The following is a 144179-nucleotide window of genomic DNA, read 5'->3' on the forward strand; positions in this document are numbered from 1 at the left end:
AAGTCACCTGTCCCCACCAAATTACTAGATAACCTTCAAATAATCCTGCAAATCTACGAATTCGGCCTGAGATTTAAAGAGAGAACAGCTGGAATGCTACAGTGAGAAGAGTTCATGTTTCTATCAAGGTAGGAAGACAGGGGAAAAAAGAAATAAAGAAACAAAAGGCATGCAAGGGGGAGGGGCCCCGCGAGGAGCCCGGCTAAGGCCGGGGCAAGTGTCCCCAGGACAGGAGAGCCCCGTCCCGGAGAAGCAGGAGCTGCACCAATCTTCCCAGGTGGAAAGGGGCTCGCAGGGAGTTAGAGCAGGACCCCAGGAGGGCGGGGATGCCCTCAGGCTCCCTGGGACACTAACAGACAACTACGCCGGGGGAGAGTGCCACTCCCCGGGGCCAAGCTCCCTAAAGGGCGGAAGGGCGCTCGGCAGGGCCTGGGAGCAGCTGGGAGGGGCTCGGGCGGAAGCTCTGCAGAGGGGGCCGCGCGGCCAGGAGCGCGAATCCATCAGCACAGGCCCGGGAGCACAGGGCGCTGGGACACAGCTCAGGATCCGGCCTCCCCCCAGGACAGGCAGAGGCCAGGAGGGCCCAGGCAGCAAGGACGCACCTGCCCCGAGCTGAGCAGATCAGCGGCCCAACCCCTGGAGCATCCAGGCCCCTGCAGACTGAGAGCTCCTTAGTTACTATGGGAGCTGACTCCAGGGCTCCAGAGCTGGCCCAACACTGGGGTTGTTCCTCCTGGGGCCTCACAGGATAAACAACCCCGACTGAGCCTCACAGTGGCCTCGCCGGATAAACAGCTTAAATATCTTTCACTGAGGGATCCCTGGGTGCCGCAGCGGTTTGGCGCCTGCCTTTGGCCCAGGGCACGATCCTGGAGACTCGGGATCAAATCCCACGTCGGGCTCCCGGTGCATGGAGCCTGCTTCTCCCTCTGCCTATGTCTCTGCCTCTCTCTCTCTCTCTCTCTCTGTATGACTATCATAAATAAATTTTAAAAAAATATCTTTCACTGAGACCTGCACCAGGCAGGGGGCTGAGCAGCTCCGCCAAGTGCACACACCTGAAAACCGGCACAACACGACCCTCCCCCAGAAGACCACCTAGACAGAGAGGGGAAAAACAAATTATTGACCAAGCACCTCTTGAAAGTTCCAGAGGAAGTCGAAGGACTTACAGTATACAGAATCACAGGATAGTACCCCTTTTTTGTTTTTTGATTTCTGTTTGCTTCCCCCCTTTCTTTTTCTTTTTTTCTTTTCTACTTTTTTCTTTTTTCTCTTTCTTTCCTTCTTTCTCTTCTGTCCTTTTCTCCTTGGCCCAATACAGCTTGTTTTCGGCCACTCTGCACTGAGCAAAATGACTAGAAGGAAAACCTCACCTCAAAAGAGAACTTGAAACAGTCCACTCTCCCACAGAATTACAAAATTTGGATTACAATTCAATGAAAGAAAGTCAATTCAAAACCACTAATATAGAGCTACTGGGGGCTCTAGAAAAAAGCATAAAGGACTCAAGAGACTTCATGACTGCAGAATTTAGAACTAATCAGGCCGAAATTAAAAAACTAAATGAGATGCAATCCAAACTGCAGGTCCTAACAACGAGGGTTAACGAGCTGGAAGAACGAGTGAGTGACACAGAAGACAAGTTGATGGCAAAGAGGGAAACGGAGGAAATAGAGACAAACAAAATCATAAGGATAGATGAAGGGAAATAAGTACAGCCTGAGGAACAAAAACTTATGTCTAATTGGTGTTCTCGATGATGCCAAAGGGACAGAGGTCCAGAATATGTATTTGAACAAATCATAGCTGAAAACTTTCCTAATCTGGGAAGGGAAACAGGCATTCAGATGCAGGAAATAGAGAGATCTGGCCCCCCCTTAAATCAATAAAAACCATTCAACACCTCAACATTTAATAGTGAAGCTTCCAAATTCCAAGGATAAAGAGAAGATCCTTAAAGGAGCAAGAGACAAGAAATCCCTAACTTACATGGTTAGAAGTATTAGGTTAACAGCAGACATCTCCACAGAGACCTGGCAGGCCAGAAAGGGCTGGAAGGATATATTAAGAGTCCTAAATGAGAAGAACATGGAGTTAAGAATACTTTATCCAGCAAGGCTCTCAAGCAGAATAGAGGAGAGACAAAGAGCTTCCACCACAGGCAGGAACTGAAAGAATATGTGACCTCCAAACCAGCTCTGCAAGAAATTTTAAGGGGGACTCTTAAAATTCCCCTTTAAGAAGAAGTCTAAAGGAACAATCCACAAAAACAGGGACTGAATAGGTATCATGATCACACTAAACTCATATCTTTCAAAAGTAACTCTGAACGTGAACAGGCTTAATGACCCCATCAAAGGCGCAGGGTGTCAGACTGGATAAAAAAGCAGGACCCATCTATTTGCTGTCTACAAGAGACTCATTTTAGACAGAAGGACACCTACAGCCTGAGAAAAAAAGGTTGCAGAACCATTTACCATTCAAAAGGTCCTGAAAAGAAAGCAGGGGTAGCCATCCTTATATCAGATAAACTAAAATTTACCCCAAAAACTGTAGTGAGAGATGAAGAGGGAGACTATATCATACTTAAAGGATCCATCCAATAAGAGGACCTAACAATCATCAATATACATGCCCCGAATGTGGGGGCTGCCAAATACATCAATCAATTAATAACCAAAGTTAAGACATACTTAGGTAATAATACACTTAAACTTGGTGACTTCAATCTAGCACTTTCTACACTCGATAGGTCTTCCAAGCACAACATCTCCAAAGAAACAAGAGCTTTAAATGATACACTGAACCAGATGGATTTCACAGATATCTATAGAACTTTACATCCAAACTCAACTGAATACACATTCTTCTCAAGTGCACATGGAACTTTCTCTAGAATAGACCACATACTGGGACACAAATCGGGTCTGAACTGATACCAAAAGATTGGGATCGTCCCCTGCGTATTCTCAGACCATAACGCCTTGACATTAGAACTAAATTACAACAAGAAGTTTGGAAGGATTTCAAACACGTGGAAGTTAAGGACCATCTTGCTAAAAGTTGAAAGGGTCAACCAGGAAATTAAGGAAGAATTAAAAAGATTCATGGGAACTAATGTGACTGAAGATACAACCGTTCAAAATCTTTGGGATGCAGCAAAAGCAGTCAGTCCTAAGGGGGAAATACATTGCAATACAAGCATCCATTCAAAAACTGGAAAGGACTCAAATACAAAAGCTAACCTTACACATAAAGAAGCTAGAGAAAAAACAGCAAATAGATCCTACACCCAACAGAAGAAGAGAGTTAATAAAGATTGGAGCAGAACTCAACGAAATCGAGACCAGACTTACTGTGGAAAAGATCAACAAAACCAGGAGTTGATTCTTTGAAAAAACTAATAAGATAGTTAAACCATTAGCCAGCCTTATTGAAAAGAAGATAAAGAAGACTCAAATTAATAAATTCATGAATGAGGGCAGCCCTGGTGGCGCAGCTGTTTAGCGCCACCTGCAGCCCAGGTTGTGATCCTGGGGACCTAGGATCGAGTCCCACTTAGGGCTCCCTGCATGGAGCCTGCTTCTCCCTCTGCCTGTGTCTCTGCCTCTCTCTCTCTCTCTGTGTGTGTGTGTTACTCATGAATAAATAAAATCTTTAAAAAAAAATCATGAATCAGAAAGGAGAGATTACTATCAACACCAAGGAAATACAAACGATTTTAAAAACATATTATGAACAGCTATACGCCAATAAATTAGGCAATCGACAAAAAATGGATGCATTTCTGGGAAACCACAAACGATCAAAACTGGAACTGGAAGAAATAGAAAACCTGAGCAGGCCAATAACCAGGGAGGAAATAGAAGTAGTCATCAAAAACCTTCCAAGACACAAAGTCCAGGGACAGATGGCTTCCCTGGGGAATCCTATCTAACATTTAAAGAAGATGCCATACCTATTCTACTAAAGCTGTTTGGAAAGATAGAAAGAGATGGAGTACTTCCAAATTCGTTCTATGAGGCCAGCATCACCTCAATTCCAAAATTAAGTGCTGGTTCAACACTCGTCAAATAATCAGAGTGATTCATCATATCAGCAAGAGAAAAAATCCAGAACCATATGATCCTCTCAATAGATGCAGAGAAAGCATTTGACAAAATACAACATCCATTCCTGATCAAAACTCTTCAGAGTGTAGGGATACAGGGAACATTCTTCAACATCTTAAAAGCAATCTACGAAAAGCCCACAGCAAATATAATTCTCAATGGGGAGGCCCAGGGAGCCTTTTCCCTAAGATCAGGAACAAGACAGGGATGTCCACTCTCACCACTGATATTCAACATAGTACTACAAGTCCTACCCTCAGTAATCAGACAACAAAACAACATAAAAGCATTCAAATTGGCAAAGAAGTCAAACTCTCCCTCTTCGCCGATGACATGATACTCTACATAGAAAACCCAAAAGCCTCCACCCCAAGATTGCTAGAACTCATACAGCAATTTGGCAGTATGGCAGGATACAAAATCAATGCCCAGAAGTCAGTGACATTTCTATACACTAACAATGAGACTGAAAAAAAGAGAAAGTAAGGAGTCAATTCCATTTACAATTGCACCCAAAAGCATAAGATACCTAGGAATAAACTTAACCAAAGAGGTAAAGGATCTATACCTTAAAAACTATAGAACTCTTCTAAAAGAAATTGAGAAAGACACAAAGAGATGGAAAAATATTTCCATGCTCATGGATTGGCAGAATTAACATTGTGAAAATGTCAATGTTACCCAGGACAATTTAGACGTTTAATGCAATCCCTATTAAAATACCATGGACTTTCTTCAGAGAGTTACAACAAATTATTTTAAGATTTCTGTGGCATCCGAAAAGACCCCGAATAGCCAGGGGAATTTTAAAAAAAGAAAACTATAGCTGGGGGCATCACAACACCAGACTTCAGGTTGTACTACAAAGCTGTGGTCATCAAGACAGTGTGGTACTGGCACAAAAACAGACACATAGATTAATGGAACAGAAGAGAGAATCCAGAAGTGGACCCTCAACTTTATGGTCAACTAATATTCGACAAAGGAGGAAAAACTATCCACTGGAAGAAAGACAGTCTCTTCAATAAATGGTGCTGGGAAAATTGGACATCCAAAGGAAGAAGAATGAAACTAGACCACTCTCTTTCACCATACACAAAGATAAACTCAAAATGGATGAAAGATTTAAATGTGAAACAAGATTCCATCAAAATCCTAGAGGAGAACACAGGCAACACCCTTTTTGAACTTGGCCACAGTAACTTCTTGCAAGATACATCCACAAAGGCAAAAGAAACAAAAGCAAAAATGAACTATTGGGACTTCATCAAGATAAGAAGCTTTTGCACAGCAAAGGATACAGTCAACAAAACTAAAAGACAACCTACAGAATGGGAGAAGATATTTGCAAATGATGTATCAGATAAAGGGCTAGTTTCCAAGATCTATAAAGAACTTCTTAAACTCAACACCAAAGAAACAAAAAATCCAATCATGAAATGGGCAAAAGACATGAAGAGAAATCTCACAGAGGAAGACATAGACATGGCCAACACACACATGAGAAAATGCTCCGCATCACTTGCCATCAGGGAAATACAAATCAAAACCACAATGAGATCCCACCTCACACCAGTGAGAATGGGGAAAACTAACAAGGCAGGAAACCACAAATATTGGAGAGGATGAGGAGAAAAGGGAACCCTCTTACACTGTTGTAGGGAATGTGAAATGTTGCAGCCACTCTGGAAAACTGTGTGGAGGTTCCTCAAAGAGTTAAAAATAGACCTGCCCTATGACCCAGCAATTGCACTGTTGGGGATTTACCCCAAAGATACAGATGCAATGAAACGCCGGGACACCTGCACCCCGATGTTTCTAGCAGCAATGTCCACAATATCCAAACTGTGGAAGGAGCCTCGGTGTCCATCGAAAGATGAATGGATAAAGGAGATGTGGTTTATGTATACAATGGAATATTCCTCAGCCATTAGTAACGACCAATACCCACCTTTTGCTTCAACGTGGATGGAACTGGAGGGTATTATGCTGAGTTAAATAAGTCAATCGGAGAAGGACAAACAGTGTATGTTCTCATTCATTTGGGGAATATAAATAATAGTGAAAGGGAATATAAGGGAAGGGAGAAGAAATGGGTAGGAAATATCAGAAAGGGAGACAGAACATAAAGACTCCTAAAGAACTATGGGTGGTGGAATGGGAGGATGGCTGGGGGTGGGGGTGAGTGGGTGCCGGGCACTGATGGGGGGCACTTGACGGGATGAGCACTGGGTGTTATTCTTTATGTTGGCAAATTAAACACCAATGAAAAATAAATTTATTATTAAAAAAAGAAAGAGTGAGCTATTCCTGGGGTATAAATCTCTCCAGTTTACTGAAGGAGCAACATGAAATTCTTAACACAAGAAGGAAAAACTGTCCATGAGAAAGAGGTCCCGTTCTTCACTGTTTATAACTTCCCCTTTCAGTACCCCATGAAAATGGTCCTTACAACTAAAAAATACGCTGTTCCTTGTCTTATCCTAATTCACTCCAAAGAGGAAAAAAGTCCCACTTCTAATTCAGGAGAACAGTCAAGCATTCCATAGAAGAACCTGGAGATTCCTTCATTTACTTCTTGGGGAAAAACTGCACCACACACTTAGCGGTATTTAGGACACAGAGTAACTGTCAATGCATTGGGTGTGGTGCTCAGGGATTACTGAGAGATCACTGTTTATATGGTTACAGGGCAAGACTGTATTGTAGTCAGTGATTCATAAGCATGATATGAGGGGCTGGGGGACCATCCTCCTTGGTGGATGAGGAAAAGCCTTCAGCTCAGGCCAAGGTCCCAGTGTCCCGGAATCTATACAGTATTTGGGGCCTTGTTCAGCTCAAAATGTGCTTCTCCCTTTCCCTCTACCCTTCTCTTTTCTTATGCTCTCTCACATAAATAAAATCTTCAAAAAAAGTCAATGGCAACTTCAAATAGCCTGACATACTCAATGCACGAATAAAACCAATCTGCACATCAATTCCAATGATGAGTTCTCATGGCTCATGTAACTTGTGAAACCCAGCTAAAATCTCCTACTTTCTGGTCATCTGGCAAAATCATTTCTATCTCTGTAGGTCCACATACTCTCCTGTCTTTTGCAAGTATTTTCACTTGATTTTACCCATAATCTTCATAGGTTTGATTCAGTGCTACCAATTATTCTCCTTTTTTTTCCATTTAGTCTAGTAGTCTCTTGTATTTATTCGCTAAACAGGTTTCTTTTTAAAATATTTTTTCATTTATTTATGAGAGAGAGAGAGGGGAGTGGGGCAGAGACACAGGCAGAAGGATAGATGGCTCCATGCTGGGAGCCCAACGTGGGACTAGATCCCAGGAATCCAGAATCACGCCTTGGGCCAAAGGCAGGTGCTAAACCATTGTGCCACCCAGGGATCCCCCTAATCAGGTTTTTTAAAGAAATATTTATTTATTTGTGAGAGACAAACAGAGGGAAGCTGAGACATAAGCAGAGGGTGAAGCAGGCTAACTTTGGGGAGCCAGATGCAGGACTTGATCACAAGCCCATGAGACCACGACCTGAGCTAAAGGCAGACTATAAACCACTGAGCCACCCAAGTGTACTGCTATTCATATTTGATGAAAATATTCCATCCTGGAGAGATTTAAATACTGGAAGTATACCATTTACAAATAGCCATAGCAGTAAAATAGAGTGGAGGGACACACTCCCCATTTTCCATTAAAGAAGTCATAGAGATCAAAAGTGCAGCATAGGAATATAATCAATGAAATTGTTTTCTTTTATTAAGCTTTCAATTTTATTTTTTTATAAATTTGTTTTTTATTGGTGTTCAATTTGTCAACATATACAATAACACCCACCAGTGTTCCTCCAGTCAAGTGCCCACCTAACTGCCCGTCACCCAGTCAACCCCACCCCCCGCCCACCTCCCCTTCCACCACCCCTAGTTTGTTTCCCAGAGTTAGGAGTCTTTATGTTATGTCTCCCTTTCTGATATTTCTCACCTATTTTTTCTCTTTCTCTTTTATTCTCTTTCACTATTCTTTATATTCCTCAAATGAATGAGAGCATATAATGTTTGCTCTTCTCCAATTGACTCATTTCACTCAGCATAATACCCTCTAGTTCCATCCATGTCGAAGCAAATGGTGGGTATTTGTCGTTTCTAATGGCTGAGTAATATTCCATTGTATACATAGACCACATCTCCTACATCCATTGATCTTTCGACGGACACTGAGGCTCCTTCCATAGTTTGGCTATTGTGGACATTGCTGCTAGAAACATCGGGGTGCAGGTGTCCCAGCGTTTCATTGTATCTGTATCTTTGGGGTAAATCCCCAGAAGTGCAATAGCTGGGTTTTAGGGAATATCTATTTTTAACAGTTTGAGGAACCTCCACACAGTTTTCCAGAGTGGCTGCACCAGTTCACATTCCCACCAACAGTTCAAGAAGGTTCCCCTTTCGCCGCATCCTCTCCACCATTGTGGTTTCCTGCCTTGTTAATTCTCCCCATTCTCACTGCTGTGAGGTCATATCTCATTGTGGTTTTGATTTGTATTTCCCTGATGGCAAGTGATGCAGAGCATTTTCTCATGTGCATGTTGGCCATGTCTATGTCTTCCTCTGAGATTTCTCTTCATGTCTTTTGCCCATTTCATGATTGGATTGTTGGTGTCTTTGGTGTTGAGTTTAATAAGTTCTTTATGGATCTTGGAAATTAGCCCTTTATCTGATAAGTCATTTGCAAATATCTTCTCCCATTCTGTAGGTTGTCTTTTAGTTTTGTTGACTGTATCCTTTGCTGTGCAAAAGCTTCTTATCTTGATGAAGTCCCAATAGTTCATTTTTGCTTTTGTTTCTTTTGCCTTTGTGGATGTATCTTGCAAGAAGTTACTGTGGCCAAGTTCAAAAAGGGTGTTGCCTGTGTTCTCCTCTAGGATTTTGATGGAATCTTGTCTCACATTTAGATCTTTCATCCATTTTGAGTTTATCTTTGTGTATGGTGAAAGAGAGTGGTATAGTTTCATTCTTCTTCCTGTGGATGTCCAATTTTCCCAGCACCATTTATTGAAGAGACTGTCTTTCTTCCAGTAGATAGTCTTTCCTCCTTTGTCGAATATTAGTTGACCGTAAAGTTGAGGGTCTACTTCTGGGTTCTCTATTCTGTTCCACTGATCTATGCGTCTGTTTTTGTGCCAGTACCACACTGTCTTGATGACCACAGCTTTGTAGTACAACCTGAAATCTGGCATTGTGATGCCCCCAGCTATGGTTTTCTTGTTTAAAATTCCCCTGGCTATTCGGGGTCTTTTTGGATTCCACACAAATCTAAAATAATTTGTTCCAACTCTCTGAAGAAAGTCCATGATATTTTGATAGGGATTGCATTACCTACAGAAAGGGAGAAGCTATTTGCAAATGACATATGAGATAAATGGCTAGTATCCAAGATTTAGAAAGAACTTATTAAACTCAACACTCAATAAACAACAATCCAATCATGAAATGGGCAAAAGACATGAAGAGAAATTTCACAGAGGAATAAATAGACATGACCAACAAGCACATGAGAAAATGCACCCCATCACTGGCCATAAGGGAAATACAAATCAAAACCACAATAAGATACCACCTCACATCAGTGAGAAGGGTGAAAAATAACAAGACAGGAAACATCAAGTATTGGAGAGGATGTGGAGAAAGGGGAACCCTCTCGCACTGTTGGTGGGAATGTGAACTGGTGCAGCCACTCTGGAAAACTTTGTGGAGGTTCCTCAAAGAGTTAAAAATATAACTGCCCTATGACCCAGCAATTTTATTGCTGGGGATATACCCCAAAGATACAGATGCAGTGAAACGGCAAGACACATGCACCCCAATGTTTATAGCAGCAATGTCCACAATAGCCAAACTGTGGATGGAGCGTTGGTGTCCATTGAAAGATGAATGGATAAAGAAGATGTGGTCTACATATACAATGGACTATTACTCAGCCATTAGAAAGGATGAATACCCAACACTTGCTTCGACGTGGATGGAAATGGAGGGTATTATGCTGAGTGAATTTTGTCAGTTGAAGAAGAATAATCATCATATGGTTTCACTCATATGAGGAATATAAAAAATAATGAAAGGTATCAAAGGGAAAGATGAGAGAAGCAGTGAGAATAGTATGAGAGGGTGACAAAGCATGAGAGGCTTTTAAGTCTGAGAAACTAACAAGGGGTAGTAGAAGGGTAGTTGGGTGAGGAGATGCAGAGACTGGGTGACGTGCATGGAGGGAGGACTGTGACAGGATGAGCACTGGATGTTATATTATATGTTGGAAAATTGAACTTCAATCTTAAAAATACCAAAAAAAGAGTATTATTATTACTGATACCAAGAACAATGTAGAAAATTAGGGTCTACCCAGCACAAAGTAGAGATGTGGACAATGTGCATCCATTTGTGGTTAAATGCCCTCATCCCAGAGACTGACTCTTCTACTGCTGGTCGAGAAGCTCTGCATTATTTGCCACCATTCGCAGGCCTGGTTTTCTCATAAGTCCAATAAATACAGCCTGTGTCTTTGTTGTGATGTAATCAACCATACTATGCCAGGAGGACCATAAAGACTGATTTAACCTTGAATTTTATTATCCCAAGAAGTGCCTCGTGACACGGTAAGAAGTGGGTATGTGACAAAAGGAATCCTCACTTGAGATGGAATTGGTGGGTCAGAGAGGAAGCTCTCCTTTTGCAGACCCAGGAGTAAGAAAAAGAAGTATAGCAGCATGAAGAAAAATGTTTTCCTACTATGGCAACAGTCTAACCAATGATCCACTATGACGACTGAGCCAATGAAAGGCCACTACACCTGAAACTCCCAAGTCATTCCAATGGGTTTTGGTTACCAACAGCCTGCCTACACTCTGCACCCACTTCCTCCATAAGGGAGAGATTCTCTTCTCTTTTCTCCCTTCTTGCCCATGGCTTGTCATAGGTTCCCTGTGCCTAGTTGCAATTCCTCTGATAGTGATGAGTCTAACCATTTTCATGGTAAAATAACCAGTTCTTCAGCGAGTGAAATAGGATAGTGAAATTCCAGTTTGTCCATTTGGAACTCAACATATTCCTGAGATGTGATGGTATTCTATTCCTTGGATTTCTGGGGTGGACCTGGTAGACAGTATAGTGCACTTAATTAAGGTTTACAACTCAATGAATTTTGATGTATGTAGTGTAATGGAGATTCTTTTTTGTCTCTCCCTTTGGTTATTTGCATATTGATTCAATGTCTATGCGTCTCCTAAGTGATCAACCTGCCCATTCAATGCCAGCGAGGTGTCTTGTCCTGGGCCCCTAGTAAGGGAAAGACCAAGTGTAGGAAGAAGTGCTTGTAACATGAGCCCAACTGACCTGCAGAGAGAAGAGTGGCGGGAAACCCTCTCAGGGCACACCTGGGTGTGTCTTTGTAATACAACTGACAGTGTAAATAGAGCAGTTTCCATAGTTCCATAAATTAGTTCTGGGAAGTACTGAAACTGAGAAACTCCTGAATATATAGCCAGCCTGTCAGAGACTGTGGGGGTGGCATCCCCAAATGCATCTGGTGTCTGTTATTAGGACCATCTTCTGGGGCATTTGCCCTTATCTACTGGGATCTCATGCTAACAAAATGTTCAACACAGAATCTACTGGAGTATGCCAAGATGGGGGGAGACAGCAGAATACTTTATGTCAGAAATCGGGGATGCTCATGGACTGGCTCACTGAATCATGTGGTTTAGAAGTAGGGATGAGACTGTGGGTAGGAGATACCTTTGATTTCTGTGTGGTCTGAATGTCTTAGATGGTACTGACAAGCAGCTGTGTCTCAGTCATTTGCATACATCCAAAGTTAAAATGAAACGTAGAGTAAAAAATTTGGAAATGATGGGCCCAACTTGTAGGGAGCTGGGCTAGTGGAAAAGTGTAAGAAAGGTTGAATAATAAGGAAATAATAAGTATGCAATCCGTTGCTCATGATTATTGCTAGTAGCTAAAAGGACCCAGAGTGCTGGGTCAGATCTCAAAGTCAGACAAAGCTCAGATTTCCCTCATTCTCAAACCTTCCCCTCAAGGAAATAATAAACTTGGACAACACGGAGCACCTCTGAGACCTCTGGGCTGCTAAAGGCATTCCAGTTTGGGGGGATGACCAAACCAAGAAATTACTGAAAGGAGGAGGTAGACTGTGATGAAGATGTTGCATTTTAAGCATGGGAATTATCAGGTCCCTGAAAACATTTATTAAAATAGGATGTGAGAGTAACTCATTTGGGGGCTGGGTCCTGAGTTTGGAAGGCTACAGTGTGGAAGGGAATCTTTGGGCTCATACATTACACACATCTCACTGAAGAACAATCACAGGTGGCTGTAAAAGATCATACACAGGTTACTCTTAAGGAAACCACGCAGCCCGGGGACTGGACAAAAGGCACTGTTGGTTTTGTGTACTTTGAGGATACGGGGGCTGCTCTCAGGGCACCAGAGCAGACAGAAGCGGGCTATCCTCACTTCCTTCTGGGACAGGTGGAAGCTGGAAGGGCTCAAAGCAGTGGAAGCTCTCCTGCTGCTAGGCACCCTTCAGTTTGAAAAATCAGAGCCTCCACACTGGACTCCAGAAGATCTAAGCCAGTATGCGCTTGGAGCCTACAGTTCGGTACACATGGAGCACTCCTGGCTTGAGCGTTGGAAATGTGGCCATAGCCATTTTTTTTATTTTCTTCTTTCATCTGTGAGAGTTGCAGCCTCTATGGAATGAAGATGTCACAGGACAAACAGCTGTATGTGGAACCTGCCACCTGGCAAAGGACTGGGCATCTCACCCCAGGCACAGGCACATGAGAATCACTGCATCAGGCCCCTCCTCAGATGGACAGCTGGAAGAACAGGGGAACAGGAATTTACTGAGCAGCACTGCAAAACTCCAGGGCTGAGGGAAAATAGTATAGAGACCTCAAAGATTTGTCCTTATAATTTAATTACCTGTCAGGTTAAAACTTTCCAATACTGTTTCTCTTTTCCTGCCTTAACTATAATATAATAACAAATCTTTGTTTTAAGATTTTCCTTTTTGTGTTTCATATTTCTACAAGTACCTGTCATAGATATATTCTTCATTTTCAAATTCCTTTCGATGAACCTAATTGATTTTTATAGATATATGAGTTATGGGTTTGGGTGGGTTTTCTTGTTTCATTTCATAATTGCAGAAGTTATCAGCTTCTAACATACTTATCAAAATACACTCAGAGCCATGTGGAGCCCCATGTTTTTTATTCTTCAGGTTTATCTTCTCTCTTCCTTTTGGTTCCACCCCTCTCTCTTATTTTGGTTCTGCCTTTGTGGTTGCTGTTGTGTCTCTATGTACGTTTTGCCTATTTATATAAATTTGGATTTAGCACCTACTATAATACAGAAAACACACTCAAAATGGAAAGATCAACCTCTAGGTCCACTCTGTGAGATTATATTCTCTCCCACGCACCACCGCCTCCCCACCTTTTCTTTTTAAATTTATACTATCCTTGAAATTAGTTTTTCCCTCTTGTGGTCTTTCTGTTTTCTTTGGTTTTGTTTCTCTTTTTCCATTATTTTCCAGTCCTAGACATCTTCAGAATTATCTGGGTGTATTTTACTTAGGTCCTGGTTGATATTTTTGACTCTGCTCACTCATATAGCCATTCTGCACTACACAAAAGGAGGAGAAGTAGAATTGACAAAAACAGAAAGAACCAGAAGTAAAATTCTCTGACACAAACCTAAGAAATATCTATTTCAGTAACATGTGTAACATGTCAAGGGTAAAATTCAGAGATGCAATGTTAAACCTAATGATGGCTCTTCAAAAAAGCAAAGAGGACTCCTGGTATTCCCATACTGCAGAACTGGGAAAATCAGGCTGAAATTAAAAGTACACCCCTAACTTACAGTTTTTTTTTTTAATTTATTTTTTATTGGTGTTCAATTTACTAACATACAGAATAACCCCCAGTGCCCGTCACTCCCACCCCCCGCCCTCCTCCCCTTCCACCACCCCTAGTTCGTTTCCCAGAGTTAGCAGTCTTTACGTTCTGTCTCCCTTTCTGATATTTCCCACACATTTCTTCCCCCTTCCCTTATATTCCCTTTCACTATTATTTATATTCCCCAAATGAATTAGAACATATAATGTTTGTCCTTCTCCGACTGGCTTACTTCACTCAGCATGATACCCTCCAGTTCCATCCACGTTGAAGCAAATGGTGGGTATTTGTCATTTCTAATAGCTGAGTAATATTCCATTGTATACATAAACCACATCTTCTTTATCCATTCATCTTTCGTTGGACACCGAGGCTCCTTCCAGTTAAACTGGATGCTTGGATGCTACCACTTAGGGATAAAGAGGTAGCAGGGACAGTGAGTGATGTGGAAGACAAGTTCATGGAAAGGAAGGAAACTGGAAGAAAAAGACAATTCAGAAATCACAAGGGCATATATCAGGATACAAGTGATATTTGGAGAAGGAATGATATTCATCTTACTGGGATTCCAGAAGTTATGGAGCGAGACAGGGAGAAGAATAGAAAGCATATTGGAACGAATCATAGCTGAAAACTTTTCTGAACAGACATTCATATCCAAGAGACAGAGAGGAATACCCACAAAATCACACAAATGTGATCAACACCTGGACATATAATATTGGAGTTTGAAATTTCAAGTATCAATAGAAAGTTCTAAAAAAAAAAATGTTGAGACAAGTGATTATAAACTTCTATGGAGAGAAGTGTCAATTAAAAGCACACCTATTCAAAGGGATCTGGCCTGCCAGAAAGGGCCAGCGAGTTATATTTGGGTACTAAATGAGAAAAACATGCAGCCAGGAATCCTTTACCCAGCAAGTCTAGAATTGGGCAGAAGACATAAACAGACATTTCAGTGAAGAAGACTTACTATTGGCTCACAAGCACCTGACAAAATGCTCCACAACCCTTGCCATCAGGTACATATAACTCTAAACCACAAGGACATACCAGCTCTCACCCCTGAGAATGGCATTATTCACAAGACAGGAAACCACTAATGCTGGCAAGGATGAGGAGAAAGGCGACCACTTTTGTACTTCTGGTGGGAATGTAGGCAGGTGCAATCACTCTGGAAAACAGAGTGGAGGTTCCTGCGGAAGATAAGAATAGAGCTAATCTATGACCCAGCAATTGCACTAGTGGGTATTTATCATGAAGATACAGATATGGTGAAACGACAGGACACCTGCCTCCCAATGATTATTTTATGGCACCAATGTGTAAAATAGCCAAACCATGGAAGGAGCCATGATGTCCTTCAACAGATGAAGGGATAAATAAGATGTGGTATATATATACACACACTAACAACTTATTATTACTCAGGCTTCATAAATGTTGTATACTTATCATTTGCTCGACATTAAAGGATGAGGAGGGTATTCTGCTGAGTGAAATAAGTCAATCAGAGAAACGACAATCATCGTGGGGAGCCTGGCCTGGGACTCAATCGCCAGACCCAAAATCATGCCCTGTGCTGAGGAAATTCCTCAACTGCTGAACCACCCAGATGTCCCCAAAAAGACAGAATATAAATACCTTTTATTCAGTTATGTCATATTAGGGATAGGTGAAAATAACAGATAGAAATGGAAGGTACACCTGATATATTTATCCAGCTCAGATAGACAAAGAAATGGAATATGTAAATAAAGTAGTTAAACAACATGAAGCCTGAATTAGAAGGTTGAAAGATCTAACTTTGCTCCAAGAAGAAAATATGGAGAATGGAACAGACAAAGCATTTGAAGACAGAACAGTGGAACATTTCCTGTTTTTCAAAACCATGTATGGTTTCTCAGGATTATGGGACATTTTTTGGATGAACATTTTGGAAACCTATACTAGGAAAAGCCTAGTAAACAAGAAACATAATCGAGGCATTTAAATAAATAGTAAGCTGGATATACATGGAGTCCTAAGCCGTTTTCTGTCCTTAGAAGTTCAATGCCACATAATAGTTTGTTCGCATAAAGGGAAGAATTCAGATTCTCACCTCCAAGAGCAACTGGATGTGTGGACTCAGACAAATCACTTGCCTTCTCTGGACGTTATTTTTCACATCTCTCATTGGGAATAATAACACCACCTATCACTTGGTATGGTGTGGCCAAAAGGAGATTCAACATAGCAAGTCCTCTAGCAATTCCACCATAATGATGGGCCATATGAATTGACATGAGATCTCCCCCTGCTGCCCGACACCAGTGCATTGCTCTGTGCCAGGAGGAAGTAGGTGCTCAGATTGCTGAAGGCACCAAATCCATTTCTATTGGGCTCTGGGCCCAGGCAACCAAAGCATCTCCCAGAACTCCATCCCGGCCTGGGACGGCTATGGGGTGTTTCTCCATTCCACTTCCTGACTAGGGGCAAATGGGGCCGTGACCCTGTCACAGCCTCTGTACTGAGCCTCAAGGAGGTGGGCTTGTAACTACTCCTCCAGGGATCACCTCTCCACAGAGCCTAAAAAGGAAGTAGGGAAATTTGAGTGGGAGTGGAAGTACCTCCAATGTGAGAACTGTTATCCAATGGAAGGAAGCTACACAGAGAGGAGAGTGAGGCTCAGAATAGAACACCTCAGTTTGTGCCTGTGGACACGTCACTCCACCTCTCTGAATAGGGTTTTCAGGACCAGGGGCTCCCTATGGCACTGGTGCCCATGAAATGGCCGAGAAGGCAATGAAGGCTGTACCATACAGTGTGCGCTGGATGAATAGACCAGGCACTGCTGTCTCAGTTATAGGAGTGAAGCTCCTACTTTCAACATAATGCACAAGCTCAGCCTGAGAGAGGCCAGTGACAAGTCCAAATTCTCACAGGTAGTATCTTGCTGGATCCAAGTGTGGCCTTAGCTATTCTTGCTGCTCTGCACTGAGACAACCATCAGGGCTGGGCATCCTTGTAGACCAGACAGGAGTCTTCTAGGCCTGAGGAGACTCTTGGGAGGGGTGTGGATGAGAAATAGTTATAGGCTTTTACCCGGGCCTTGTTTACTCATTAAATCCTAAGAACTCCAAGTGAGTGCTATTGTCCCCATTTAACAGCAGAGGGACACTGGGCTCAGAAAGTTGACTCTCACTTACCAAGAATACAGTGGAGAAGGGCAATTAATATCTCCAGCTTCAGAAGGCCCTTGCCCACAGCCCCACAGTAAGTTTTTGGAAGAATGTAATGAGAGGGTATAATACAGGGACATACAGTGAGTCTTTGGCCTCAGGAGATCAGTGGGCCTTCCTCAATCTGGAGATGATAAGAAGTCAAAATGCCCGCATCTCTCAGCCTGGGGAGTCGTTACAAGACTCAAAGCTCTAGAGGGGAAAGCTTCATGCCAAACACCCAACCAAGCCACCTCTGGTTGACAGAAGCCTTCCATGCCTTCGTTCAGGTGGAGCACATTGGCTTCAGGATACCACAGGAGTTCCAGAGACAGGTTTATCTTGCACGGCCTTTCTTCCACCCACTCCACAAGGCAGCACACAGAGGCTCATCTGTCTTTCTCCCGGAGGCTAACAGTTGGGCTCCAGCAATCCACACAGGGACCTAGATAGAGCCTTAGCAGTTCATGTGGTCTTGGAGGGTCCTCTCCTCCCTTCCTGGAGGAGAGTGTGTCTCTCACTTCCCTGGATCTTCTGCGCCCTGGTGCTCCAGTGTGGGTCCAGGATTTGGGGCCTGTGTGCCTCCCTCTCTCTAAGTGCACTGTCTCCATTGTGCCCCCCCTAAGGAACCTCCCATTCCCCCAGGGAGGACCTCTATTCCCAAGTTCCAACAGGAGATCCATCCTCTTCATTGGAACCATAGATTCCAGGGAAAGTTGTTTCATGGACAGAAAATTCATTCTCAGTCGTTCTGCTCTTGTGTCCTCTGACACCCGGTGAACTCCTGACCCTCTCTGACCCTCGATTTCTTTAACTCAGTTAATGTGGTCTTGGAGGGTCCTCTCCTCTCTTCCCAGAGGAGAGTGTGTCTCTCACTTCCCTGGATCTTCTGCGCCCTGGTGCTCCAGTGTGGGTTCAGGATTTGGGGCCTGTGTGCCTCCCTCTCTCTAAGTGCACTGTCTCAATTGTGCCCCCCCTAAGGAGCCTCCCATTCCCCCAGGGAGGACCTCTATTCCCAAGTTCCAACAGGAGATCCATCCTCTTCATTGGAACCACAGATGCCAGGGAAAGTTATTTCATGGACAGGAAATTCATTCTCAGTCATTCTGCTCTTGTGTCCTCTGACACCCGGTGAATTCCTGACCCTCTCTGACTCTCGATTTCTTTAACTCTGCCATGAGTCATTGGACTTTCACTTTCCACCCCTAAAGCTCAAAGACAAGACTATATTTCATTGGAAGAAGGCCCTGCTGTGGAATAAGAATCAACTACCGGTCACGGCATCTCCTCTCAAGGAAACAGGGTTTCAGAGTCCCTGCTCTGTGCTACTCCTTCCTGCTATCTGATCCCCACAGGAACTCCCAGGGAGGTGTTGTAACCCCATTTTACTGACATAAACAGTGAGAGTCCTATGTGAGCAGACTGGAGTGACAGAAATTGATACCCTCCCCCAAAGAGGTTCATCCACCATATCATCAATAACTGGCACCACTTCCTGGGCTAGGGATGTCAGAATGGGCCTCAGAGTAGGGTGTGGTGGACAGATATTGATTGTATGCTCTGTGGCTGTGGTGAAGCCTCACATTGCTCATCTGTCAAATGGGTGGTCAAGGCCATTGTGTTGGTTGTCTAATGCTGTGTAATATACCATACAATGAGTAGTAAGTAGATGAGATCCACATTTATTTTGTTCTGCTTTTCGAGTTCTGGCTTGAGGTGGATTTTCTCCTGATTCTCTGGTCAGCTGGAAGGGAAGCTCAATGTCTAGGATGGCCTCCATCCTATACCCAGTGTTTTGGAGGTGCCAGTGTAGGTGATGGTGGTGTGGCTGGGCCCTGGGAGTCTCTTCATCCAATAGGCTAGCCTGGACTTGTCCACATGGCAGCTGGGGTGTGAGTGCTGCAAGAGAGACCAAGCTCCACAGTGAGGCACTTTTCACATGCAGGAAAAACTCTTCTGTACACATGAGATTTGCTCATATCCCAGAGGCTGGAGCAGCTCATACAAACAAGCTTTTGTCGTGGCATGTGGCATGGGGACAGGGCAAAAGGCATGACCATATTAACGAAAATGATTTGTGGCCATTGTATTCTACCACAGTGATGTGGAGATAGATTTTGAGTGGAGGAAATGTAAAGCGTCAGGGTTCCAAGTAGTAATAAATAGAAGGCAAACAAATATTTACACATACAAGGGATTCAAAAAGTGTAAAATTACAAATTCTCTTTCCTATCAAAGAGGTTGAGAGAGACTAAATCACTTCTCCAGGCTGGCACAGCTAACTCGTGGAGGAGCTAGAACTTGCACTCAGAGTGTCTTCTGTCAATGCCGGCATTCATAGCTCCTGTCCACTGCAGACATACCAGCACATTGTAGACCAAAAGCAAATGCACGAGGTAATCAGAGCAATTAATATGCATACTGTAAGATATCGAATATATAACCCCTGGAAATAAATCGTGGAAGGAAATCAGGATCTAAGGATCTCTTCATGCCTTTCTCCCTTATTGCAATAGCATGGAGAAACACCTTCCTTGCTTCTTTCCCGTCCTCAGGTGAAAAGTTTGCTCTGACCAAAGGAAACTGTAGAAGCCTCACAGTCCTTCAGATTCCATTATCCTTTGTGATGATGCTCCAGTTGTCTCACGGATCATGTGCAACAGGAGGAAACCCCAGGCTCTGAGCCTGTGGTCTCATTTTCGCACTCAAAAACCATACAGAGTTTGGAAGAGTAGAAAAGCAGGAGACATCATTTACCCAGTAAAACACCCCTTTTGAGGTTCTTTTCTTCCTGAGGTTTCAAGAATCTCCCTTGTGCCATTTCACCCATTCATTAGAAGTCCCTTGTGCATCATTTAGTGTCCATTTACCTACTGAGGGGATCCTGGGTGGCTCATTCAGTGAAGCATCTGACTCTTGATTTCAGCTCAGCATGTGCTTTCAGGAGTCTGAGATCCAGTCCCACCTGGGATTCCTCACTGGGCATTAAACTTTCCTGATTCCTTGCCTACCTCTCCTCAGCCTATTTCTTTGTCAATTTTTTAATTGGAGTTCAATTTGCCAGCTTATAGCATGACACCCAGTGCTCATCCCATCAAGTTCCCCCCTCAGTGCCCATCACCCAGTCACCCAGTCCATGACCAACATGACCAACTGCTGATGGGTACTCTGCGTCCTTCTCAAAGCACCCTATGATCCCATCTGAATGAAAGTGTTCATCAAGAACATCACAGAGGAAGATCAAATAAATATTGTCAAAGTGAGCTTGAGTATCTTTGACTGAGGAATGAATGCCGCTTTCTTGGTTGCTTTTTACACAAATTCTAATGAAATTCATACAGTGTCCATTTGAGGTGAAATACATCATAGTCCTGCTGGAAGAGTGCTGAGTGGTTGCCTCTTGCCACGATTACCTTATTTGAGGGATGCTATCATTGGTGACACCAAAGCTGGTTATAAAGAGTGTGATGGGGAACTTTCCCTCAAAAAGAGTTTCTCCTGCTTGTTTGAGGAATTTTGAGTCACCATCCTGGACGGACCATAGAAACAGATCCTTTGGGACAAAGAACTTCATCAAGGTGTCCTTTCACTTACTTTGGCGCCATTATCTCAAACAATATGTTCCATCTGGCTTCCTAAAGACATTCAGAGTAGTAAAGATCACTTTTATTCTAGGTAATACCATCTATTGATTAAAGTTAGTGGTCAAGGAATTCGGCTTGAGATTTAAAGAGAGAACAGCTGGAATACTACAGTGAGAAGAGTTCGCGCTTCTATCAAGATAGGAAGACGGGGAAAAAAAGAAATAAAGAAACAAAAAGCATCCATGTGGGAGGGGCCCCGTGAGGAGCCTGGCTAAAGCCACAGCAAGTGTCCCCAGGACAGGAAAGCCCCATCCCGGAGAAGGAGGAGATTCACCAATCTTCCCAGAGTGAAAGGCGCTCACAGTGAGTTGGAGCAGGAGTCCAGGAGGGCGGGGATGCCCTCAGGCTCCCAGGGGCACTAACAGAGCTCCTGTGCACAAGGGAGAGCGCTACACCTCATGGCTGAGCTCCCTAAAGGGCTGCAGTGTGCTCGGCGGGGCCCAGGAGCAGCTCGGTGGCTTCTCAGGTGGAGGCTCTGCACGGAGGGGGCTTCGCAGCCGGGAGCGAGATTCCAAAAGCACAGGCCTGGGAGCACAGGGCACCGGGGACACAGCCCAGGATCTGGCGCTCCCCCCGGTACAGGCAGAGGCCGGGAGGGCCCAGGACAGCAAGGACGCTCCAGCCTCTGGGTGCCCCAAGCTGAGCAGATCAGCAGGCCATGCCCCCGGAGCATCCAGGCCCCTGCGGACTGAGAGCTCCATAGTTACTGCAGGAGCTGACTTCAGGGCTGGAGAGCTGGCCACTGCTATTGTTGCTGTTCCTCCTGGGGCCTCACAGGATAAACAACCCCCACTGAGCCTCACAGTGACCTCACCAGATAAACAGCTTAAACATCTTTCACTGATCCCTACACCAGGCAGGGGGGCTGAGCAGCTCGCAGTTAGAAGTACTAACACCTGAAAATCAGCACAGCAAGCCCCTTCCCCAGAAGACCAGAGAGACAGACAGCGGAAAAACAAATTATTGACCAAGCAGCACAGGAAAGTTCCAGGGTTAAGTCGAGGGATTTACAGTATACAGAATCAAAGGATGCGCCCCCTTGTTTTTTTGTTTTGATTTGTTTTTTGATATCTGTTTCTTCCCCCTACTTTGTTTTCTTCTCTTTTTTCTCTTCTCCCTTCTTTTTTTTCAGTTTTTTTCTTTTCTTTTTATTTTCTTCTCTCTTTTCTCTCTTTTTGTCCTTTTCCAAATACAACTTGTTTTTGGCACTGTGCACTGAGCAAAATGACTAGAAGGAAAACCTCACCTCAAAAGAAAGAATCAGAAACAGTCCTCTCTCCCACAAAGTTACAAAATTTGGATTACAATTCAATGTGAGAAAGCCAATTCAGAAGCACTACTATTAAGCTACTGATGGCTCTAGAAAAAAGCATAAAGGACTCAAGAGACTTCATGACTGCAGAATTTAGATCTAATCAGGCAGAAATTAAAAATCAATTGAATGAGATGCAATCCAACCTAGAGGTCCTAATAATGAGGGTTGATGAGGGGGAAGAATGAATGAGTGACATAGAAGACAAGTTGATGGTAAAGAGGGAAATTGAGGAAAAAAGAGACAAACAATTAAAAGACCATGAAGATAGATTAAGGGAAACAAACGACAGCCTGAGGAAGAAAAACCAACGTTTAATTGGGGTTCCCGAGGGCGCCGAAAGGGACAGAGGGCCAGAATATGTATTTGAACAAATCATAGGTGAACACTTTCCTAATCTGGCAAGGGAAACAGGCATTCAGATCCAAGAAACAGAGAGATCCCCCGCTAAAATCAATAAAAACCACTCAACACCTTGACATTTAATAGTGAAGCTCTCAAATTCCAAACATAAAGAGAAGATCCTTAAAGCAGCAAGAAACAAGAAATATCTAACGTTTATGGGGAGAAATATTAGATTAACAGTAGACATCTCCACAAAGACCTGGCAGGCCAAAAAGGGTTGACAGGATAGATTCAGGGTCCTAAATGAGAAGAACATGCAGCCAAGAATACTTTAACCAGCAAGGCTCTCATTCAGAATAGAAGGAGGGATAAAGAGCTTCCAAGATAGGCAGGAACTGAAACAATATGTGACCTCCAAACCAGATCTGCAAGAAATTTTAAGGGGGACTCTTAAAATTCCTCTTTAAGAGGAGATCCAATGGAACAATCCAAAAAACAGGGACTGAATAGGTATCATGATGACATGAAGCTCATATCTTTCAATAGTAACTCTGAACGTGAATGGGCTTAACGACCCCATCAAAAGGCGCAGGATTTCAGACTGTATAAAAAAGCAGAACCCATCTATTTGCTGTCTACAAGATACTCATTTTAGACAGAAGGACACCTACAGCCTGAAAATAAAAGGTTGGAGAACCATTTACCATTCAAATGGCCCTCAAAAGAAAACAGGGGGTAGCCATCCTTATATCAAATAAACTCCACAAATGTTGCGGACGATGCGGAGAAAAGGGAACCCTCTTCCACAAATTTATCCAGAAGACTGTAGTGAGAGATGCAGAGGGACACTGTATCATACTTAAAGGATCTATCCAAGAAGAGGACCTAACAATCATCAATATATATGCCCTGAATGTGGGAGCGGTCACATATATCAATTAATAACCAAAGTTAAGACATACTTAGATAATAACACACTTATACTTGGTGACTTCAATGTAGCACTTTCTACAATTGAGGTATTCCAAGCACAACATCTCCAAAGAAACAAGAGCTTTAACTGATACACTGGACAAGATGGATTTCACAGATATCTACAGAACTTTATATCCATATACAACGGAAAACACGTTCTTCTCAAGTGCAAATGGAACTTTCTCCAGAATAGACCACATACTGGGTCACAAATCAGGTCTTAACCGATACCAAAAGATTGGGGTCATCCCCTGCATATACTCAGACCATAATGCTTTGAAATTAGTACTAAATCAGAAGGAGAAATTTGGAAGGATTCCAAACCCGTGGAGGCTAAGGACCATCCTGCTAAAAGATGAAAGGGTCAACCAGGAAATTAGGGAAGAATTAAAAAGTTTCATGGAAACTAATGAGAATGAAGACAAAACCGTTCAAAATCTTTGGGATACAGCAAAAGCAGTCCTGAGGGGGGAATAAAGGGCAATACAAGCATCCATCCAAATATTGGAAAGAACTCACATACAAAAGCTAACCTTGCACCTCAAGGAGCTGGAGAATAAAACACCAAACCGATCCCACATCCAGCAGAAGAAGAGAGTTAATAAAGTTTCGAGCAGAACTCAGTGAAATAAAGACCAGAAGAACTGTGAAACAGATTATCAAAACCAGTAGTTGGTTCTTTGAAAGAATTAAGAAGATAGATAAACCATTAGCCGCCTTATTAAAAAGAAGTGAGAAAAGACTCTAATTATTAAATCACAAATGGAAAAGGAGAGATCACAAACAAGGAAATACAACTGATTTTAAAAACTTATTTTAAGCAGCTACACACCAATCACGAAGGCAATCTAGAAGAAATGGACACATTTCTGGAAAACCACAACTTAGCAAACAGGAACAGGAAGATATAGAAAACCTGAACAGGCCAATAAGCAGGGAGGAAATTGAAGCAGTCATCAAAAACCTTCCGTGATATAAATTCCAGAGCCAGATGGGTCTCCAGAGGAATTCTATCAAACTTTTATTTTTTTTAATAAAATAATTTTTTATTGGTGTTCCATTTACCAACATACAGAATAACACCCAGTGCTCATCCCATCAAGTGTCCCCCTCAGTGCCCGTCACCCACTAACCCCACCCCCCGCCCTCCTCCCCTTCCATCACCCCTAGTTTGTTTCCCAGAGCTAGGTATCTTTATGTTCTGTCTCCCTTTCTGATATTTCCCACACATTTCTTCTCCCTTCCCTTATATTCCCTTTCACTATTATTTATATTCCCCAAATGAATGAGAACATACACTGTTTGTCCTTCTCCGATTGACTTACTTCACTCAGCATAATACCCTCCAGTTCCATCCACGTTGAAGCAAATGGTGGGTATTTGTCATTTCTAATGGCTGAGTAATATTCCATTGTATACATAAACCAATTCTTCTTTAGCCATTCATCTTTCGATGGACACCAAGGCTCCTTCCAAAGTTTGGCTATTGTGGAGATTGCTGCTAGAAACATTGGGGTGCAGGTGTCCCAGCGTTTCATTGCATCTGAATCTTTGGGGTAAATCCCCAACAGTGCAATTGCTGGGTCATAGGGCAGGTCTATTTGTAACTCTTTGAGGAACCTCCACACAGTTTTCCAGAGTGGCTGCACAGTTCACATTCCCACCAACAGTGTAAGAGGGTTCCCTTTTCTCCGCATCCTCTCCAACATTTGTGGTTTCCTGCTTTGTTAATTTTCCCCATTCTCACTGATGTGAGGTGGTATCTCATTGTGATTTTGATTTGTATTTTCCTGATGGCAAGTGATGCACAGCATTTTCCAATGTGCCTGTTGGCCCATGTCTATGTCTTCCTCTGAGATTTCTCTTCATGTCTTTTGCCCATTTCATGATTGGATTGTTTCTTTGGTGTTGAGTTTAAGAAGTTTAAGAAGTTCCTTATAGATCTTGGAAACTAGCCCTTTACCTGATACATCATTTGCAAATATCTTCTCCCATTCTGTAGGTTGTCTTTTAGTTTTGTTGACTGTATCCTTTGCTGTGCAAAAGCTTCTTATCTTGATGAAGTCCCAATAGTTCATTTTTGCTTTTGTTTCTTTTGCCTTCGTGGATGTATCTTGCAAGAAGTTACTGTGGCCGAGTTCAAAAAGGGTGTTGCCTGTGTTCTCCTCTAGGATTTTGATGGAATCTTGTCTCACATTTAGATCTTTCATCCATTTTGAGTTTATCTTTGTGTCTGGTGAAAGAGAGTGGTCTAGTTTCATTCTTCTACATGTGGATGTCCAATTTTCCCAGCACCATTTATTGAAGAGACTGTCTTTCTTCCAGTGGATAGTCTTTCCTCCTTTATCAAATATTAGTTGACCATAAAGTTGAGGGTCCACTTCTGGGTTCTCTATTCTGTTCCATTGATCTATGTGTCTGTTTTTGTGCCAGTACCACACTGTCTTCATGCCCACAACTTTGTAGTACAACCTGAAATCTGGCATTGTGATGACCCCAGCTATGGTTTTCTTTTTTAAAATTCCCCTGGCTATTCGGGGTCTTTTCTGATTCCACACAAATCTTACAATAATTTGTTGTAACTCTCTGAAGAAAGTCCATGGTATTTTGATAGGGATTGCATTAAACGTGTAAATTGCCCTGGGTAACATTGACATTTTCATAATATTAATTCTGCCAATCCATGAGCATGGAATATTTTTCCATCTCTTTGTGTCTTCCTCAATTTCTTTCAGAAGTGCTCTATAGTTTTGAGGGTATAGATCCTTTACATCTTTGGTTAGGTTTATTCCTAGGTATCTTATGCTTTTGGGTGCAATTGTAAATGGGATTGACTCCTTAATTTCTCCTTCTTTAGTCTCAGTGTATAGAAATGCCACAAACTTCTGTGCATTGATTGTGTATCCAGTCACAATGCCAAATTGCTGTATTAGTTCTAGCAATCTTGGGGTGGAGGCTTTTGGCTTTGCTATGTAGAGTATCGTGGCATCGGTGAAGAGAGAAGTCTGACTTCTTCTTTGCCAATTTGAATGCCTTTTATTTTTCTTTGTTGTCTGATTGCAGAGGCTAGGACATCTAGTACTATGTTGAATAGCAGTGGTGAGAGTGGACATCCCTGTCTTGCTCCTGATCTTAGGGGAAAGGCTCCCAGTGCTTCCCCACTGACATGATATTTGCTGTAGGCTTTTCATACATTGCTTTTAAGATGTTGAGGAATGTTCCCTCTATCCCTACACTCTGAAGAGTTTTGATCAGGAATGGATGCTATATTTTGTCAAATGCTTTCTCTGCATCTATTGAGAGAATCATATGGCTCTTGATTTTTCTCTTGCTGATATGATGAATCACATTGATTGTTTTACGAGTGTAGAACCACCTTGGCATCCTGGGGATAAATCCTACTTGGTCATGGTGAATAATCTTCTTAATGTATTGTTGTTTCCTATTGGCTAGTATCTTGTTGAGAATTTCTTCATCCATTTTCATCAGGGATATTGGTCTAAAATTCTCCTTTTTGGTGGGGTCTTTGTCTGGTTTTGGAATTAAGGTGATGCTGGCCTCAGAGAATGAGTTTGTAAGTATTCCATTTCTTTGTACCTTTCTGAACAGCTTTAGTAGAATAGGTATGTTTTCTTCCTTTAACATTTGGTAGAATTCCCCTGGGAAGCCATCTGGCCCTGGATTCTTGTGTCTTGGCAGGTTTTTGATGACTGCTTCAATTTCCTCCCTGGTTATTGGCCTGTTCAGGTTTTCAACTTCTCCTGCTCCAGTTTTGGTAGTTTGTGGTTTTCCAGAAATGAGTCCATTTCTTCTAGATTGCCTAGTTTATTGGCGTATAGCTGCTCATAATATGTTTTTAAAATCTTTTGTATTTCCGTGGTGTTGGTAGTGATGTCTCCTTTCTCATTCATAATTTTATTAATTTGAATCTTCTCCCTCTTCTTTTTAATAAAGCTGACTTATCTTTTATCTATCTTTTTAATTCTTTCAAAGAACCAACTCCTGGTTTTGTTGATCTGTTCCACACTACTTCGGGTCTCGATTTCATTGAGTTCTGCTCGAATCTTTATTAACTCTTTTCTTGTGCTGGGTGTGGGATCTATTAACTGTTTTTCTCTAGCTCCTTTAGGTGTAAGGTTAGCTTCTGTGTTTGAGTTCTTTCTAGTTTTTGGTTGGCTGCTTGTATTGCGATATTTTTTCCCCTCAGGACTGCTTTTGCTGCATCCCAAAGATTGTCAATGGTTGTATCTTCATTCTTGTTAGTTCTCTCATGAATCTTTTTAATTCTTCCTTAATTTCCTGGTTGACCCTTTCATCTTTTAGCAGGATGGTCCTTAACCTCCACCTCTTTGAAATCCTTCCAAATTTCTTCTGTGATTTAGTTCTAATTTCAAGGCATTATGGTCTGAGAATACACAGGGGGTGATCCCAATCTTTTTGATATCGGTTCAGACCTGATTTGTGACCTACTTTGTCATCTATTCTGGAGAAGGTTCCATATTCACTTGAGAAGAATATGTATTCAGTTGCGTTTGGATGTAAAGTTCTCTAAATATCTGTGAAATCCATCAGGTCCCGTGTATCATTTAAAGCTCTTATTTCTTTGGAGATGTTGTGCTTTGAAGACTTATCAATTGTAGAAAGTGCTACATTGAAGTCACCAAGTATAAGTGTATTATTATCTAAGTATGTCTTAACTTTGGTTATTAATTAATTGATACATTTGCAGCTCCCAAATTCGGGGCATATATATTGATGATTGTTAAGTACTCTTCTTGGGTAGATCCTTTAAGTTGATATAGTGTCCGTCTGCATCTCCTACTAAGTCTTTGGGATAAACTTTAGTTTTTCTGATATAAGGATGGCTACCCCTACTTTCTTTTGAGGACCATTTGAATGGTAAATAGTTCCCCAACTTTTTATTTTCAGGCTCTCGGTGTCCTTATGCCTAAAATGAGTCTCTTGTGGACAGCAAATAGATGGTTCTTGGTTTTATATGCAGTCCTACACCCTGTGCCTTTTGATGGGGTCTTTAAGCCCATTCATGTTCAGACTTACTATTGAAAGATATGAGCTTAGTGTCATCATGATAACTATTCAGTCCCTGTTTTTGTGGATTGTTCCATTGGACTTCTTTTAAAGGGGAATTTTAAGAGTCTCCCTTAAAATTTCTTGCAGATTGGTGTGGTCGTCACATATTGTTTCAGTTCCTGCCTATCTTGGAAGCTCTTTATCTCTCCTTCTATTCTGAATGAGAGCCTTGCTGGATAAAGTATTCTTGGCTGCATGTTCTTCTCAGTTAGGATCCTGAATCTATCCTGCCAGCCTTTTCTGGCCTGCCAGGTCTCTGTGGAGAGGTCTGCTGTTAATCTAATATTTCTCCCCATAAACTTTAGAGATTTCTTGTCTCTGCTTCTTTAAGGATCTTCTCTTTATCTTTGGAATTTACAACCTTCACTATTAAATATCGAGATGTTGAGCGGTTTTTATTGATTTTAGGGGGGGATCTCTCTATTTCCTGGATCTGAATGCCTGTTTCCCTTGCCAGATTAGGAAAGTTTTCAGCTATAATTTGTTCAAATACATATTCTGGCCCTCTGGCCCTTTCAGCGCCCTCGGGCACCCCAATTAAATGTAAATTTTTCTTTCTGAGGCTGTCATTTAATTCCCTTAATCTATCCTCATGATGTTTTGTTGTCTCTTTTTTCCTCAGTTTCCCTCTTTGCCTTCAACTTGTCTCCTATGTCACTTACTCGTTCTTCCACCTTGTTAACCTTTGTCGTTAGGACCTCTAGTTTGGATTGCATCACATTTAATTGATTTTTAATTTCTGCCTGATTAGATATAAATTTTGCAGTCATGAAGCCTCTTGAGTCCTTTATGCTTTTTTTCCAGAGCCACCAGTAGCTTTATAATATTGCTCTTGAATTAGCTTTCTGACATTGACCTGTAATCCAAATTTTGTAACTTTGTGGGAGAGAGGACTTTTTCCGATTCTTTCTTTTGAGGTGAGGTTTTCCTTCTTGTCACTTTGCTCAGTGTACAGTTGCCAAAAACAAGTTGTATTCGGAAAAGGAGAAAAAGAGAGAACGAAGAAAAGAACATAAAAGAAAAGAAAAAAAGAAGGAAAAATGGGAGAAGAGAAGAAAAAAGGGTGGAGGAAGCAAACAAATCAAAAAAACAAAAAACGAGGGGGAGTATCCTCTGAATCTGTATAATGTAAATCCCTCAACTACCCCTGGAACTTTCCAGTGCTGCTTTGTCAGTAATTTGTTTTTCCACTGTCCATCTAGCTGGTCTTCTGGGGGAGGGGCCTGCTGTGCTGATTTTCAGGTGTTAGCACTTGGGGGAGCTGCTCAGCCCCCTGGTTGGTGTAGGGCTCAGTGAAAGTTGTTTTACCCTGTTTATCCTGTGAGGCCCCAGGAGGTACAGCAACAGTGGCGGCGGCCAGCTCTCCAGCCCTGGATTCAGGTCCCAGAGTAACTACCACAGCTCCCAGTCTGCAGGGCCCTGGATGCTCCAGGGGTGGGGGCGCTGATCTGCTCAGCTGGGGCCGCCTGGCGGCAGGAGCGTCCTTGCTGTCCTGTGCCCTCCTGGCTTCTGTTTGTCCCGGGGGAAGGCCGGATCCTAGGCTGTGTCCCGGCGCCCTGGGCTCCCGGGCCTGCGCTGTTAGATTCGTGCTCCCAGGGCCACGCAGCCACCTCTGCGGGGAGCTTCTGCCGGAGCCGCCCGCAAGCTGCTCCAGGGCCCGGTTGTGTGCGTTGCAGCCCTTTAGGTTGCTCGGCCACGGGGTATGGCGCTCTCCCCGGGACGCCGGCGTCTGTTAGTGTCCCAGGGAGCCTGAGGGCATCCTCGCCCTCCTGGGGTCCTGCTCTAACTCCCTGCAAGCCCCTTTCCACCCGGGAAGATTGGTGCAGCTCCTGCCTCTCCAGGACGAGGCTTTCCTGTCCTGGGGACACTCGCTCCGGCCTTAGCCCGGCTCCTCGTGGAGCCCCTCCCCCTTGGATGCCTTTTGTTTCTTTATTCCTTTTTCCCCCCCATCTTCCTACCTTGATAGAAGCGCGAACTCTTCTCACTGTAGCATTCCCACTGTTATTCCTTTACATCTCAAGCCAAATTCTTAGGTTTTCAGGATGATTTGAAGGTTATCTAGGTAACTTGGTGGGGACAGGCGACTTGGGGACCCTGCTTTTCCGCCATCTTGCCCGGCCTCTAATTGGAAGATCTTGACCATTAATGTCCTGCGAGCACATCTGTATAGAAGCTTTTAAGGCTCCAGATAGAAGGCAAAGGACCAGTAATATGACCAGTAATATGACTACTACTACTATGAAATCAAACAAAGAAAGAAAGAACAAGTTAAGATTCCAGAAAAACTCCTCAAACTGAGGAACCCCATTTGTCCAACCCAGACCAAGAGAACAAATCTTGGAAGCCATGAGAATCAACCTGAAAGCCAGACAGGTTCTCCTCATGACACCTCTTGTTCTGCCCTGTGTTTTTATTGGTCCAAGCATAGAAGGTGCTAACAATGACACACATGACTTTACTCCCACCCATTAAGAAATCTAGGGCAATGTGACTGTCCGTCACTTTTCATGCCAATAGGATTTGACAGAATTTTCATTCCATATAGGACATACATTGTATCATCAGTAACATGTGACCAGGTACCAAAATTGGAGATCTCTGTTATTCAGGCTTTCTGATTTGTGCAATCTCCACCCATGGGAACATTTTTCTAAACTTTGGCATAATGAGTAATTCCTCTGAGTACCATGCCTGAACTAACAAATTGTTCCTATTTGGGAACTCACATAAGTTGGAAATTCCAGCCTTGGTGATTCATTTCATTGGATGAAATCCACAATTCCACGAGGGATTTACCAGGAGCTTCCGTGATGGATGGCATATCCAGCAGTCAGAAAGATAGGGAGTCATGGCACCTCTTTGGCTATGTTCTGACCTAAGAATAATTATAATTTGTATAAAAAGTGTAAGAAGAAGAAAAGGGGTGGAAGGGGTCATTCTGGGTGAAGGGCCACAAGGGGTCTGTGGAAAGTGAGAAGAATTATTTTTACTGAGAGGATAGAAAACGAGAAAGATTCAGATGAGAATCTTGGCCCATTATCTTGGTTGAAAGTTGCTCACTATCTATCATCATTTGCCTGTTTTAAAAGTCTTGGATCAACTGCTTTTTCCTAAGACTCGCTGCTTCCAGAAGATCTCTGAGGAGGCTATTTGAGAACCTTCTTATTTTGTCCAATTATGAATTTAAAAAAATAATTTAAGGTTTAACTTCCTAGAGTCTTTTTTTTGCTTTTGTATCAGTCTTTTAATGCACTTTATTATTTCATATTTCTATTTCTTTATATTTTTATTGGAGTTTGGTTTGCCAACATATAGCATAACACCTAGTGCTCATCCCTCAAATGCTCCCCTCAGTGCCCATCACTCAGTCACCGCAACCCCCGCCCACCTCCCTTTCCACCACCCCTTGTTCGTTTACCAGAGTTAGGAGTCTCTCATGTTCTGTCATCCTTGCTGATATTTCCCACTCATTTCTCTCCTTTCCCCTTTATTACAACCCAGCAATTGCACTGCTGGGGATTTACTCCAAAGATACAGTTGTATTCCTTTGTTTTTAAAAAGACCCAGTAAGTTCCCTTTCAGTGATGTGTCAGGGCAGTTTTTCACATTTGTCTCTTCCTTCAGAAACATCTCCTGTTGAAGAGCAGGAAGAAGCAGCCAGGACTATTTGTGGAACATTTGCCTTAATTTCTTGGTGAAAACATGGGTAATATCCTAAGAGTTCTTTAAGATGTTACCATCTTGGCAGCCCGGGTGGCTCAGCGGGTTAGCGCTGTCTGCAGCCCAGGGCATTATCCTGGAGACCCGGGATCGAGTCCTATGTCGGGCTCCCTGCATGGAGCCTGCTTCTCCCTCTGCCTATCTCTCTCTCTCTCTCTCTCTCTCTCTCTCCGTGTCTTTCATGAATAAATAAATTAAAAAATTAAAAGAAAAAGATGTTACCATCTCTGCATGTAGTAAGGTAGTGCCCTGTAGTCTGGGTGATGAAAGTCCTAGACTTACGGATCTTCCAGCTCCTAATTTACAGTGAAAGAACCAGCATGTACCAAAGGGAATGGACTGGATATTCATCCTTGCTAGTGTCTATTTGCACCAAGGGAACTCACAGGATTCTGAAAGTTTTACCTATTTTAATGGATGGATGAAAATAATTTCCCCTCTTTATTTTTTTTAATTAAAAAATTTTTTATTTATTTATTTATGATAGTCACACACACAGAGAGAGAGAGGCAGAGACACAGGCAGAGGGAGAAGCAGACTCCATGCACCGGGAGCCCGACGTGGGATTCAATCCCGGGTCTCCAGGATCGCGCCCTGGACCAAAGGCAGGCGCCAAACTGCTGCACCACCCAGGGATCCCAATTTCCCCTCTTTAAATAGGTTATATGGTAAATGATGAAATTACTTAGGGAAACGGCAATTTTCTTTGAATCCATATATTTATTTCTTCGATGTTTGGAAGCAAGTACTTGGATCCTTATTTACTTTTTTTTTTTAATGTGGAAGAATTGGAAGATCATGCACTTATTGTAAACAGAGGATTAACAGGGACACCTCAGTGGCTCATTGGTTGAGCATCTGCCTTTGGCTCAGTTCATGATCATGGTGTCCCACATCAGGCTCCCTACAGGGACCCACCCCCCCTTTGCCTATGTGTCTGCCTCTCTCTCTCAGACACAGATACATAAATAAAATCTTAAAAAATGAAAAGAACTGAATTACAAGGTAACTTTAAATTAAGTCTTGATTAGGCACAGAGGAAAACCAAAGTGGCCTTGGGTGAACTCCTAGGCAATGATTGCCCTGGAATACCATTGTACTGTTCTGGAGAGAGGGAAATGGATTAACCCTCTGATCTCGGCACACTGAGAAAGGAGACCAAAAATCCAGTATAGTACAGCAAGTACCTTTGGAAGAATTGATAACATTTCAGCATTTGGGCGAAGTCCTACCAGGAAGAAGAAAAAATAATTTTGTTGATGACCCTGAGGTCTTGAACAAATCAATATTTTCCTTCATTTGGTGCCTTTTCTGGCAGTACAGGGATACTACTAGCAGTAGTGGAGGGTATATGAAGTCATTTGGATAAAAGGCTTTTATTTACAAGTATGACCCTTTTTTTCCACCTCAAAAGATATTGGGGAGGCTTAGGTAATTTTTTGTTGGCTCCCACTTATCGTAATGATAAGATAATGATAATCGTAATGATAATCGTAATGATAATCGTAATGATAAGATATCGTAATGATAAGATAGTTTGTGCTTTGTGCTCTGACATTTTTACCTATGTCAATGGTATTTGTTGCCTGGGAATGTCAAGTGCACAATCAAAATCCTTGTGGAAGGTATGTGTTCCCTCCAATGGAGGAGGCAAAAATCATATCCAGAGCAGATATATCTGTTATGAATAGACCCATGGGACCTCAAGGCATTGTCCTTTTGGTGTACATTCAATATTACAATTAAATTTGCAAAGTCTCTCCCAAGTAAAACTGCTAGGCTGGAATCACATAGAAGCAAAATAGTGTTTTCAGTTAAGGGGTCACAGGTTGAGGTTAAGGGTGGGGACTCATGGAAAATCTGTAGGCTATTTGATACCTACATCACATAGGATATGTCTCCTCCAAGGATGAGCAGGAGCAACAAGGATAGCATTTCAGAAACAACTAGGACCACCAGGTTGTACCAGGAATTGATGATAATGACCATGTGTAATTTATGATAATTCATCTTAAATCCATGATCCTACAGAGGAATCTTAGTGCTTCCTATTTCCTTGCAACACCTTCATTTCTTTAAACTGGAGGATTTTTCTAGGTCTTGATATTCTTTTGCCAAAAAGATTTACCTTTTCTGCAGTGTTGATTCTGTTTACACTGTTTACAGATGTCCTGGGTGCTTCAATTAGAGGGTGGTACACCAAGGTGTGACACATGCTGGCCCTCCCATTGATCCTTCTGTCTCCTTTTTGTATTAAAGCTCTTTGCAGGGCATCCCGGGTGGCTCAGAGGTATAGAACTGCCTCAGTCCAGGGCGTGATCCTGGGGACCCAAGATTGAGTCCCACATCGGGCTCCCTGCATGGAGCCTGCTTCTCCCTCTGCCTCTATCTCTTCCTCTCTCTCTGTGTGTCTCATGAGTGAATAAATGAATAAATTATTTTTTTAAAAAAGCCCTTTGCAAAAGATCTACCAGTTTGTTATGTTCTATGTAAGGGCTTCATTTCCATTTTTATATATGTTTATGAGTGAAGTCTCCAGTTTTGGGTTTAGCTTGGTTGACTGCAGAAGATGAAAGAATTACTATTCCAACAGCACTTCTTTCAACCTATGAATGAAATGGAAAGTCATATCCTAGTCTGCCTAGATCTTTTAATTACCTGATTATTTAATTAATTTGTTTTGTATTTATTTCTTTTTAATGACTGTATGATGGTACTGCCTTTCTTTATGGTAGTGCATTTTCAGGATATCTCCATGTGGAAATAAAAAAGGTAGTTTTATATTCTAATGGTGGAGTTTATAACCCATTCTTACCCCTTCCTCTATGTCGTCTTCTTCCTTTATATAAGATCCTAATTTTGTTTTAGGAAAGCAATGTAGTCACCTAAAATACCGACTGACACATGAGTACATTTACTAAGTGCTAGGGTTAATTTAGTCTTTAGATGATGGCAAGAGTGAATAATTTGCTTGGATTTTCCCTCTGCTTAAAGATGTCCCAATATGAGTGTGCACATCTATTCCTAATTGTGTGCGGTTCCAATTCAGGACTTGATCCCAGAACCTGAGTTGACATACTGAGATAGAGTTAGTTATATGCTTAATTTCCTGAGACACCCAGGCCTCCAGGAAGGGTACTAAGCAAAGGAATTGGACTTAGTATCCTGCCACAGTAGGGTCTACAGAAGGATGAGAAGTCTGTAGCCACTGGATCTGGGGGAACAAGGATGGAGCAGGAAAGGGCCCACTCAGAGCTAGTGCAGCCCATGCTCACAGCCTGACAGGCCTTATCCCCAGCTGCTCACATTCACTGAGATCCAGTCAGTGGAACCTTGTGTGGCTTAGATTTCATCCATTAAGCCACCCAATATATAGCCCAAGTGACCAGTTTCCTAGTTAATTCACAGTAAGTGCTCATCAAGAGTTGGTCAATTGAAGGAAATCCAACTGCAGGTAGAGCTGCCATTTGACAGTTGCTTTGGAATGTCATGGATTCTGAGTCAGGCTGGGAGATGGGCAGACCACTCACTGGTCACTGAGGGTGGTCAGCTGGCCTCTGGGAGAACTCTAAGTGAAACAGCTGGTAGTGTGAATCCTGGGTTAGAATGCCACAGTTGGGCTTCTCAGGCTGTTCTAAGAGGCTTTATTTGGGGAAGTGCATTGTGGCTGGGTTCAGGGTGGGAGGTGGGAGGCTGAGTTAGGATTTTCACTTTTCTCTTTTGTCAAGGACCTCTTCGAGGGTATGGAATATCCCCTGTAGTGAACCTAGTGCAGGAGGATTTGAGGAAGATACTGACAGAGCTCCAGGTTCAGGTGTATTTGTCCTGAACTCGGGTGCCTTAGGGACGTCTCAGATGTTATGAGAACCTTCTCCAAACCGAAACAACTCCATTCTTATTCTGGACCCATCACACTCATCAGTTTGGTAACTCTTGGTGAGTCACCAACATCATGCTGTCAATGAATGTTTTGTTCCATCATTCTCTGTTGTGTCACATAAAGAAGGATTTTCCTAAACAGAATCTGCTAGAGCTCGTCATCTTCATGACTTTAGGCCCCGTCTTTGGAAATATAATCCCAGTGACATTCAGAAATATAATACAACTTGTTTAATCAAGGGCTCTATTTTGTCAAGAGGACTTCCAGAGCATATTTAATGTCCTATCACCAACATTTCCTCATCTGTCCTTTCCCCTAGAGACTGTTTGGCTTTTTCCTTCATTGTCTTTGGCTATTTAGGTTTCAAATGTACGTTTCATCATGCAGTATTTGTCTTACAGCTCCTAGCTCATTTCGCTTAACATAATGGCTTCCAGGGCCATCCATGTTTTCAACAATGTTACTATTTCCTTCCTCTGAAGGTGAGATAATATGCCATTTCCTGGGTAGACTCAATTTTCTTTATCCATCTGATCAGAGTAGACATGAATTTTTTTCTATTATCTTGCCTGTCGTGATTAGTGCAGAACATGCATATCTCTCTCTCTGAAGTTCAGATTTCAATCTTTGAGATATGTTTCCCAAGGTAATGCTGCTGTATATTGTATTTTTAAAAAAATTTTGAGAGACTTCCGTATTGTTTGTTATAGTGACTACATCATTTTACATTCTCTCTTGAATCTTTTAAGTATACAGCAATTCCATGTCCTATTTAAAGCCCCAGTGAATCAGAACCCCTGAATCTGGTTACTCTTCTAGACAAATGATTAGGAATGGAATCAAAATTTTGAACTCTGAAAAAGTTATCAGTCACTCTGTATGGTCTTCTGAGAGTAGGATATTAACATATCAGTGTATTTCATTGCATTTCGCAGAGTCTATGTTCAAGAGCCTCTAGGACTAATACATAGCAAGGGTTGTAAATCTGTGAGCCTCCTGCAGTGAGCCAGAAATTTCCATCTAGTGAAGGAAAAAATGACATCATATAAATGGCTCAATTGAAGGTACTATGGAAATTCATGCATAGATTTAAATATAACTATTCTAGGGACTCCTGGTTGACTCAGTCATATAAGTATCAAATTATTTTTTTCTTGGAGTTCAATTTGACAACATATAGCATAACACCAATTGCTCATCCCATCAGGTGCCCCCCTCAGTGCCCGTCACCCAGTCACTACCCCGCCCACCTCCATTTCCACCAACCATTGTTCGTTTCCCAAAGTTAGGAGTGTTTCTCATGTTCTGTCTCCCTTTCTGATGTTTCCCACTCATTTTTCTCCTTTCCCCTCTATTCCTTTTCACTATTTTTTATATTCCCCAAATGAATGAGACCATATAATGTTTGTCCTTCCCCGATTGACTTATTTCACTCAGCATAATACCGACCAGTTCCATCCTCGTCGAAGAAAATGGTGGGTATTTGTCGTTTATAATGGCTGAGTAATATTCCATTGTATAGATAGACCACATCTTTATCCATTCATCTTTCCATGGACACTGAGGCTCCTTCCACAGTTTGGCTACTGTGGACATTTGTCCTATAAACATCGGGTGCAGGTGTCCCGGCATTTCACTGCCTCTGTATCTTGGAGTAAAGCCCCAGCAGTGCAATTGCTGGATCAAAGGGCACATGTGTTTTTAACTCTTTGAGGAACCTCCACACAGTTTTCCAGAGGGGGTGCACCAGTTCACATTCCCACTAACAGTGCAAGAGGGTTCTGTTTTCTCAACATCCTCTCCAAAATTTGTGGCTTCCTACCTTGTTAATTTTCCCCATTCTCACTGCTGTGAGGTGGTATCTCATTGTATTTTGGATTTGAATTTCCCTGATTGCCAGTGACGTGGAGCATTTACTCACATGCTTGTTGTCCATGTCTGGGTCTTCCTCTGTGAGATTTCTGTTCATGTCTTTGCACATTTCATGATTGGATGGTTTGTTTCTTTACTATTGAGTTTAAGAAGTAATTTATAGATCTGGGATACTAGTCCTTTATCTGATATGTCATTTGCAAATATCTTCTCCCATTCTGTAGGTTGTCTTTAGTTTTGTGCACTGTTTCTTTTGCTGTGCAAAAGCTTCTTATCTTGATGATGTCCCAATAGTTCATTTTTCCTTTTGTTTCTCTTGTCTTCATGGATGTATCTTGCAAGAAGTTATTGTAGCCAAGTGCAAAAAGGGTGTTGCCTGTGTTCTCCTCTAGGATTTTGATGGAATCTTGTCTCACATTAAGCTCTTTCATCCATTTTGAGTTTATCTCTGTGTCTGGTGCAAGAGAGTGGTCTAGTTTCATTCTTCTACATGTGGATGTCCAATTTTCCCAGCACCATTTATTGAAGAGACTGTCTTTTTTCCAGTGGATAGTCTTTCCTCCTTTGTTGAATATTAGTTGACCATAAAGTTGAGGGTCCACTTCTGGGTTCTCTATTCTGTTCCATTATCCATGTGTCTGTTTTTGTGCCAGTACCCCACTGTCTTGATGACCACAGCTTTGTAGTACAACCTGAAATCTGGCATTGTGATGCCCTCAGCTATGGTTTTCTTTTTAAATTTTCCCTGGCTATTCGGGGTCTTTTCTGATGCCACAAAAATCTTACGATAACTTGTTCCAACTCTCTGAAGAAAGTCCATGATATTTTGATAGGGATTGCATTAAACGTGTAAATTGCCCGGGGTAACATGGACATTTTTACAATACTGATTTTTCCAATCCATGAGCATGGAATATTTTTCCATCTCTTTGTGTCTTCTTCCATTTCTTTCAGAAGTGTTCTGTAGTTTTTACAGTTAGATCCCCTACCTCTTTGGCTAGGTTTATACCTAGGTATCTTATGCTTTGGGGTGCAATTGTAAATGGGATTGACTCCTTAATTTCGCTTTCTTCAGTCTCATTTCTCGTGTATGGAAATGCCACTGCCTCCTGGGAATTGATTTTGTATCTTGCCACGCTGCCAAATTGCTGTATGAGTTCTAGCAATCTTGGGGTGGTGTCTTTTGGGTTTTCTATATACAGTATCATGTCATCTGCGAAGAGGGAGAATTTAACTTCTTCTTTGCCAATTTGAATGCCTTTTATTTCATTATGCTGTCTGATTGCTGAGGCTAGGACTTCTACTACTATGTTGGAGAGCACTGGTGAGCCTGGACATCCCTGTCTTCAGTTCCTGATCTTAGGGGAAAGGCTGCCAAGGTTTACACATTGAGAATGATATTTCCTGTGGGCTTTTTGTAGATAGCTTTTAAGATGTTGACAAATGTTCCCTCTACCACTACACTCTGAAGAGTTTTGATCAAGAATGGATGCTGTATTTTGTCAAAAGCTTTCTCTGCATCTATTGAGAGGATCATATGTTTGTTGTTTGTTCTCTAGGTGATATGTTCAATCTCATGGATTGCATTACGAGTGTTGAACCATCCTTCCATTGTGGGGATAAATCCCACTTCGTCTTGGTGAATAATCTTCTTAATGTATTGTTGGATCCTATTGGCTAGTATCTTGTTGAGAATTTTTGCATCCATGTTCATCAGGGAAATTGGTCTATAATTCTCTTTTTTGTGGGGTGTTTGGTTTTGGAATTAAGGTGATGCTGGCCTCATATAACAACTGTGGAAGTATTCCATCTCTTTGTATCTTTCTGAACAGCTTTAGTACAATAGGTATGGTTTCTTCTTTAAACATTTGATAGAATTCCCCTGGGAAGCCATCTGGCCCTGGACTTTTGTGTCTTGGGAGGTTTATGATGACTGCTTCAATTTCCTCCCTGGTTATTGGCCTGTTAAGATTTTCTATTTCTTCTTGCTCCAGTTTTGGCAGTTTGTGTTTTCCAGAAATGCATCCATTTTTCTCTAGATTGCTTAATTTATTGGCATATAGCTGCTCATCATATGTTTTTAAAATCGTTTGTATTTCCTTCGAGTTGGTGGTGATCTCTCCGTTCTCCTTCATGATTGTATTAATTTGAGTCTTTTCTCTCTTCTTTTTAATAAAGCTGACTAATTTTTTATCTATCTTATTACTTCTTTCAAAGAACTAACTCCTGGTTTTGTTAATCTGTACCATAATTCTGGTCTCTATTTCATGAGTTCAGCATGAATCTTTATTAACTCTCTTCTTCTGCTGGGTGTGGGGTCAATCTGCTGTTTTTTCTCTAGCTCCTTTAGGTGCAAGGTTAGCTTTTGTATTTGAGTTCTTTCCAGTGTTTGGATGGATGATTGTATTGTGATGTATTTCCCCCTCAGGACTGCTTTTGCTGTATCCCAAAGATTTTCAATGGTTGTATCTTCATTCTCATTAGTTTCCATGAATCTTTTTTTTTTCTTCTCTAATTTCCTGATTAACCCTTTCATCTTTTAGCAAGATGGTCCTTAACCTCCACCTGCTTGAAATCCTTCCATACTTCTTCATGTGATTTAGCTCTAATTTTAAGGCATTATGGTCTGAGAATATGCAGGGGACGATCCCAATCTTTTGGTATTGGTTCACTAATGATTTGTGACCCAGTATGTGGTCTATTCTGGAGAAAGTTCCATGTGCATTTGAGAAGAATGTGTATTCAGTTGCTTTTCGACATAAAGTTGTGTAGATATCTGTGAAATCCATCTGGTCCAGTGTATCATTTAAAGCTCTCGTTTCGTTGGAGATGTTGTGTTTAGAAGACTTATCGAGTGTAGAAAGCACAAGATTGAAGTCACCAAGTATAAGTGTATTATTATCTAAGTATATCTTAACTTTGGTTATTATTTGATTGATATGTTTGGCAGCTCCCACATTTGGGGCATAAATACTGATGATTGTTAAGTCCTCTTGTTGGATAGATCCTTTAGGTATGATATAGTGTCCGTCTGCATCTCTTACTAAGTCTTCAGGATAAACGTTAATTTATCTGATATAAGGATGGCTACAGGAGGAGGGGCAAGATGGCGGAAGAGTAGGGTCCCCAAATCACCTGTCCCCACCAAATTACATAGATAACCTTCAAATCATCCTGAAAATCTACGGATTCAGCCTGAGATTTAAAGAGAGAACAGCTGGAATGCTACAGTGAGAAAAGTTCGGCTTCTATCAAGGTAGGAAGACGGGGACAAACGAAATAAAGAAACAAAAGGAATCCAAGGGGAAGGGGCCGTGAGAGGAGCCGGACTAAGGCCGGGTCGAGTGCCCCCAGGACAGGAAAGCACCGTCCCAGAGAAGCAGGAGCTGAACCAACCTTCCTGGGACGGAAAGGCGCTCCCAAGGAGTTAGAGCAGGATCCCAGGAGGGCGGGGATGCCCTCAGGCTTCCTGGGACACTAACAGAGCAACTGCGCACTAGGGAGAGTGCGCCAAGCTCCCTAAAGAGCTGCAGCGCCCGCACGCATTGACCCGGGAGCTCTGGATCAGAGGAAGGCCGCTCCGGCAGAGGAAGAGGCTCCGCTCCGAGGGGGCTACCCGCCCCGGGAGCACCTCGCAGGGGCTTGGGCGGTGGCACCACAGAGCAGGCTGCGCAGCCGGGAGCGGGAATCCAACGGCGAAGGCCCGGGAGCACTGGGCACCGGGACACAGCCCAGAATCCGGACTCCCCCAGGGAGAGGCAGGAGACGGGAGGGCCCAAGACAGCAAGGACGCTCCTGCCCCGAGCTGAGCAGATAAGCAGCCCTGCCCCCGGAGCATCCAGGCCTGCAGAAGGAGAGCTCTGTAGTTACTGCGGGAGCTGAATCCAGGGCTCCAGAAGTGGCCGCTGCCACTGGGGTTGTTCCTCCTGCAGTCTCACGGGGTAAACAACCCCACTGAGCTCTGCACCAGAAAGGGGGCAGAGCAGCTCCCCCAAGTGCTAACACCTGAAAATCAGCACAACAGGCCCCTCCCCCAGAAGACCAACTAGACGGACCAGTTCCAGGGGAAGTCAAGGGACTTAAAATATACAGAAAGAGAAGTAACTCCCCCGTGTTTTTGTTTTGTTTTGTTTTTTCTTTTTTTTTGTTTTTATTTATTTATTATATATTATTCTATTTTTTATTTTGTTTATTTATAGTTTTTACTTTTTACTTTTTTGATTTTTTTATGCTTTTTGATTTTTGTTTGCTTCCCTCACCCTTTTTCCCCCCTTCTTTCTTTTTCTTATCTTTTTTTTCTTTTTTCTTCTTTTTTTCTTTTTTCTTTTTCTCTTTTCTTTCCCTCTTTATCTCCTCTTTTTTTCTCCTTTTTCCAATACAACTTGTTTTGGCCACTCTGCACTGAGCAATATGACTAGAAGGAAAACCTCTCTTCCTGTTTCTGATTCTTTCTTTTGAGATCACCTCAAAAGAAAGAATCAGAAACCTCAAAAGAAAGAATCAGAAACAGTCCTCTCCCACAGAGTTACAAAATCTGGATTACAATTCAATGTCAGAAAGCCAATTCAGAAGCACTATTATACAGCTATTGGTGGCTCTAAAAAAAGCATAAAGGATTCAAGAGACTTCAAGACTGCAGAATTTAGATCTAATCAGGCAGAAATTAAAAATCAATTGAATGAGATGCAATCCAAACTAGAAGTCCTAACAACGAGGGTTAACGAGGTGGAAGAATGAGTGAGTGACATAGAAGACAAGTTGATGGCAAAGAGGGAACCTGAGGAAAAAAGAGACAAACAATTAAAAGAACATGAAGATAGATCAAGGGAAATAAAAGACAGCCTGAGGAAGAAAAACCTACATTTAATTGGGGTTCCCGAGGGTGCCGAAAGGGAGATAGGGCCAGAATATGTATTTGAACAAATCATAGCTGAAAACTATCCTAATCTGGGAAGGGAAACAGGCATTCAGATCCAGAAAATAGAGAGACCCGCCCCCTAAAATCAATAAAAACAGTTCAACACCTCAACATTTAATAGTGAAGCTTGCAAATTCCAAAGATAAAGAGAAGATCCTTAAAGCAGCAAGAGACAAGAAATCCCTGACTTTTATGCGGAGGAATATTAGGGTAACAGCAGACCTCTCCACAGAGACCTGGCAGGCCAGAAAGGGCTGGCAGGATATATTCAAGGTCCTAAATGAGAATAACATGCAACCAAGAATACTTTATCCAGCAAGGCTCTCTTTCAGAATGGAAGGAGAGATAAAGAGCTTCCAAGACAGGCAGCAACTGAAAGAATATGTGACCTCCAAACCTGCTCTGCAAGAAATTTTAAGGGGGACTCTTCAAATTCCCCTTTAAGAAGAGTTCAGTGGAACAATCCACAAAAACAAGGACTGAATAGATATCATGATGACACTAAACTCGTATCTTTCAATAGTACTCGGAACATGAACTCAAATACAAAAGCTAACCTTACACATAAAGGAGCTAGAGAAAAAACAGCAGATTGACCCCACACCCAGCAGAAGAAGAGAGTTAATTAAAATTAGAGCAGAACTCAACGAAATCGAGACCAGAAGAACTGTGGAACAGATCAACAGAACCAGGAGTTGGTTCTTTGAAAGAATTAATAAGATAGATAAACCATTAGCCAGCCTTATTAAAAAGAAGAGAGAGAAGACTCAAATTAATAAAATCATGAGTGAGAAAAGAGAGGTCACTACAAACACCAAGGAAATACAAACGATTTTAAAAACATATTATGAACAGCTATGCGCCAATAAATTTGGCAAACTAGAAGAAATGGACGCATTCCTGGAAAGCCACAAACTACCAAAACTGGAACAGGAAGAAATAGAAAACCTGAACAGGCCAATAACCAAGGAGGAAATTGAAGCAGTCATCAAAAACCTCCCAAGACACAAGAGTCCAGGGCCAGATGGCTTCCCAGGCAAATTCTATCAAACGTTTAAAGAAGAAACCATACCTATTCTACTAAAGCTGTTTGGAAAGATAGAAAGCGATGGAATACTTCTAAATTCATTCCATGAGGCCAGCATCACCTTAATTCCAAAAACAGACAATGACCCCATGAAAAATGAGAATTACAGACCAATATCCCTGATGAACATGGATGAAAAAATCTCAACAAGATACTAGCCAATAGGATCCAACAATACATTAAGAAAATTATTCACCATGACCAAGTAGGATTTATCCTCAGAACACAAGGCTGGTTCAACACTCATAAAACAATCAATGTGATTCATCATATCAGCAAGAGAAAAACCAAGAACCATAAGATCCTCTCATTAGATGCAGAGAAAGCATTTGACAAAATACAACATCCATTCCTGACCAAAACTCTTCAGAGTGTAGGGATAGAGGGAACATTCCTCAACATCTTAAAAGCAATATACGAAAAGCCAAATATCATTCTCAATGGGGAAGCACTGGGAGCCTTTCCCCTAAGATCAGGAACAAGACAGGGATGTCCACTCTCACCACTGCTATTCAACATAGTACTGGAAGTCCTAGCCTCAGCAATCAGACAACAAAAAGAAATTAAAGGCATTCGAATTGGCAAAGAAGAAGTCAAACTCTCCCTCTTCGCAGATGACAGGATACCATACCTAGATAACCAAAAAGCCAACACCCCAAGATTGCTAGAACTCATACAGCAATTTGGCACCATGACAGGATACAAAATCAATGCCCAGAAGTCAGTGGCATTTCTATACACTAACGATGAGACTGAAGAAAGAGAAATTAAGGAATCAAACCCATTTACAATTGCACCCAAAAGCATAAGATACCTAGGAATAAACCTAACGAAAGAAGAAAAGGATCTATACCCTAAAAACTATAGAACACTTCTAAGAGAAATTGAGGCAGACACAAAGAGATGGAAAAATATTCCATGCTCATGGATTGGCAGAATTAATATTGTGAAAATGTCAATGTTACCCAGGGTAATTTACACGTTTAATGCAAGCATGTCAAAATACCATGGACTTTCTTCAGAGACTTAGAGCAAATTATTTTAAGATTTGTGTGAAATCAGAAAAGACCCCGAATAGCCAGGGGAATTTTAAAAAAGAAAACTATAGCTGGGGGCATCACAATACCAGACTTCAGGTTGTACTACAAAGCTGTGGTCATCAAGACAGTGTGGTACTGGCACAAAAACAGACACATAGATCAATGGAACAGAATAGAGAATCCAGAAGTGGACCCTCAACCTTACGGTCAACTAATATTCGATAAAGGAGGAAAGACTATCCACTGAAAGAAAGACAGTCTCTTCAATAGATGGTGCTGGGAAAAATTATTAAATTTCGGTGCTGGGAAAATTGGACACCCACATGCAGAAGAATGAAACTAGACCACTGTCTTTCACTATACACAAAGATAAACTCAAAATGGATGAAAGATCTAAATGTGAGACAAGAGTCCATCAAAATCCTAGAGAAGAACACAGGCAACACCCTTTTTGAACTCGGCCACAGTAACCTCTTGCAAGATTCATCCACGAATGCAAAAGAAACAAAAGCAAAAATGAACTATTGGGACTTCATCAAGATAAGAAGCTTTTGCACAGCAAAGGATACAGTCAACAAAACTAAAAAACAACCTACAGAATGGGAGAAGATATTTGCAAATGACATATCAGATAAAGGGCTAGTTTCCAAGATCTATAAAGAACTTCTTAAACTCAACACCAAAGAAACAAACAATCCAATCATGAAATGGGCAAAAGACATGAAGAGAAATCTCAGAGGAAGACATAGACATGGCCAACATGCACATGAGAAAATGCTCTGCATCACTTGCCATCAGGGAAATACAAATCAAAACCACAATGAGATACTACCTCACACCAGTGAGAATGGGGAAAATTAACAAGGCAGGAAACCACAAATGTTCCAGAGGATGCAGAGAAAAGGGAACCCTCTTACACTGTTGGTGGTAATGTGAACTGGTGCAGCCACTCTGGAAAACTGTGTGGAGGTTCCTCAAAGAGTTAAAAATAGACCTGCCCTACGACCCAGCAATTGCACTGTTGGGGATTTACCCCAAAGATTCAGATGCAATGAAACGCCGGGACAACTGCACTCCGACGTTTCTAGCTGCAATGTCCACAATAGCCAAACTGTGGAAGGATCCTCGATGTCCATCGAAAGATGAATGGATAAAGATGTGTTTTATGTATACAATGGACTATTACTCAGCCTTTAGAAACGACAAATACGCACCATTTGCTTCAATGTGGATGGAACTGGAAGGTATTATGCTGAGTGAAGTAAGTCAATCGGACAAGGACAAACAGTGTATGTTCTCATTCATTTGGGGAATATAAATAATAGTGAAAGGGAATATAAGGGAAGGGTGAAGAAATGTGTGGGAAATATCAGAAAGGGAGACAGAACATAAAGACTCCTAACTCTGGGAAACGAACTAGGGGTGATGGTAGGGGAGGCGGGCTGGGGGTGGGGTGAATGGGTTATGGGGACTGAGGGTGGCACTTGAGGGGATGAGCACTGGGTGTTATTCTGTATGTTGGTAAATTGAACACCAATAAAAAATAAATTTATTATTAAAAAATAATAAAAAAATAAAGGGTTAATAAAATGAAAAAAAATAAAATGTGGTGAGAATGCAGCAGCACATCAAGTATTCAAATCGTTATTATAAAATATTATCACCATGCTATACATTAGACCTACAGAATTTATTCATCTTATACCTGAATCAAGAAAAAAGTAACTATAGGAGGTGATGGACATGTTAATTACTTTTACTATAGCCATCATTTTACAATGTATATCAAATCATGTAATTGTACTCTTAAATATATGCAACATTTATTTGTCAATGATGTCCGAAGAATTAACCTATAAAAGATGGCTTGGAAATGAACAACAAATAAAGAAGAAAAATAAATTAAACCATAGTACTAAGGTCTTAATTATGAATTCACATACATTCATACTCTTTATTGTTTCTTTTTAAAATATTTTATTTAAAAAAATAAAATAAAATAAAATAAAATATTTTATTTAAACTCAATTAGCCAATATAGCGTACATCATTCGTTTTGGATGCAGTGTTCAATAACATATCAGTTGCATATACTCTTTAAATTAATGGAATCATATACCATCTTAAAGATTATTCTTATAATAAGCTTTGAAGTTTGAAAAGTAGTGGGTTCATACTTAGGAACAACCAGTAATTTCATCTAAATTCCAAAGTAATCACAGATAAGAACACATATTGATGCTGTAGATTCAGTGTGTGGCACAGTGTTACACAGTTGTAGCCCACATAAGCCCTCAATAATCTCCTATAACGTTTGCCATCAACTTTGAATTTTCCCTCTTCATGTTTTTCTTCATGTATTCTACTATTTCTATGTGTGTGTGGAAATATCTCAATATCTTAGTGTCTACTTATTTCTCTTTGTTTCGTTTGGTGTTTTTCTATTCAGAATATATGCATGCATGTGTGTCTTCATGTGTGAACATTTTGTAATTCTTTCCCTATCTATAATTTATTCACATGTGATTATATCTTCTCCAGATTTCATATTAATAGCTGCCTGTAGTCTAGCCTTCTATCCAAGTAAATTTTTTCTCATCTCCTCCCTCAATTTTCTATTTACCTTCCCATTTGTTACTCTGTTTCTCCACTGTAACTGAAGACAGAAGAAAGTAAAACCTATTTTATAGATGCACACATGTATATGCACATACATGTTACATATATACACATACATGTTACATGTATACATGGAAAAAGAGAATGGGTTTTTATAAACATTTTCAATTTGAAAAACTGACATGTGGAATAGTGTCTTTCTTCAAAAGGAAATAAATTTTAAAAAGCCATTCATAAAAATATCCTCATCTTTGACATATAAGAAATATTCTGAAGATTAAAAAAGATCAGAATATGGGTAGCAGATTTGAAAATACAGAATAAAAAAAATACCAAAATCTTTATAGGAAAATGCTGTGCTACCGATTAGAAAACTTCATTAAACAAGGCAGATAAAAGGCAAATCTTAAAGGGATTAAGAATTTTAATTGAATTTTAAAAAACATCTGAAAAAAATAAAAAAAATCTGGAAAACAAAAAATTTCATGAATTATGGGAAAAGAAATGCCAAAATAATTTCAAATAAACAAATAGCATTCATTATACAAAGATATCCCATAAAACAATAAGTAAAAGACAGCATGTTAGAAAAGTTGGTTAATGTTAATAATGTCTGAATGCAATAGAGTTACTCACAATCTGCCATATTTTCCCAAGAAGCTTAAGGAACCAAGTGTTACAATCTAATATTGTCCTTCATAACACACTCAATGGTCTTCTTCAATAAGATCACAATTGATATGAAATATTAGTAGACAGCAAACTCAAATATACATCATTTATAAAGCTACATCAAAGTTGACTGTGCTCACAAAAGCTGTTCCTCAAATTTTGCAATCTCAAGCAGGAATTAAATTTCCTTGTCTTCGACCCCCTACAAGTAACAGAAAGTAACAATAGAGGCAGTCCATCACTTGAAGTTCCATTGAACCAGAGTGTAATCACACTCACTTATTGGGATTTTCCCTGACCTAGGGCCTCCAACTCCTACATAGAGCTCTATATATGGGTAACTGACAAACTACTTGAAGAGTTCTAATACATTTTTAAAGTAACATTTGCTTATGAGTGCTCAGGAAAAAACTAGGCTTTGATTCTGGAGGAAGAATAGTTTCATAATTCACATATTAAGTGGAATTTAAACTAATACAAAACTAGAAAGCATTGGAAGGAGGAAATAGAAGAGCTTTATGAGTCAGGTGAGCTTTACATTACCTGAAGATACCAGATGGGTATCAGAAAAATCTGCATGGTTTTTGTAAATTTAGCATATGGTAGTTTTGACTCATCAGAAAAATATTACTAATAAATGTAAAATACAGTATAGACTAATATGTATACATCTATAAGAGTGACAGCAAAATTTTAACTAGTATTAAATCTAAATATCAGAAATAGGAGTGATCATTTTTTTCTTAGCTTTGAAAATTTTTATGTTCAACGTAAATTTTTCTCTCTAATGGCAAAATGGACAGATGCCAGGTTAACTAAATAACATTTAATTATAATTGAATATATATCTGTTCTCACCAAAAGACATTTTCTTAATTCAATAAATACAAGTGAATGTTAAATTTGCAATTACTTATTTCCCTATACCATTTCAGTTGTAAACAAATTCTTCAAATATTTCTTTCATGCCTTTGACTAAATCTTACAATTCTAAATATCTTTCTCAGAGCTTCCTTCATTTCTTTATTTCGAAGACTATAGATCAAAGGGTTGAAAAGTGGAGTTAACACAGAATAGAACAAAGTCACATATTTTTGGATCCCTGCTGGATTTCCTGCTGTGGGGCTTACATATACAACCATGATAGAGCCATAAAACAGGGACACCACAGCCAGATGGGAGCCACACGTGGAGAAGGCCTTATGCCGACCTTCTGCTGAGGGGACCCTGAGCACAGCTCTGATCACCAAGGTATAGGAGCTGGTAATGAAGAATAAGGTGGAGAAAATGAGGACTGAGTTATAGATGGCACAGATGATCTCAGTAGCAGGAGCTGGCACACAGGACAGCTTCATAAGAGGTCCTGGGTCACACAGGAAGTGATCAATCTTATTAGAACAACAAAATGGGAGCTGAGAGATGAGGTAAATAGGCAAGAGGAAGTATAAGAAGCCACACACCCAGCACCCAGCTCCTATTCTGATGCAGCGCTGAGCAGTCATGACAGTGGGGTAGTGCAGGGGCCTGCAGATAGCAAGAAACCTGTCAAAGGCCATGGCAGACAAGAATAAGGTCTCAGCGGTGCCCTCGGAGAAGAAGAAGTAGAACTGGAGGAAGCAGCCATAGAAGCAGATGGTTCTGGTCTCAGACAGCAAGTTGGCTAGCATTTTGGGGACAGTGGAGGTGATAAAGCAGATCTCCAGGAAGGAGAAATTGGCCAGCAGGATGTACATTGGAGTTTGTAGGCGATGGTCCCACCTCACAGCACAGATAATGCACAGATTTCCAGTCAGTGTCAGAATATAAGTTCCACAGAAGATTGAGAAAAGGAGAATCTGAATTTCCCAGGTAGAAGGGAAGCCCAAAAGGATGAATTCACTCACAGAGCTAGAACAATTATTTACCTTGGAATATTCTTTTTTTTTTAAAGCTGCAAAAATAACAGATTTCCATATTACAGATAGCCTTATAGTATTGTTCATTAGCCATATTCCTTGCTTAGGGACAGATCATTCTGTGTGACAGTAAATAACAAAGTACCATAATCCATGCAGTGATATTCCCATGATTTTCATATATTTCTAAGTCTGTTCTGAACATAGTAAATAAAATAAAAAATCTTCTGTCATCCTAATGTTTATAATCAAAGTTATTTCGGAGTGACAATAGTCAAGTGTGCCAGATCTACAATTTTTAGGTTGAGCAGTGAATGAAGAAGGAATGAATAAACACGGCTAAATATTTGTAACATAGAAAGATATTGATATTATTGATATTTAATATTCTTGCTCTATTTGTGAGAGAAATATGTCGAGCTTATTTGGGGACAATATAAATAGATACAGATGTTTGTAATTTGACTGATTTTAGTTTTATTGTGTTTGGTTATGTGAAATATCCCTATATTCATTTTAGAATGATTAAATAAAATCTATTATTAAAATAAAAATCTACTAGACATCATGCACTTCAATACCTCTCTTCAGTAAAAACACACTCAAAAAGAGTTACAGTCAATCTGCCTTATTTTACAAAGAAAGTTAAGGAGCTAAGTTCTATTATATTGTTCTCACATCAAACATTGCCATATACATCATAATCAATTCCTAATCTATGTGATGCTTTTCATGAAGATCACAATTGATATGAAATACTAGCAGACAGCAGAGTCAAATATGCATCATTTATAAAGCTACATCAAAGTTGACTGTGCTCACAAAAGCTGTTCCTCAAATTTTGCAATCTCAAGCAGGAATTAAATTTCCTTGTCTTCGATCCCCTACAAGTAACAGAAAGTAACAATAGAGGCAGTCCATCACTTGAAGTTCCATTGAACCAGAGTGTAATCACACTCACTTATTGGGATTTTCCCTGACCTAGGGCCTCCAACTCCTACATAGAGCTCTACATATGGGTAACTGGCAAACTATTTGAAGAGTTCTAATACATTTTTAAAGTAACATTTGCTTATGAGTGCTCAGGAAAAAACTAGGCTTTGATTCTGGAGAAAGAATAGTTTCATAATTCACATATTAAGTGGAATTTAAACTAATATAAAACTAGAGAGGGTTGGATGGAGGAAATAGAGGAGCTTTATGAGTCAGGTGAGCTTTACATTACCTGAAGATACCAGATGGGTATCAGAAAAATCTGCATTGTTGAACACCATCTTCTATATCAGAGTGAGAACTCTCATCTCAGATCTCAGAAAAAAATAAATATAATACAGTGGGGATGCATAGAACTGCTGACTCTCTCAGGAGAAGAACATGATGAAATCAGTCATGGACTTCTTCAGGCTTTCTCTTTTATAGTTCTCTTGCTTACATAAACTGACAAAGCAAGAGGAAACAAAGAGAATCATAGTCTCATGATTTACAGAGAACCAAATGAACAGCTGATATATTAAGCTCTTTTACCTTTCTGTGAAGATCATCTTTGGGGAGTAGCTCTCTAGAGAGGGAATTTATAACACACAATGGCCCTGCTGAACCCGGTTTCCTATTCTGCTCCTTACTCAGCATGCTGAAATTTGTTTCAAATTCAAACATGTTTCCTACTTTAACTCAAGGATTGTTATTTGGAACAACAAGAGATATACAAACACACAAAATGATTTTGGCAGGCATATTTGCTGTTCAGGTGTGATAAGAAATAATCCCTCTGGCGATAAAGGAAAAATGTTCAGGTGTGATAGGAAATAATCCCTCTGGCGATAAAGGAAAAATGGTGACTCTGGCAATGAGACCTAGTTCCAAGCTTAGAGAAAAGTCTATGGAATATAGGTTAACACAGAGACTAGGAGTGTGTGCGCTGACACATATTAAAGACTCTTTTCTTTTGTTTCATATTATTCATCATAACTCCAACTTGTTTGCCCCAACCATTTTGAGATATGTATTCTTTAGGTATGAGTAAAATTGTTTTAAGTAAGAAAGACATCTATGAAAACTTCCTATGTAGTTAATTACAATTTGATAATACCTTTTAATCGTTTCATGGTATGACATTAGTATATATGGATATACAATCTTTTACATGATTATTCCTTAATTGTTGAGCCTATGGGTATGATAGTTACAAAGATACCTAATATAGGGGATCCCTGAGTGGCTCAGTGGTTTAGTGCCTATCTTTGGCCAGGGCATGTTCCTGGAGTAGGCTTCTCCCTCTGCCTGTGTCTCTGCTTCTCTCTCTGTGTGTCTCTCATGAATAAGTAAGTAAAATCTTAAAAAAACAAAGATACCTAATATAAACTAAAACCATATTCTATCATAAAAACTCCAAATAATACAATATGATCAAGTAAAATTTGCTTCTTTAATGGTCCAACACTATGTATACATGAAAGTATATACTGAAAAAACATATTATATTTACCAATTAATAGAGAAAATCATAGGGGCATTTGGGTGCCTCCGTTGGTTAAGCATTGATCTATTCATTTTAGCTCAGGTCATGATCTATATCACTTGACGTTTCATTGAAGGAAGGTTTAATGACATTCACTTATTGGAATTTTCCCTGACCTAGGACCCCCAACTCCTACATAGATCAGTACACATGGGGAACTAGCAAACTACTTCAAGAGTTCTAATACATTTTTAATGTAACAATTGTTTATAAACTCTCAAGAAAAAACTGGGCTTTGAAGCTGGAGAAAGAATACGTTAAGTTCTGCATCAGGCTGTGTGCTCAGCACAGAGTCTGCTGGACATTCTCTCCCTCTCCCTGTCCCTCTGTTATTACCCCCTCCATCACTTACTATCTCTCTAAAATAAATATTTTTTAAATACAGAAAAACATAGGAACACTTGATAGTGGCAATAGATAAAACTAAACTTCATTCTTGATAAAATAAAAAAGAAATAAAAGGAATTTAACTTAGTAAAGAATCTCTTTACCAGAAATGATTGGTGAAATTATTGTCTAATAGTAAAACACAAAAATCGTTCTAATTAATCAAACAAAAAAAGAAATGAATGTCCTGAATAAAGAGACACCTAAGAGTTTGAAGCTGTCAACGTGGCAGGTATTTGGGGAAATGATAATGAAAGAGGAGAAAACTGAAAAGAAAAAGCCTGAAAGCTATATAAAAGTAGAAAAAAACAGAAAAATATAAATAATGAATAGAAACCCCAATCCTGTTCAAAACCACAATAGACAAATAGACAAATCATATGGCTTAGGTGTAACATTAAACTATTTGACAAAGTTAGTGCAAGTGGGAAAATAGAATCAAAAGATCCTGTTTTTTCCAATTGTTTAGCAAATTTTAAATAAAATTTTAAGTAAACTTTAATACAAATCCATATATGGAATGCATTAAGATAAAATTCAAAAAAATCAAATACAGGGGAAATTACATTCAAGCTGATAAAAGAGCCCTAATGGGAAGCCAGGTAATAGAAGGGAAGGGAGAAGAAATGGGTAGTAAATATCAGAAAGGGAGACAGAACATAAAGACTCCTAACACTGGGAAATGAACTAGGGGCAGTGGAAGGGGAGGAGGGCAGGGGGTGGGGGTGAATGGGTGACGGGCACTGAGGGGGGCACTTGATGGGATGAACACTGGGTGTTATTCTTTATGCTGGAAAATTGAACACCAATAAAAAATAAATTTATTATTTAAAAAAACATATTTACCATGACTACATGAGAAAGCTGCCATGATACAATATATCCTACCATGATATGAGTGTTGTAGATGTTTTCTTTTTTATATTTTTCTGTATTTTTCAATTTTCCTTAAAAAAAACAAGTTTAATTTAGGAAAAAAGAAATATGATTTGAAAATTTTAGATTTCTAAAGACCTGGAGGATATAAATTCCTGAATGGAAACAATTAAGTTTTATAAATTAGAAATGCAATTTCAGGATAGAAGCAAAGTCAAAATTGGTCTGATATTTTGCTCTTTGAAATGATTCCCCAACAGTCTGTCTTATTAAATTTTTCCTCAAATATCTTTTTGCTTTAAGTGTTGGCTGGAGCAATATGAAGGCAAGATGTACAACTCTTTATACAGTTCTCATTAGTATTTTCTAATTTCAGCAAACTATTTCTTTTGTTGTTCGTTGATACTCATCATATACTGTTTACAACCTTTTCAATTGTCTGCAAATAAAATCCATTGCTTTCAAGACAGTGTACTTCTTAAATGCTTTTAGTTTTAATTGCAATATTTTTCATTTTCAATTTGCTTAAGCTACATATTTTGTATTCAAGCAGCTGTTCATGAAATAAATATTCATGTTGAGTTAAAAGGAATAAAATAAAAGCCGCCAAAACCAAAGGCAAGCAGGCAGTTCCAAATACCAATGCTGGGGGAGGAAGATACCACAACACGTTTTAGAAGCCCTAGAAGCTCCCATGAGGTTGAGTGACAGAGATCTCCTCTTGAAAAAAGCCAGTCGCATAGAATGAGATGGTCCTTTTTTTTTCTACTGCCCAAATTCCAGAAAAAAAAAAAACAAAAAACAAGAGCTATACAAAGAAACAGGGAAGCATGACCCAATTAAAAGACCAACATAAAATCCTAGAACTAACCCTAAAGGAAAGTATCATCTATGAACTGCCTGATAAAGAATCTTTAATAGCTGTCATAAAGATGCTCAGTGGAAAAAAAAATGATGCTCAATGAATTAAAAGAAAACGTAGATACACAATCTAATGAAATCAGGAAAATGATACATGAACAAAATGGCATATCAACAAAGAGAAAGGAACTTTAAAAAAAACAGCCAAACATAAATTCTGGAACTGAAAAATATAATAACTAGAGGTCACCTTGGTGGCTTAGATGGTTAAGTGTCCAATTCTTGATTTTGGCTCAGATTATGATCTCAGGGTTGTGATACTGAGTCTCATGTTGGCCTCTGCACTAGATATGAAGCCTGCTTAAGATTTCTCTCTCTCTCCCTCTGCTCCTCCACACCCTGCTGGCATTCTTTCTCCCACTCTCTCTCTAAAATAATTTTAAAAATCCCTATCTCTTTCTATATGTATATATGTATGTATATGGTAACTAAAGTGAAAAATTCATTAGAGGGGTTCAACATCAGACTTGAAAGTAAGAGGAAATCTGTGAACTAGAAAATACATCATTTGAAATTATGCAACCAAAGGTATAGAAGACCAAAAATTTAGGAAAACTTTAAAAAGCCTAAGGACCTTATCAACACCAGTAAGTGAACCAATATATGCCTGTGGGAACTCAGAAAGGGGCTTAGCTTATTTGACAAAATAATGATCAAAATTTTCCAAAATCTGAGCAAAGTAATGGACATTTGGATCAAAAAAAATTAAAGAACTCCAACTGAAGTAAGTCTGAACAGAACTACATTATAATCAAACTGTCTAAAATCAAAAACAAAAAAAGAAATCTTCAAAAAGGAAAGAGAAAAGCAATTTGTCACATACAATGGAGCTTCTATAAGAATATTAATTATATTTACCATCATTAACTTGCACACTTTCACAAAGGGAGCAAATGTATTTATTCAAAGTGCTTAAAAAAAGAAAAAATACCCACTATTAATCAAGAATAGTCTATCAGTTAAAACTATCAAAACTAAAGGAGAAGAAATGTGTTGAAAATGTTAGCACAGGAAGACATGAATACACCTCCTCCCACAGACACAACAAATTTACAGCTATGTATGGAATAATTTTCCTTTGAGAGAGGTCTGAAAATTAGATAAACACACGCAACAAAAGACAAAAGAGAGGCATCCAGGAGGATAGAAGAGAGACAGCCACAGGTTTAGGAAAACTATACCCCAGAGGCAGTAATTCCAAATTTGGAGGGAAAATAGAGAACTCTCCCTCAAGGGGTGAAGGGAATGTACATCATATCAGGCACCCAGACCTTAGGGTCCAACACTGGAAATAAAAGATGACAAAATGTCCTCTTTTAGACATCTATGGGGATGAAAACTAGGACTACAGAACAGTAAAGAATGGATACCCAATATTAAAGGGCTTGTATGCAATCCTTCTCACCCTGTAATCCAGTGCAAAAGCAATCCCTAGTTCATAAGCAAGGGAGACCAATTTACTAATTTTAAAGCAGCTGCTGGAGAGGCAGGAACTTGAAGGGACTTTGTCCAGGAATAGAAGCACTCATTGACAGTATTTTTGCAACCTCACTGTAACTTGTTATGGAAAAAGCCCCGGAGAGATGCCATTTTTTGTGCCTTCCCTTTTAGTCTGCTAGCATTGGAGGACAAATTTCATCCACCCTGCACAGAGAGCTAGCTGCAATCAAGATGGGTATGCATTTGGAGTCCTGCCCCTTTTTTCAGCATTTGATATGTAAACAGAAGGGCTAGAAGAGTGCCCTGAACCCTGCCCATGCCATGTAGTAGCCAAGGTACCACTTGAAAAAGCAAATGACTTAAACCCTGCTCTCCCTGTGCAGTACCCAAGTATGATAATGGCCAGACAAGTGTCCCAAGCCCTGACTTCCTTGTGCAAGTGTGGCCCTATCACAGCAGGCAGGCATACACAGCCCAAACAGAGTGCCTGGCTCTGGTGATCAAGGGAGATTGCACTCTCACCAATGTAGAAAAAAACTTGTACACAAAACAATTCTTTCAGGACTAAGAGAAGTAGTGACCTCACCTAATATATACAGACCAGCAAAGAGCGAGAAACAAAAGGACATAGAGGACTATGTTCTAAACCAAAGAATATGGAAAATCCCAGAAAAAGACCTTAATGAAACAGAGCTAAGCAACCTGCTTGATAGAGTTCAAAGTAATAGTTATAAAGATGCTCACCAATCTCAGGGGAAGAATGGATGAACACAGGAAGAGCTTAAACTATAAGGTAAAAAATATAATAAAGTACTAAGCAGAAGTTATAACTGAACTGAAAAATATACTAGAAGTGTTCAGCAGCAGAATGGATGAAACAGAACAAATCAGTGAGCTGGAAGACAATGCAACGGAAAACATTTAGAACATCAAAATAAAAAAAGAGAGTTAGATATACTATATCAGGAAGAAAGGCAAGACAGCAGAAGAGTGGAGGATCTCGCTTCATCGGGTCCCTTGAATTTACTTAGATAACTATCAAAGCTTTCTGAGCACCCATGAATTCAACCTGGGGTGTGAGAAAAGAATATCTGGAACTCTACAAGTAAAAAAGTGACCACTTTTTGCAAGGTAGGAAGTGCGGAGAAGTGAATCTGAGAGGGGATATCAGAAGATAAATGGCAGGGGCAGGGAGCCTCTGTAACCTGACTACTGGAAAGTGGTATTCCCCTGGAGGACAAAGTGAGAACCCTTAGAAATCTCTCCAGCGACAGATATCCCTGCCTGAAAGGTGCTTAGGTGGTGAAATGGGCAGAACTCTAGGTGGGATGGTGGGGTCTCAGTATCTTGGAGTCACAGAGTTAAAAGGAGTGCCTGAGCTGGTGGAGTTCCCAAGCACTGGAAAGGGGAAGCTGGTTGGGATTGGTGATCCCATGACGGGGCTCTCAACTAAGTTAACCATAGACTCTGAGCTGGGACCCCAGTGGATTCAATGGCCACCTTCCACCTGGGGAACCTGCATAGAACTGGAATGCTAAGACCCTTGGCCATCCCATGGGAGGGGCAGAGTGAGTGCAGAAGCCACTGACCAATAGCTCTCATGGCAAGAAAGACAATTCCTGCCATTTGCTTCGACGTGGATGGAACTGGACGGTATTATGCTGAATGAAATAAGTCAATTGGAGAAGGACAAACATTATATGGTCTCATTTATTTGGGGAATATAAATAATAGTGAAAGGGAATAAAGGGGAAAGGAGAAAAAATAAGTGGGAAATATCAGAGAGGGAGACAGAATATGGAAGACTCCTAACTCTGGGAAACGAACTAGGGGTGGTGGAAGGGGAGGAGGGCTGGGGGTGGGGGTGACTGGGTGGCGGGCACTGAGAGTGGGCACTTGACAGGATGAGCACTGGTTGTTATTCTGTATGTTGGCAAATTGTACACCAATAAAAAATAAATTTATTATTAAAAAAATAAAATAGACAATTCCAGGAGGCCCTCCACCTTCCCTTAGGAAGGGGCATTCCCGTGGCCACTCAGTGTCAGCATCCTGCAGAGTGCAGTGGGATGGGACACTCCAACTTGCCCCAGGGAGGACTGGTGTGGGCATGCACTGCAGGAGTCTGTGGCCTGTGGCACAGGCAAAATTAAGAACCGTGTGTCCCTTTGAGTTTGCTGAAGAGAAGGGACTATGATCTTTCAGCTCTGGGGATAGGGATGTGAGCTCTACTAATTTTGTTTGGATTCAGTGCGGAAAGCCTTCAGGGAAGAAAATCCAACTGAGGACAAGCTTATAGTGAGCCTGGTCCCCTGACAAGGGGCAGTGTGACTCTGCCCAGGCAAAGACACTTGAGAAGCAGCACAGACATCCCCTCCCCCAGAAGACAAACTGGAAGACCAGGTGCACAGCAAACTTACGGACCCTACAAGACCATAAAACGCCAGGCTACGGGAAAATAGCATACAGAATTGGAGGTTCTTTCTCATGATACATTTATTTTTCATTTTTTAAGGATTATTTATTTATTCATGACAGACACAGAGAGAGAGAGAGAGAGAGACAGGCAGAGGGAGAAGTCTCCACGCAGGGAGCCCAATGCGGGACTCAATCCCGAGTCTCCAGGATCATACCCCGGGGCCAAAGGCAATGCCAAACCGCTGGGCCATCAGGACTGCCCTTATCTTTCAATTTAAATTTTTCCATTTCTCTTTTCTTCTTTCCCTTTTCAACTAGTATCTTATTTTATCAACTCGTTGTTTTTAGATTGTAACTTTCACTTTTTACATTTACATTTTTTAGAAATATGCTTCATTTTTGGCTCCTTTATTCAATTTTATTTTTGTATATATAAATTCTGCTTTCTTTACAATTTTGGGATTTAGTGTCTTTTATCACATAGACCAAAACTCAGGAACAAGTGGATTACCCTGTTTTGTCCACCCTGTGAGAATATATTCTCTCTCATCCCTCGTTTTTTCTTTTGCAATTTAATTAATTAATTAATTAATTATTTTTGCTTTTCTGTTTTGCTTTCTGACCTCGTCAGATTTGTCTAGTGTGTATTTTGCTTGGGTTGTGGTTGATAGTTTTAAAAATATTTTTATTTATTTATTGAGGAGACACACAGAGAGAGGCAGAGGCATAGGCAGAAGGAGAAGCAGGCTCCACGTGGGGAGCCTAATATGGGACTCAATCCCTGGACTCTGGGATCACACCCTGAGCCTAAGACAGATGCTTAACCCCTGAGCCTGGTTGATATTTTTTATTCTGTTCACTTGTTTATCCATTCTTCTCTGTATAAAATAACTCAGAGGAGGAGTTCACAACAAAAGATAGAACCAAAGGTAGTACTCTCTGCCACAAATCTAATGGATATGAAATTCACATGAAACATTATAAAGAAGTGATCCTATTAGACCACAAAACAACTCTCAATAAATTTAAGAAAACTGAAATTTAAGAACACTATAAAGCATCTTTTCTGACCACAATAGTAAAGAGTAACAAAAGCAAAAATAAACAAATGAGATTACATCACATTAAATACCTTCCGTACAATAAAGGAAACCACTAACAAAATGACAAGGCATGTTCCAGAATAGAAGACATTTATAAAACAATGTGTTTAATAAAGGTTTGATATGCAAAATGTATTAAAAAACACACCAGTCAATAACAAACAATAAATAAAACAATTAATAAAGCAGCAGATGATTTGAACATTTCTCCAGAGAAGACATACAGATGGCTAGAAGTACACAGAAAGAGATGGTGAACATCATTAATTAGTGAAATGATAATCTAAACCACAATGAGATATCACTGCATACTTGCTGGAATGGCCAGTATAAAAAAAGACAAGAATAACAGTGTTGGAGACAATATGGAGAAAAGGGAGCTCTCTTGCACTGTTGGTGGACATGTAAATTGGTGCAGCCACTAAGGAAAACAAAATGGGGTCTCTTTGCAAAATTAAAATAGAGCTACCATATGATCCAGTAATTCCACTTCTGGGTATTTATACAAAGAAAACAAAAACACTAATTTGAAAAGATATAGGTACCCTATATTCACTTCAGAATTCTTTACAGTCGCCAAGATATGGAGGTAACCCAATTGTCTATCAATAGATGAATGGATATATATACATAACAATATTACTCAGACATAAAAAATGAATGAATATCACCATTTTTGACAACAGGGGTGGATCCAGAAGGTAGTATGCTAAGTGAAATAAGTCAGACAAAGATAAATACCATATGATTTCACTTACTTGTGAAATCACAAAAACCACTGAAATAGACAAAAAAGAGACTCTTAAATGAGAAGAAACTAATTATTGCCGGGGGGGGGGGGGGAGTATGGGGGATAGATGAGACAGATGAAGGATATTAAAAGGTAGCAACTTACAGTTATAAAATAAATGTGATAGGGATGAAAAAGATAGCTTAAAAATATAGTCAATAATATCATATAATGTATGATGACAGTTGGTAACTGCATTTATTGTGGTAAGCATTGAGTACGGTATAGAATTGTGAATTAAGATGTTGTGATCTGAAGCAATATAACATTGTATTTCAATTATATATCAATAAAAATAAAAACTAGAAACAAAAAAAAGAATAGGAATAGAAGAAGCAAGGTACTTCAATGTAACATTTATGGAAAGCAACAGCTAACATTACAGTGATGAAACACTAAATCTTTCCATCTGGATCAGGAATAAGGGGAAAATGTCCATTCCCATCACTTCTATTCAACATAATACTGGAAGTATAATCCAAAGGAATTATGCAAAAAGGAGAGAGAAAAAGTATCCACATCACAAAGGAAGAAATAAAATATGCTTGTACACTACATGATCTTTTATGTCGAAAATCACGAAGATTTCATCAAAACAACTTTTGAACTAAGAAACAAATTCAGCAAATTTGTAGGACATAAAACCAACACAAAAAAAATCACTTGCACTTGCTAGGATAAGCATTGGGTGATGTATGTAAGTGTTGAATCAGTAAATTTACACCTAAAACTAATATTACACTGTATGTTAACTGGAATTTAACCAAAAAATGAAAAGAAAAATCCTTTGTATTTCTATATACTAACAATAAAGAGCCCAAAAGGAAATTTTTTTAATAATAAATTTATTTTTTATTGGTGTTCAATTTGCCAAAATACAGAATAACACCCAGAGCTCATTCCGGCAAGTAACCCACTCAGTGCCCGACACCCATTCACCACCAAACCGGCCCCCTCATCTTCCACCACCCCTAGTTCATTTCCCAGAGTTAGGAGTCTTTATGTTCTGTCTCCCTTTCTGATATTTCCTACCCATTTCTTCAACCTTCCCATCAAACCCTTTCACTATTATTTATATTCCCCAAATGAATTAGAACATATAATGTTTGCCCTTCTCCGATTGACTTATTTCACTCAGCATATACCCTCCAGTTCCATCCACGTTGAAGCAAATGGTGGGTATTTGTCATTTTTAATGGGTGAGTAATATTCCATTGTATATATAAACCACATCTTTTTTATCCATTCATTTTTCAATGGACACCGAGGCTCCTTCCACAGTTTGGCTATTGTGGACATTGCTGCTAGAAACATCGGGGTGCAGGAGTCCCGACGTCTCATTGCATTTGTATATTTGGGGTAAATCCCCAACAGTGCAAATGCTGGGTCATAGGGCAGGTCTATTTTTAACTCTTTGAGGAACCTCCACACAGTTTTCCAGAGTGGCTGCACCAGTTCACATTCCCACCAACAGTGTAAGAGGGTTCCCTTTTCTCTGCATCCTCTCGAATGTTTGTGGTTTCCTGCCTTGTTATTTTTCCCCATTCTCACTGGTGGGAGGTGGTATCTCATTGTGGTTTTGATTTGTATTTCCCTGATGACAACTGATGCAGAGAATTTTCCATGTGCGTGTTGGCCATGTCGATGTCTTCCTCTGTGAGATTTCTGTTCATGTCTTTTGCCCATTTGATGATTGGATTGTTTGTTTCTTTGCTGTTGAGTTTAAGAAGTTCTTTATAGATCTTGGAAACTAGCCCTTTATCTGATACATCATTTGCAAATATCTTCTCCCATTCTGTAGGTTGCCTTTTAGTTTTGTTGACTGTATCCTTTGGTGTGCAAAAGCTTCTTATCTTGATGAAGTCCCAATAGTTCATTTTTGCTTTTGTTTCTTTTGCCTTCGTGGATGTATCTTGCAAGAAGTTACTGTGGCCAAGTTCAAAAAGGGTGTTGCCTGTGTTCTCCTCTAGGATTTTGATGGAATCTTGTCTCACAGTTAGATCTTTCATCCATTTTGGGTTTATCTTTGTGTATGGTGAAAGAGAATGGTCTAGTTTCATTCTTCTGCATGTGGATGTCCAATTTTCCCAGCACCATTTATTGAAGAGACTGTCTTTCTACAAGTGGATACTCTTTCCTCCTTTATCGAATATTAGTTGACCGTTAAGTTGAGGGTCCACTTTTGTACTCTCTATTCTGTTCCATTGATCTATGTGTCTGTTTTTCTTCCAGTACCACACTGTCTTCATGACCACAGCTTTGTAGTACAACCTAAAATCTGCCATTGTGATGCCCCGAGATATGGATTTCTTTTCTAAAATTCCCCTGGCTATTCGGGGTCTTTTCTGATTCCACACAAATCTTAAAATAATTTGTTCTAACTCTCTGAAGAAAGTCCATGGTGTTTTGATAGGGATTGCATTAAATGTGTAAATTGCCCAGGGTAACACTGACATTTCACAATATTAATTCTGCCAATCCATGAGCATGGAATATTTTTCCATCTCTTTGTGTCTGCCTCAATTTCTCTCAGAAGTGTTCTATAGTTTTTAGGGTATAGATCCTTTACCTCTTTCATTAGGTTTATTCCTAGGTATCTTATACTTTTGGGTGCAATTGTAAATGAGATGGACTCCTTAATTTCTCTTTCCTCAGTCTCATCGTTAGTGTATAGCAATGCAGCTAACTTCTGGACATTGATTTTGTATCCTGCCATGCTGCCAAATTGTTGTATGATGTCTAGCAATCTCGGGGTGGAGGCTTTTGGGTTTCTTATGTAGTTTATCATGTCATGGACGAAGAGAGAGAGTTTGAGTTCTTCTTTGCCAATTTGAATGCATTAATGTCTTTTTGTTGTCTGATTGCTGAAGCTAGGACTTCCAGTACTATGTTGAATAGCAGTGGTGAGAGAGGACACCCCTTTCTTGTTCCTGATCTTAGGGGAAAGGTTCCCAGTGCATCCCCATTGAGAATGATATTTGCTGTGGGCTTTTCGTAGATGGCTTTTAAGATGTTGAGGAATGTTCTCTCTCTCCTTACACTCTGAAGAGTTTTGATCGGAATGGATGCTGTATTTTTTCAAAAAGCTTTCTCTGCATCTAATGAGAGGATCATAAAGTTTGGTATTTCTCTTGCTGATATGATGAATCACATTGATAGTTTTATGAGTGCTGAACCAGCCTTGTCTCCCAGGAATACATCCTACTTGGTCATGGTGAATAATTTTCTTAATGTATTGTTGAATCCTATTGGCTAGTATCTTGTTGAGAATTTTGCATCCATGTTCATCAGGGATATTGGTCTGTAATTCTCATTTTTGGTGTGGTCTTTGTCTGGTTTTTGAAATTAAGGTGATGCTGGCCTCATAGAACGAATTTGGAAGTACTCCATCTCTTTCTATCTTTCCAAACAGCTTTAGTAGAATAGATATAGTTTCCTCTTTTAACGTTTGATAGAATTCGCCTGGGAAGCCATCTGGCCCTGGACTCTTGTGTCTTGGGAGGTTCTGGATGACTGCTTCAATTTCCTCCCTGTTATTGACCTGTTCAGGTTTTTTATTTCTTCCTTTTCCAGTTTTGGTAGTTGGTGGCTTTCCAGAAATATGTCCATTTCCTCTAGATTGCCTAATTTATTGGCGTATAGCTGTTCATAATATGTTTTTATAATTGTTTGTACTTCCTTGGTATTGGTAGTGATCGCTCCTTTCTCATTCATGATTTTATTAATTTAAGTCTTCTCTCTCCTCTTTTTAATAATCTGGCTAATGGTTTATCTACCTTATTAATTCTTTCAAAGAACCAACTCCTGGTTTTGTTGAGCTGTTCCACAGTTCTTCTGGTCTCGATTTCATTGAGTTCTGCTCAAATCTTTTTTTTTTTAATAAAATAATTTTTTATTGGTGCTCAATTTACCAAAATACAGAATCACACCCAGTGCACATCCCGTCACATGTCCCCCTGAGTGCCCGTCACCCACACACCCCCACACCCCCGCCCTCCATCCCTTCCACCACCACTAGTTCGTTTCCCAGAGTTAGGAGTCTTTATGTTCACTGCTCAAATCTTTATTAACTCTTTTCTTCTGCTGGGGGTAGGATCTATTTACTGTTTTTTTCTCTAGCTCCTTTATGTGTAAGGATAGCTTTTGTATTTGAGTTCTTTCCAGTTTTTGAATGGATGCTTGTATTGCAATGTATTTCCCCCTCAGGACTGCTTTTGCTGCATCCCAAAGATTTTGAACGGTTGTATCTACATTCTCATTAGTTTCCATGAATCTTTTTAATTCTTCCTTAATTTCCTGGTTGACCCTTTCATCATTTAGCAGGATGGTCCTAGCTCCACATGTTTGAAGTCCTTGTTGTGATTCACTTCTAATTTTTTTATAATAAAAAAATTTTTATTGGTGTTCAATTTACCAACATACAGAATAACACCCAGTGCTCATCCCGTCAAATGTCCCCCTCAGTGCCCGTCACCCACCCACCCCCATCCCCGCCCTCCTCCCATTCCACCACCCCTAGTTCGTTTCCCAGAGTTAGGAGTCTTTATGTTCTGTCTCCCTTTCTGATATTTCCCACACATTTCTTCTCCCTTCCCTTATATTCCTTTTCACTATTATTTATATTCCCCAAATGAATGAGAACATAAACTGTCCTTCTCCGATTGACTTACTTCACTAAGCATAATACCCTCCATTCCATCTGTGTCGAAGCAAATGGTGAGTATTTGTCGTTTCTAATGGCTGAGTAATAGTCCATTGTATACATATACCACATCTTCTTTATCCATTCATCTTTCAATGGACACCGAGGCTCCTTCCACAGTTTGGCTATTGTGGACATTGCAGCTAGAAACATTGAGGTACAGGTGTCCCGGCATTTCATTCCATCTGAATCTTTGAGGTAAATCCCCAACAGTGCAATTACTGGGTCGTAGGGCAGGTCTATTTTTAATTCCTTGAGGAACCTCCACACAGTTTTCCAGAGTGGCTGCACCAGTTCACATTCCCACCAACAGTGTAAGATGGTTCCCTTTTCTCTGCATCCTCTCCAACATTTGTGGTTTCCTGCCTTGTTAGTTTTTCAAATTCTCACTGGTGTGAGGTGGTATCTCATTGTGGTTTTGATTTGTATTTCCCTGATGGCAAGTGATGCACAGCATTTTCTCATGTGCATGTTGGTCATGTCTATGTCTTCCTCTGTGAGATTTCTCCTCATGTCTTTTGGCCATTTGATGATTGGATTGTTTGTTTCTTTGCTGTTGAGTTTAAGAAGTTCTTTATAGATCTTGGAAACTAGCCCTTTATCTGATACGTCATTTGCAAATATCTTCCCCCATTCTGTAGGTTGTCTTTTAGTTTTGTTGACTGTATCCTTTGCTGTGCAAAAGCTTCTTATCTTGATGAAGTCCCAATAGTTCATTTTTGCTTTTGTTTCTTTTGCCTTTGTGGATGTATCTTGCAAGAAGTTACTGTGGCCGAGTTCAAAAAGGGTGTTGCCTGTGTTCTTCTCTAGGATTTTGATGGAATCTTGTCTCACATTTAGATCTTTCATCCATTTTGAGTTTATCTTTGTGTATAGTGAAAGACAGTGGTCTAGTTTCATTCTTCTGCATGTGGATGTCCAATTTTCCCAGCACCATTTATTGAAGAGACTGTCTTTCTTCCAATGGATAGTCTTTCCTCCTTTATCGAATATTAGTTGGCCATAAAGTTCAGGGTCCACTTCTGGGTTCTCTATTCTGTTCCATTGATCTATGTGTCTGTTTTTCTTCCAGTACCACACTGTCTTCATGACCACAGCTTTGTAGTACAACCTGAAATCTGGCATTGTGATGCTCCCAGATATGGTTTTCTTTTTTAAAATTCCCCTGGCTATTCGGGATCTTTTCTGATTCCACACAAATCTTAAAATAATTTGTTCTAACTCTCTGAAGAAAGTCTATGGTATTTTGATAGGGATTGCAATAAACGTGAAAATTGCCCTGGGTAACATTGACATTTTCACAATATTAATTCTGTCAATCCATGAGCATAGATTATTTTTCCATCTCTTTGCGTCTTTCTCAATTTCTTTCAGAAGTGTTCTATAGTTTTGAGGGTATAGATCCTTTACCTCTTTGGTGAGGTTTATTCCTAGGTATCTTATGCTTTTGGGTGCAAATTTAAATGGGAATGACTCCTTAATTTCTCTTTCTTCAGTCTCATTGTTAGTGTATAGAAATGCCATTGATTTCTGGGCATTGATTTTTATCCAGCCATGCTACCAAATTGCTGTATGAGTTCTAGCAATCTTGGGGTGGAGGCTTTTGGGTTTTCTATGTAGAGTATCATGTCATCAGCAAAGAGGGAGAGATTGACTTTTTCTTTGCCAATTTGAATGCCTTTAATGTCTTTTTGTTGTCTGATTGCTGAGGCTAGGACTTTCGGTACTATGTTGAATAGCAGTGGTGAGAGTGGACATCCCTGTCTTGTTCCTGATCTTAGGGGAAAGGTTCCCAGTGCTTCCCCATTGAGAATGATATTTGCAGTAGGCTTTTCGTAGATGACTTTTAAGATGTCGAGGTAAGTTCCCTCTATCCCTACACTCTGAAGAGTTTTGATCAGGATTGGATGTTGTATTTTTTCAAATGCTTTCTCTGCATCTAATCAGAGGATCATATGGTTCTTGGTTTTTCTCTTGCTGATATGATGAATCACATTGATTGTTTTACGGGTGTTGAACCAGCCTTGTGTCCCAGGGATAAATCCCACTTGGTCGTGGTGAATAATTTTCTTAATGTATTGTTGAATCCTATTGGCTAGTATCTTGTTGAGAATTTTTGTATCCATGTTCATCAGGGATATTGGTCTGTAATTCTCCTTTTTGGTGGGGTCTTTGTCTGGTTTTGGAATTAAGGTGATGCTGGCCTCATAGAACGAATTTGGAAGTACTCCATCTCTTTCTATCTTTCCAAACAGCTTTAGTAGAATAGGTATGGTTTCTTCCTTAAACGTTTGATAGAATTCCCCTGTGAAGCCATCTGGCCCTGGACTCTTGTGTCTTGGGAGGTTTTTGATGACTGCTTCAATTTCCTCCCTGGTTATTGGCCTGTTCAGGTTTTCTATTTCTTCCTGTTCCAGTTTTGGTAGTTTGTGGCTTTCCAGGAATGCGTCCATTTCCTCTAGATTGCCTAATTTATTGGCGTATAGCTGTTCATAATATGTTTTTAAAATTGTTTGTATTTCCTTGGTGTTTGTAGTGATCTCTCCTTTCTCTTCCATGATTTTATTAATTTGAGTCTCCTCTCTCTTCTTTTTATTAAGGTTGGCTAATGGTTTATCTATATTATTAATTCTTTCAAAGAACCAACTCCTGGTTCTGTTGATCTCTTCCACTTAAAATTTCTTGCAGAGCAGGTTTGGAAGTCACATATTCTTTCAGTTCCTGCCTGTCTTGGAAGCTCTTTATCTCTCCTTCCATTCTGAATGAGAGCCTTGCTGGATAATGTATTCTTGGCTGCATTTTCTTCTTATTTAGGACCTTTAATATATCCTGCCAGCCCTTTCTGGCCTGCCAGGTCTCTGTGGAGAGGTCTGCTGTTACCCTAATACTCCTCCCCATAAAAGTCAAGGATTTCTTGTCTCTTGCTTCTTTAAGGATCTTCTCTTTATCTTTAGAATTTGCAAGCTTCACTATTAAATGTCGAGGTGTTGAACGGTTTTCATTGATTTTAGGGGGGGGTCTCTCTATTTCCTGGATCTGAATGCCTGTTTCCCTTCCCAGATTAGGAAAGTTTTCAGCTAGGATTTGTTCAAATACATATTCTGGCCCTCTGTCTCTTTCGTCGCCCTCGGGAACCCCAATTAAATGTAGGTTTTTCTTCCTCAGGCTGTCGTTTATTTCCCTTAATCTATCCTCATGGTCTTGTAATCGTTTGTCTCTTTTTTCCTCAGTTTCCCTCTTTGCCATCAACTTGTCTTCTATGTCACTCACTCATTCTTCTACCTCGTTAACCCTCGTCATTAGGACTTCTAGTTTGGATTGCATCTCATTCAATTGATTTTTAATTTCTGCCTGATTAGATCTAAATTCTGCAGTCATGAAGTCTCTTGAGTCCTTTATGCTTTTTTCTAGAGCCCCCAGTAACTTTATAATAGTGCTTCTGAATTTCTGACATGGAATTGTAATCCATATTTTGTAACTCTGTGAGAGAGAGGACTGTTTCTGATTCTTTCTTTTGAGGTGAGGTTGGAATTTGCTTCTAGTCATTTTGCTCAGTGCAGAGTGTCCAAAAACAAGTATTGGGAAAAGGAGAAAAAGAGAGGAGAGAAAGAAGGAAAGAAAGTGAAAAAGAAAAGAAAAATGGAAGAAGAAAAGAAAAAAAGAGAAGAAAAAAGTGAAAGAAAAAAACGGAAAAAATAGGGTGGGGTAAGCAAACAGAAATCAAAAAGCAAAAAAAAACAACACGTGGGTGTATCTTCTGATTCTGTCTACTTTAAGTCCCTTGACTTCCCCTGGAACTTGTCCATTTAGCTGGTCTTCTGGGGGAGGGGCCTGTTGTGCTCATTTTCAGGTGTTAGCACTTGGGGGAGCTGCTCTGCTCCCTGCCTGGTGCAGGGCTCAGTTGGGGTTGTTTACCCGGTGAGGCCCCTGGAGGAACAACCACAGTGGTGGCGGCCAGCTCTGGAGCCCTGGCTTCAGCCCCCTCAGTAACTATGGAGCTCTCTGTCTGCAGGGGCTTGGAGGCTCCGGGGGTGGGGCCACTGATCTGCTCAGCTTTTGGTAGGAGCCTCTTTGCTGTCCTGGGCCCTCCTGGCCTCTACTTGTCCCGGGGGCGGGGGGGAGGCCAGATCGTGGGCTGTGTCCGGGCGCCCAGTGTTCCCAGGCCTGCGCTGTTGGATTCGCGCTCCCAGCCAGGCAGCCTCCTCTGGGCAGGGCCGCCGCCCGAGTCCCTCCGAGCTGCTCCCGGGTCAATGCGTGTGCCGCTGCAGCCCTTAGGGAGCTCAGTGCACTCTCCTTGGCGTGCAGGTCCTGTTAGTGTCCCAGGGAGCCTGAGGGCATCCCCGCCCTCCTGGGGTCTTGCTCTAACTCCCTGCGAGCCCCTTTCTGTCCGGGAAGATTGGTGAAGGTCCTGTTTCTCCTGGATGGTGCTTTCCTGTCCTGGGGGCACTCGCCCCAGCCTTAGCCTGGCTCCTCACGGCCCCCCTCCCCTTGGATGCCTTTTCTTTATTTCTTTTTTCCCCCCGTCTTCCTACCTTGATAGAAGTGTGAACTCTTCTCACTGTAGCATTCCACCTGTTCTCTCTTTAAATCTCCGGCCGAATCCGTAGATTTTCAGGGTGACTTGAAGGTTATCTAGGTAATTTGATGGGGACAGGTGACTTGGGAACCCTGCTCTTCCGCCATCTTCCCAAAAAGGAAATTAAGAAATCAATTTCATTTGCAATTGCATCAAAAAATACTTATGTAAAAAAATACTTATGGATAAATCTAACCAAGGAGGTGAAAGACTTGTACAGTGAAAACTGTACAATTGATTAACGAAATTATAGACACAAATAAATGTAAATACATCCTGCATTCATGGATTGGAAGTAATGTTAAGATTTCCACACTATAACAGTGAACTACAGATTCAATGTAATATCTATTCTATGTGAATTTACCAAAGTTGCTACAACTAATCTAGAAAAAATTTTAAAAGTATGGTTAAAGAAATTGAGATATTGGTTCTAAGCTGTAGGTGAAAACACATAGAGCCTAAAAAATACAAAGCATTATGGAATGGAGTAAAATGTACAGTATAAGATATTGAGATTTAATATAAAGCCTAACGTGATTAAGACAGTACTTATCAGCAAAATAACAGAAATCTAACACAGCAGATTGAAATGCAGGCCCAAACTTACACAGTCATGATATCTACAGATAGTCTCCTTTGCAACCCAATGGGAAATTAATGGTCTTTTTAATACGTTTTTAGGTCAATTGAGCATCCATAAAGAAAATAAAACTACCTCACATCACGTACAAAATTTAATTTAAAATAGATACTATCGGAACATGAGAGACTCCTAACTCTGGGAAACGAACTAGGGGTGGTGGTGACTGGGTGACAGGCACTGAGGGGGGTACTTGATGGGATGAGCACTAGATGTTATTCTATATGTTGGCAAATTGAACACCAATAAAAAATAAATTTATAAAAGAAATAAAAAATAAAATAAAATAAAATAATAAATAAAATAAAATAAAATAAAATAAAATAAAATAAAATAAAATAAAATAAAATAAAACAGATACTATCCCTAAATGTGAAAGCCAAAATATTTAAGTATCTAGTTTACAGGAGAATATTCTCATGACTTATAGAGATGATTTATTAAAATAGAAATGTCTTTAACCATATGTTTAAAAAACGACATCATTAAAGAACTTCTGTTTACTAAAATACACCAGTAAGAAAGTGAAAAGGTGAGTCATCAGAAGGATTAGACCATTGCAAATATCTATTCAGCTAAAGATTTTATTATACAACTTTTTGTATAATGTCAATAAAAATAATGCACACGATCCATCTAACAACTGAGGAAACAATTTGAATGGATGCTTCATGAAAAATATTTCCAAATAAAAGGCAGCAACATAGCCATAAATACAGGGCATAAACATAGCTGCCAGAGGGAGGAGGAGAATGGGGAAAATGGGAAAAATGGGTGTATGTTGGCAAATTGAACACCAATAAAAAATAAATTTATATATAAAAAATATATAATATAAATATATAATATAAAAAAACAGGCTCTTAAATGCAAAAAACAAATAGGTTGGTTGCCAGAGGGAAGATGGGTGGGGGATGGGTGATATCGACAAAGGGGATTAAGAGTACTTATCTCATAATGAGCACTGCCTAATGCACAGAATTGTAGAATTATATTTTAAACTTGAAACTAACATAACACTGTATGTTAATGATACTTCAATAATTTAAAAAATCTAACCTATGTTGACAGTATTTTTCAGTTCATAATGAAATCACTAACGATCCCTAAAATTCCATTCTCTTAACTCAACAAATATTTATGTATGTATGTATGTATTTATTTATTTATTTATTTATTTATTTATTGGATTTTGATTTGCCACCATACAGCATAACACCCAGTGCTCATCCCATCAAGTGCCCCCCTCAGTGCCCATCACCCAGTCACCCCGTCCCCCTGCCCACCTCACATTCCACCACCCCTCGTTCCTTTCCCAGAATTAAGAGTCTCTCATGTTCTGTCACCCCCACTGATACTTCCCACTCATTTTCTCTCCTTTCCTCTTTATTCCCTTTTACTATTTCTTATATTCCCCATATGAATGAAACCATATAATGTTTGTCCTTCTCTGATTGACTTACTTCACTCAGCATAATACCTTCCAGTTCCATTTACGTCCAGACAGATGGTGGGTATTCGTCGTTTCTGATGGTTGAGTAATATTCCATTGTATACATAGACCACAGCTTCTTTAATGTGCACTGACAGAGTAGAAAAGGCCTTAGACAAACCACCTGAGGAACGTTTCCAGAGAGTGACCAGGATGAAAACTTAGGAGATAAGCAATGAGAAGAAGGCGCCCATGGAAATGAACCTGCTGTTGGCAGTCACCATGAATTCCATCCTGTAAGGGTCTGCGCAGACACGTTTGATGAACCAAGGAAGTTTCAAAGCAAAAGCTGTCTATCTCATTAGGACCACAAAAAGTCAAGTGGACAACGAAAGCTAACTGGGCCACTGAATGAATGAGGCCAACAGCCCAAGCACCAGACAGAAGCAAAATTCACATCTGCGGGCTCATGATAGTCAGATAGTGGAGAGGCTTACATATGGCCACATAGCGATCCAAGACCATCCAAGATGGCAATGAGCAGCACCATCTCAGATCCACCCAGGACATGAAATACAAATAAATGGATGACACATCCCTGGAAGGATATGGTTTTGTGCCCTGAGTGCAGGTCATGAATCTTCTTAGGAATCATTAAGGTGGAAAGACACAAGTCAATGAATGAGAGATTTGCTAAAAGGAAGTACATAGTGGAATGTAAGTAAGGGTAAACATCACTCTAAACACAACAAGGAGGTTTCCCAGGATAACTGTTACATAAAACACTGAAGAAAAGGCAAGGAGAAAATTCAGTGCTGGTCTATAGGTAGAAAGTGCCAAGGATATAAACCAAAACACATCAGAATAATTTGATTCATACATTGGCTTTGCCTGGTGAAAACCTAAAATACCAAAACCATAATAATAAATCAAGAATTTAACAAAAATTATCATTTAAAAACACAGATTTGAGCTTTCCTTAACTCTGGCATTAAGAAGAAATATCCAGTAACAGCCATAAGATGTTTTTTTAAAAAATATAATGCGTTGACTTATCCATTCAGCTAATATACTTAATGAGCACAACTAATATTCCTAATGAGTATCTACCATTTGCCTAGAGCTATGTCAAGTTCTGAGGTAAAACAGTGATCCTGACTTCAGGAGGTTTACAGGCTGAGGGTGGAATTAGACATTAAATAGCTTTAAATACAAATAGAACTCTGGTAATTAATTTAAAGAAATGAACCGTGGTGAATGTGTTTCTTAAGCAGAACCATAAAACTGCAAGAGTCACTTCCTTCATCAAGATCATCTGGGTCCTCCGAATGGATGAAGGAGGCAATACAAGGAGATACAATGATTGGACATATATTTATTTCTGTGAAAGTCTCCCTAATCTTTTCATCTTCAAACTGCATCTGAGATCAAGGAGAAAGAGAGAGAAATGAAAAAAAATATTTCCCCATGTATAGGAATGGAATTTTACTTCCAATGGAAATCTTTACATTTGGAGGCTCCCCTTTGAGAATTTAACATTTAGAAATTACTTACATTGAAGAATTCTTTATACAAAATCATTTGATTTAAAAGCTGTTTAAATATTGACATGAAAGAAAAACACTCCTGAGACCAGATAGTGATTATACAGTGACTATAGGAGATATAGCTCTCTAAATATTGCCCCTCTGAAATCTGGGCTTTCTGGATTCCAGCGTGGTTTGAATTGCTAAGTGGCAAAACCAAGCTTGCCATTTTGTTTTTCAAAGTTTTTAAGGCAGTTAACAATATCTCACAGAGAATCGAAAGAGGAAAGAGCTGATCCCTTCATGACTGCAGGGAGAGAAGAAATGTTTAGGATGCCTCAACTTCACAGCACCTTCTCAGTGATAGACTCATCTGTCCATAAACAACACATTTTATGAGATCACAAATTTTGAATCAATATGTCCTAGTCACATTTTTCTGAGACTATATTCTGGTCCATTAATAGAGACTTCTCACATAAGCAAATCCTTCTAACCGACCCTTAAAGCAGCTACCCCTGCAAATGGATGATGCCAACAATTATCCGGTCGTTTTTCAGTCATGATTGTGAATTAGAATTATCTGAAGCATCTTGGTGTAAAAAGCACATTTCTGGGATTTTGTCCCAGAATACTAATTCAGCAGGGCGATGAAGGACCCAGATTATTTGCATTCATAAAGCATTGCAGGTGATTTTAACGTGGGCGGTCTTCAAATTACACTTAGGAAAACAAAGTATTTTGGATTTTATCTTATTTCAAAAACAGGAAAATGTGTTTCATAAAAGGCTTCCTCAAAATTCAAAGAAGTTCCTCCACTTAAAATCTATAGCTGCATTGCCTGTACACTGACTGACAAATTCCCTACAAAACCCCACAATTTGGGGAAAATTGGTGACTTTGGTAACTCAAGTTTCACTAACAAATCAGGCAGGCATACTCCTTCAATCTAGACAACTAGAGATTTCTGCACCTAAGGTGAAATAGTGCAAGGGTCCACATCCATTTTCATGAATCTGACCAAAGCAAGATGGAATGGTGAGAAGAGACTGCAGATAAGAGTCATGGATGCTTCTAAACAGTCGGAAATGCCTGTGGGATCTAGCATCTACTTCAGCATTTACTACAGGACTGGTTCTGTGCTGAACATGCTGTGCGTGTGTGTGTGTAATAACAGGACAAAATACAGAATCCTCAGAAATCAAAGAAAAACTGATGTAAGAAAGGAACTTTTTCCTAACCAACAAGACTGGATTGTTTCCCTCTCCTGCACTCAGATATCATGTTTATCGCTATCATAGATCTCACATGACAGCATATTTTGTGATCGTTCCCTTGCTTTCATTCCACTCAACTAAGAATGTGTTCTTAAATACTCTATGTTTGCTCCTCGTTCTGCTGATGTAATCTGAACTATAGCAGGTGTTTGACATTTATTACTTGAATAATAAATGTATAAATAGTACTAGACATATCTTGATATAAAATGGCTATGTATTAAGGTCTACAAAGTCAATTACATCAATAAAACTAAGGAAATTAATCCAAAACAGATGGAAAAGCGATAATTTAAAAGGAAATCTATTTTTTCCACATTACAGGCACTGTGGAACCACTGCAGAATCTGAAGTAGCTATGATGTGGTTTCCTCCCAAAAGAATGCCGCCTCAATTGAAATAGAAGACACTGAAAGACTAGGCCCTTCTCTGAGTCTTGTTCAATGAACTCTCTGGAAGCCCTCGAATTTGGCATTTTAATTAGGACTACCTGTAAGAGTATAATCACCCCCTCACTGAGGCAACAACGACAACTTATAACTTATTTTCCCCATCATTTTTGGGACCAGGCTGACCACAGCTGCTGTCTGAGCCACACAACTACGAAATCACCACCACATCCCTGACAGGTGGCTGTCCAAGGTTGGGACGAAGGTCAAGTGCACCACCGACCTATTCTCAATCTGTAAGTACTGGGAAATATCACCACAACACATGCCCCACTACGCAGCTGGAGGAGAGAAGACGCCACCAGAAGCCTGTCCAGAGGACACTCCTTCAGTCGGCCCATTAAGTGGGACCCTTCAAGGACATGTCCTGTAGGCACAGGACACAAGGAGAGGCACAACCTCCCCCAAGGAGGTCCCAAACTAGGACGCCATCCGGATCTTCTCCGTGACCTGGCGTCACCTACCTGTTGGAGATCCAGGGTCCCCATCAAGTGGCTCGTGACATCTTCGGAGTCCTCAATGGGAAGCAGGTGGTCCCCTGGAGGAGTCCCCGCCAGCCAGCACCCCTGAGCCTATGGGAAGTCCTCGGTGCCCTTTGAGGGGTCCATGCACACCTGAGGTCCCATGCACGCAGCCAGCCCCCACCCCCACCCCTTTGTGTTAAGCAGCAGCAGATCTTGCCCCCAGGCCTCGCTGCCCTTAGAGGGGTCCCACGCCCACCTGAGGCTCCACAAAGCCAGCACCCCCCCAGCAGTTTGAGCAACAGTGAATCCCACCCCGAGGCCCTCTGGACACCCCAGCCTCCACAGCCAGAGGATGCCGGCGACCTGCAAGCATAGAACTCTGAAGGAACACTGGCAGCCCGGGCACCTGGCCCTGCTCCCTGTCGCGCCTGCGCAGGACCCCAGGACCCCCCAAAGCACTGAGCGCTGCACATGAGCACAGCTGGCAGGGTGTGGACGGTGCTGTTCCAGGACAGCTTCTGGGCCCACTCCGTCCATAGCTCAACACTGACACCTGATGCTGTCTCTTTTGATGTTATTTCAAAATTTCAGAGGCAACAGAAGTGCCTTCCCACATAATATTCCAATATTCCATGATATAGGTAATATACAGATATATAAAAAAATATAAATATAGGTACCACTTCTTCATCCATTCATCTGCATTTGGACACTTAGGTTGCTTCTATACCTTGACTATTATACATAATGCTGCAGTGCACATAGACAGCATATATCTCTTTTAAGCTCTTTAAATGTTCGCATAGATGGGTGTAATTCATCATAGAATTTGACTATGCCCAAAGTTTATAAAATCAAAATACAGTATTATTACAGTGCCAAACAAGAGGACTCCTGAGAAATTTATCCTAAAGCAGCTGTTTTCAATCTGTGTTCTTTTAGTGTTTGTGAAAATGTGTGACATTACAGCCATAAGAGAAGCCAGAAGTGCTCTGGAGCATGCGTCTCCTTATTGCAAACATTGTCTAGGGGCGGCCTGGGTTGCTCAGTGGTTTAGCGTTGCCTTAAGCCCAGGATGTGATCCTGGAGACCTGGGATCAAGTCACATGTCAGGCTTCCCGTGGGGAACATGCTTCTCCCTCTGCCTGTGTCTCTGTCTCTCTGTGTGTCTCTCATGAATAAATAAAGTCTTTAAAAAAAGGAAACATTGTCTAAAATTATTGGCAGTTTCATCCAGTTACTCAAGTAATTTACTCATTACCTGATTCTCTCCTTTTGTGTGACATTTCAGAATCGAAGTACAAGAAAACTGAACTCTTTAACCATTAGTTTAGCTAATACAAAAGTTACCTCTTGCTTATGATTATCTTCTTGAGATCCAAAGACATCTAAAAATTCAGCATGAGATCTGAATCTGTGGTACTCAAGCACACTTCTGAATAGATGATTCCCCAAGGGACAGAATTGACTCAGTAAGACAGTGTAAATGTAGTGTTTATTTACAGTCTGTGGGTAAAAATTTATTAATTTTCTAAACCAATGCACTTTATTTTTTAATTTTTTTATTGGAGTTCAATTTACCAACATATAGCATAACACCCAGTGCTCATCCCATCAAGTGCCCCCCTCTGTGCCCATCACACAGTCACTTTAAATAGTAACACAGTAGCTTATTTTACAACATGAAATACTGAGCCAGAAATACTGATTTTTTCCTGTGAGAAAATGAACTTCTGTAATTGAATTTTACTGGCATACATTCATTTTTTTAACTAAAGAGTTTAAGCATAATACACATTTATAAGAAAAAGTATACTTTTTAAATCAATAAGACCTTTAAATAGTGTCTTTTTCCTTCTCTCAGGCTTTCAATGCCAGGAGATTCCTAAGGCATTTTATTCTCAACTAGCTTCCTTGTGCTGAGTGTCTTATGTCTTGAATGCCTATGAACTAATAGCTCATGCTGTATTGAACTATATTTAGGAAATTAAATTCATTTCCTATTAATATTTTACACAAAATACTAGTAAGAGAAATCTGATTTAACAAAGAAAGAAATATAATTTGCAAGTGCATTCTGAAGGGAATGTATGGAGTTAAATGTATGTATGTACATGTATGTGTGTTCATAATGAAGTTATATTATATTGTAATTACTATGTAAGTATACTAATATTATATTACAATGCCATTTTATACTTACAAATTATGTTTATAATATAAAATTATTTCAACTGTTTTTATTTTATTTTGTATATTTTTTATTGGAGTTCTATTTGCCAACATATAGCATAACAGCCAATGCTCATCCTGTCAAGTGCCCCCTCAGTGCCCATCACCCAGTAAAATTATATTAAAATAATATAATTATTTTTTTTAATTTTTATTTATTTATGATAGCCACAGAGAGAGAGAGGCAGAGACACAGGCAGAGGGAGAAGCAGGCTCCATGCACCGGGAGCCCGACGTGGGATTCGATCCTGGGTCTCCAGGATCACGCCCTGGGCCAAAGGCAGATGCCAAACTGCTGCGCCACCCAGGGATCCCCAAAATAATATAATTATTATAATGTAATATAAACCATACAATATCAGGTAGTGATATTATAATGTCATAAAATTTTATTTAAAGCATAAAATTATACAGAAGTATATACATGATTTTTGTTGTGAACTACAACTATTTCTCTGCAATATAACACAATACAAATTATATCAGTAAAACATCAGAGTGAAATCTTTGCACAAATCATATTAAAGAAATTATATCCCCTAAATGAGTAAGAACATGTAGGCCTATGGAAAGTTGGGATTCAACGAGAAGTCACATGGTGGTTACACAGTTTCTTCATAGCTATTTTCATCTCTTTATTTCTCAGTGTGTAGATAAGGGGGTTCAAGAGTGGAGTAAAAATGGTGTAAAACACAGACAGGAGCTTGTCCACAGAGAACCGGCTGAAAGGCCACACATCAATGAAAATGCAGGGCCCAAAGAAGAGTGTGACAACCATGATGTGTGCACAGCAAGTGGAGAGTGCTTTGGATATGCCACCAGCAGTACGCTGTCAGACAGTGATGAGGATGACAGTGTAAGAGACCAAGAGGAGCAGAAAGCAGCTCATGGAGAGTAATCCACTATCTGAGATCATAAGGATACCTAAGATGTAGGTGTCCATGCAGGCAAGCTTGATTACAGGAGGCAGGTCACAAAAGAAGCTGTCCACCTCATTGGGGCCACAGTACGGTAAATTCACAGTAAAGGCTACTTGACTGATGGAATGCACAAAGCCAGTGACCCATGAGACCAACACCAGCCCCACGCAGGTCTGCCGTCTCATCACGGTCATATAATGCAGAGGTTTACATATAGCCACGTATCTGTCATAGGCCATGGAAACCAGAAGTACCATCTCAGCCCTGCCAATAAAGTGCAAGAAGAAGATTTGAGCCATACATCCTCCAAAGGAGATAAGCTTTCGGTCACTAAGAAAGTCCCTGAGCATCTTGGGGGTGGCAAAGGAGGCGAGCGATATGTCTAAGAAAGATAGGTTTCCTAGCAGGAAGTACATAGGAGAGGAGTGCAAGTGTGAGTCAGAAATTACGGTGACCACATGATGAGGTTACCCAGCACACTGGCCACATAGATCCCAGAGAAAAACATGAAGAATAAATGCTGGAGATGTCATGACATGCAGAGTCCATACAACACAAATTCTGACACCAAGGAATAATTCTGCAACTTCATTATCTCCAGTTTCAGGCTGTGTTCTGAACCCATATGAAGAAAGGAGGTGGATATGAAGGGGCCTGTCAAATATCAGGCACATGAAATTGATGACCTAAATTTTATCTGAATGTAATTTTAATTTGTAAGATGTTAATTCAAAATGCAATACAGAGAAGATTAAAGCCCAGCCCAGCCAGAGAATTTGCTTTTCTCTCATATTAAGGCTGCTTGGAATCTTCCTTTTGTTCTTTTTTAAATCTACTTTATTAAGATAAAATGTACCTATGCACTAAAATTCACCCATTTTAAGTGTAAGAAACAATGTTTTTTAAACAGATTTATGGAGTTATGCAGTTATGTCCACAATGCTTTCTTTGAAATCTTGGCAATCCAGACAGTTTCTGAGACTTCTCCTGGTAGCCGTGAAATTATCTCTTCTTTCCGTATTCATTTGTTCATTCACAAGCTCACTATTCAGACCGTGTCTATGTAACACTGACAGTTTACCAATCTCACTTAAATCAGTTAATAAAGCAATAAGTATAAAAGAAACTAAACCTATTAACATAAGGTTCACACAGCTCCCCTTTCCCACATTTTACTACTGCTCTTATCATCTCAATCAGTTGGGTTTGCGATTAAAGAGCCAACGATCCAATCATTTATAGGTTTACTGTGTATAAACTGACTACTTATGACAGGATTTTAGAGTGGCTTCAATGAAAGAAATATTTTGCAAGAGCTCTCAACAAGGACCAGAACATAGAACCCATGCAATAATTTTTTGGGTGGATGGAGTAGTTTTTACAATATACATGAGTGATTGATAAGTTCAGCGTTTTATTAAAAATGTAGTTCTGAACTTCCAGAAGAACTGGGATGGAATGGATAGGTCTCATTATTAGTTTATCACAGAAATGAGGTGACACCCCAGTCTTCTCACTAAGAGGAAGATATTGCATAAACCTTTTTATAAAGATACTGAACAGAATTCTTCAGAGTAATTTCACAAAAGATGCAGAACTGTCCTTTGTATGAACTCTTAGTATGTTAGCCCTTTATAAGATTGAAGACTATAACATGAAACAACAGTTTGGTAAGGCTTCTCTTACAGGGAACTAAAGTAACATATTCCGGATTTGAAATATTCTGATGATGGGAACATATAGTGATAGAATTTTAAAATCTAGAGGAATTCATGTCTATTATATCTGTTTGAGCCCACTGAATGGCAACAGTCTCAGGCAGGTTTTTATCAGGATAATGGACTCAAAATCCTTTTGTTCCTTTTAAACTTTTCTAAATGGATTTTATTAAAAGATTTCATTGCAAGATTCTTTGCCTATAGGTGCTACCCCTCTTTAGAATGGGATTATAAATTTAAATTTAACCACCGCCAAGACACAATGGGTATAATCACAACTCAGGATCTCTTCACAAGTTAAGTTAGATGACCTGACACCAGCTAACTTACATATTACAGACCATAATGGCTGTTGTTTTATTTTTTTTTAATTTGTCCTAGAAGTTTTTTTTTTTTTTTTTTTGCAGGGAGCCGGACATGGGACTCGATCCTGGGTCACCCAGGATCACACCCTGGGCTGAAGGCGGCGCTAAACCGCTGAGCCACCCGGGCTGCCCTTGTCTCTCTGTTCTTTTTTTTTTTTTTCTTTATTTTTTTATTTTATTTTTTATTGGTGTTCAATTTACTAACATACAGAATAACCCCCAGTGCCCGTCACCCATTCACTCCCACCCCCCGCCCTCCTCCCCTTCTACCACCCCTAGTTCGTTTCCCAGAGTTAGCAGTCTTTACGTTCTGTCTCCCTTTCTGATATTTCCCACACATTTCTTCTCCCTTCCCTTCTATTCCCTTTCACTATTATTTATATTCCCCAAATGAATGAGAACATATAATGTTTGTCCTTCTCCGACTGACTTACTTCACTCAGCATAATACCCTCCAGTTCCATCCACGTTGAAGCAAATGGTGGGTATTTGTCATTTTTAATAGCTGAGTAATATTCCATTGTATACATAAACCACATCTTCTTTATCCATTCATCTTTCGTTGGACACCGAGGCTCCTTCCACAGTTTGGCTATCGTGGCCATTGCTGCTATAAACATCGGGGTGCAGGTGTCCCGGCGTTTCATTGCATTTGTATCTTTGGGGTAAATCCCCAACAGTGCAATTGCTGGGTCGTAGGGCAGGTCTATTTTTAACTCTTTGAGGAACCTCCACACAGTTTTCCAGAGTGGCTGCACCAGTTCACATTCCCACCAACAGTGTATGAGGGTTCCCTTTTCTCCGCATCCTCTCCAACATTTGTTGTTTCCTGCCTTGTTAATTTTCCCCATTCTCACTGGTGTGAGGTGGTATCTCATTGTGGCTTTGATTTGTATTTCCCTAATGGCAAGTGATGCAGAGCATTTTCTCATATGCATGTTGGCCATGTCTATGTCTTCCTCTGTGAGATTTCTGTTCATGTCTTTTGCCCATTTCATGATTGGATTGTTTGTTTCTTTGGTGTTGAGTTTAATAAGTTCTTTATAGATCTTGGAAACTAGCCCTTTATCTGATATGTCATTTGCAAATATCTTCTCCCATTCTGTAGGTTGTCTTTGAGTTTTGTTGTAATGCAATCCCTATCAAAATACCATGGACTTTCTTCAGAGAGTTAGAACAAATTATTTTAAGATTTGTATGGAATCAGAAAAGACCCCGAATAGCCAGGGGAATTTTAAAAAAGAAAACCATATCTGGGGGCATCACAATGCCAGATTTCAGGTTGTACTACAAAGCTGTGGTCATCAAGACAGTGTGGTACTGGCACAAAAACAGACACATAGATCAGTGGAACAGAATAGAGAATCCAGAAGTGGACCCTGAACTTTATGGGCAACTAATATTTGATAAAGGAGGAAAGACTATCCATTGGAAGAAAGACAGTCTCTTCAATGAATGGTGCTGGGAAAATTGGACATCCACATGCAGAAGAATGAAACTAGACCACTGTCTTTCACCATACACAAAGATAAACTCAAAATGGATGAAAGATCTAAATGTGAGACAAGATTCCATCAAAATCCTAGAGAAGAACACAGGCAACACCCTTTTTGAACTCGGCCATAGTAACTTCTTGCAAGATACATCCACGAAGGCAAAAGAAACAAAAGCAAAAATGAACTATTGGGACTTCATCAAGATAAGAAGCTTTTGCACAGCAAAGGATACAGTCAACAAAACTCAATGGCTGTTCTTTTATTGGTATACTTGTGCTCTACAGCCATGAAGTTTTCCTCATGTAAACCTAAAACATAACTGCGTTTCATTTAGTGTTTTTTAGAGATTAGGTGAACAGAACGTCAAAGCAATCAGATGAAAACATGGCAAACAAGCAAAAAAAGAAATGTTTTACTTGCTATTGAATTAAAAGTGCTCTGAAATTAGATATTGGTGACAGTTGTACAACTCTGTAAATATGCTAAAAACCATTTAATTGTACACTGGAAATGAGTGAACTTCATGGTATGCAAATTATATAGCAATACACTTTTGAAAAAGGATGTTAAAAGAAGTGGAGGAAGTGAGTTTAAACAGGGTTCAGATTTCAGAGAACATTTCATGACTTACAAACACATTTTAAAGTTTGATAAATGTTGAATTTATACTCAGAAGCAAATGAGGACGGTTTTGCATACCTACAAATGCTACTTAGGAAACAAATACAACAATGACAAAATTTGACTTCAACTGACAATGACTTTAATGCAAAAAAATAATAGACTGTATTGATCTCTGGTTGACTTGTATGTTCAGAAACAGATTCACTAAATGTCTATCAAAGGCTATTTACTAACCTGGGGTTGGATGCTCACTGCTGACGCTGTTGACACTTCAGCTTGTATTTCAAATCTATGATGTCTGGTTAGAACTTTTGAAAACATACATGCTTTGTTTCCTATAAACAATTTAATAATCTCTTTCTCCTCCTCCTGGAAAATAATTCAGGAAAAATATCACTTTAAGAAGCTAGAGAGCTTCATATTTGAGCCTTCTTCAGACTTTAGATGTAAATATCTACATTCTGTCTCCCATAAAATTAAGTATCCCTTAAAGATGGGTCATTTATGGCCAATTACCATCAAAGAGCTTGGGGAATAAATTATCTTCAAGTGGAAATATGTGCTAAGTCATGTTCATTTCCACAAGTGAGAAAGGAAGATATATATTTTTTTATTTGAAGTTCAATTTGCCAACATACAGCATAACAGCCAGTGCTCCTCCCACCAAGTGCCCCCCTCAGTGCCCATCACCCAGTCACCCCATCCCTCTGACCTCCTCTTCCCCAACCCTTTGTTTCCCAGAGTTAGGAGTCTCTCCTGGTTTGTCTCCCTGTCTAATTTTCCCCACTCATTTTCTCTCCTTTCCACTATAATCCCTTTCTCTATTTTTTTATATTCCTCATATGAGTGAAACCATATGATGATTGTCCTTCTCTGACTGACATACTTCGCTCAGCATAATACCCTCCAGTGCCATCCACCTTGAAGCAAATGGTGGATATTCGTCCTTTCTAATGGATGAATGGAAAAAGATATAAGTTACATATAGAGAGAGACAGAAGTTATATATATATATATATATATATATATATATATATATATATATATAACTGAAGAAAGATTTTAAAGATGTCAGAATCAATGAACACAGTTTATTTCAATAGTTTAAGCAAAATAATGTGTGCCACTATCCAGTTAATAGACTGTAAAATGTGCTTTTCCTTTAAATAAAGAAACTAACACTAATAAATAAATAAAATCTTTTTTAAAAATTAAAATTGTCTTTCTATCTGTGTCCCTACCTTTTCTCTCTCATGAATAAAAAAATAAAATATTTAAAAAACTTAAAATTAACAAAGTACATTTTAAAAACGTACTGAAAAACTGCCGACCTTGCACATTATTTTATGTAACTTTGATCAAGCACAATACTTTGGAGCATCAGATTTGTATGTGTCAAAATATTTGCTTTCTCCAGATTCAACGATCATGAATAAAGAAATCTCCTGGTGTCTGAGTTATTTTGCAGATTTCTTATAATTGTCTCATTATAATATCCTAGAATTTCCTGATGAATGATAATCACATTCACAATTCACGTGATGTTCAATTCCATATCAGTTATATAAGCACAACCCAATTTATACGGGATTTCACTGCCAAGACAGCATCAAAGTATAGTAAAAAGCCTCTTTTCTATATAGGCTTTAGATAATTCTGTTTCATTTCAGTAAGGAAATGACAAAACTTTTCTGTTTCTCTATTAAAAACACACAAATAATAAGTGCTGAAGAAAAATTGGAGAAGTAACTTATCAGCTTCAATGTCATTTTCTTTTCATATACAGTCATCATGTGGGTACAACAATACTATGTAAATACAAGAATTATGGAGAAACTCCTGACAACCAACAGAGTCAATGTTTGACTTGGAGGTAGGGAAAGATTTCCTAAACATAATTATTAATATAATGTGTCAATTGGCTGGAATATTTTTGGATGAGATTACCATTGAAATTGGTGAACTTTGAGTGAAACAGATTCCCCTCCATGAGGTGGGTGAGCCTTATCCAATTCGTGGAAAGCTAGCAGGGGGCTGGGCAGTTCCCCAGGTGCACACACCTGAGAATCAGACCAGCAGGCCCCTCCCACAGAAGACCAGCTGGAAGGACAGTGGAAAAGCAAGTTATTGACCAAGCAGCGCTGGAAAGTTCCAGGGGAAGTCGAGGGATTTACAGTATATAGAATCAGAGGATACTCCCCCCTTTTTTTGTTATCTGCATGTCCCCCCCCCCACCCTTTTTTCTTTTTTTTCTTTTTCTGTTTTTTCTAGTAAAACTTGTTTTTGGCCACTCTGCAGTGACCAAAACTTGCGAATTCCAAAGATAAAGAGAAGATCCTCAAAGCAGCAAGAAACAAGAAATCTCTAAATTTATGGGGAGAAATATTAGATTAACAGAAGACCTATCCACAGAGACCTGGCAGGCCAGAAAGGGCTGGCAAGATATATTCAGCATCCTAAATGAGAAGAACATGCAGCCAAGAATACTTTATCCAGCAAGGCTCTCATTCAAAATAGAAGGAGAGATAAAGAGATTCCAAAACAGGCAGATACAAAAAGAATATGTGAACACCAAACCACTTCTCCAAGAAATATTAAGGGGGATACTGTAAAAGAAAGAGGAAATCCAAGGGAACAATCCACAAAAACAGGAACTGAATAGGTCTCATGATGACACTAAATTCATATCTTTCAATAGTAACTCTAAACATGAATGGGCTTAATGAACCCATCAAAAGATGCAGGGTTTCAGACTGGATAAAAAGCAAGACCCAAAAAAAAAAAAAAAAAAAAAAAAAAAGCAAGACCCATCTATTTGCTGTCTACAAGAGACTCATTTTAAACAAAAGGATGCCTCCAGCCTGAAAATAAAAGGTTGGAGAACCATTTACCATTCAAATGCTCCTCAAAAAAGCAGGGGTAGCCGTGCTTGTTTCAGATAAACTAAAGTTTATCCCAAAGACTGCAGTGAGAGATGAAGAGGGATACTATATCATACTCAAAGGATCTATCCAAGAAGAGGAATAAACAATCACCAATATATATGCCCCGAATGTGGGAGCTGCCAAGTATATCAATCAATTAATAACCAAAGTTAAGACATACTTAGATAATAAAACACTTATACTTGGTGACTTCAATGTAGCGCTTTCAACAATCGACAGGTTTTCTAAGCACAACATCTCGAAAGAAACAAGAGCTTTAAGTGATTCACTGGACCAAATGGATTTCACAGATATTTACAAAAATTTACATCCAAACATAACGGATTATACATTCTTCTCAAGTGCACATGAAACTTTCTCCGGAATAGACCACATACTGGGTCACAAATCAGGTCTGAACCGATACCAAAAGATTGGTGAATATTCTCAGACCATAATGCTTTGCAATTAGAACTAAATCACAACAATAAGTTTGGAAGGATTTCAAAAAGGGGGAGGTTAAGGACCATCATGATAAAAGATGAAAGGGTCAACCAGGAAAATAGAGAAGAACTAAAAAGATTAATGGAAACTAATGAGAATGAAGATACAACCATTTAAAATCTTTGGGATACAGGGAGGAAGGGGAAGATGGCGGAAGAGTAGGGTCCCCAAATCACCTGTCCCCACGAAATTACCTAGATAACCTTCAAATCATCCAGAAAATCTACGAATCGGCCTGAGATTTAAAGACAGAACAGCTGGAATGCCACAGTGAGAAGAGTTCCTGCTTCTATCAAGGTAGGAAGACGGGGAAAAAAGAATTAAAGAAACAAAAGACATCCAAGGGGAAGGGGCGCCAGGAGGAGCCGGGCTGAGGCCGGGGCGAGTGCCCCCAGGACAGGTGAGCTCAGTCCCAGAGAAATAGGGGCTGCTCCAATCTTCCCGGGCGGAAAGGCGCCTGCAGGGAGTTAACAGCTGGACCCCAGGAGGGCGGGGATGCCCTCAGGCTCACTGGGACACTAACAGACACCTGTGCCCCACGGAGAGTGCACCTAGCTCCCTAATGGGCTGCAGCCCGCACGGCTGGACCCAGGAGCAGCTCGGAGGCCACTCCCGCAGAGGAAGAGGCTCCGTGCGGAGGGGGCTGCGTGGCTCCGGGAGCAGCTCAGAGGGGCTCCGGCAACAGCTCGGCGGAGGGGGCTGCCCGGTCAGGAGCGCAAATCCAAGAGTGCAGAATCCGGAGCACAGGGCGCCAGGACAGAGCCCAGGATCCGACCTCCACCCGGCACAGGCTGAGGCCGGGAGGGCCTAGGACAGCAAGGACGCTCCTGCCCCTGCTGAGCAGATCAGCAGCCCTGCCCCCGGAGCCTCCAGGCCCTGCAGACCGAGAGCTCTGTACTTACTGCGGGAGCTGACTCCAGGGCTCCAGAGCTGGCCCCGCCACTACGGTTGTTCCTCCTGGGGCCTCACGGGATAAACAACCCCCACTGAGGCCTGCACCAGACAGGGGGCAGAGCAGCTCCCCCAAGTGCTAACACCTGAAAATCTGCACAACAGGCCCCTTGCCCAGAAGACCAGCTAGACGGACAAGTTCCAGGGGAACTGAAGGGACTTAAAGTATACAGAATCAGAAAATACTCCCCCGTAGTTTTTTTTTTTTTTCTGATTGCTTCCCCAACCCTTTTTTCCCTTTCTTTCTTTTCCTTTCTCTTTTTCTTCTCTTTTTTCCTTTTTTTCCTTCCTTTTTTCTTTTTTTCTCTTTTCTTTCCTTCTTTCTCTCTTTTTCTCCTTTACCCAGCACAACTTGTTTTTGGCCACTCTGCACTGAGCAAAATGACTAGAAGGAAAACCTGACCTCAAAAGAAAGAATCAGAAACAGTCCTCTCTCCCACACAGTTACAAAATCTGGATTACAATTCAATGTCAGAAAGCCAATTCAGAAGCACTATTATACAGTTACTGGTAGCTCTAGAAAAAAGCATAAAGGACTCAAGAGACTTCATGACTGCAGAATTTAGATCCAATCAGGCAGAAATTAAAAATCAATTGAATGAGATGCAATCCAAACTAGAAGTCCTAACGACGAGGGTTTACGAGGAGAAAAATGGGTGACTGATAGAAGACAAGTTGATGCCAAAGAGGGAAACTGAGGAAAAAAGAGACAGACAATGAAAAGACCATGAGGAGAGATTAAGGGAAATAAATGACAGCCTGAGGAAGAAAAACCTACGTTTAACTGGGGTTCCTGAGGGCACCAAAAGGGACAGAGGCCCAGAATATGTATTTGAACAAATCATACCTGAAAACTTTCCTAATCTGGGAAGGGAAACAGGCATTCAGACCCCGGAAATAGAGAGATCCGCGCCTAAAATCAATAAAAACCGTTCAGCACCTCAACATTTAATAGTTAAGCTTGCAAATTCGAAAGATAAAGAGAAGATCCTTAAAGCAGCAAGAGACAAGAAATCCCTGACTTTTATGGGGAGGAGTATTAGGGTAACAGCAGACCTCTCCACAGAGACCTGGCAGGTCAAAAAGGGCTGGCAGGATATATTCAGGGTCCTAAATGACAAGAACATGCAACCAAGAATACTTTATCCAGCAAGGCTCTCATTCAAAATGGAAGGAGAGATAAAGAGCTTCCAAGACAGGCAGAAACTAAAAGAATATGTGACCTCCAAACCAGCTCTGCAAGAAATTTTAAGGAGGACCCTTAAAATTCCCCTTTAAGAAGAAGTTCAGTGGAACAATCCACAAAAGCAAGGACTGAACATATCATGATGACACTAAACTCAAATCTTTCAATAGTCACTCTGAACGTGAACGGGCTTAATGACCCCATCAAAAGGCGCAGGGTTTCAGACTGGATAAAAAAGCAGGACCCATCAATTTGCTGTCTACAAGAGACTCATTTTAGACAGAAAGACACTTACAGCCTGAAAATAAAAGGTTGGAGAACCATTTACCATTCAAATGGTCCTCAAAAGAAAGCAGAAGTAGCCATCCTTATATCAGATAAACTAAAATTTATCCCGAAGACTATAGTGAGAGATGAAGAGGGACACTATCTCATACTTAAAGGATCTATCCAACAAGAGGACTTAATAATCCTCAATATATATGCCCCGAATGTGGGAGCTGCCAAATATTTAAATCAATTAATAACCAAAGTGAAGAAATACTTAGATAATAATACACTTCTACTTGGTGACTTCAATCTAGCTCTTTCTATACTCGATAGGTCTTCTAAGAACAACATCTCCAAAGAAACGCGAGCTTTAAATGATACTCTGGACCAGATGGACTTCACAGATATCTACAGAACTTTAAATCCAAACTCAACAGAATACTCATTCTTCTCAAATGCACATGGAACTTTCTCCAGAATAGACCACATACTGGGTCACGAATCGGGTCTGAACCGATACGAAAAGATTGGGTTGGTCCCCTGCAAATTTTCAGACCATAATGCCTTGAAATTAGAACTAAATCACAACAAGAAGTTTGGAAGGACCTCAAACACGTGGAGGTAAAAGACCATCCTGCTAAGAGATGAAAGGGTCAACCAGGAAATTAAGGAAGAATTAAAAAGATTCATGGAAAATAATGAGAATGAAGATACAACCGTTCAAAATCTTTGGGATGCAGCAGAAGCAGTCCTAAGGGGGAAATACATCGCAATACAAGCATCCATTCAAAAACTGGAAACAACTCAAATACAAAAGCTAACCTTACACATAAAGGAGCTGGAGAACAAACAGCAAATAGATCCTACACCAAGCAGAAGAAGAGAGTTAATTAAGATTCGAGCAGAACTCAACGAAATCGAGACCAGAAGAACTGTGGAACAGATCAACGAAACCAGGAGTTGGTTCTTTGAAACAATTAATAAGATAGATAAACCGTTAGCCAGCCTTATTAACAAGAAGAGAGAGAAGACTCAAATTAATAAAATCATGAATGAGAAAGGAGAGATCACTACCAACACCAAGGAAATACAATCTGTTTTAAAAACATATTATGAACAGCTATACGCCAATAAATTAGGCAATCTAGAAGAAAAGGATGCATTTCTGGAAAGCCACAGATTACCAAAACTGGAACAGGAAGAAGTAGAAAACCTGAACAGGCCAATAACCAGGGAGGAAATTGAAGCAGTCATCAAAAACCTCCCAAGACACAAGAGTCCAGGGCCAGATGGCTTCCCAGGAGAATTCTATCAAACGTTTAAGGAAGAAACCATACCTATTCTACTAAAGCTGTTTGGAAAGATAGAAAGAGATGGAGTACTTCCAAATTCGTTCTATGAGGCCAGCATCACCTTAATTCCAAAACCAGACAAAGACCCCACCAAAAAGGAGAATTACAGACCAATATCCCTGATGAACATGGATGAAAAAATCTCAACAAGATACTAGCCAATAGGATCCAACAATACATTAAGAAAATTAATTACCATGACCAAGTAGGATTTATTCCCGGGACACAAGACTGGTTCAACACACGTAAAACAATCAATGTGATGCATCATATCAGCAAGAGAAAAACCAAGAACCAAATGATCCTCTCATTGGATGCAGAGAAAGCATTTGACAGAATACAGCATCCATTGCTGATTAAAACTCTTCAGAGTGTAGGGATACAGGGAACGTTCCTCAGCATCGTAAAAGCTATCTACGAAAAGCCCACAGTAAATATCATTCTCAATGGGGAAACACTGGGAGCCTTTCCCCTAAGATCAGGAACAAGACAGGGATGTCCACTCTCACCACTGCTATTCAACATAGTACTGAAAGTCCTAGCCTCAGCAATCAGACAACAAAAAGACAAAAAGGCATTCGAATTGGCAAAGAAGAAGTCAAACTCTCCCTCTTCACCGATGACATGATACTCTACATAGAAAACCCAAAAGCCTCCACCCCAAGATTGCTAGAACTCATACAACAATTTGGTTTCGTGGCAGGATACAAAATCAATGCTCAGAAATCAATGGCTTTTCTATACACTAACAATGGGACTGAAGAAAGAGAAATTAAGGAGTCAATCCCATTTACAATTGCACCCAAAAGCATAAGATACCTAGGAATAAACCTAACCAAAGAGGTAAAGGATCTATACCCTAAAAACTATAGAACACTTCTGAAAGAAATTGAGGAAGACACAAAGAGATGGAAAAATATTCCATGCTCATGGATTGGAAGAATTAATATTGTGAAAATGTCAATGTAGCCCAGAGCACCTTACACGTTTAATGCAATCCCTATCAAAATACCATGGACTTTCTTCAGAGATTTAGAACAAATTATTGTAAGATTTGTGTGGAATCAGAAAAGACCCCGAATAGCCAGGGGAATTTTAAAAAAGAAAACCATATCTGGGGGCATCACAATACCAGATTTCAGGTTGGACTACAAAGCTGTGATCATCAAGACAGTGTGGTACTGGCACAAAAAGGACACATAGATCAATGGAACAGAATAGAGAACCCAGAAGTAGACCCTGAACTTTATGGTCAACTAACATTCCATAAAGGAGGAAAGACTATCCATTGGAAGAAAGACAGTCTCTTCATTAAATGGTGCTGGGAAAATTAAACATCCACATGCTGAAGAATGGAACTAGACCACTCTCTTTCACCAAACACAAAGATAAACTCAAAATGGATGAAAGATCTAAATGTGAGACAAGATTCCATCAAAATACTAGAGGTGAACACAGGGAACACCTTTTTTGAACTCAGCCACAGTAACTTCTTGCAAGATACATCCAGGAAGGCAAAAGAAACAGAAGCAAAAATGAACTATTGGGACTTCATCAAGATAAGAAGCTTTTGTGATCCCTGGGTGGCGCAGCGGTTTGGCGCCTGCTTTTGGCCCAGGGCGCGATCCTGGAGACCCGGGATCGAATCCCACATCGGGCTCCCAGTGCATGGAGCCTGCTTCTCCCTCTGCCTGTGTCTCTGCCTCTCTCTCTCTCTGTGACTATCATAAAAAAAAATTAAAAAAAAAAGATAAGAAGCTTTTGCACAGCAAAGGATACAGTCAACAAAACTCAAAGACAACCTACAGAATGGGAGAAGATATTTGCAAATGACATATCAGATAAAGGGCTAGTTTCCAAGATCTATAAAGAACTTCTTAAACTCAACAGCAAAGAAACAAACAATCCAATCATGAAATGGACAAAGGACATGAAGAGAAATCTCACAGAAGAAGACAAACATGGCCTACAAGCACACGAGAAAATGTTCCACATCACTGGCCATCAGGGAAATACAAATCAAAACCACAATGAGATACCACCTCACACCGGTGAGAATGAGGAAAGTTAACAAGGAGGAAATCACAAATGTTGGAGAGGATGTGGAGAAAGGGGAACCCTCCTGCACTGTTTTTGGGAATGTGAACTGGTGCAGCCACTCTGGAAAACTGTGTGGAGGTTCCTCAAAGAGTTAAAAATAGATCTGCCCTACGACCCAGCAATTGCACTGCTGGGGATTTACCCCAAAGATACAGATGCAGTGAAACGCTGGGGCACCTGCACCCCTATGTTCATAGTAGCAAAGTCCACAATACCCAAACTGTGGAAGAAACCTCAGTGTCCATCGAAAGATGAATGGATAAAGAAGATGTGGTCTATGTATACAATGGAATATTACTCAGCCATTAGAAACTACAAATACCCACCATTTGCTTTGATGTGGATGGAACTGGATATGATGCTGAGTGAAATAAGTCAATTGAGAAAGGACAGACATTGTATGTTCTCATTCATTTGGGGAATATTAAAATAGTGAAAGGGAATAAAAGGGAAAGGAGAAAAAAATGAGTGGGAAATATCAGAAAGGGAGACAGAACATGAGAGACTCCTAACTCTGGGAAACCAACAAGTGTTGGTAGAAAGGGAGGTGGGTTGGTGTTGGGGGTGTTGGGCACTGAGGGGGGCACTTGATGGTATGAGAACTGGGTGTTATGCTATATGTTGGCAAATTGAACTCCAATAAAAAATAAATTAAAAAAAGAAAAAAATACTTGATAATTTCCCTTTCAGTGATGTGTCAGGGAAGTTTTTCCCATCTGTGTTTCCTTCAGAAACATTTCCAGTTGAAGAGCAGGAATAGGCTGTCCAGACTATTTATGGAACATTTGCCTTGGTGCTGAAAACTTGGGTAATATCCTAAGATATCTTTAATTTGTTACCATCTCTGCATGTAGTAAGGTAGTGCCCTGTAGTCTGGGTTATGAAATTCCTATATCTGCGGTTCTTCCAGCTCCTAATTTACAGTGAAAGAACCAGTATGTAACCGAAGGAAATGGACTGAATAACCATCCTTCCTAGTGTCTATTTGCACCAAAGGATTTCACAGGTTTCCTAAAGTTTTGCCTATTTTAATGGATGAATGAAAATAATTCCCCTCTTTAAATAGGTTATTTAATGAATAATGAAATTATTTAGCAAAATCGTAATTTCCTTTGAATCTCTATATTTCTTTTTGTGATGTTTGGAATCTAGTTCTTGGATTCTTTTTTACTTTTTTTTTTTCACCTCTGGATGAGTGGAAGATCGTTCACTTATTGTATAAGAAAGGAATTACAGCTGGGAAACGAACTAGGGGTGTTGGAAGGGGAGGAGGGCGGGGGGTGGGGGTGAATGGGTGACGGGCACTGAGGGGGCACTTGACGGAATGACCACTGGGTGTTATTCTGTAACACTGGGTGTTATTCTGTTCAATTGCTAAATTGAACACCAATAAAAAATAAATTTATTATTAAAAAATTTTAAAGAAAAAGAAAGGAATTACAGGAACACCTGGGTGGTTCAGTGGTTGACCATCTGCCTTTGGCTCAGTTCATGATCACAAGCTCCATATCAGGCTCCCTACAGGGAACTGGCCTCTCCTTTTGCTTATGTATCTGTCTCTCTCTCTCTCTCTCTCTCACATGGATAAATAAAATCTTAAAATATGAAAAGAACTGAATTACAAGGGAACCCTAAATTACTTTCAGTCTTGATCAGGCACAGGGGAAAACCAAAGAGGCTTTGGGTAAACTCCTAGGCCATTATTGTCCAGGAATACCATGGTACTGTTCTGGAGAGAGATAAATAGATTGACTCCTGATCTAGAGGCACACTGAGAAAGTAGACCAAATATTCAGTGTAGTGCAGCAAGTAGCTTTGGAAGAATTGATAACAGTTCAGCATTTGGGCAATGTCCTAACAGGAAGAAAAAAAATAATTTTGTTGATTACCCTAATATCCTAAACAAATCAGTATCTTCCTTCATTTGGTGCCTTTTCTGGCAGTACAGAGATGGTATTACCACTAGTGGAGGGTATATGAAGACTTTGGGTAAAAGACTTTTAATTACAACTTTGATCCTTTCTTTCCACCTCAAAGGAAATTGAGGAAGTTTAGGTAATTGTTTTGTTGACTACCTCTCCTCATTTCTAGGTCGTGCTCTGATTCTTTTACCTATGCCAATGGGATTTGTAGCCTGGAAATGTCAGGTACACAACCAAAATCCTTGTGGAAGGTATGTTGCTCTAATGGAGGAGGCAAAATCATATCCAGAGAAGATACATCTCAGTTATGATAGACCCATGGGACTTTAAGTCATTGTCCATATGGTGTACATTCAATATTACAATCAATTTTGGAAAGTCTCTCCCAAGTAAATCTGCAGGGCAGGAATCACACTGAAGAAAAGTTTAGTGTTTTCAGTTAAGGGGTCACAGGTTGTGGTGACCCTTAGGTGGGGAGTAAAGGAAAATCTGTGGGCTATTTGATATCTACAGTGCATAGGATATGTCTCCTCCAAGGATGAGCAGCACTAACACGAGTAACATTTAAGAAACAACTAGGAGCACCGGGTTGTACCAGGGATTGATGAGAATGACTGTGCATATTTCTAGATAATTCATCTTAAATCCATAAGCCTACAGAGGAATCTGAGTGTTTCGTTTTTCCTTGTAACACCTTCATTCCTTTGAACTGGAGGGTTTTTCTAGGGCTTGGTCTTGTTTTACCAAGAAGATATACCTTTTTTGCAGTGTTGATTTTGATTACACTATTTACAGATGTCCTGGGTGATTCATTTAGGGTGTGGTACACCAAGGTGTGTCACCTGCAGGCCCTCCCACTGCCCTTCTTGTCTCCTTTAATGCAAAATTAAAACCCTTTGCAAAATATCTTTTTTTTAATAAAATAATTTTTATTGGTGTTCAATTTACCATCATACAGAATAACACCCAGTGCTCATCCCGTCAAGTGTCCCCCTCAGTGCCCATCACCCACCCACCCCCACCCCCCACCCTCCTCCCCTTCCACCACCCCTAGTTCGTTTCCCAGAGTTAGGAGTCTTTATGTTCTGTCTACCTTTCTGGTATTTCCCACACATTTCTTCTCCCTTCCCTTATATTCCCTTTCACTATTATTTATATTCCCCAAATGAATGAGAACATACACTGTTTGTCCTTGTCCGATTGACTTACTTCACTCAGCATAATACCCTCCAGTTCCATCCACGTTGAAGCAAATGGTGGGTATTTGTCATTTCTAATGGCTGAGTAATATTCCATTGTATACATAAACCACATCTTCTTTATCCATTCATCTCTACCAATGGGTTGTGATCCACGTAAAAGTTTCATTTCTGTTTTTATGTATGTTTATGAGTAAGGTCTCCAATTTTGGGTTTAGCTTGGGTGACAGCAGGAGATGAGTTACTATTCAACAGCACCTCTTTCAATTCATGAATGAAATGGAAAGTCATTTCCTAGTCTGCCTGGAACTTTTAATTGCCTGATTATTTAATTAGTTTGTTTTGTATCTATTTCATTTTGCATAATTGTATTATGGTAATGGCTTTCTTTATGGTAGTGCATTTTCAGGATATCCCCATGGGTTAAAAAAGGTTGTTTTATAATATTGTGGTGTCGTTTATAACCAATTCTTACCCCTTCCTCTATGTCTTCTTCTTCCCTTATGAAAGATCCTAATTCTGTTTTAGGAAAGCGATGCGGTCACCTAAAATACCTACCAACACATGAGTACATTTACTAAGTGCCACGGTTAATTTAGTCTTTTGATGATGCCAAGAGTGAATAATTTGCTTGGGTGTGCCCTCTGCTTAAACATGTCCCAATATGAGGGGGCACATCTATCCTAATCGTGTGTGGGCCCATTTCTGGACTGGATCCCATAACCTTAGTGAATGTACTCTGACAAGTCAGATGCTTAAGTTCCTGAGACAACCAAGCCTCCAGGAAGGGTCCTGTGCAGAGGAATGGGACCTAGTACATGCCACAGTAAGGTCTACAGAATAATGAGAAGTCTGTATTGACTGGATCTGAGGAAGCAAGGAAGGAGCAGGAAAGGGGCCCACTCAGAGCTAGTGCAGCCAATGCCCACTGCCTGGCAGACCTTATCCCCAGCTGCTCACACAGTTACTGAGACCCACAGTCAGTGGAACCATGTGTGGCTTAGATTTCATCCATTAAGCCACCTGTCTATAACCCAAGTAACCACTTTCCTACTTTAATTCATAGTAAGTGCTCATCATGGTTGGTCAATTGAAGGAAATCCAACTGCAGGCAGAGCTGCCATTTGACAGTTGCTTTAGAATGTCATGGATTCTGAGTCAGTTTGGGAGATGGGCAGACCACTCACTGGTCACTGAGGGTGGTCAGGTGGTCCAAGGGAGTGCTCTCAGTGACACAGCTGATAGTGTGAATGCTGGGGAGGAGGGCCACACTTCAGCTTCTTGTCCATTCTAAGAGGCTGTACTTGGGGAAATGCATTGTAGTTGGGGTCAGGGTGGGAGGTGGGAGATTGATTTAGAATTTTCACTTTTCTCTTTTTGCTCAGGGACCGCCTCCAGGGTATGGAATATCTCCCGTAGTGAACCTAGAGCAGGAGAATTTGAGGAATAGATTGACAGAGCTCCAGGTCCAGGAGTATTTGACTTGAACTCATGTGCCTAAGGGACATTTCAGGGGTTATGAGAATCTTATCCAAACTGAAACAACTGCATTCCTCTTCTGGACCCGCCACCCATCAGTTTGGTAACTCTTGGTAAGTTACCAACATCATGCTTTCAATGAATGTGTTGTTCCTTCATTTTCTATTGTGTCACAGAAGGATTTGCCCACACAGTAGCTGCTAATGTGCTCCCCATCTTCGTTACTTTAGGCCCCGCCTTTGAAACACCATCCCAGTGACTTTCAGAAATATAATACAACTTGCTTAATCAAGGACTTTATGTTGTGAAGAGGCCTTCCAGAACATATTTAATTTCTTATCACCAACCTTTCCTCATTTGTTCTTTCCCCCAGCGACTATTTGACTTTCTCCTTCTTTGCCTTTGGCTATTCGAGTTTCCAATGTTACATCATGCAGTATTTGTCTTACAACTCCTGGTTCATTTCCCTTAACATAATGGCGTCCAGGGCCATCCATGTTGTCAACAATGTTAAGATTTCCTTCCTCTGAAGGTGAGATAATATACCATTTTATGGGTAGATTCAATCTGATCATCAGTAGACATAAATTTGTTTCTATAAGTTTGGCTGTTGTGACTAGTGCAGAACATGCACAGATATCTCTCCGAAGTTCAGATTTAAATCTTTGAAATGTGTTTCTGAAGAGTCATTGTGCTGCTGTATATTGTAGTTTTTTAAAAAATTTTGAGGGACTTCCATATTGTTTGTCATAGTGACTGCATCATTTTACATTGTCTCGAGTCTTTTTTTTGAGTTTTAAGTATAGAGCAATTCCATGTCTTATTTGAGCCCCAATGAATCAGAACCCCTGAATCAGATGGCTCTTCTAGGCAAACAATGAAGAATGGGATCAAAAATTTTGAACTATGAAAAGGTTATCAGTCACTCCTTATGGTCTTCTGACAGTAAGATATTAAGATGTTATTCTATTTCATTGCTGTTTGAAGAGTTTAGGTTCAGGAGACTCCAAAAATAATACATACCAAGGGTTGTAAATCTCTGTGCCTCCTCAAGTGAGCAAGGACATTCCATTGGGTATAAGAACAAAGGACATCATATAAATGGCTCAATTGAAGGTACCATGGAAATTCAAGCATGGATTTAAATATAACTATTCTAGGGACACCTTGATGACTCAGTCATGTAAGTGTACAGCTCTATTTTTAAAAAATTATTTTTATTGGAGTTTAATTTGCCAACAGATAGCATAATACCCAGTGCTCATACCGACAAGTGTCCCCCTCAGTGCCCATCACCCAAACACCCCAACCACCAACAAACCTCCTTTTCTACTACCCCTTGTTTGTTTCCCAGAGTTAGGTGTCTCTCATGTTTGTCATTCTCACTGATATTCTCACTCATTTTCTTTGAGGCACCTCCACACAGTTTTCCAGAGTGGCTGCACCAGGTCACATTCCCACCAACAGTGCAAGAGAGTTCCTCTTTCTCCACATCCGCTCCAACATTTGTGGTTTCATGTCTTGTTAATTTTCCCCATTCTCACTGGTGTGAGGTGGTATCTCAATGTGGTTTTGATTTGTATTTCCCTGATGGCCAGTGATGCAGAACATTTTCTCATGTGCTTGTTGGCCATGTCTACGTCTTCCTCTGTGAAATTTTTGTTCATGTCTTTTGCCCATTACATGATTGAATTGTTTGTTTCTTTGCTGTTGCGTTTCATAAGTTCTTTATAGATCTTGGATACTAGCCCTTTATCTGATACGTCGTTTGCAAATCTCTTCTCCCATTCTGTAGGGTGTCTTTTAGTTTTGTTGGCTGTTTCTTTTGCTGTGCAGAAGCTTTTTATCTTGATGAAGTCCCAATAATTCATTTTTGCTTTTGTTTCTCTTGCCTTCGTGGATGTATCTTGCAAGAAGTTATTGTGGCCAAGTGAAAAAAGGGTGTTGCCTGTGTTCTCCTCTAGGATTTTGATGGAATCTTGTCTCACATTTAGATCTTTAATCCATTTTGAGTTTATCTTTGTGTCTGGTGTAAGAGAATGATCCAGTTTCATTTTTCTGCATGTGCATGTTCAATTTTCCCAGCACCATTTATTGAAGAGACTGTCTTTTTTCCAGTGGATAGTCTTTCCTCCTTTGTCGAATATTAGTTGACCTATAAGTTGAGGATCCACTTCTGTATTCTGTCCCATTGATCTATGTGTCTGTTTTTGTGCCAGTACCACACTGTCTTGATGACCACAGCTTTGTAGTACAACCTGAAATCTGGCATTGTGATGCCCCCAGATATGGTTTTCTTTTTTAATATTCCCCTGGATATTCAGGATCTTTTGTGATTCCACACGAAACTTAACATGATTTGTTCCAATTCTCTGAAGAAAGTCCATGGTATTTTGATAGGCATTGTATTAAACGTGTAAATTGCCCTGGGTAACATTGATATTTTCACAATATGAATTCTGCCAATCCATGAGCATGGGATATTTTTCCATCTCTTTGTGTCTTCCTCCATTTCTTTTAGAAATGTTCTGTAGCTTTTAGGGTACAGATACTTTACCTCTTTGGTTAGGTTTATTCCAAGGTATCTTATGCTTTTGGGTGCTATTGTAAATTGGATTGACTCCTTAATTTCTCTTTCTTCAGTCTCATTGTTAATGTATAGAAATGCCACTGACTTCTGGGAATTGCTTTTGTATCCTGTCACACTGCCAAATTGCTGTATGTGTTCCAGCAATCTTGGGTTGGAGTTTTTTGAGATTTATGTACAGTATACAGTATCATATCATCTGCGAAGAGGGAGAGTTTGACTTCTTCTTCTTTGCCAATTTGAATGCCTTTTATGTCTTTTTGTTGTCTGATTGCTGAGGCTAGGACTTCTAGTACTATGTTGAATAGCAGAGGTGAGAGTGGACATCCATGTCTTGTTCCTGATCTTATGGGAAAGGCTCCCAGTGTTTCCTCATTGAGAATGATATTTGCTGTGGGCTTTTCGCAGATGGCTTTTACGATGCTGAGGAACGTTCCCTCTATCCCTACACTCTGAAGAGTTTTGATCAGGAATGGATGCTGTATTTTGTCAAATGCTTTCTCTGCATCTATTGAGAGGATCCTATGGTTCTTGATTTTTCTCTTGCTGGTATGATGAATCACATTGATTGTTTTACGAGTGTTGAACCAGCCTTGCATCCCGGGGATAAATCCCACTTGGTCATGGTGAATGATCTTCTTAATGTATTGTTGTATCCTATTGGCTAGTATCTTGTTGAGAATTTTTGCATCTGTGTTCATAAGGTATATTGGTCTATAATTCTCCTATGTGGTGGGGTCTTTGGTTTTGGAATTAAGGTGATGCTGGCCTCATAGAATGAGTTTGGAAGTACTCCATCTCTATCTTTCTGAACAGCTTTAGCAGAATAGGTATGGGTTCTTCTTTAAACGTTTGATAGAATTCCCCTGGGAAACCAGACTGGCCCTAGACTTTTGTGTCTTGGGAGGTTTTTGATGACTGCTTCAAATTCCTCCCTGGTTATTGGCCTGTTCAGGTTTTCTATTTCTTCCTGTTCCAGTTTTGGTTGTTTGTGTTTTTCCAGAAATGGTCCATTTCTTCTAGATTGCCTAGTTTATTGGCATAAAGCTGTCATAATAAGTTTTTTTTAATTGTTTGTATTTCCTTGCTACTAGTGGTGATCTCTCTTTCTCATTCATGATTTTATTAATTTGAGTCTTCTCTCTCTTCTTTTTAATAAGGCTGGCTAATGGTTTATCTATCTTATTAATTCTTTCAAAGAACCAACTCCTGGTTTTGTTGATCTATTCCACCGTTCTTCTGGTCTCTATTTCATTGAGTTTTTTTCGGATCTTTATTAACTGCCTTCTTCTGTTGGTGGAAGCTTTTATTTGTTGTTCCTTTTCCAGCTCCTTTAGGCTGAAGGTTAGCTTTTGTATTTGAGTTCTTTCTTGTTTTTGGAAGGATGCTTGTATTGTGATATATTTCCCCCTCAGGACTGCTTTTGCAGTCCCCTTTAGTTTTTCTTGGAGACCTGGTTTGGTGGTCACATATTCTTTCAGTTTTTGCCTATGTTGGAAGCTCTTTATCTCTCCTTCTATTCTGAATGAGAGCCTTGCTGGATAAAGTATTCTTGGCTGCAGGTTCTTCTCATTTAGGACCCTGAATCTATCCCGCCAGCCGCTTTTGGCCTTCCAGGTCTCTGTGGAGAGGTCTGCTGTTAACCTAATACTTCTCCCCATAAATGTTAGGGATCTCTTGTCTCTTTTTGCTTTATTGATCTTTTGTTTATCTTGTAATTTGCAAGTTTCACTATTAAATGTCAAGGTGATGAGCGGTTTTTATTGATTTTAGCAGGAGATCTCTCTCTCTCTCCTGGATCTGAATGCCGGTTTCCCTCCCCAAATTAGAGAATTTGTCACCTAAGATTTGTTCAAATACACTTTCTGGACGTCTGTCACCTTTAATTCCCTCTGGAACCCCAATTAAACGTAGATTTCTCCTTCTGAGGCTGTCATTTATTTCCCTTATCCTTTCCCCATGATTTTAATTGTTTTTATCCTTTTTCTGAGCTTCCTTCCTTGCCATCAACTTGTCTTCTATGTCACTCACTTGTTCTTCTACCTCATTAACCTTCATCGTTAGAACCTCCACTTTGGACTGCATCTCCTTTAATTGATTTTTTTTTTATTGGTGTTCAATTTACTAACATACAGAATAACACCCAGTGCCCGTCACCCATTCACTCCCACCCCCCGCCCTCCTCCCCTTCCACCACCCCTAGTTCGTTTCCCAGAGTTAGCAGTCTTTACGATCTGTCTCCCTTTCTGATATTTCCCACACATTTCTTCTCCCTTCCCTTATTTTCCCTTTCACTATTATTTATATTCCCCACATGAATGAGAACATATAATGTTTGTCCTTCTCCGACTGACTTACTTCACTCAGCATAATACCCTCCAGTTCCATCCACGTTGAAGCAAATGGTGGGTATTTGTCATTTCTAATAGCTGAGTAATATTCCATTATATACATAAACCACATCTTCTTTATCCATTCATCTTTCGTAGGACACCGAGGCTCCTTCCACAGTTTGGCTATCGTGGCCATTGCTGCTAGAAACATCGGGGTGCAGGTGTCCCGGCGTTTCATTGCATTTGTATCTTTGGGGTAAATCCCCAACAGTGCAATTGCTGGGTCGTAGGGCAGGTCTATTTTTAACTCTTTGAGGAACCTCCACACAGTTTTCCAGAGTGGCTGCACCAGTTCACATTCCCACCAACAGTGTAAGAGGGTTCCCTTTTCTCTGCATCCTCTCCAACATTTGTTGTTTCCTGCCTTGTTAATTTTCCCCATTCTCACTGGTGTGAGGTGGTATCTCATTGTAGTTTTGATTTGTATTTCCCTGATGGCAAGTGATGCAGAGCATTTTCTCATATGCATGTTGGCCATGTCTATGTCTTCCTCTGTGAGATTTCTGTTCATGTCTTTTGCCCATTTCATGATTGGATTGTTTGTTTCTTTGGTGTTGAGTTGAATAAGTTCTTTATAGATCTTGGAAACTAGCCCTTTGTCTGATATGTCATTTGCAAATCTCTTCTCCCATTCTGTAGGTTGTCTTTTAGTTTTGTTGACTGTATCCTTTGCTGTGCAAAAGCTTCTTATCTTGATGAAGTCCCAATAGTTCATTTTTGCTTTTGTTTCTTTTGCCTTCGTGGATGTATCTTGCAAGAAGTTACTATGGCCGAGTTCAAAAAGGGTGTTGCCTGTGTTCTTCTCTAGGATTTTGATGGAATCTTGTCTCACATTTAGATCTTTCATCCATTTTGAGTTTATCTTTGTGTATGGTGCAAGAGAGTGGTCTAGTGTCATTCTTCTGCATGTGGATGTCCAATTTTCCCAGCACCATTTATTGAAGAGACTGTCTTTCTTCCAATGGATAGTCTTTCCTCCTTTATCGAATATTAGTTGCCCATAAAGTTCAGGGTCCACTTCTGGATTCTCTATTCTGTTCCACTGATCTATGTGTCTGTTTTTGTGCCAGTACCACACTGTCTTGATGACCACAGCTTTGTAGTACAACCTGAAATCTGGCATTGTGATGCCCCCAGATATGGTTTTCTTTTTTAAAATTCCCCTGGCTATTCGGGGTCTTTTCTGATTCCACACAAATCTTAAAATAATTTGTTCTAACTCTCTGAAGAAAGTCCATGGTATTTTGATAGGGATTGCATTAAACGTGTATATTGCCCTGGGTAACATTGACATTTTCACAATATTAATTCTGCCAATCCATGAGCATGGAATATTTTTCCATCTCTTTGTGTCTTCCTCAATTTCTTTCAGAAGTGTTCTATAGTTTTGAGGGTATAGATCCTTTACATCTTTGGTGAGGTTTATTCCTAGGTATCTTATGCTTTTGGGTGCAATTGTAAATGGGATTGACTCCTTAATTTCTCTTTCTTCAGTCTCATTGTTAGTGTATAGAAATGCCACTGACTTCTGGGCATTGATTTTGTATCCTGCCATGCTACCGAATTGCTGTATGAGTTTTAGCAATCTTGGGGTGGAGACTTTTGGGTTTTCTATGTAGAGTATCATGTCATCGGCGAAGAGGGAGAGTTTGACTTCTTCTTTGCCAATTTGAATGCCTTTAATGTCTTTTTGTTGTCTGATTGCTGAGGCTAGGACTTCCAGTACTATGTTGAATAGCAGTGGTGAGAGTGGACATCACTGTCTTGTTCCTGATCTTAGGGGAAAGGCTCCCAGTGCTTCCCCATTGAGAATGATATTTGCTGTGGGGTTTTCATAGATGGCTTTTAAGATGTCGAGGAATGTTCCCTCTATCCCTACACTCTGAAGAGTTTTGATCAGGAATGGATGCTGTATTTTGTCAAATGCTTTCTCTGCATCCAATGAGAGGATCATATGGTTCTTGGTTTTTCTCTTGCTGATATGATGAATCACATTGATTGTTTTACGGGTGTTGAACCAGCCTTGTGTCCCAGGGATAAATCCTACTTGGTCATGGTGAATAATTTTCTTAATGTATTGTTGGATCCTATTGGCCAGTATCTTGTTGAGAATTTTTGCATCCATGTTCATCAGGGATATTGGTCTGTAATTCTTTTTGGCGGGGTCTTTGTCTGGCTTTGGAATTAAGGTGATGCTGGCTTCATAGAACGAATTTGGAAGTACTCCATCTCTTTCTATCTTTCCAAACAGCTTTAGGAGAATAGGTATGATTTCTTCTTTAAACGTTTGATAAAATTCTCCTGGGAAGCCATCTGGCCCTGGACTCTTGTGTCTTGGGAGGTTTTTGATGACTGCTTCAATTTCCTCCCTGGTTATTGGCCTGTTCAGGTTTTCTATTTCTTCCTGTTCCAGTTTTGGTAGTTTGTGGCTTTCCAGGAATGCGTCCATTTCTCCTAGATTGCCTAATTTATTGGCGTATAGCTGTTCATAATATGTTTTTAAAATCGTTTGTATTTCCTTGGTGTTGGTAGTGATCTCTCCTTTCTCATTCATGATTTTATTAATTTGAGTCTTCTCTCTCTTCTTTTTCATAAGGCTGGCTAATGGTTTATCTATCTTATTAATTCTTTCAAAGAACCAACTCCTGGTTCTGTTGATCTGTTCCACAGTTCTTCTGGTCTCGATTTCGTTGAGTTCTGCTCGAATCTTTATTAGCTCCCTTCTTCTCTTGGGTGTAGGATCTATTTGCTGTTTTTTCTCTAGCTCCTTTATGTGTAAGGTTAGCTTTTGTATTTGAGTTCTTTCCAGTTTTTGAATGGATGCTTGTATTGCGATGTATTTCCCCCTTAGGACTGCTTTTGCTGCTTCCCAAAGATTTTGAACGGTTGTATCTTCATTCTCATTAGTTTCCATGAATCTTTTTAATTCTTCTTTAATTTCCTGGTTGACCCTTTTATCTTTTAGCAGGATGGTCCTTAACCTCCATGTGTTTGAGGTCCTTCCAAACTTCTTGTTGTGATTTAGTTCTAATTTCAAGGCATTATGGTCCGAGAATATGCAGGGGACAATCCCAATCTCTTGGTATCGGTTCAGACCTGATTTGTGACCCAATATGTGGTCTATTCTGGAGAAAGTTCCATGTGCGCTTGAGAAGAATGTGTATTCAGTTGAGTTTGGATGTAAAGTTCTGTAGATATCTGTGAAATCCATCTGGTCCAGTGTATCATTTAAAGCTCTCGTTTCTTTGGAGATGTTTTGCTTAGAAGACCTATCGAGTATAGAAAGAGCTAGATTGAAGTCACCAAGTATAAGTGTATTATTATCTAAGTATTTCTTCACTTTGGTTAATAATTGATTTATATATTTGGCAGCTCCCATATTCGGAGCATATATATTGAGGATTGTTAAGTCCTCTTGTTGAATAGATCCTTTAAGTATGATATAGTGTCCCTCTTCATCTCTCACTACAGTCTTTGGGGTAAATTTTAGTTTATCTGATATAAGGATGGCTACCCCTGCTTTCTTTTGAGGACCATTCGAATGGTAAATGGTTCTCCAACCTTTTATTTTCAGGCTGTAGGTGTCCTTCTGTCTAAAATGAGTCTCTTGTAGACAGCAAATAGATGGGTCCTGCTTTTTTATCCAGTCTGAAACCCTGCGCCTTTTGATGGGGTCATTAAGCCCGTTCACATTCAGAGTTACTATTGAGAGATATGAGTTTAGTGTCATCATGATATCTATTCAGTCTTTGTTTTTGTGGACTGTTCCACTGAACTTCTTCTTAAAGGGGAATTTTAAGAGTCCCCCTTAAAATTTCTTGCAGAGCTGGTTTGGAGGTCACATATTCTTTTAGTTGCTGCCTGTCTTGGAAGCTCTTTATCTCTCCTTCCATTTTGAATGAGAGCCTTGCTGGATAAAGTATTCTTGGTTGCATGTTCTTCTCATTTAGGACCCTGAATATATCCTGCCAGCCCTTTCTGGCCTGCCAGGTCTCTGTGGAGAGGTCTGCTGTTACCCTAATACTCCTCCCCATAAAAGTCAGGGATTTCTTGTCTCTTGCTGCTTTAAGGATCTTCTCTTTATCTTTGGAATTTGCAAGCTTCACAATTAAATGTCGAGGTGTTGAACGGTTTTTATTGATTTTAGGGGGGGATCTCTCTATTTCCTGGATCTGAATGCCTGTTTCCCTTCCCAGATTAGGAAAGTTTTCAGCTAGAATTTGTTCAAATACATATTCTGGCCCTCTGTCCCTTTCGGCGCCCTCGGGAACCCCAATTAAACGTAGGTTTTTCTTCCTCAGGCTGTCGTTTATTTCCCTTAATCTATCTTCATGGTCTTTTAATTGTTTGTCTCTTTTTTCGTCAGTTTCCCTCTTTGCTATCAACTTGTCTTCTAGGTCACTCACTCGTTCTTCCACCTCGTTAACCCTCGTCGTTAGGACTTCTAGTTTGGATTGCATCTCATTCAATTGATTTTTAATTTCTGCCTGATTAGCTCTAAATTCTGCAGTCATGAAGTCTCTTGAGTCCTTTATACTTTTTTCTAGAGCCACCAGTAGGTGTATAATAGTGCTTCTGAATTGGCTTTCTGACATTGAATTGTAATCCAGATTTTGTAACTCTGTGGGAGGGAGGACTGTTTCTGATTCTTTCTTTTGAGGTGAGGTTTTCCTTCTAGTCATTTTGCTCAGTGCAGAGTGGCCAAAAGCAAGTCGTATTGGGAAAAAGAGAAAAGAGAGGAGAGAAAGAAGGAAAGAAAAGATAAAGAGAAAAAAAAAGGGAAGAAAAAGAAAAAAAAAACGAAAAAAAAAAAGAAGAAAAAGAGAAAGAAAAAGAAAGGAGAAAAAAAGGGGGTGGGGGAAGGAAACAAATCAAAAAGCAAAACAAAACAAAAACAAAAACAAACAAACAAAAAAAGAACCACCGGGGAGTATCTTCTGATTCTGTGTTCTTTAAGTCCCTTGGCTTCTCCTGGAAGTTGTCAGTCTAGCTGGTGTTCTGGGGGAGGGGCCTGTTGTGCTGATTTTCAGGTGTTAGCACTTGGGGGAGCTGCTGTGCCCCTGCCTGGTGCAGGGCTCAGTGGGGGTTGTTTACCCCCTGAGGCCGCAGGAGGAACAGCCCCAGTGGCGGGGCAGCTCTGGAAACCTGGATTCAGCTCCGGCAGGAACTCCGTCTGCAGGGCCTGGAGGCTCCGGGGCGGGGCCGCTGATCTGCTCAGCTCGGGGCAGGAGCGTCCTTGCTGTCCTGGGCCCTCCCGGCCTCTGCCTGTCCCGGGGGAGGCCGGATCCTGGGCTGTGTCCCGGCGCCCTGTGCTCCGGAGCCTGCGCTGTTGGATTCGCGCTCCCCGGCCGCGCAGCCCCCTCCGCGGAGCCGCCGCCCGAGCCCCTCCAGCTGCTCCGTGTCCCGCCGGGTCCCGCCGTGCGCGCTGCAGCCCTTAGGGAGCTCGGCGCACTCTCCTGGGCGCGCAGTTGCCTTTACTGTCCCCGGGAGCCCGAGGGCATCCTCGCTCTCCTGGGTCCTGCTCCAACTCCCTGCGAGCCCCTTTCCGCCCGGGAAGGTCGGTGCAGCTCCTGCGTCTCCGGGACGGGGCTCTCCTGTCCTGGGGACACTCGCCCCGGCCTCAGCCCGGCTCCTCGCGGGGCCCCTCCCCCTTGGAGGCCTTTGTTCCTTTATTTCTTTTTCCCCGTCTTCCTACCTTGATAGAAGCGCGAACTCTTCTCACTGTAGCATTCCAGCTGGTCTCTCTTTAAATCTCAGGCCGAATTCATAGATTTTCAGGATAATTTGAAGGTTTTCTAGGTAGTTTGGTGGAGACAGGTGATTTGGAGACCCTACTCTTCCGCCATCTTGCTCCTCCCTCTCCTTTAATTGATTTTTAATTTCGGGCTAAATAGATCTAAATTCTGCAGTCATGAAGTCTCTTGAATCCTTTATGCTTTTTTTCCAGAGCTACCAGTAGCTTTATAATTGTGCTTCTGAACTGGCTTTCTGACATTGAATTGTAATCCAAATTTTGTAACTCTGGGAGAGAGTACTATTTCTGATTCTTTCTTTTGTGATGAGTTGTTCCTTCTAGTTATTTTGCTCAGTGCAGAGTTGCTAAAAACAAGTTGTAATGGAAAAAAGAGAGAAAGAGAAAAAGATGGGTGGGGGTAAAACAAACAGAAAACAAAAAACAAGGAGGTGTATCCTCTGATTCTATATAAGTCCCTAGACTTCCCCTGGAACTTTCCAGCGGTGCTTGGTCACGATCTTGCTTCCCCTGCCCTTTCAGCTGGTCTCCTTGGGGAGCGGCTGCTGTGCTGATTCTCAGGTCTGTGAACCTGTGGGAGCTGCCCCGCCCCCTGCCAAGTTCATGGCTCAATGGGAGCTGTTTATCCTGTGATGTGTCTGCTCCCTGGCTGCTCAGCTCCATCCCAGGCACAGGGTGACAGGAGGAGGAGCAACAACAGCGGTGGTGGCCAGCTCTCCAGCTCTGAAGTCAGGTCCAGCAGTAACTTCCACAGCTCCCAGTCCACAGGGGCCTGGTTGTTCCTGGGGCAGGGGCGGGGGCTGCTGATCTGTACAGCTTCGGGGCACTTTGTGGCCGGAGTGTCCCTGCTCTCCTGTGTCCTCCCGGCCTCCACCTGCCCCAGGGGAGCATAGGATCTTGGGCTATGTCCCCTGGTGCCTTGTGCTCCGGGGCCTGCACTGCAGTAATCAAGCTCCCAGGCTGTGCTGCCCTACAACCTGCAGAGCCGGTTAGTTAGGAGTGATTGATTGATTTGGGGGAGAGAAAGGGAAAGGGATGGAAATAGAGAACATGAGTGGGGACAGGGTTAGAATGAGAAGTAGGCTACCCATGAGCTATAACACAACATGGAGCTGAATCCTGAACATGGGATCATACCTTGTCCACAAGGTGGACAATTAAGTGACTGTTTCACTAGTAACGTTGATATCATTAAGTATCACTTCCATTCAGATCATCTGGAAGAGAGTAATGACCAAAGGATCATAGGGTGCATCTAGAAGGACACAGAGTACCCATCAGTACATTTTTATGCCACTCAAGAATAACTCAGGTAGGGGTGCCTGAGTTGCTCAGGCATTTACGAGTCTGCCTTTAGCGCAAGTCAGGCTCTCTGAGACCTAAAATCAAGCTTAGTGCAGGGCTCTCCACTCAGGAAAGGGTATGTTTTTGCCTCTCTCCCTCTGCCCTTCTCACCCTCTTCTCTTTCTCTCAAATACATAAAGTGAAGCTTGAAGAAAACTAGAGAATAATTTTGGGACTGTTGCTCATTATAAATAGAGGGCTAGAGAATACAGAGGCATTTGGTTACCAGCATGGTCTGATCTGCACTGTTGGGCCACCCTTGGTATCAGGACTCTAATATGTGCTGTGTAATGATTTTGTTTTTTTGTGTATGTTTTGTTTTTTTGAGAATGTTTACTGAGTAAATATATATTGGCATATTGATCTACAATAAAAATAAATAAATAAATAATCTGATTTACTTGAAAAAAATAAAAGACCTCTGTGTTTCAGAAAAAAATAAAGTCTTTTGAGGTTTCCCTACTGTTTTTATTTTTTTATTTTTTTAATTTTTATTTATTTATGATAGTCACAGAAAGAGAGAGAGTGAGAGAGAGAGAGAGAGAGAGAGGCAGAGACACAGGCAGAGGGAGAAGCAGGCTCCATGCACCGGGAGCCTGATGTGGGATTCAATCCCGGGTCTCCAGGATCGAGCCCTGGGCCAAAGGCAGGCGCCAAACCGCTGCGCCACCCAGGGACCCCTCCCTATTGTTTTTAGCACTAAAGTCAGCAGTTTTATTTTCTGTTGGGTAGTTTAAATGTGTGTCAACTCCAAGACCTTCTAAAGCACACTCTCACACAGGTGGCTCTGCATGGTAAATGATGAGTAATGGGATCAAATATTTGAACGCTGAGAAAATTATCACTCATTCTTGTATGGTTTTGACAGCAAGAGGTCAGCATTTCACTGTATTGTAATGCATTTCCCAGGGTCTTATTCAAGTACATGTGACAACAACATTCCTAACCTTTCAAATCGATCTGCTATCTCCTTGAGGATGTGGGACAGCAAATCCTGTATCTTGGAGATAACAAAGGACATACTAAATAAAAAAAAGGACATACTATACAAATTATTCAATGGAAGATACCATGGAAATTCATTCACTGAGTTGATTCAAGATTAATTATTCTAGTGGCACCTGGGTGGCTTTGTCAGTTAAGTGTCTAACTCTTGATTTTTACTTAGGTCATGATCTCTGGATCCTGAAATTGAACCCCATGTTGAGTTCCGCATTGGCTATGGAGTCTGCTCTAGATTTTCTTTTTCCCTCTGCCCCTCCTCTCCTCATACTTTCTCTTTCTGCCTTAAAAAAAATAATAAAATGAATCATTATTCTAGTTTACTCAGTGTGGCATACCTACGAGAATCATACTAAGGCATATTATTTTCGTTTCATGTGTGTACATTTTAATTTTCTATTGAGTCATTACTTTATAACCACAGTAGAAAAATTTAATTTACAACTCAAGTTTGATCTCATTCGATGGTAGATATTATGAAGCTAGTGTTTGATTATTAGTTTGTTGTTAAACATTACCAAAAATTGATCTTATTACTTTTTAATGAATAGACTTTATTATTTAGAATAAGTCAGAATAATTGAACAAGTAATATAATCTGTTTCCCTATATCCCTATTCCCTGGCACAGAATTTCCACAGTTATTAAACCTTGCATCATTGTAGAACATACCTTTGTCATGAAGAAGAAACCAGTATAGTGATATTGTTATTCATTGAAGTCTACCATTTCTATGAAGGTCAGCTCTGTGATGTGCCATAGTTCAGGTTTTGACAAATGCATAATATCATGCATGCACCATGTACAGTGTCAGTTCACTGCCTTTAATTCCCATGATTCAACTGTTAATGCTTATGCACTTTCTATAGAAATCTTAGTAACCATTTAGATTTGTCATCTGTACAGCTTTCTTTTTTTTCACAATTAGAGTCATAAAACATGTCACTGTTTGGGATTTCCTTATTTTTTTAACTTTTAATTGTTCAATTAATGTTCATCCATGTCTTTTTGGTGGCTTGATACCTCAATTATTTTATTTCTAATATTTATTTAGTGGGAAAAAGTGCAAGTGTAAGGGGTAAGGGCAGAGGAAGACGGAGAGAGAATCTTTTTTTTTTTAATTTTTATTTATTTATGATAGTCACACAGAGAGAAAGAGAGAGAGGCAGAGACAGGCAGAGGGAGAAGCAGGCTCCATGCACCAGGAGCCCGATGTGGGATTCGATCCCGGGTCTCCAGGATCGCGCCCTGGGCCAAAGGCAGGCGCCAAACCGCTGCGCCACCCAGGGATCCCGAGAGAATCTTAAGCAGGCTCCAGGCACAGCACGTGGCTGTTGCGTGGCTTGAACTAAGATCCTGAGGTCATGATCTGTGGAAAAATCCAGTAAGAAGCTTAACCGACTGAGACACAGAGGCTCCTTAAGAGCTCAATCACTTTATTACAAAATAGTATTTCCATGTATGGGTTGAACTGAAGTTTCTCTTTCATTCGCTTATAGAGGGACAAGCCTACTTGTCTCTAGTTTACGTGATCCTAAATAAAGCTCAATTTCTTTGAAAAACAAACCTGAATTTCTTGGGAAAAGACAGGTTTCAGGGACTAATCATCTGCATCAGTTTGGATTAGACCCATTAGAAAACAAATTTCAAATGGATGTAAGATGGTGGGGTAGAGGTCCTCATGTCAGCTAGTCCCCTATATTTAGCTACATAACTTTCAAGCCATCCTAAACACCAGTGAATTCAAGCTGAAGTCTAAACCAGAATGGTTGACTCTATAAATAAAAAGTGAAAAAATTATGCACAGTGGAGTGTGGAGAAATAAAATGGAATGGATTTATCAGAGGATAATGGGCGGAGTGGGGGTGAGAGCACGTGTAAGCCAGCTGCATGAAAGTGAAAGAGCCCTGAAATTCAAAATCTGGACCTTTAGAAATCTGCTCCTCAAGAGACTTTCCTCCCTAAAAGGGGCTCATTGGTGAAATGGTGCAGAACCACGAGTAAGTTAGTAGGATCTCTATATTCCTGGAGGCCAGAAAGTACCCATGTGCCTGAGCCAGCAGAGTTCCCAAGTATTGGTTCAAGCAAATGGGTTTAAATCAGCAAGCCTGGGAGAATGTTTAGGTTGTGGAGCCATCAACCACGATCACCGGCCAGGCCAGATGACCGTGGTCCATGTTGGGTCCATACAGGGGACTGGAATGCATCCTCCCCATTCATCTGGGAGAAGCAGAGTGGGTGACCATTGGAGAAGTTGAACCTTCTCCTTGCGGGGGGGTCAGCAACCACAAAAAGGGATAAACCTCCACTTCTTCCAGGAAGAGGGGGTGAGAGCAAAAGCAGCAAAGACTCTGCCTGAGGAAACCTAAACTTTGCATATTTCAGTGTCCCCCCATGTCTACGAGGGGGGAATTGGAGTAGGCAGGCAATTTGGCATCTCCAGATTTGTCAATCATCGCATCACTCATCTCTGGGGCTGGAGATCGATGTGCGGTCTTTTTTCCTCTCACCCCCAAAATAAGCATGAAAGGTTCCAGGGAACAAAATGCTCACAGAGCAAACAGCTTACAGTGAGACTGGCCCCTTGACAAGGTCAGTGAAGCTACCCAGGCAGAGACACCTGAGAATATGTGCAGCAGGCTATTCTGGGGACAATCACCTGGAAGGACAGGTGACCCACACATTTCCTGACCAAACAGTACTGGAACTTCCACAACTGGGGGAACATAGCATAGCTACTCAAGGTTTTCCTTTTATGATTCATTTTTCTTTCAAGATAAAATTGTACTCTATTTTTTCATATATTCCCAATTCACCTAATTTCTTATTTAATCAACTCTTCTTTTTGAAATCTTTTTTTAAACTTTTATATTTTAATGACATATTTTAATATCACTTGTGAAATGGACAGAGCATAGGAAAAGACATTTCTCTAAAGAGGACCTACTTGTGGCGAAAAGGCACATGATAGAATGCTCCACATCACTTGTGAACAGGAAAATACAAATCAAACCCACAATGAGATACCAAATTACACTGGTGAGAATGGCTAAATTTAACAACTACTGTTGGCGAGGATGTGGTGAAAGGGGTACCCCCTGACACTGACGATGGGAATGAGACATGGAACAGCCACTCTGGAAAACAGTGTGTAGGGTCCTCAGGAAGCTCAAAATAGAGATTCTGATACAAAGTGTTTCCTCTCAAATACCACCCTTGTCTCCCCAGATATACTCCCGTCTAGATAGCAGAAGTTGGTTGCTGTGCAGCTGCATTCACTGTGAAAGGACTATGATGTCACATGTTCCCATGGTGATGAGAAATATATCTCTGCCTTTCTCCCCAACTCTACTCTTTGAGCTGAGCAGTTCAAAGTTGATATTGAGTGAGTTCTCAGCTCTCTATCTAGCATCTTTGATGATGGGCAATCTCAATTGTTGCTCCTGCGAAGGTATGTTCATAAGGATCTTCTGAAGATGTCTTTGTTACCAACTGGATAGTTAACTGTTTTTCAAACTATTTATCTTATTGTTTAAAGTTTCCTCTCCCCTAATTGTCATGCGGAGTCATACCTATGTGTTTTTGTTTGTTCTAGTCCTCCATTTCTATTTTTGGTTATTCTACCAAACTAGCTGTCTTAATATTGTGCCTCCATTTCGAAAACATGTCTTACTTCCTATTATATCCTGCATCCCTCATGATCACCTGGAAGAACAGGTGACCCACACTCCTCACCTTTGTCATCACAAAGGTCCTCAAAGGGGGAAATATGGCCACATCTATTTCCAGGTTTTGGTACTGTCCCAAATTTTATATTCAAATTATTCATTTCAGAAATTAAGTGTGAATCCCGAAAGGTTGATATGGAGGATATTTGACATTGTTTTATCAATGGTTTACAATGTCTTCCTTATTGTTTCTCCCAAAATGGGTATGTAGTTCTGTATTTGCGGGGACATGTTGCTACCTTCATCTAAATGGTTGCTCAAAAGTCACCCTGTGAATATGAGTGTCTATGTTTCAATTAATGTCACAAACACACATTACTTTTTACACTTTGGGCATTTTCCAAAGTTACACTTTTTATAGATACTAGCTTTATTCTAACCCTCATCCCATTTCTCCCCATGTAAGGTGTAAGCATGGTGAAAATATATTTTTCTCAACTATGTAACAAATAGCCAGTCTACTTGCATTGAAACATGTATATATAATTAGTTAATTATACCCGATCCCGGGTCTCCATGATCAGGACCTGGGCTGAAGGCAGACACTAAACCACTGAGCCACCCAGGCTGCCCAAGATTTCCTTCCTCTTAACGTGGGATAGTATTTCATTGTAGACATTAATTTTTTTCCTTTTGTTAATCAATAAACATGAAGTCTTTTCCTTTTTCTTGGGTGTTGTGAAAGGTGCTGCAGAATATGTGAAGATATCTCTGTGAAATTCAGAATTCAATTCTTTTTGACCTATTTGCCAAAACTCAGATTGCTAAATTATATGACAGATCTTTTTAAATATGGAGGGGGGGAACTCCATGTTGTTTTTCGTCATGCTTTTTCAGTTTATATTCTCTGTTGGCTTCTTTAAGAATACGGCAACTCCAAGGCCTTTCTACAGCCCACTATGACTCAGGTTTCTCTGCAAGTCAATGATGTGTAATGGGGTCAAAAGTTTGAACTCTGATAATGTTATCACTCATTTGGGATGGTCTTCTAACATAAAGATGTCAAGAGCTCTTTCTATGGTCATCCATTTCCCAGGATCTACAGTCAGAAACCCAAAACAAAAACTATTTTGAAACCAACTGTGTACACCTGGACTGAAAAGTGGGCGAAAATATTTCAAGTTTGCAGAAAAGAATAATTCATCCATCAAAGAAGTCAATGGAAGGTAACATGAAAATTCATTCATTAAATGTACTCAAGAAATATTGTTCTAGGGGCACCTGGCTGTTTCTGTCAGCTAAGTTTCTGCCTCCTAGTTTCAGCTCTGGTCATGACCTGGAAGTCATCAGATTCACCCATATTCAGCATGGAGCCTGCATAGTACTTTCTTTTCCTTTCCCTCTGCCCCTCTCTTCCTTACACTTTCCCTTTTGCTCTCTATACAATAAAAAAAACAAAGAATCATTATTCAATTTTGCTTAGGGTGCCATACTAAAGACAAATATACTAAGCCATATTTTTTATTTTTCATGTGTGAAAATCTTAATTTAAATGGCCAGTCATTAGTTTATACCGAAATAGTAAAATCGCATTGAGAACTCATTTGGTCAGATTTAATGGTAGGTGTTGTTAAGCTAACACTTGGACATATTAGTCCATGTTAAATATTAGCAAATAAACCTCTTATGTTTTAATAAATAGAACATATTACTGACTTTAGAGTTAGGGAGTGTCACAATGCAGCATATAATATAAAATTTCCCTATCACCCTATTGTTTGGGGCACAATTTCCAGAATTATTCACAACTACATCAGCGTGGAACATTTATCACAAAGTACAGAGCGATGTAGAGATATTATTATTATTGATGTAGACAACTTATATTAAGGACTGCTCTGCATTAGGGTGTGTTTTACATATGCATAATATTAGTATCCTAGGGATGATGACCTGTGCCAAAGGGAGACACTCAACCAAAGAAACCACTCTGGTGCCCACATTATTACTGCTTTTAAAATCGGGACAAGATGACCCACAAGGTTACATTAGTTTCAGGTGTACCACACTTGATTGAACTTATGGTTATTGAAACTGGGCTCACCTCAAGCATAGATACTTGTGCCCCCATAGAGCACTATAACCATTCCATTGATCATATTCCTTATGCTGTACCTTTCACCCTGTGATTTTTTTAATGAATATGTTGAAGCCTGTCCCCTCCGCTCTTTCTCACAACTATGGCTATTTGTAAATGGTATACATTCAGTATTTAAATATCTCCCACAATGGATGATTTTAAAAATAACAGATTAGTGAAAAATGCAGTAGAGTAATAGACTGAATAGAACAGAATATAACGATTGCCTAACATTGAAAACACCTACCAAAAGACGGTTGAAATCAAGTGCAAAACCGTACAAAAGAGATGACAGCATATGTGGATCTACAGAGGCAGAAATGGTTTTGGAAGACATCAAGAAGGTAGCAACATTTAGCTGGGCTTCAAAACAAGCTCTATAAGCAAAGGGAACCTATCTTTGGATTTGCTGTGCACATCAGTTGTATTTTACATTGATTATTTCATGTTACTTAAAGTTGTCATTGCTTTTTTTTAAAAAAGTTTTTATTTATTTGAAAGAGAGAGACAGCGAGACAGCAAAAGAGAGTGTGTGCAAGGGTAGGGCAGGGGGAAATGTGGAATCACAACCCCGCTGAACAGGGTGCCCAAAAAGGGGATGGATCCCAGGCCCTTGGATCTTGGCCTGAGCTGAAGGTTTTTCCTCATCCAGCAATGAAGACAGCCTAGCAGTAGCTTCCTTTATGCTTATTACCCAGTCATTACCATCCAGTCTTCCCCTGTATCCATATAAACACTGATCTCACTAATACCTGAGCACCACAAACAAAGCACTGATAGTTATCCTGTGTACTCCTAGATGTTGCTTAGGCTGTGGTACCAGGTGTTGTCCACCAAAACTCAGTGAATAACTCTTCACCCACTTCTGTGCTAAGTCTGCCCCATTTTGCCTGAATTATAAATGCCGCTCTCTTGGTTTTCCTCTTTTTGATGTGAATACACATATAATAAGGAACAGTGTATTTTTTGGTGGTGTGTTGGAAGGGGAAGATGTTAACTCTGGGGTAAGGGACATTTACTCAGAAGCACTTTCTCCACCTTGAATTCTGAATTTGGAAATTCTTCTTCAGTCAACTTGAGGGATCAATCCCCCAAAAAAAGCTCATGCTTTCTCCATGGGTGTAATCTGTGCTTCGTTTGGGGGCCCATGGCATTACTACTGTTGTTCATTTGAAGTTCAATACTCACCAGGAGAACCTATGACAAAGTACACACATGAACCGACCCCCACCTTATCTTCTTATGTGTAACTGCAGATCATCTCAGAAACATCGAAACTGGTATGTATTCTGGGATCAGTCTCTCTCTTGGAAAAATCTCAAATAGTAAGGCAGATAGGGCAACCCTGTTGTACTCAGTCTGGACAGACACCCAGATTCCATGTTCCGAAGCTTGGGGTGTGTGTGATATAGGCAGCTTTTCTAGCTAAGAAAACAAGCCCATGTTTCTATAATCCTAGAGAGCCAAAGTAGTATCTCTGTGTGGAGTGGGTATGAGTAAAATAGGATTGGGGAGGTGACTTGTTGACTCTATACAGTGTGTGAGTGTGCGAGTGTATGTGTGTGTGAGAAAGAGAGAAGATCAGGACAGAGGAAAATAGACAGATAGAGACACAGAGAAATGCAGAGATAGGGAGAAGGAGAGCGAAAGAGTGAGGTAGATTCTGCAGCAGATATGTCCCACTGACACCACACGATGGACTTAGTCAATATTCTCAAAAGAAAAAAAAAACAAAAGAAAAAAACCTCATTACACAGCATATTTTAGAGTCATAAGACCATGGGTGTCCAAACTGTGCATATCAGCCCATTCTGGGTAACCAATTGCTTCATATTCTCCAGTCCTCCATTTATAATGAGCAAGAGTCCCAAAATTACTCTCTAATTTTCTTCAAGCTTTAGTATTTGAGAGAAAGAGAGCAGAACAGGTTGAGAGGGGCAGAGAGAGAGAGAGAGAAACACACCCTTTGCTGAGCAGGGAGCCCCACACTAGGCTTGATTTCAGGTGCCAGAAGGCTGACCTGAGCTGAAGGCAGACTCTTAAATGCCTGAGCAACTCAGGCACCCCTCCCTGAGTTATTCTTGAGTGGCATGAAAATGTACTGATGGGTACTCTGTGTCCTTCTAGATGCATCCTATGATCCATTGGTCATTACACTCTTCCAGAAGATCAGAGTGGAAGTGAAATTAATTTTGTCAAGGCGAGCTTGAGGATCTTTGACTGAGGAACGAATGTCACTTTCTTGGTTTCTATCCACACAAATTCCAATGAAAGTCAGACAGTGTCCATTTGGGACGATATACATAATATTCCAGCTTGGAAGAGTGTGGAGTGGTTGCCTCTTGCCAAGCATTACCTTATTCGAGAAGATGTTTATGTTGGTGACACCAAAGCTGGAAATAAACAGCATGATGGGGTAAATTCCCTCAGCAACAGTTTCTCGTGATTGGTTTAGTTTTGTTCAGGAACCAGTCTCTTCCTGTCTTTAGTCAGGAGAACCAATGTGATTCTGGGTTCTCACTGGAATTAGGATCACGGATGTAGAGAAAAAAACAAAAAAGTGTTGTGAAAAATCACAGAGGATGACAGAGCATGAGAGACTCCTACCATGGTAAACAAACAGGGGGTTGTGGAAGGGGAGTTGGGTGGGAGGATGGGGTGACTGGGTGATGCACAGAGGGGGGCACTTGGGATGAGCGCTGGGTGTTATATGTTAGCAAATCAAACTCCAATAAAAAAAATACACAAAAAAGAAACCACTGGAAAACCAATCGTCCAGGTGGAGACCCATGGTCAAGTTTTTAGAAGCAAACATGTGGCATTCAGGTAAGGATTTTGTGTCCATGGAGATAGGAGGAAGGGCAGGGACATGGACTCCAGTGCTCAGTGAGTTCAGCAAAGGGATGGAGGCTTATTCCAGAGTCAAGGTGCTCTTTGCAGCTCCCTTTAAAAGGCCCACAGGACATCCTTTTGAGGGTTACCCTGAAATGGTCTTCAATTTCTCAGGTCCAAACTCTGTGTCCTCACACTCAAAGTAACAGGACCACTGCTCCTGGTGGTCACTGCAAAGTCATCAACAAAACCTCCCTCATTCCTTGTCTCCACAGAATTCAGCCCTGAGCAGCCCCTGTTCTAAAACCCCTGGCCTGGGATCCAGGTCCAGTTTGGAAAGTTCCCTGCTCAATTTGTCTGGGATAAGGGAGTCCCACACTAAACTAGGCACCTACCCAGGCTCTAGCCTGCATCAGGAAGGAAAGGAGTATGCTCCTGAAGAGATTAAGGTGTCCCCCCTCTGCTTCATTCATCTGAATACAACCAGAACATATGTGTGGAGTCATAGTCTTCTCCTCTGCTTACAAGCAGCCCCTGCTGGGATTCCTCTAGGACCTGAATGTGGAGCTTCCTGTCTGAGTGATGCCAGGACCTCACCCAGTGCCTGCCACATGATAGGAGCCCACAGACCAATGGAAATTGAACAGTCATATCAGGCCAGCAAATTCCACTGCAGGAATCCCCAGGGCAGGGAGGTCACAGCTTCCTCATTTTTGGATCTTAGACCTGAGCTATCCAAGGAGGCAGCCAATAGACAGACCGTGGATGCTGACACAGGCCCACTCCTAGGATCTTGGGATAATGATGCGAGCTGCAGTCAGACACTTAATCTACTGAGCCACAAAGTTGCTCTTCTTTGGTCTATTCTGTCATAAATAGTGGGGTTATTTGTATACAATCGTAAGAAGCATTCTACCCTGAGATTGGATTGTGCAGTTGGCCATATTCTTCTCTTATTTTTATCTAATGATCATTCTGTGAAGACCAGTTCTGGCTCCTTTTGTTACTGGCAAGCATCAAAACCCTTGTTTATGTTTGGTTAGAATCTCCTGGAATAGAGCAGAAGAGGTTTTGTTTCAGGTCATTGCCTTTGGTCTTGGATAGAGACAAACTCTTGAGATAAGCTCTAGCACACATATCTTAACTTGCACAGAGTACTTCTGGTTGGCACCAGGTGCTGGTACAGCCAGAGACCCACTCCCTCTGCACCTACAGGTCACACAGTAGCAGTGCTGAGCTACCCTCAGTTCTTCCCAAAGGGTGAAAAGGCGCTCTAGGTATGGGCATCACAAAAGTGATCCCTCACAGAACCTGCTCCTAAGTCAGCAAGAGTGAGGTGGGAGGGATGGCTGGGAGTACAGTTCCCCTCTCCCCTGTTTGCACAATCCTTAGTACTGTGACAAAAATAAAATCTGCACTTGCCTCCCTATGAGAGAGGCTCGAGTGCCGACACCCAAGACCTTCACTGGGTGCAGGGAATCTAGAGGAATGTGTGAAAGCTGCTGGGCTGGAGGCACACACTTGTGCTCAAGGTCCTGTAGACCTAGTCCCGTGGTCTGACGAGGCCCAGGACACAGGTTCTAGGCAGGGCAGCCAGCGTTTCTGCTCCTCTCTGATCTCAATGCTATAGCCACACAGTGCTGGGCTAGCTCCCCAGACCAGAGTCTTGGCCCAGGCTAGGACTTTCCCTCATGCCTGCCTGGAGCCCATGGCTCAGCCCTTCCAAGGATCAGGGCAAATGGTGGCTTGAGCTGGTATTGATGAAGCCTCACCTGCTTTAGAAAACCCATCATCCCATATTTTAGACTAAAGGAAATTGGGCAAGATACTTTACCTCTAGCATCACATTCATCTCCACTCTGGGCTATGATATCTATGGGCTGTTCCACAGATTCAGTGTGTCCCAGATTTAGGAGAGTCTCATGGTTTGTCTCTCTAATTTTTCCCACTCAATTCTGCTCCTTTCCCTCATAATCCCATTCACTATTTCATATATTCCAGGAGGAGGGCACTTGATGGGATGAGCCCTGGGTGTTACACTATATGTTGGCAAATTGAATTTACATACAACTAAATAAATATTTAAAAAATGAATAAAGATTAAGTTTGTCTTAAGTACCTAAGAGCACCCCAAGCACAAAGCAGTCACATTATAAGCTTAGTGGGATGTCGCTCTCATGGCCACCTGCAACTCCTGCCCCTAGGCTCCCAGGCCCATTGCAACTATTCCAGCGTTGCCTGAATTGGCTCTTTGATCAACTGATTAAGGAGGGCTGCCTAAAAAGCTGATTATGCTGAGTTAAATAAGTCAATTGGAGAAGGACAAACATTATATGGTCTCATTCATTTGGGGAATATAAATAATAGTGAAAGGGAATAGAGGGGAAGGGAGAAGAAATGGGTAGGAAATACCAGAAAGGGAGACAGAACATGGAAGACTCCTAACTCTGGGAAATGAACTAGGGGTGGTGAAAGGGGAGGAAGGCGGGGGGTGGGAGTGACTGGGTGGCGGGCACTGAGGGGGGCACTCGACGGGATGAGCACTGGGTGTTATTCTGTATGTTGGCAAATTGAACACCAATAAAAAATAAATTTATTGTTAAAAAACAAAAGCTTATCATTCCTCCACCATCCCCATGCCATAGAATATAATGGTTTCTGATCTATTTCTGATTCTTTCCTTTGTGGTAAGTTATTCCTTCTAGTCATTTAGCTCAGTGCAGAGTGGCTAAAAACAAGTTGTACTGGAAAAACGAAGGAAAAAAAAAAGAGGGAGAAGGGGAAAACAACAACAACAAAAAAACAAAAACAAAAACAAAAAAACAAGGAGGGGTATCCTCTGATTCTATATACTGTAAGTCCCTCGACTTCCCCTGGAGCTCTCCAGCGCTGCTCGGCCAAGAACTTGCTCTTTCCCTGTCCTTCCAGCTGGTCTTCTGGGGGAGGGGCTGCTGTGCTGATTCTCAGGTGTGTGCACCTGGGGGAGCAGCCCCAACCCCCTGCCAAGTGCACGGCTCAGTGGGAGCTGTTTATCCTGTGAGGCCCCAGTTCCCTGGGGGCCCCGCTTCGTCCCAGGCACAAGTTGACACAGAGACGAACAAGACTGGCGGCATCCAGCTCTCCAGCCCTGGAGCAGCCCTCAGCTGCCACAGTAACTACCATGGTCTCCCTGTCCGCACTGGCCTGGATGCTCTGGGGGCAGGGGCGCTGATTTGCACAGCTCTGGGCCGCCTGGTGGCAGGAGCGTACTCGCTGTCTTGTGCCCTCCCGGCCTCTGCCCGTCCCGGGGGAGCACCGGATCCTGGGCTGTGTCCCCCATGCTCTGGGCTCCAGGGCCTGCGCCGCTGGAATCCGCTCCCAGGGCCGCGCAGCCCCCTATGCAGGGAGCCGCAGCGGAGCTGCTCCCGGGGCCTCTCCTGCGCGGGGCAGCCCTTTACCGCGCTTGGCCCAAGGGGTGCGGCAGCTCTTCCCCGGGTGCACCTCCTCTGTGAGTGTCCCTGGGAACCTGGGGGCTCCACTGCCCCTCCTGGCATCCTGCCCAAGTTGCCTGTGAGAGCCTTTCCTTCTTGTAAGATTGGTAAGGTTCTCGCTTCTCCAGACTGGGCTTTCCTGTCCTGGAGGCTCTTGCCGCCTGGCCTCCCGGCCTTAGCCCGGCTCCTCACGGTCCCTTCCCCCACTGGATTCTTTTTTATTTTTTTTCCATCCTCCTACCTTGATAGAAGGGCGAACTCTTCTCACTGTAACATTCCAGCTGATCTCTCTTTAAATCTCAGGCCGAATTCGTAGGTTTTGGGGATGATTTGAAAATTATCTAGGTAAATTGGTGGGGACAGGTGACTTGGGGACCCTACTCTTCCGCCATCTTCCCCCCCCCCCCGCCCCAGCTTTTTATAAATTAAATGAGATTCTAAATACGTATTTATGGAGTTATAACCATGGATGAAGCACTTTGCCTGTGGTTTCTCTTAACTTTACAACAAAGAAAATAGAGCATATTATTAACATATTCTCAGTATAAAACTGAGCATTACAAAATTTAATGAAATTGCTACAAGAATTGTATTATACTGAGAATCATAGCCTCCCTCTAACTTCAAAATCTATAGTTTTATAATAGACTGATTTTCTATCTAAATTTTAATAATGTTCATAAATTTGTTTCCTACCCCTTCCTGTATATGTTCTCAATAAATAACTCTTTTCATCAAGAGGATAAAACAATTACCCATTTATTTGAAGGTCAAAGTTGTCAGCCATATCAGTCTCCTTTTCTTCTGATTTAAAAGAAGACTTTATAGAGCCAACTGAAAAGACTGATCCCAATTATCAAGGTGTACAAGCATTAGAGTAACTCAAGAGGGTAGGGAACTCATGTATGAGAGTCAAGTGATTCTCTGTGGTGCCTTGCAATATTTGTATACCAAGTAATAAACGTAAATGAAAATGTTTTCCACATGACTGCATTCATTTACCTTCCCAAGAGCAGTGCACAAGGATAATATTGTGCGGTGACTAAGGGTGTCTACATATATTGTGATGAACACTAAGTAATGTATAGTTCTGCTGCATCAATATGTTGTGCACCAGAAAATAATATAACAATGTTTATTATAGTTCAATAAAAAAGTAAATGATAAGAGCATGAGCCAATAAAATTTTAAATTTAATTCACTCCATCAAGAAACATCATCAGGAGGAGGGGCAAGATGGCTGAAGAGTAGGGTCCACAAATCACCTATCCCCACCAAATTACCTAGATAACCTTCAAATCATCCAGAAAATCTACGAATTTGGCCTGAGATTTCAAGAGAGATCAGCTGGAATGCTACAATGAGTAGAGTTCGTGCTTCTATCAAGGTAGGAAGACGGGGAAAAAGAAATAAAGAAACAAAAGGCATCCAAGGGGGAGGGGCCCCGCGAGGAGCCGGGCTAAGGCCGGGGTGAGTGTCCCCAGGACAGGAAAGCTCCGTCCAGGAGAAGCAGGAGCTTCACCAATCTTCCCAGGGGGGAAAGGCGCCCGCAGGGAGTTAGAGCAGGACCCCAGGAGGGCGGGGATGCCCTCAGAATCCCTGGGACACTAACAGACACCTGCACGCCCAGGAGAGTGCGCCATACCCCGCGGCCGAACTCCCTAAAAGACTGCAGCTCCCACGGCTGGACCCGGAGCAGTTCGGAGGGACTCGGGCGGCGACTCTACGTGGAGGGGGCTGGCGGCCAGGAGCAGTTCGGGGGTGGTTCCGGCAGAGGAAGAGGCTCCGTGCGGAGAGGGCTGCACGGCTCCGGGAGAGTTCGGAGGGGCACGGGCGGCAGCTCAGCAGAGGTGGCTGAGCGGCCAGGAGCACGAATCCAACAGTGCAGGCCCCGGAGCACAGGGCACAAGGACACAGCCCAGGATCCGGCCTCCCCCCGGAACAGGGAGAGGCCGGGAGGGTCCAGGACAGCAAGGACTCTCCTGCCCCGAGCTAGGCAGATCAGCGGCCCGCCCCGGAGCCTCCAGGCCCTGCAGACGGAGAGCTCCATAGTTACTGGGGGGGGGGCTGAATCCAGGGCTCCAGAGGTGGCCGCAGCCACTGGGGTTGTTCCTCCAGGGGCCTCACAGGGTAAACAACCCCCAAGAGCCCTGCACCAGGCAGGGGCAGAGCAGCTCCCCCAAGTGCTAACACCTGAATATCAGCACAACAGGCCCCTCCCCCAGAAGACCAGCTAGACGGACAGTTCCAGGGAAAGTCAAGGGACATAAAGTATTCAGAATCAGAAGAGACTCCCCCGTGGGTTTTTTTTTTTCTTTTCTTTTTGATTTGTTTGCTTTACCCCAACCTTTTTTTTTTCCTTTCTTTCTTTTTCTTTCTCTTCTCTATTTTTCTTTTTTCTTCCTTTTTTCTTTTCTCTTTTTCTGTTTCTTTCCTTCTTTCTCTCTTTTTCTCCTTTTCCCAATACAACTTGATTTTGGCCACTCGACACAGAGCAAAATGACGACAAGGAAAACCTCACCTCAAAAGAAAGAATCAGAAACAGTCCTCTCTCCCACAGAGTTACAAAATATGGATTACAATTCCATGTCAGAAAGCCAATTCAGAAGCACTATTATACAGCTACTGGTGGCTCTAGAAAAAAGCATAAAGGAGTCATGACTCCTTGCAGTCATGACTGCAGAATTTAGATCCAATCAGGCAGAAATAAAAAATAAATTGAATGAGATGCAATCCAAACTAGAAGTCCTAACGACGAGGGTTAACGAGGTGGAAGAACGAGTGAGTGACATAGAAGACAAGTTGATGACAAAGAGGGAAACTGAGGAAAAAAGAGACAGAAAATGAAAAGACCATGAGGAGAGATTAAGGGAAATAAATGACAGCCTGAGGAAGAAAAGCCTACATTTAATTGGGATTCCCGAGGGTGCTGAAAGGGACAGAGGTCCAGAATATGTATTTGAACAAATCATAGCTGAAAACCTTCCTAATCTGGAAAGGGAAACAGGAATTCAGATCCAGGAAATAGAGAGATTCCCCCCCCCTAAAATCAATAAAAACCGTTCAACACCTCGACATTTAATAGTGAAGCTTGAAAATTCAAATGATAAAGAGAAGATCCTTAAAGCAACAAGAGACAAGAAATCCCTGACTTTTATGTGGAGGAATATTAGGGTAACAGCAGACCTCTCCACAGAGACCTGGCATGCCAGAAACCACTGGCAGGATATATTCAGGGTCCTAAATGAGAAGAACATGCAACCAAGAATACTTTATCCAGCAAGGCTCTCATTCAAAATGGAAGGAGAGATAAAGAGCTTTCAAGACAGACAGGAACTGAAACAATATGTGACCTCCAAACCAGCTCTGCAAGAAATTTTAAGGGGACTATTAAAATTCCCCTTTAAGAAGAAGATCAGTGGAACAATCCACAAACACAAGGACTGAATAGATATCATGATGACACTAAACTCAAATCTTTCAAAGGTAACTCTGAACATGAAGGGGCTTAATGACCCCATCAAAAGGCGCAGGGTTTCAGACTGGATAAAAAAGCAGGACCCAACTATTTGCTGTCTACAAGATACTAATTTTAGACAGAAGGACACCTACACCCTGAAAATAAAGGTTGGAGAACCATTTACCATTCGAATGGTCCTCAAAAGAAAGCAGGGGTAGCCATCCTTATATCAGATAAACTAAAATTTACCCCGAAGACTGTAGTGAGAGATGAAGAGGGACACTATCTCATACTTAAAGGATCTATCCAACAAGAGGACTTAACAATCCTCAATATATATGACCCAAATGTGGGAGCTCCCAAATACTTAAATCAATTAATAACCAAAGTGAAGAAATACTTAGATAATAATACACTTATACTTGGTGACTTCAATGTAGCGCTTTCTATACTCGATAGGTCTTCTAAGCACATCTCCAAAGAAACGAGAGCTTTAAATGATACACTGGACCAGATGGATTTCACAGATATCTACAGAGGTTTACATCCAAACTCAACTGAATACACATTCTTCTCAAGTGCACATGGAACTTTCTCCAGAATAGACCACATATTGGGTCACAAATCGGGTCTTAACCGATACCAAAAGATTGGGATTGTCCCCTGCATATCCTCAGACCATAATGCCTTGAAATTAGAACTAAATCACAACAAGAAGTTTGGAAGGACCTCAAACACGTGGAGGTTAAGGACCATCCTGCTAAAAGATGAAAGGGTCAACCAGGAAATTAAGGAAGAATTAAAAAGATTCATGGAAACTAATGAGAATGAAGATACAACCGTTCAAAATCTTTGGGATGCAGGAAATACAGTCCTAAGGGGGAAATACATCGCAATACAAGCATCCATTCAAAAACTGGAAAGAACTCAAAACAAAAGCTAACCTTACACATAAAGGAGCTAGATAAAAAACAGCAGATAGATCCTAAGCCCAGCAGAAGAAGAGAGTCAATTAAAATTCGAGCAGAACTCAACGAAATCGAGACCAGAAGAACTGTGGAACAGATCAACAGAACCAGGAGTTGGTTCTTTGTAAGAATTAATAAGATACATAAATCATTAGCCAGCCTTATTAACAAGAAGAGAGAGAAGACTCTAATTAATAAAATCATAAATGAGAAAGGAGAGATCACTACAAACACCAAGGAAATACAAACGATATTAAAAACATATTATGAACAGCTATACACCAATAAATTAGGCAATCTAGAAGAAATGGACGCATTCCTGGAAAGCCACAAACGACCAAAACTGGAACAGGAAGAAATAGAAAACCTGAACAGGCCAATAACCAGGGAGGAAATTGAAGCAGTCATCAAAAACCTCCCACCTCCCAAGACACAAGAGTCCAGGGCCAGATGGCTTCCCAGGGGAATTCTATCAAACACTTAAAGAAGAAATCATACCTATTCTACTAAAGCTGTTTGGAAAGATAGAAAGAGATGGAGTACTTCCAAATTCGTTCTATGAGGCCAGCATCACCTCAATTCCAAAACCAGACAAAGGCCCCACCAAAAAGGAGAATTACAGACCAATATCCCTGATGAACATGGATGCAAATTCTCAACAAGATACTAGCCAATAGGATCCAATAGTACATTAAGAAAAGTATTCATCATGACCAAGTAGGATTTATCCCTGGGACACAGGGCTGGTTCAACAATCATAAAACAATCAATGTGATTCATCATATCACCAAGAGAAAAACCAAGAACCATATGATCCTCTCATTATATGCAGAGAAAGCATTTGACAAAATACAGCATCCATTCCTGATCAAAACTCTTCAGAGCATAGGGATAGAGGGAACATGCCTCAACCTCTTAAAATCCATCTATGAAAAGCCCACAGCAAATATCATTCTCAATGGGGAAGCACTGGGAGCCTTTCCCATAAGATCAGGAACAAGACAGGGATGTCCACTCTCACCACTGCTATTCAACATAGTACTGAAAGTCCTAGCCTCAGCAATCAGACAACAAAAAGACATTAAAGGCATTCAAATTGGCAAAGAAGAAGTCAAACTCCCCCTCTTCGCCCATGACATGATACTCTACATAGAAAACCCAAAAGTCTCCACCCCAAGATTGCTAGAACTCATACAGCAATTTGGTAGCGTGGCAGGATACAAAATCAATGCCCAGAAATCAATGGCATTTCTATACACTAACAATGAGACTGAAGAAAGAGAAATTAAGGAGTCAATCCCATTTACAATTGCACCCAAAAGCATAAGATACCTAGGAATAAACCTAACCAAAGAGGTAAGGGATCTATACCCTAAAAACTATAGAACACTTCTGAAAGAAATTGAGGAAGACACAAAGAGATGGAAAAATATTCCATGCTCATGGATTGGCAGAATTAATATTGTGAAAATGTCAATGTTACCCAGGGCAATTTATACGTTTAATGCAATCCCTATCATAATTCCATGGACTTTCTTCAGAGAGTCAGAACAAATTATTTTAAGATTTGTGTGGAATCAGAAAAGACCCCGAATAGCCAGGGGAATTTTAAAAAAGAAAACCATATCTGGGGGCATCACAATGCCAGATTTCACTTGTACTACAAAGCTGTGGTCATCAAGACAGTGTGGTACTGGCACAAAAACAGACACATAGATCAATGGAACAGACTAGAGAACCCAGAAGTGGACCCTGAACTTTATGGGCAACTAATATTCGATAAAGGAGGAAAGACTATCCATTGGAAAAAAGACAGTCTCTTCAATAAATGGTGCTGGGAAAATTGGACATCCACATGCAGATGAATGAAACTAGACCACTCTCTTTCACCATACACAAAGATAAACTCAAAATGGATGAAAGATCTAAATGTGAGACAAGATTCCATCAAAATACTAGAGGTGAACACAGGGAACACCTTTTTTGAACTCAGCCACAGTAACTTCTTGCAAGATACATCCAGGAAGGCAAAAGAAACAAAATAAAAAATGAACTATTGGGACTTCATCAAGATAAGAAGCTTTTGCACAGCAAAGGATACAGTCAACAAAACTAAAAGACAACCTACAGAATGGGAGAAGATATTTGCAAATGACGTATCAGATCAAGGGCTAGTTTCCAAGATCTATAAAGAACTTCTTAAATTCAACAGCAAAGAAACAAACAATCCAATCATGAAATGGGCAAAAGACATGAACAGAAATCTCACAGAGGAAGACATAGACATGGCCAACATGCACATGAGAAAATCCTCTGCATCACTTGCCATCAGGGAAATACAAATCAAAACCACAATGAGATACCATCTCACACCAGTCAGAATGGGGAAAATTAACAAGGCAGGAAACCATAAATGTTGGAGAGGATGCGGAGAAAAGGGAACCCTCTTACACTTGGTGGGAATGTGAACTGGTCCAGCCACTCTGGAAAACTGTGTGGAGGTTCCTCAAAGAGTTAAAAAAAGACCTGCCCTACGACCCAGCAATTCCACTGTGGGGATTTACCCCAAAGATACAGATGCAATGAAATGCCGGGACACCTGCACCTCGATGTTTCTAGCAGCAATGTCCACAATAGCCAAACTGTGGAAGGAGCCTCGGTGTCCATCGAAAGATGAATGGATAAAGAAGATGTGGTTTATGTATACAATGGAATATTACTCAGCCATTAGAAACGACAAATACCCACCATTTGCTTCAACGTGGATGGAACTGGAGGGTATTATGCTGAGTGAAGTAAATCATTCGGAGAAGGACAAACATTCTCATTTATTTGGGGAATATAAATATCAGTGAAAGGGAATATAAGGGAAGGGAGAAGAAAAAGACTCCTAACTCGGGGAAACGAACTAGGGGTGGCGGAAGGGGAGAAGGGCAGGTGGTGGGGGTGAATGGGTGATGAACACTGAGGGGGGCACTTGACGGGATGAGCACTGGGTGTTATTCTGTATGTTGACAAATTGAGCACCAATAAAAAATAAATTTATTATTAAAAAAAAGAAACCACAACCTTCAAAAAATAGAAACATCATCATTGGGGATAATAGATGAAGACAAAAGAAGAAAGCAACTGGTAGTAAAAAAAAAACCACCATAGACAACTGAGTCTCATGACTCATTAATAGGAAAATGATGATTATAGTAACTAAGAATGTTTTCCTCCTGAGTTGTGTCTTACAGCAATTTTGCGTTTATGATATGTATTAAGAAAATTCAAATTCCTTTTCTTCTTTTATTTTTTCCTCACCAAGGAGATGTGATTAATTTTACCATTTAGTCTCGAGGTTACATTAAATTCCTGAGGGATTATGACTAAAGTAGAGGAGATCCCAACACTACACTGAGATGGATACAGTAATCTATGAGAATGTTTAGCTTTCTGCTTGGACAAAAAGGGTAGAATGTCTTAATTAGCATGCAGGATAAATGAATCTTTAGATTGAAGTAACAGTCATTGATTTGAAGTTTAAATAAAAGGGACTCCTGGGTGGCTCAGTGGTTAAGCGTCTGCCTTTGACTCCGGGCGTAATACCAGAGTCCCAGGATCAAGTCCTACATGCACCTGCATGTAGCCTGCTTCTCCCTCTGCCTGTGTCTCTGACTCTCTTTCTCCATCTGTCTCTCATGAAGAAATAAAATCTTAAATAAACAAACAAATAAATAAATTGATAAATAAATAAATAAATAAATAAATAAATAAATATTTTAAAAAGGAAGTTTATTTTTTTTTTATTTTTTTTTATTGGTGTTCAATTTACTAACATACAGAATAACACCCAGTGCCCGTCACCCATTCACTCCCACCCCCCGCCCTCCTCCCCTTCTACCACCCCTAGTTCGTTTCCCAGAGTTAGCAGTCTTTATGTTCTGTCTCCCTTTCTGATATTTCCCACACATTTCTTCTCCCTTCCCTTATTTTCCCTTTCACTATTATTTATATTCCCCAAATGAATGAGAACATATAATGTTTGTCCTTCTCCGACTGACTTACTTCACTCAGCATAATACCCTCCAGTTCCATCCACGTTGAAGCAAATGGTGGGTATTTGTCATTTCTAATAGCTGAGTAATATTCCATTGTATACATAAACCACATCTTCTTTATCCATTCATCTTTCGTTGGACACCGAGGCTCCTTCCACAGTTTGGCTATCGTGGCCATTGCTGCTAGAAACATCGGGGTGCAGGTGTCCCAGCGTTTCATTGCATTTGTATCTTTGGGGTAAATCCCCAACAGTGCAATTGCTGGGTCGTAGGGCAGGTATATTTTTAACTGTTTGAGGAACCTCCACACAGTTTTCCACAGTGGCTGCACCAGTTCACATTCCCACCAACAGTGTAAGAGGGTTCCCTTTTCTCCACATCCTCTCCAACATTTGTTGTTTCCTGCCTTGTTAATTTTTCCCATTCTCACTGGTGTGAGGTGGTATCTCATTGTGGTTTTGATTTGTATTTCCCTGATGGCAAGTGATGCAGAGCATTTTCTCATGTGCATGTTGGCCATGTCTATGTCTTCTTCTGTGAGATTTCTGTTCATGTCTTTTGCCCATTTCATGATTGGATTGTTTGTTTCTTTGGTGTTGAGTTTAATAAGTTCTTTATAGATCTTGGAAACTAGCCCTTTATCTGATATGTCATTTGCAAATATCTTCTCCCATTCTGTAGGTTGTCTTTGAGTTTTGTTGACTGTATCCTTTGCTGTGCAAAAGCTTCTTATCTTGATGAAGTCCCAATAGTTCATTTTTGCTTTTGTTTCTTTTGCCTTCGTGGATGTATCTTGCAAGAAGTTACTATGGCCGAGTTCAAAAAGGGTGTTGCCTGTGTTCTTCTCTAGGATTTTGATGGAATCTTGTCTCACATTTAGATCTTTCATCCATTTTGAGTTTATCTTTGTGTATGGTGAAAGAGAGTGGTCTAGTTTCATTCTTCTGCATGTGGATGTCCAATTTTCCCAGCACCATTTATTGAAGAGACTGTCTTTCTTCCAATGGATAGTCTTTCCTCCTTTATCGAATATTAGTTGCCCATAAAGTTCAGGGTCCACTTCTGGATTCTCTATTCTGTTCCACTGATCTATGTGTCTGTTTTTGTGCCAGTACCACACTGTCTTGATGACCACAGCTTTGTAGTACAACCTGAAATCTGGCATTGTGATGCCCCCAGATATGGTTTTCTTTTTTAAAATTCCCCTGGCTATTCGGGGTCTTTTCTGATTCCACACAAATCTTAAAATAATTTGTTCTAACTCTCTGAAGAAAGTCCATGGTATTTTGATAGGGATTGCATTAAACGTGTATATTGCCCTGGATAACATTGACATTTTCACAATATTAATTCTGCCAATCCATGAGCATGGAATATTTTTCCATCTCTTTGTGTCTTCCTCAATTTCTTTCAGAAGTGTTCTATAGTTTTGAGGGTATAGATCCTTTACATCTTTGGTGAGGTTTATTCCTAGGTATCTTATGCTTTTGGGTGCAATTGTAAATGGGATTGACTCCTTAATTTCTCTTTCTTCAGTCTCATTGTTAGTGTATAGAAATGCCACTGACTTCTGGGCATTGATTTTGTATCCTGCCACGCTACCGAATTGCTGTATGAGTTCTAGCAATCTTGGGGTGGAGACTTTTGGGTTTTCTATGTAGAGTATCATGTCATCGGCGAAGAGGGAGAGTTTGACTTCTTCTTTGCCAATTTGAATGCCTTTAATGTCTTTTTGTTGTCTGATTGCTGAGGCTAGGACTTCCAGTACTATGTTGAATAGCAGTGGTGAGAGTGGACATCCCTGTCTTGTTCCTGATCTTAGGGGAAAGGCTCCCAGTGCTTCCCCATTGAGAATGATATTTGCTGTGGGCTTTTCATAGATGGCTTTTAAGATGTCGAGGAATGTTCCCTCTATCCCTACACTCTGAAGAGTTTTGATCAGGAATGGATGCTGTATTTTGTCAAATGCTTTCTCTGCATCCAATGAGAGGATCATATGGTTCTTGGTTTTTCTCTTGCTGATATGATGAATCACATTGATTGTTTTACGGGTGTTGAACCAGCCTTGTGTCCCAGGGATAAATCCTACTTGGTCATGGTGAATAATTTTCTTAATGTACTGTTGGATCCTATTGGCCAGTATCTTGTTGAGAATTTTTGCATCCATGTTCATCAGGGATATTGGTCTGTAATTCTCCTTTTTGGCGGGGTCTTTGTCTGGCTTTGGAATTAAGGTGATGCTGGCTTCATAGAACGAATTTGGAAGTACTCCATCTCTTTCTATCTTTCCAAACAGCTTTAGGAGAATAGGTATGATTTCTTCTTTAAACGTTTGATAAAATTCTCCTGGGAAGCCATCTGGCCCTGGACTCTTGTGTCTTGGGAGGTTTTTGATGACTGCTTCAATTTCCTCCCTGGTTATTGGCCTGTTCAGGTTTTCTATTTCTTCCTGTTCCAGTTTTGGTAGTTTGTGGCTTTCCAGGAATGCGTCCATTTCTTCTAGATTGCCTAATTTATTGGTGTATAGCTGTTCATAATATGTTTTTAAAATCGTTTGTATTTCCTTGGTGTTGGTAGTGATCTCTCCTTTCTCATTCATGATTTTATTAATTTGAGTCTTCTCTCTCTTCTTTTTAATAAGGTTGGCTAATGGTTTATCTATCTTATTAATTCTTTCAAAGAACCAACTCCTGGTTCTGTTGATCTGTTCCACAGTTCTTCTGGTCTCGATTTCGTTGAGTTCTGCTCGAATCTTTATTAGCTCCCTTCTTCTCTTGGGTGTAGGATCTATTTGCTGTTTTTTCTCTAGCTCCTTTATGTGTAAGGTTAGCTTTTGTATTTGAGTTCTTTCCAGTTTTTGAATGGATGCTTGTATTGCGATGTATTTCCCCCTTAGGACTGCTTTTGCTGCATCCCAAAGATTTTGAATGGTTGTATCTTCATTCTCATTAGTTTCCATGAATCTTTTTAATTCTTCCTTAATTTCCTGGTTGACCCTTTTATCTTTTAGCAGGATGGTCCTTAACCTCCATGTGTTTGAGGTCCTTCCAAACTTCTTGTTGTGATTTAGTTCTAATTTCAAGGCATTATGGTCCGAGAATATGCAGGGGACAATCCCAATCTTTTGGTATCGGTTCAGACCCGATTTGTGACCCAATATGTGGTCTATTCTGGAGAAAGTTCCATGTGCGCTTGAGAAGAATGTGTATTCAGTTGAGTTTGGATGTAAAGTTCTGTAGATATCTGTGAAATCCATCTGGTCCAGTGTATCATTTAAAGCTCTCGTTTCTTTGGAGATGTTTTGCTTAGAAGACCTATCGAGTATAGAAAGAGCTAGATTGAAGTCACCAAGTATAAGTGTATTATTATCTAAGTATTTCTTCACTTTGGTTAATAATTGATTTATATATTTGGCAGCTCCCACATTCGGAGCATATATATTGAGGATTGTTAAGTCCTCTTGTTGAATAGATCCTTTAAGTATGATATAGTGTCCCTCTTCATCTCTCACTACAGTCTTTGGGGTAAATTTTAGTTTATCTGATATAAGGATGGCTACCCCTGCTTTCTTTTGAGGACCATTCGAATGGTAAATGGTTCTCCAACCTTTTATTTTCAGGCTGTAGGTGTCCTTCTGTCTAAAATGAGTCTCTTGTAGACAGCAAATAGATGGGTCCTGCTTTTTTATCCAGTCTGAAACCCTGTGCCTTTTGATGGGGTCATTAAGCCCGTTCACATTCAGAGTTACTATTGAGAGATATGAGTTTAGTGTCATCATGATATCTATTCAGTCTTTGTTTTTGTGGACTGTTCCACTGAACTTCTTCTTAAAGGGGAATTTTAAGAGGCCCCCTTAAAATTTCTTGCAGAGCTGGTTTGGAGGTCACATATTCTTTTAGTTGCTGCCTGTCTTGGAAGCTCTTTATCTCTCCTTCCATTTTGAATGAGAGCCTTGCTGGATAAAGTATTCTTGGTTGCATGTTCTTCTCATTTAGGACCCTGAATATATCCTGCCAGCCCTTTCTGGCCTGCCAGGTCTCTGTGGAGAGGTCTGCTGTTACCCTAATACTCCTCCCCATAAAAGTCAGGGATTTCTTGTCTCTTGCTGCTTTAAGGATCTTCTCCTTATCTTTGGAATTTGCAAGCTTCACAATTAAATGTCGAGGTGTTGAACGGTTTTTATTGATTTTAGGGGGGGATCTCTCTATTTCCTGAATCTGAATGCCTGTTTCCCTTCCCAGATTAGGAAAGTTTTCAGCTAGAATTTGTTCAAATACATATTCTGGCCCTCTGTCCCTTTCGGCGCCCTCGGGAACCCCAATTAAACGTAGGTTTTTCTTCCTCAGGCTGTCGTTTATTTCCCTTAATCTATCTTCATGGTCTTTTAATTGTTTGTCTCTCTTTTCCTCAGTTTCCCTCTTTGCTGTCAACTTGTCTTCTAGGTCACTCACTCGTTCTTCCACCTCGTTAACCCTCGTCGTTAGGACTTCTAGTTTGGATTGCATCTCATTCAATTGGTTTTTAATTTCTGCCTGATTAGCTCTAAATTCTGCAGTCATGAAGTCTCTTGACTCCTTTATACTTTTTTCTAGAGCCACCAGTAGCTGTATAATAGTGCTTCTGAATTGGCTTTCTGACATTGAATTGTAATCCAGATTTTGTAACTCTGTGGGAGAGAGGACTGTTTCTGATTCTTTCTTTTGAGGTGAGGTTTTCCTTCTAGTCATTTTGCTCAGTGCAGAGTGGCCAAAAGCAAGTTGTATTGGGAAAAAGAGAAAAAGAGAGGAGAGAAAGAAGGAAAGAAAAGAGAAAGAGAAAAAAAAAAGGGAAGAAAAAGAAAAAAAAAACGAAAAAAAAAAAAAAAAAGAAGAAAAAGAGAAAGAAAAAGAAAGGAGAAAAAAAGGGGGTGGGGGAAGGAAACAAATCAAAAAGCAAAACAAAACAAAAACAAAAACAAAAACAAAAACAAACAAACAAAAAAAGAACCACCGGGGAGTATCTTCTGATTCTGTGTACTTTAAGTCCCTTGGCTTCTCCTGGAAGTTGTCCGTCTAGCTGGTGTTCTGGGGGAGGGGCCTGTTGTGCTGATTCTCAGGTGTTAGCAGTTGGGGGAGCTGCTGTGCCCCTGCCTGGTGCAGGGCTCAGTGGGGGTTGTTTACCCCGTGAGGCCGCAGGAGGAACAGCCCCAGTGGCGGGGCAGCTCTGGAAACCTGGATTCAGCTCCGGCAGGAACTCCGTCTGCAGGGCCTGGAGGCTCCGGGGCGGGGCCGCTGATCTGCTCAGCTGGGGCAGGAGCGTCCTCGCTGTCCTGGGCCCTCCCGGCCTCTGCCTGTCCCGGGGGAGGCCGGATCCTGGGCTGTGTCCCGGCGCCCTGTGCTCCGGAGCCTGCGCTGGTGGATTCGCGCTCCCGGGCCGCGCAACCCCCTCCGCGGAGCCGCCGCCCGAGCCCCTCCGAGCTGCTCCTGGAACCGCGCAGCCCCCTCCGCACGGAGCCTCTTCCTCTGCCCGAGCCCCTCCGAGCTGCTCCCGGGGCCGCGCAGCCCCCTCCGCGGAGCCGCCGCCCGAGCCCCTTCAGCTGCTCCGGGTCCCGCCGGGTCCCGCCGTGCGCGCTGCAGCCCTTAGGGAGCTCGGCGCACTCTCCTGGGCGCGCAGTTGCTGTTACTGTCCCAGGGAGCCCGAGGGCATCCCCGCCCTCCTGGGTCCTGCTCCAACTCCCCACGAGCCCCTTTCCGCCCGGGAAGGTCGGTGCAGCTCCTGCGTCTCCGGGACGGGGCTCTCCTGTCCTGGGGACACTCGCCCCGGCCTCAGCCCGGCTCCTCGCGGGGCCCCTCCCCCTTGGAGGCCTTTGTTCCTTTATTTCTTTTTCCCCGTCTTCCTACCTTGATAGATGCGCGAACTCTTCTCACTGTAGCATTCCAGCTGTTCTCTCTTTGAATCTCAGGCCGAATTCATAGATTTTCAGGATAATTTGAAGGTTTTCTAGGTAGTTTGGTGGAGACAGGTGATTTGGAGACCCTACTCCTCCGCCATCTTGCTCCTCCCCCCCAAAAAGGAAGTTTAAATAAAGGTGGAGTGTTATGCATGGATGCCGAGTAACCAAATGGAAAAATTATTCTGAATGTTTCTCTTATGACGCTCAGCCCCATATTAGCTCTCCTACAGTCCTCTCTCTAAAGGATGGACTCCCTTGCAAACTTACTCCTATCAGGTTCTATCAGTGGCAGGCTCTAAGATGATATTGGACAACAGGAAAAAGGGAGAAACTTTACATTCCTCTGCTTCAGGCTCAGGCAGCAGCGGTATTGACAACATGTACTCCAGAAATACATTGGGAAGCTCAGGAGCATCAGTAAGTTTAAAGGGTCCAAGGCTCCTAAAGTGTCACCAAGTGCATGAGCTCTTATTTTCCTACCTGGTAATAGGATAGAGGTTTCAACATCAGTGATGGTGACACTGACCTGGTAGCATTGATGGGTTCTGGGTAATCTCTTCCTCTTGCTCACCCAGCCTTCAAGGTAGTAGTTGTTTCTACATACAGTCAGCAGAATTATTTTCTCCTTTCTCCTCTTCATTTCTGAGATGGAAATTTTTATTTTTAACTTTCTATTGAGCAATTGGCTCATTGAGTATCTCAAAGTCATCTTAAGCCCAAAATATAAAAACTGAGTTAGTACCACCTTCCCAAACCTGTTATTTTTCCTGCATTTCCTACTTGAATTAATAAGATCTTGATCAGATTAATGGTCCAATCCAGAAGCCAAAATGTACATCCTTTTACATATATAGGTGCACTTAAAGGTGTCGTCATTCTTCTGATGCTCTGTTCACTTTTACTCATTTCCTGTTTTACATCTCTTGAGATTGCAGAATTGCTACAGATGTATGTTCAAGTTCACTGGTTCTTGCTTCTGACTGTTCCCATCAATGAGTGAGCTCCTCTAATGACTTCCACATTTGAGTTACTATACTTTGCAACTCTGGAATCTCCATTTTTAGAAACTATTTCTATCTTTTTTGATACCTTCATCTTGATAAGATAGTGTCATATCTTCTTCTATTTCTTTTGGCATGCTTTCATTTAATTCTCAGAATATATTTATAATAGCTACTTTGAAGGTTTTTTTTTCCTGCCAAGTGCAACATTGGAGTCCCCACAAAAGCAGTTTCTACTAACCTTTAATTTCATATGTGAGATATAACTTTGTATTTCTTCATGTCTCATCAGTTTTGGTTCAAAATAGACATTTTTTTTAAGTTTTATTTTTTAAAGATTTATTTATGATAGACAGAGAGAGAGAAAGAGAGAGAGAGACAGGCAGAGGGAGAAGCAGGCTCCATGCCGGGAGCCCAACACAGAACTCAATCCCAGGACTCCAGGATCATGCTCTGAGCCAAAGGCAGGAGCCAAACCACTGACCCACCCAGGGATCCCCTCAAAATGGACATTTTTAGAAGATTTCATTTATTTATTTTTGAGAGAGAAATAGAGAGAAATAAAGAAAGTGCACGAGAATAGGGGAGTAGCAGAGGGAGATGGAGCTCCCCACTGAGCAGGGAGCCCTACACAGGGCTCAATCTCAGGACCCTGGGATTATGATCTGAGCTGAAGGAAGACAATTAACTGACTGAACCACCAAGGCACTCCAAAACCGGACATTTTAAATAATATAGCACTTCTGGTTACTGATCCCTCTTCTTATATTGATGTTAGTGGAATTTTTTTTGATTGATTGATTGATTAGTTCTTTGGCTGAATGAACTCAAGTGTATTGCCCCTCCTGTGTGTAGCCTATCATGTCCCTGCTCAGATTTTTTTCTTGTTTACAATCAACTTGGTTACTGTTGGGATATCGTAAGCCACTTACTGATCAGTGGTTTTGCTTAACTCTCCTAGGCCAAGTAGAATTTTATCCAAAGTAGACATATGTGTGGCTTAGAGGCTGATAACACAGTTCAGAGTTTACAATTTTGCCCCATATTTATTCAGGGACTAATAGCTGGATGCTCTCTCTCCAGTGTTTCCTGAGAGGTGCACAGACTTCAGCATTCACAGTGTCTTCTAGACTTAAGAATATTTTATATGACTTTTTTTTAAGTTGGCTTCTTAGAAATTGCCCGTGGTTTGGTGTTGCTTATTTTTTAGACAATATTGGGCTAGAAGTTGTCCTTAATACGTTTGTGTCATTGAGGCTTCCACCCTTTGTTGATAAAACTATGTGTGGCTTGAAGAATCTTTTCATTTCTGCTCCCTGACTGTCTGATTTCTCCTAAGTGGGTGCAGCCACTGCATGCACACAGCCTGACTTATGGGGATAAGGCTGTCTGTGATCCCAGTAGTATTTCTCTTGAGCCCATCACTGTTTCTATCTTTTAAACTTCTGTTTGCTATGCAGTGTGGTTTGTTGATACCCGCATAACACTGCTATGAATGTTTTCTTAACTGCCCTTCACCAAGAGCTCCACTGTTTCTGAAATATATTGTTACATGGAACTCTCAAAGCTCTGTTCCAAATAAAGACATCCTCCATCAGATAAAGCTATGGAGTTCTTCATCCTTACAGTGTGCCTGTTCTTCTATGTGGAGCCTGTGTACCTCTACACAGGAGCTGAGGGCAGGGGAAGCAGCCCATTTCTCCCTAAGTGACACCCCCCTGTCTGAGTGGGCACTAAAGAAAGTAAAGGTCCTGGTCATATCAACTCACTCCTTCTGGCATGAACTTCCAGTCTAAGTAAGCTGGATGATGGGGGTGCTGAGAGAAGCCATTGCATTCTCAGCCTGCCATGTCTAGCATAGAGTTGCCATTGTCATTATTATTTATTGCTGTGCTAAGTACATTTAACATTAGAACCACCCTCTCAATAAATTTTTAAACACTGGCAGCCTGGGTGGCTCAGCGGTTTAGCACTGTCTTCAGCCCAGGGCATGATCCTGGAGACCTGGGATCAAGTCCCACATTAGGCTCCCTGCATGGGACCCTGCATGGGACCTCTGCCTGTGTCTTTGCCTCTCTCTCTCTCTCTCTCTCTCTGTGTGTGTGTGTGTGTGTGTCATGAATAAATAAATTTAAAAATATAAAAATAGGGGATCCCTGGGTAGCTCAGCGGTTTGGTGCCTGCCTTTGGCCCAGGGGGCGATCCTGGAGTCCCTGGATCGAGTCCCACATCAGGCTCCCGGCATGGAGCCTGCTTCTCCCTCCTCCTGTGTCTCTGCCTCTCTCTCTCTCTCTCTCTTTCTTTCTCTCTCTCTCTCTCTCTATCATGGATAAATAAATAAATCTTTTAAAAATCTAAAAATAAATTTAAACACAAAATATAGTATTTTTACCTATAGGGACATTTTGTACAGCAGAAAATCCAGAGATAATTATTCTTGCATAGATGAAATTATATACCCATTGAACAGCAACTCCCCATTTACTCCTCTGCCCTGCCTTTGGCCACCACCATTCTATTTTCTGTTTCCATTAGTTTGGCTGATTTAAATACCTTATATAAGTGAAATCTCTGTCCTATAAGTAGTTGTGAAATAGGTAAAGATAGGCTCATTATTTGCTATGTACACCTAGAATAGAACATCTTCAACACATACCATTCCAGGGTAAAACCTAAGAGTACATGCTAGACTGGATCATGAAGAGGAGGAATCCCTATTTTCTTCACCACACTTGCCTAGAGCAGAGAACCCTGATTAGAGCAGAAAAGGGCTCCTACAATATGGAGCTGGGAAAGGAGACATGGGATGGGGTGGGGGGGCTTAATGCCAGACTCACTGTTTTTAAGATTTAGATTTTCTTAAATGATTGTTTCTATATTTTCTGTATGACTTGGAAAATTTCTGGAGACTCTACATTATTATTTTCTGTAAGTTTCCCTAGTGAAGTGTTTGTTTTGTTGGAGAGAGAATTCACCAGGCTCCTCACTCTGCCAGTCCAGAAATTCTTACCTCATTTAATTCTAATGTAGAGAATCTACATACAGTATTATGGAACTCACCGCTTACTCTGTTCAATGTGTCATTATTCGTGCAAACTCTGTTACCAAATTTTTACATTTCTACCTGAAAATTTAATCAGAACTTCTTCTCCATTACCCTCCATGACCTTAGGTTAGACTTTCAACATTTTTCCCCTAGATTATTAAAATAGCACAGTAATTATTTTACAATGCTACTTTGAATACTTGATTATTTTCAGTCTCTATTTTACCATTTTGAAATCTCTTAGTTAACTAAAGAATATGTTCAAACTACTTTGATATTTAAGACCCTTCAAAGTTCTTATTCTAACCTTTCTATCCTCATCAAAGACTCCCCTTCTTCACCACCCAAGTTATCACATACTTCAAATGTATTAATTATTTTCTGTTCACTCACTATGTCAGAATACTCTATGCTTCCATACCTCCCTGCATATAATTATATCTGCCTAGAATTTTCTTCTTGTTTCTCTGTACAGCTAATCAATGCCTATCATTAAAGACACAGTTGTTTCTTTGAGGAAAGGTAGCCTCTTTTAGGAGATAGTTGCAAACTCTATAAAACAAGATTTGCCTTATGTCATACCTGTATCATCATGCTTAGAAATGGGTTATTTGGGGTCAGTATTGAAAAACTAGACTCTTAGATCCTTCAAGACAGGTTCCTGACATACAAGTCACAAGAAAGTTTGAGACTTGCTGAGTTCAATACCTATTTCAAAGCCTCACTTTAGCCACTTGCAATCTAGTTGTAAAGAGATTCCTTATATCTTAGAGCAATATCTGCACTATAAGAACTTATGCTGCTAGAAAACAAATTTAAATTTAGAACACCAAAATTTTGTCTCCAGAATTTTCTTTAGAGGAAATCAAAGGACGGTATATTCAACACTAATGAGTTGAAATACTTTAGAGAATAGGAGGCAAACTCACTCAATAAATTAGCCAAACGTAAGAAATTAAATAAAGAGTGAATGCTAAATACAAATCCTACCACCAAGTAATATACAGTAATGTAATAGAAGTTGGGAATATTAAGCATGTGAGGACAGGAGAGGAATGCTTGAGACATCACAGAATTTTACCTTGGCCAATAATAGAGGGTGCATATTCATTCAAGGGAAGAACTATCACTGTGGAGAGTACAGGACCTGGAGGAGTATTAACTGGTTCAATATCTATTGTTGAACTAAAAGAGAAAACTGAATTAAACAGTCATTACAATTTATTTTAACCCATTGCCCCAGAGGAGGATGAATACATTTTAAGCTGAATGTAACCAATTCATGAGGTTGAGGAGGGAAATGTGAATGAGTAGCTATTTATGTGTCTTTATTTGAAAAGATAAGTAAGCTTCATTAATATTTAATAATCAGACTATTCTTAGCACTCTAAATTAATCTGTATAATACCTGCTCATATTACATATGATACTTAAATTTGTCTGAAAAAGTATGAGTTAACCAAAAGACAGAGGTATTTAGAAGACTTCTCTTTGAAGTTATTTGCTTTGAACATATTTCTTTTTTTTTTTTTTTATTTTAAAGTGAGTTTATTTTTTTTTTATTTTTTTTAGATGTTTTTTTTTTTATTGGTGTTCAATTTACTAACATACAGAATAACACCCAGTGCCCGTCACCCATTCACTCCCACCCCCCGCCCTCCTCCCCTTCTACCACCCCTAGTTCGTTTCCCAGAGTTAGCAGTCTTTACGTTCTGAAGAGACTGTCTTTCTTCCAATGGATAGTCTTTCCTCCTTTATCAAATATTAGTTGACCATAAAGTTGAGGGTCCATTTCTGGGTTCTCATTTCTGTTCCATTGATCTATGTGTCTGTTTTTGAGCCAGTACCACACTGTCTTGATGACCACAGCTTTGTAGTACAACCTGAAATCTGGCATTGTGATGCACCCAGCTATGGTTTTCTTTTTTAAAATTCCCCTGGCTATTCGGGGTCTTTTCTGATTCCACACAAATCTTACAATAATTTGTTCTAACTCTCTGAAGAAAGTCCATGGTATTTTGATAGGGATTGCATTAAACGTGAAAATTGCCCTGGGTAACATTGACATTTTCACAATATTAATTCTGCCAATCCATGAGCATGGAATATTTTTCCATCTCTTTGTGTCTTCCTCAATTTCTTTCAGAAGTGTTCTGTAGATTTAAAGGTATATATCTTTACCACTTTGGTTAGGTTTATTCCTAGGTATCTTATGCTTTTGGGTGCAATTGTATATGGGATTGACTCCTTAATTTCTCTTTCGTTAGTCTCAGTCCCTCAGGACTGCTTTTGCTGTATCCCAAAGATTTTGAACGGTTTGTCTTCATTCTCATTAGTTTCCATGAAACTTTTTAATTCTTCCCTAATTTCCTGGTTGACCCTTTCATCTCTTAGCAGGATGGTCCTTAACCTCCACGTGTTTGAGGTCCTTCCAAACTTCTTGTTGTGATTTAGTTCTAATTTCAAGGCATTATGGTCTGAGAATATGCAGGGGACAATCCCAATCTTTTGGTATCGGTTCAGACCCGATTTGTGACCCAGTATGTGGTCTATTCTGGAGAAAGTTCCATGTGCACTTGAGAAGAATGTGTATTCAGTTGAGTTTGGATGTAAAGTTCTGTAGATATCTGTGAAATCCATCTGGTCCAGTGTATCATTTAAAGCTCGCATTTCTTTGGAGATGTTATGCTTAGAAGACCTATTGAGTATAGAAAGAGCTAGATTGAAGTCTCCAAGTATAAGTGTATTATTATCTAAGTATTTCTTCACTTTGGTTATTAATTGATTTAAATATTTGGGAGCTCCCACATTCGGGTCATACATATTGAGGATTGTTAAGTCCTCTTGTTGGATAGATCCTTTAAGTATGATATAATGTCCCTCTTCATCTCACTACAGTCTTCAGGGTAAATTTTAGTTTATATAATATAAGGATGGCTACCCTTGCTTTCTTTTGAGGACCATTTGAATGGTAAATGGTTCTCCAACCTTTTATTTTCAGGCTGTAGGTGTCCTTCTGTCTAAAATTAGTCTCTTCTAGACAGCAAATAGATGGGTCCTACTTTTTTATCCAGTCAGACACCCTGAGCCTTTTGATGGGGTCATTAAGCCCGATCACGTTCAAAGTTACTATTGAAAGATATGAGTTTAGTGTCATCATGATATCTATTCAGTCCTTGTTTTTGTGGATTATTCCACTGGACTTCTTAAAGGGGAATTTTAAGAGTCCCCCTTGAAATATCAGAAAGGGAGACAAAACATAAAGACTCCTAACTTTGGGAAACGACGAGGGGTGACAGAAGGGGAGGAGGGCGGGGGGTGGGCGTGAATGGGTGATGGGCACTGAGGGGGGCACTTGATGGGAAGGGCACTGGGTGTTATTCTGTATGTTGGAAAGTTGAACACCAAGAAA

At 40.8% G+C, this 144179-nt stretch overlaps 1 protein-coding gene, 1 long non-coding RNA gene and 1 pseudogene across 3 annotated transcripts; 1 reads left to right on the top strand and 2 right to left on the bottom strand.

Annotated features, from left to right (window-relative positions):
• Window positions 1-36303: 36303 nt before the first annotated feature.
• LOC144323456 (uncharacterized) lies at window positions 36304-118453 on the top strand. 2 transcript variants are annotated; one of them, XR_013388884.1, is made up of 5 exons: window positions 96882-96896; window positions 97036-97242; window positions 113436-113658; window positions 114972-115101; window positions 118143-118453. It is a non-coding gene; the product is annotated as an uncharacterized LOC144323456 (long non-coding RNA). The 2 variants fall into 2 exon arrangements; XR_013388885.1 differs by lacking the exons at window positions 96882-96896; window positions 97036-97242 and adding an exon at window positions 36304-36318.
• LOC144323129 (olfactory receptor 11H6-like) lies at window positions 49421-51639 on the bottom strand. The gene is made up of 2 exons (XM_077913233.1): window positions 51591-51639; window positions 49421-50400 (listed from the first exon to the last, which is right to left on the bottom strand). The coding sequence occupies exons 1-2, from the start codon at window positions 51637-51639 to the stop codon at window positions 49421-49423; spliced, it is 1029 nt and encodes a 342-aa protein (XP_077769359.1).
• On the bottom strand, window positions 78571-79820 carry LOC144322984 (olfactory receptor 4K14-like; annotated as a pseudogene).
• Window positions 118454-144179: the final 25726 nt, after the last annotated feature.

The sequence above is a fragment of the Canis aureus genome, chromosome 11 (genome assembly GCF_053574225.1).
Source record: "Canis aureus isolate CA01 chromosome 11, VMU_Caureus_v.1.0, whole genome shotgun sequence".
NCBI lineage: Eukaryota > Metazoa > Chordata > Mammalia > Carnivora > Canidae > Canis > Canis aureus.

Bases quoted from the DNA above. Each gene is read 5' to 3' on its own strand.
- LOC144323129 (XM_077913233.1), bottom strand. From the start codon at position 51,639: ATGGTGTTCAACAATGCAGATTTTTCTGATACCCATCTGGTATCTTCA. The intron at 50,401-51,590 runs GTAATGTAAAGC...TTATTTTTGCAG, and splicing joins TACCCATCTGGTATCTTCAG to CTTTAAAAAAAAAAGAATAT.